Source organism: Pezoporus wallicus, unplaced genomic scaffold, assembly GCF_028554395.1.
Source record: "Pezoporus wallicus isolate ANWC-B61680 ecotype Strahan unplaced genomic scaffold, APGP_CSIRO_Pwel_v1 contig_5690, whole genome shotgun sequence".
NCBI classification, from domain to species: Eukaryota; Metazoa; Chordata; class Aves; order Psittaciformes; family Psittacidae; genus Pezoporus; species Pezoporus wallicus.
This window is the reverse complement of record NW_026642407.1, coordinates 80,267-224,445: the sequence shown is the minus strand read 5'-3', so window position 1 is coordinate 224,445 and position 144,179 is coordinate 80,267. Positions and strand designations below refer to the sequence as shown.

The following is a 144,179-nucleotide window of genomic DNA, read 5'->3' as shown; positions in this document are numbered from 1 at the left end:
ATATCACAGCTCCATACATGCAAGTGTATCACAGGTTTCCAGACAAGCATTTGATAGCATGAATGGCCCTTACAACATCTTACAGCAGTTCTCAAAAAAATTCTGCTTGGAACTAGCAACATTCAAAAGGCTTGAGATACATATAAAGGGCACTGATATAACAGATGGATATAAATCCTGTCCCTTTCAACAAAAAACATGAGCACTTCAAGGATGTCTGCTTCCTCTCCTTTTAACTTCTCCTTGGAGACAGGAACTTATGTATATTAAGTCTATACTACACTTTACGCTTCAGGTAAAATACTGTTAGCAGGATCTTCAGGGCATCAGAATAGCTACAATCAGTATCATAGATAATATGATGTGACTGAGAGAAAACAATGCACTTTCAGGTCTTTATTCAGTTCTAGTTCACTTAGGTGACTCCCCCCCCCCCCCATATACTCATATATTGTATAAATTATATTAATATTTTTCAACCATGCATGATGCTGATTAAGCATATTGTGGAATAAATCATGGCAAAAGATGGGGAGATTATAACAGCATAATGACAAGAGAACAGTGAAATCAATTATACCTGCAGATAATGAACAAAACAAAGAGCAGTTTTCATCTTGGTTTCTGTTTTGGCAGGGTTGTTTTTTGTTTTTTTTTTTTAAGGTAGGCATCAGTGTTTTCAGCATGTATTCTACCTTCAGTTTCCTTTTTCCCTCCAATTTTGCCCAGCAACAATGCTTGTCAAGCAACGCTTTTGGTCAGCAGACACCAGTATCTACATTTCTCAGTGCAGAATTCAGGCATACAAGATTTCTTAGCAGGTACCGACAGGCTGCCTGTATACCAAGTATTTAATTTCAACTTTTCTATCTGCTGTCTACAAAATTATACATGATGAGATTTTTAAAGACACTGATTATTATTGTCCAGTCTCAACTTCCATCATACCCAGGACAGCCTCCCTGATGTCTTTAATAGGAACAGAATCTGGCCAACAGAGCACTTTTTAAAATCCTCTCCTCAGTGACAGGAGGGAAGCACAAGCCACCATAATCACATTAAGAAATATCAGAAACATATAAGCAGTCTGTTTAGCAGATCTTTTCAAGATTAATACCCCCACCTGGCCAAAATGATAGACAGACAGACCTCTGACCCCATGTGGAGATGATAACAGGCATGCGGGCTGCATTTCTAAATGAATCCTTATGCACTCTCCACAAAGACTGCGTAAGGCAAGGCAGAGAACAAAAAAATGGTGCCAGATATGCAGTTTGTTCCATATTCTCAAAGGAATATATTCTCTTTTGTTTAAAACAGTCAAGTCTTCTTTACCCTCTCATTACTTGCTCTAAGATCATGAAGAAAACAGGACACGATCATTCAACTTCCAGATGAACTCATATTATAACCATTTAGGTTTATGACAGGAAGACAAATATTCCTGTTAATGCTTGTTTTTTTTTTTGTTTTTTTTTCTGGCAAAGAGCAGGATTCACAAAAACTGGATACCATCCTCCAAACTGCACATTATAAATGCAAGGCTTCCTAAGTGGCAATAATGTACAACAGAGCACGGGAGTCACTGGTGTAAGCTGCTGCTGCTACAAAACTGGTTGGAAAATGTTTAATTCCCCTCTGGCAGCATACGTGCATGCTGTGAGCTGAACAACCAAGCTTTGATCAGGAATTCTGTCTACAGGAAAGGCACATACCACACAAAAGAATAAATAAACCCCCAATTTTCTGTCAAAAAAAATACTCAGGAAACTTTCTCTCAACCTTTGCACAGTGGTTGAGATTCATTTGCGTAAACATAGGTGTCCAGCGGCATTCCAGCAGCCTCAGGGCAAGTGAAAATGTCTCCATGAGGCTGACAAATGAGAAAGGACCTCATGCCCTTCTGTGCAAATGCAGGCCCAAGTGAGTTGCCCTAGGGTATCTTCTACAGCACAATGGCGCTTTACACTTGGGCAACTGAATCCCACCCCCAGTGTAGGCCTCACCAATATCACAGTCTGCACATTCAGATCTGCTTCAATAAACTCAATTTTTTTGTTGTTGTTTGGTTGATTTTTGGTTTGTTCTGTTTTTTTTCTTATGAAAACAACCTGAAAGCAAGAGAGAAAAAAGCATTAGAGAGGCATGGAGAGACCAAAAAATTATACAAAGAGGAAAGGGGAAAATAAATAGGAAGAACATGGACTGAAGAGTAGAGTCCTGAGATATTCAGTCCAGACAGGTAGTATTTCCTGCCCCAGGATCCCTGCAAGGCTCTCTTTTCACAGAATCGTCAGGGTTGCCAAGGACCTTTGGAAATCATCTAGTTCAACTCTCCCTGTCAAGGCAGGGCCACCTAGAACAGGTTGCACAAGAAGGCATCCTGGTGGGTTTTTGATGTCTCCAGAGAGGAAGACTCCACAACCTCCCTGGGCAGCCTGTTCCTGTGCTCTGCCACCCTCAATGTAAAGAAGTTCTTCATGTTGAGGTGAAACTTCTTGTGGTTTAGTTTATGGCCATTGCTCCTTGTCCTGCTGCTGGGCACCACCAAAGAGAGCCTGGCAACATCCTCCTGCCACCTGCCTTTGAGATACTTAGATGCATTAATGAGATCCCCTCAGTTTGTTCTTCTCTAGACCTGTTTACAGGCCCAGCTCCCGTAATCTCCCCTCATAAGAAAGATGCTCCAAAGCCCTGATCATCCCTGTGGCCTGCCACAGGAACTTTTCCAGTACTTTTTTGTCTGTCTGGTACTGAGGAGCCCAGAACTGGACAAAGTACTCCAGATGTCTACACCAGGGTCAAGTGAAGGGGGAGGACTGCCTCCCTCAACTACTGCCACACTCCTCCTGATGCACTGCGGTATACTTGGCCTCCTGGACGCAAGGGCACACTGCTGGCTCGAAGTCAGTTCACCATCTACTGGTACTCCCAGGTCCTTCTTGGCTGAATTGCTCTCTAGTACGTCAGCCTCAACCTGCACTGGTACTTGCAGTTCTTTCTCCTGCAGTGCCATTCATATTTGCATTTACTTTCTATCGCACCCTGCAGAATGGAACAGCATCTGAGTGCTGCACAGTGGTAACAGGTGGCGATAATCCTACAGATTTCATTGAAGATATTATGGGAAATGAAGTTTTTACTGCCTGGCCCATGCTACTAATGTAAGAATTTGAGCAAGAGTACAGGGGACAGCTGGGCGGAGAGCATCTGCTTCTGATTAGAAGAGAGAAATATTGTACACTTTGCTTGAAGGGCCCAGGACAGAAATGACCCTATGTCAATGCTGGCATCCCCCTCTGAATTTAATGTTACTGACTCTGTAACCACCTAATTCCACCTGATGTATTTAGGGACAGCTGACAGCTGAAAAGTTCTGCTCTCCAAACATTTTGCACTCAGTAATGCTCAGCCATTTTGGAGGCACTGTGCTCTTCTTCACTTGAAAAAAAGAAGTGACCCTTGTGAATGTAAATAATTTATTTCTTTGCTCCTCTGAGCATAGAGAACTAATGCCTTGAGGATATAAAAAACTTATTTCAGGATAAGTATTTTCTGAGTTACTTCAGAGTGATTTTCTAAGAGATCACCACAGTGATAGTCAAGATAAATCAACTTATAAACTATATTGTACAAATGTCCTCAGTTTAACTGCCAGTTTCATCAGAACAAACAGGTATTACAGACATATATGCCGTAAGTTCCCCAAAGCATTAAATTTTCAGCAAGGGCAGAATACTAGGAGTCTCCATTCACCCTTTCTGTCCATGTACACTGTGCATCATGACTAGATACTGGGTGCAGTGCAAAGCTGTAAGAATCAGTCCACCCATTACCAGACTGGGCAGCCTCTTCAGGCTGCCTGCCACAGCCACTTTGCACTGGAGGCTCTGCTAAGCTAGACAGAAACATAGACAGAGCCATACATAGACAGAGCCATAAATACAAAAGTAAAGTGCACCTAAAAACCTCCCAGTGTAAGCCACGGATTTTATACTCATTTTGCAGTGGTATAAAGTGGTTACATTCTGCAAGCAATGAATGAGTCCTTCACTGCTGCATACACACATAAACAACAAGGCCTATCTTACAGTCAATGTAATCTCATTCTATTTCTATGAATGGACAATGTTTTGTCCCTCCTTTAAGGAAATCACAAATGAATTTACACTGCAGAATGGACTGCCAAGCAAATACCCAAACCCACAATGCACTGAGGAACCTTCGAACCTGGAAACCATATAGCTAAAATTGAACAGCTCTTTCCAAATCAAGATGACCTAAAAAGTGGGTTTGTTAACTCAGACCAACAACAAAGCTTTGATGCTTCCATGACAGTGTACCTACATGGTATTGAGTTGCACCTTATGGCCTCACCAACTCAGATCTAACTTAGAGGTCTTTGCACTGCTTTCCAGTTATTCTAATTATTATTATCCTTTTCAGTTGTCCTAATTATGAGCACAGGCTTATGAAGAAATCTAAGCAGCAAAAGTATAAGGTTGAATGTCATGAAACACCAGGCTCAGTAGGTATGCATTCTGCTTAGTTGAAGAAAAAGATGATAAATTCATAGCATGCTCATTTGTAGTAGTGTTAACAAACACAAAATGAATTTGTGCATGTTAATACAACTGCAACAAGCATCAGAATTCCTGCATGCAACCTCTACAGCCCATTCAGGAGTAAAAAATTAAAAATAGCAAATAAAATGGGATTTCATTCAACACATATCACCAGATCCACATATGTAAGAAATTTGATCACAAAGGTTAAAAAACAAGCAAACAAGTAAACCACCCACAATTATTTGCAACTGTCATTAATGCTATACCTCCTCAAGTCTGAACCTGTTTTAAGAGACTGAAGTTCAGACTGTTGAAATACAATATATTCATGTATGATGCTACAGCCAGAAAAAGAGACATTACCAGCTCGATGTCCTTGTCTCAAATGCCTTTCATCCAGAGCTTTGATGTGGATACAGAATACATGCTGCTCAATTTCATGTTAGTGTTTCAGCTTACTTTGCTCCTTGCTTTACATACAACATATGTTCAGTTATTAGAGCCTTTCTGTATATTACATCACTTTTACAAGTGACCTCACGAACTTGCACCACTCATTCAAAAGGATTAGCGACATTTGCTCAACATTTCTTTGAACTTATTTCTATGAAAGTGTGGGCTGTTGAGTAGAAGTTCATTCTCCTGCAAAAATAATAGAAAATAGGCTTTGGTATTTGTTAAAAACGTGTACCAGCAGGAAAACTCTTGTTAAAACAGGGTATTACTTTTGATAATGCACAGAACTTCGATCAAACATTTATACTGTGCTGAAATACATTCACCCCTATTGTTTTATGCAGTTCCAGTGGCTAAACTGCTTCAGCTTCAATTACTGCAGCCTGGCTTTGACAGATGACAGAATAGAGTAGTCACAGTAAATTATTTAGAGTTATAGATTAGAGCTGTTTTCAAAGTACTCACACTGAACTTGAGGCTATAAGGCATGCAGCAGTTTACAGCTCTCAAACAACCCTTTACACTGAATTTTTTAAAATTTGTTTAAAAAAATAAATTTAAAAGATGCTTTTAGTAATTTATAGAAAATCCACCTTTAAATATCAGGATAAACAAGCCATGCAGCCATTTTTCTTTTTTGATTTCTAACGTGTTACTCCCCAGCATGACAAACATCATGAGGTATGTTTTCTTGTTCAGGTTTGTAAATGGAGAACATTTCTAGACAGAAAGTAGGACCAGATCATTCTTGAGGTACCTTCCAACCTCATATTCTATGAGTCTATGATTATTATAAGGAAGAGGGAACCATAACTCCAGAGAGAAATCAGAAAGGAAGCAACAAGAACAGGAAAGTTCATTTCCACATGTATGTTAGAAAGGTAAAAAAGCCCCAAACAAACACAAAACAAAATCAACACCCAGAAAACTACATTCACAAAGCACACACTATGCTTTCTACGGTTGTTCTTCACATCCAGCTCTCGCCTCTCCCTTCTTCAACTGCAGGGAAGACCACTTTTCTTACTATGCATGTACAACTCTTATCACAACTGTCAAGGACCTCCAGACTTTACTGAAATAAATAATGGACAAATAAGACAATGGAAAACACAGTTTAATCTCAACAAATCTCTGAATAGGTAGGACATTTTCCCTGAAACAATCAGCTCTTTAAAGAAGCATGCATCTTCCACCAATTTACTGTATTTTTATAAAATTCGTTTGTATATACATGGGGGTGTTAGGTGTTAAAATTAACTGTCATCTCAGTTCAGGAATTTGACACAAAACAATATAATACACTGTTATCATATAAATCTAACCTGGCTTGGAGGCTGGCCAGTGCTGCACCATTTGAAATACAGTTTGCATATTGTCACGTATTTTAAATACAGTGGTAATAATATATAAGAGCAGAATTTTTTCACATGGGGAAAATAAAATAAAAATAATTATTAAAACAGACAAGTTTTAAGTTAACCAAAGAATAACCCCCCAGGCAATCATAAATTATGTGGTGTCCTCACTCGACTGAAAAAACACTGCTGCATCTGTGGCTTGGGGGGCAGGGACAAGAGAAATGGGAGAGCTGTGTTGATCAAATAAACAAACTTCATGCATACTTAACATTACATAACAACAAATGAGCACATAATATAGGCTGAGAACACTAGCCCCACATGTATAACAATTATATCCATTGTCAGGTTCTTTCCTTCAACTACCCTGAGATCCTGCTGGCAGAAAACACCCAATGCCAAGCAATGTCTGAGAAGACGGAGATCCTCTGCAACTCTCACTTGTCCACTGAAGGCTGACCAAACTAAAGAACATCCCTGCTGAAGCTGATACTCACCAGATGGCTATTAATTTTAATGATAACAAACGTAACTATAATGAATTACCTTTAAATTTGTACTGAACTGAACAAAATTGTAAGTTTATAACTCCATGTTGTAAACACGTGTGCCAGCACAGCACCCTCCTATCCTCTCCTGCTAATAAAAGACAAAATTCACAATGTGGCTATCCATTAATAATTCACATGTGAGCCAGTATCAGTCTGATGGTCAATGCTGAGCAATCTTTTTTTGGTCAGCAATGTCTGTGTCCCTTCAGCTGTGTCACAGAAACAGATCTTCAGCTAATGAAAAGTCAACAAAAGTCTCTTGAACTCTGTGCATGACTTAGTTTACACACCATTCATAGCAAGAGCTGACAGGTCCATTTTGCAGTTCAGTTTTCTGTTTTTTCAGTCTTTAAAATAATTTTTTACCCTTTTTTGCCTGGATGCAATTTCCTTCAAAAACTTTGTAACAAGATAAACTGCTACAGACTGTAACTCATTCTAAAGAAATCTCTCATCTTGAAAATTGAAAAATATCAGGGGAGGACTTTTAAAGCTGGTAACAAATGTTTCAGAATTGAACATCAAAACTTCGGTGCAGATCACTGTTTACACACTTGATCCTCATGACAATTTAACACTTGAAAATGGCAGATCTTACAAGAAACAGTTGAAGACTTTTTTCATTGATGGTCTTCTCAAATCTTACTGAGTTTTGCAACCTAGCCATTCTACAGTGAGATATAGCTGAAGAATACTATTTGAGGGCAATAAGTTTGTCTTGAATGTACTGGCATTGAAACACACTGAACTATATAGCTAGATTAAAAAAATATCAAGCAAGTTCTGCAAGTTACTGGGTTTCCCTGAGTTTACTGGAGCATGAGTTTGCCTATCACAACATGTGACTCACTGCTTTTATCTTTTAAGAGACTAACTGGTAATCAAATTTCAATGTTACGTGCTCAACTGCATAACGAAGGTGAATTTTCGATCACCTACAAATCCCAACTGCAGAGCAACTGGACACTTCTCCAACAGGAAACAGAAACAGTGCCACATGACTTATCTGAAATTCAATGCTATTTGCATTTCAAACAGATTAACACTCTGAAAAATGAGACCACAAATATCAGTATTGGACAGATGAGAAGGAATATATTCAGCCTCACAGATACTCCTTCAGAGGATAAACTACTCAAAAAGCTATTCACTGTAGACTTTTCATTCAGATCCAGCTAAAATGTAAACAACACTTGAAAATTTTGTTTGTTTTTCCACTTCCTGTATTATGCAATGTACTCAAGTTATCTAAGACTGTTTTTTCAGCTGGATGACAACATGGCAGCATTTGCAGATCAGTGCTGATGTTTCATTAATGATCTCCATAACAAGAAGATCATTGTTTTCTTTTTTGTAAATGCTGGCAAAGTTACAATTGCATGAAAATTTACTACATTTTTTTTGGTGGCCCAGCATCAGAGAGGTCATGCTTCCTACCAGTAAGCATACTCTAACAATGTGTAGGCTATTTTGGGTGAGTGCCCAGTGATGAGAAAACACCACATAGTTAATGAAGTCTGCCAGCACAAGAGGAAATCTTGGTTGTTCATGTCAAAACAAGGGAATCTGGTTTGTAGGTGACATTCAAACTGCTCTATATGGGAAAAAAAAAAAAAAAAAAAAGGTTTTGTACAGCTGAAACTCTTTATTAGTCAAGGAGTCTAATCTAATAGCTGACTCAGAATACAGTTTAAAATTCTAGGTTTGCCACAGACTTCAGAGCATGGTCAGGCGAATTCATCATTTCACTCCTCATTTATCAACCACATACTAGAAACAGTATTTATCTTCCTTTTTCTTAACTACTGATCTAAACCATAAGCTCACAAGACAGAAATAACTACCTAGGTAGCTGCAAAACTGTACAAACCAAAATAGCATCTCAGGCTGTAAATGAGAACAAGCAGAAGACCACAGGGCACACATCAAATAAAACTGTAATTCTTAGAGGAACCTTTTCGATCGAGAGTGAGGTTTCAGTTCACGAATCACCCTGCAAAATCCTTTTCCCAAATCAAAATCTTTTAGCATAGTAATGAACTATTACTAATATCATATTAATGGAAAAAAATCACACTCTATGCAGTCACATTTAGTTTCAGGTACAAATGGGCAGGAAAATGCTGACCGCTTGTGTAACACCCAAACACTATTCCAAGCAGAAAACAAAGTTTTCAGAACAAATATCCTTTTTAGTACAAACTTTACTGAACAGAAAACATACACAGAAGTCCACCCAGTGCCCTTCTCACACGCAGACTCTGACTGACACTTAGAAAAGCAGCATTTATGGAAACTGGAGATGCTTTTAGGAAAAACCATCTGAATGAATAAAGTATCTGCAAAAATCAAATAAAATCTTTACATTAAAAAAAATAAAAACCAACTAAAAATAAACTACACCATTACTAACAAATGCTTTCCATAAATATGCCATATTTAATTTTGTAATTGCCTTTGCTATCTTCCTGAGGCAAGAAGTCACAATTAAGAAAATGCTGCCACTAGCTGCAGCTGATGCAGGGACTGCCACACCATGGGCTCCTTGTCATGTAAGGTAGGCAGCACAGAAGTACTCCCAGAGGGACACGACATCTCATCATTCCACAAAACACCTCCTCCTCTCACAAATACTTGTAGGTCTTATTTGGCTGCTTCTTTTAACACTTAGAATCAGAATAGTTAGGGTTGGAAAGGACCTTAAGATCATCTAGTTGCAACCCCCTGCCATGGGCAGGGACACCTTACGCTAAATCGTATCACCCAAGGCCTCGTCCAACCTGGTCTTGAACACTGCCAGGGATGGAGCATTCACAACCTCCCTGGGCAACCTATTCCAGTGCCTCACCACCCTAACAGGAAAGAATTTCCTCCTTATATCCAATCCAAACTTCCCCTGTTTAAGTTTTAACCTATTACCTCTTGTCCTGTCACTACAGTCTCTAATGAAGAGTCCCTCTCCAGGATCCCTATAGGCCCCCTTCAGATACTGGAAGGCTGCTATGAGGTCTCCACACAGCCTTCTCTTCTCCAGGCTGAACAGCCCCAACTTCCTCAGCCTGTCTTCATACGGGAGGTGCTCCAGTCCCCTGATCATCCTCGTGGCCCTTCTCTGGACTTCTTCCAACAGTTCCATGTCCTTTTTATGTTGAGGACACCATAACTGCGCACAATACACCAGGTGAGGTCTCACAAGAGCAGAGTAGAGGGGCAGGATCACCTCCTTCGACCTGCTGGTCACACTCCTTTTGATGCAGCCCAGGATATGGTTGGCTTTCTGGGCTGTACGTGTTAGGTAACTACAAATATAGTAAGGAACAAAGTATCTCAGTATCTGTATTCCCAGTGACTGCTTGGACACACAAGTCAGAAAAACACTTTTGAGACTAGCTGCCTGTAATTAACCATGCTGACTGCCTCTATTCATGCAGCTCTGAAAATGCTAGAAAAATAAAGAACAGTACTTTAGCAGTTCAGTAAAATAGCTATAGCATACAGGAAACAATGACAGCTTCATTGGATCAGAGTTAAAAATACATCATAAGGTGTGCCCAACATATCAGAACATAATTTTCTAGGGACCTTGAACTCTGTATAATTACTGATGTTATAACAAACTCAGATGCAAAGGAAGCATTAACTTTTCTCCACAAAAAAAAAAACACTCCTGCTTTTATCACTTGCAGTTACATTTTCCTAGGTCACATCTTATCCTAGTAATCCACAGCAGTGCATAGCCACAGCAATGAGAGTCTGAGCAGGGTTCAGGATCTGGCAAGGGCCTCTGAAGGAAGGATGCAAAAACACTGTGAAAAGTATTGGTTCAACTTGTGAAATCAGCAGGGACTACACTACTCATTTTGCACTTTTGTTCTTCTGCATCTTTCCAGATTTCTTGAAGAAAGAACTAAACACAGAGAAATAGCAAGGAAAGGAAGGGTTGAGAAGTTGACATGTGTAACAGCAACAATAACCTAAAGAGAAAATGCAATGAGGGAAAAAAAACTTGGAGGGAAACAGATTTTGTATCATACCTAACCTAAGCTAAGAATTGTACTAAAATAAGACAAAAAGTTCAGTGGAATTGAGAACACAACCATAAAATAAATCTTTCAGTGAAACACTCCTGGCAATTGCGAGGATTTCTGCAACATCTAGAATTCCAGTTCCCTCTATTTCACAGGCAAAACCACCTCAACTTAGATGAAATCATGAGTTCCTTCTGCATTTCATTTACCCTATTCCTAGTCTCCATTATATTCTCTCACAAATTTACATACAAAGCTATGGAAATCTACCTAGGGTTCCAAAAATGTCTTTTGTGCAGTCTTTCTGCTTGTAGCCTACACTTACCTCGGTGTCCTTCACCATGTACACACAAGAATGTAGTTTTACTAAGAGTAAGCACATCAAATCCAAAACATCCCATAGAATTGGGAATTCCTGCTGTTCTCCCTCGAGCACAACCACATAAACACTTGAGGTCTCTCTGGTACCAGAGAGAAAAAAGCTATTTCAATAAAATCAGAAACTTTCAGCAGATAGTGCAGTAACAATAGTAGATGCAAATAACTTGAGCTCTAAGAAGAAAAGCCATTCTGTTATAGTGCACCTTCTACTAACTCTGATATAAAATGCGAGGTCAAAAGGATCTTGTCATTAGATGGCAGACTGGATTAAACTTCGTCAAGAGGGGCTGGAATAACACTGGCCTTCTACTACCAAGAAATTCTCAGAATTGCACTCAAACTTCTTAACCTTTTTTTAATTTTTTATTTTTTCTGTGTTCAGAAAAAGTTTTATTCCTTCGATGTAAGCAAGTATGATTTCACTGAATATTTTCTTTACATTGCCATCAGTTTCCTCTTTTACTTGCAATTTCCTTTAAAGTCCCACCTTTTTACTATTTCTGCTAGAGAACCTAGCTCACTAGTTATTCTAGCAAGAGCACCACAATATCAGAGCAACAAGAATGATGTGAGGAAAAAAATCGGGCCCTAAAGAGGTAAATTTGTGTTCAAAAAGCAAACATGGCCAAATGGAAGTACAAAAAAAATCTGCTGCTTAGTCACCAATGCCCACAGCACTTCGAAACTCAGGAGAGAAGCTTAAAAAGAAGCGGAAAAAAGCTCACAAGCTGGAAGAAAAAAAGCCCCCCCCCAGCAGGAGTTGGACATCTCACATAAGGAAGTAAACCATCATTTAGTGTTTTCAGAAGAAAAGGGTGGACCATGAGCTGCATGGAAAAATAATGCATGGTTCATTCACTTTAGTGCTTAGAGGATATGATGCATACTAAAAGACTTGAAGGCTTTACAATGCTCTCTGCCAATCTAAAGATAAATCCAGAAGTTTGCAGTGTGTCCAAAAGTGATGATCCACCTTTCATACACCATCAGCACGACGAGAATTACTACTGCCCAACCCTCACAACACTGCATTGAACACCACATCTCCGTAGGCACTACCAGACGTGCAATTCTATACATCACTGCTTTAACTACAGGTTTATTTGAGGGCATGGCAATACTATAAGCCCACTATTCAGCAGAATGAGTTAAGATTTTCAAGACTGAAAAAGGCCCCTGTAACTGCACCTTTCTTGGCATACCCATGCTTCGAAACCCTTCAGACTAGACACAGATGATAGTGCTTATGTATTGAGGGTGGTGTCAGCACAAAATCATGAAATATTTTAAGTAATGAAATATTTTAAGAACTATTTTAAATAATTTAAGTAGTTACGGTAGTCCTTGTTCCACAAAAGGAGACTGTACATCACCTGGAAAGAACTTGCATGAGGGGTTGTCTCTACACAATATTTTCACTGATGTTGATAACTTGTCAAGTGTCCAGAAATATGCTGTGCTGTGATTTCAGTAGTTCTGAGACCACAAACCTGGTGACACAAACAGTCAGGTTGGTAAAGGCAACCTTCCAGTGCAAACTCATTTATACCTGTGTGAAATACGCATTATCCTCTGCAGTGTTGCAGGGCTCTGTATAATTAGATTGGAGGTAAGTGCAGTCCCAGAAAACATGGGAGCTACCTTTCTTCTCAGGTCACTTCACATGCAGGGGACTACATCTGTATTTCTCAGCTCATTGAAACATTTCCAGTTCTCTGGCTCTTCCCATTAGTCATTTGGGCACAGAGAAACTGCAGCGCTTAAATAGGAAGGTCTAAATTGCAAGTGATTTTAGTGTAAGGAAACACATGATGCATTAGCAGCTTGCCTCTTTTCTTTCTTTACCTAGGCCTCCATTCTGTTCTACTGCTCAGTCATTGCAGAGGTTGGGCAAATCAGATGTAACCAACTTGGTTCACAGAGGTCATAACTTTCTGCAGCTCTCGTTCCAGTCAATGGAAGATGCAAGTATGTGGATTATCAGCTCTGTTATTATTATAACTCTGCTTCAGTCACCACATCCATAAAATGGGAGCGATTATTCCTTCTTTCTAAAGTGCCAGCAGAATCTTACATGAGAACTGCTGAAAACTTCCTCTCTCCTACAGACAATAGTGGACTGTCATCATGCCAGTTCCTTTATCCAGTGTTACCACCTGACTAGCTGCCCTTCTGTTTAATGAAACAACCAGAGCAATGAGCTGGAAGTCCTCAACTCTTTCTTCCTACTCACCCACCCTCCTACAGTGCTATTTATGCCACCCCATCTGACTACCTCCTCCTTTTCTCAGAGCTGGGGAAACCTGTTCTGCTCCTGCAGAAAATTGTTAAGAAAGCAGAAAATGAAACCATCAGAAAGCATATTCAAGAGTAACAGGGATTTGAATACTATCATACCTGGCCTGATAATTACAAGGAAATGGCAGCAGATCTAAATCATAATTGGGTAGGAGGTGGCTCTGCCAGCAAATATGATAGTCCTAGCAGGCTCCATTCGGCAGCTCTTTTGCTGTACAAATATTATTGCACTGAAGTGAAATATTTTGGCCTCACTCCAGTAATAACCAAGGCAGGCCATTGTTGCTCCGGAAGTAAATTTTGCTCCATGTGATGGAAGCAGTCACTACCCTAGAGAGAAAATTTAGCAGAAATATCTTTGTTCTAGTACCTGGGCTAAGCCTTGATTTCTCTTCCTGCTGTCAAAAAAAGGAATACTTTGCAAGCAGGACTTTAGCAGCCAGCAGTGGTTTGAACATATGTTGCCTTGGTCTGGCATACTGCCTATTAAAACAGTTCGACATTTTCCTACAGCCATAAGACCTTCTGGGTTTACTCTCAGTCAGACAAGTTCACCTAAAACAAAAGATGGAGTGCAAGTCAGACCTAGTCAGAACGCACATATTTTATTGCTGAGATCTACTGGGCATCTTAGAAAGCCTGACACTACGGCTTAAGAGTATAAGATGAAAATAAATAATCAAAACATTTTCATAATTAGACTGTCAAGTAGAAAACCTAAGAGAGCATATTTAGATATTCAAATGCACTTTAGATTCATGTGCATCAGCCCTTTCATGGCCAATGTACTGAAAACATCAATAGTTTTCAGGAACAGAAGGCAAGACTTGGCCAGACAGTGCTCTAATTGCTTCCAGGCTTGTCACTGACACTGCTACCTCATAAGGCAACACTGGGCAGCAATAAAGTAGGGCTTGTTATTCATCACTAACTTAGGGAAGGAAAAGAACTGAATGAGCTTTCCCAGGTTGCAGGAGTTCCAGACTGTCTCTCAAAGAGCTGCATCAATTACTGTCACTTGTTTGTCAACAGTAGGCCATGATTAGTAGGCAAGATGTGCATTTTTGCGCACCTTACATCATACATGGCTCTGCTCCCCCATCTGTTTTTATTGGTGTTACAGACCAAAACATTCCACACCGTGTACCTTCTCAATGCTATATTAATGTCTCACAGCAGACACAAGCTAAAACAACTTAAAACCCTACAGATTACCTAAATGTGCTGAAAATAAGGATGTAAACAGAACTGACTGAAATATTTAGTAGATTTGAAAGTTGAGATGCAAAAAAGAGCTACAGACTTCAGCTTTCTTCAGCAAAATGAGAATGTTATGTTGGCAGAATAAGGGAATTTGTTGTCAGAACTAAAATATGTGGAAAAGTTTTTATCACTAATTCAGAATAAGCAGCATTTTACAAAACAATCCCAAGACATTTACAAAGTAAACTGTCACTTAGCAAAAACTAGTGTGTCAAAAACAGTCTTAAGTTTCAGTTCCTCACATACTTACTTTCCTATCTAGGATAGTGTTTCAATGCCTCTTCCTTATTTTCTAAAAACACCTGCATTCTATGTGCTTTAACAGAAGTTCAGCATGTATTTTAATGTTTCCTTGGAGTCTTCGTGAACACATACACACATGTATGTGCCAAATAGTGAGTAAAAAACCCCAGCACAGCAGGACAAAATATGATAACATAAACTTATGCTTCGAACTACAATAAGGGTTTAATCATCAAATCCATTCAACATTTATGTGGTCATTTTAATGTGTATAGATCAATACGCTTTAAAGGAGCACTAATCAAATGAAAGTTATTTGTGTTCTAACATCAGCAGCCATCAGGACTTTTTTATACATCTTGTGATGCCTGCCATCTTTCTGAGAGCTTCTACTCAATATTGTGCATTTTGAGATTCCAAATTTTGTTCTTTTAAAATATACTTCTCCTCCATTAGCTGGAAAAAAAGTAAAGTATCAGAAATCTTTATGTTCAGCCTCCAATATCCATCTGTTTATAGACTCCATCTCCTTAGAGAAACATGACTGATTTCAGAAGATGCTGTGAGGGATATTATTGCACTTACATGAGAATTATGCTTGCCCTTCCACACTTCCTGCCTCTCTGATGAACTGAAGTACTCAGCAAACATTCATACTAAGATCACCTTCTGGCTTTTTGGTTGTGTTGGCTTCCAAGTTCAGAAATATGAAAACAGTACAGTGGGTAATTAGAAGTCTCAGTTATTGGACCATCCATCAGTAATTCTGCAAGGATGGCACTCACAAGAGGAAAAAACAGCTGGTAAGTGCCGCTACAATTGCACATTTTTACTCTTAATACATACAGCCTCAGTTTAAAAGCATATAGGAATTAGAGATGTGTGAATGTCTATGGGGATATGATATAATTGGTATCACAGAAACATGGTGGGATGGCTCCTATGACCGGAGTGTTGGAATGGAAGGTTACAGGCTCTTTAGAAAGGGCAGGCCCATCAGACAGGGAAGGGGTGTTGCTATTTCTGTCAGTGATAGGCTGGACAGTATGGAACTCTGTCTGGGAACAGGTGACCAGTTAACAGAGAGTTTGTGGGTCAGGGTCAAAGGGAGAACAGCTATGGAGGAAATTACTGTGGGGAACTGTTACAGACTGCCTGATGAAGAAGACTCTGTGGATGAAGCACTCTATAGACAAATAGGAACAGCCTCACGCTCACAAGCCCTTGTCCTTGTAGGGGACTTCAACCACCCTGATATCTTTTGGAGTACAGCCCAGCACAAGCAATCCAGGAGGTTCCTCGATTGTGTGGAAGACAACTTCCTCCTGCACGTAACAAAGGAGCCGACAAGGAGAGGTGCCATGCTTGACCTCGTGCTCACCAACAGGGAAGGGCTCATTGGAAATGTGATGCTCCAGGGCAGCCTTAGTTGCCACCCAAGTCTTGGAAGGCAGACACAGGGACTGTGAGAATGAAGACCATAGGCCACTGTAGAAGAGGATATGGTTCAAGAGCATCTTAAGAACCTGAATAGGCACAAGTCCATGGGACCTGATGAAATCCATCTACACGTCCTGAAGGAGCTGGCAGATGAAGCTGCTAAACCACTGTCCATCATATTTGAAAAATCATGGCAGTCAGGTGAAGTTCCCGACAACTTGAAAAAGGGAAATATAACCCCATTTTCAAGAAGGGGAAAATGGGTGACTCAGGGAACTACAGACCAGTCTCACTGCTGTGCCTGGCAAAATCTTGGAGCAAATTCTCCTGGAAAGCATGTTAAGGCACACAAAAAACAAGGAGGTGGCTGGTGACAGCCAGCATGGCTTCACTAAGGGCAAATCCTGCCTGACCAATTTGGTGGCCTTCTATGATGGGGCTACAGAGCTAAGGAACAGGAGTAGAGCAGTTGACGTCATCTACCTGGACTTGTGCAAAGCGTTCGACACTGTCCCACATTGTTGCAGAATGACCCTAAGAGCAGAACCATAGAGTTCTGGAGGACTGTGCAAGCAAGGCAGGGGCTGGCCCCCACAGGTGGCCGGAGACCGGACCTGGGAGGAGAATGTGGAGGAAGCTGTGGGGGCTAACCAATACTGTTATACCAAGAAGGAGTGGCTGAATACCACTCCTATATATGTGTGAACTGCGTCACAAATAGAGTAGAAGTTGCTTCTCACCCATATTGGGTTGGCCTGTGTGCTTCTCCTCGCCGCTTACAAATGGCGCCCGAACAGGGACGCGGACTACAGGGCCCTGGTCGCTGGGGACCCGGATTACAGGGCCCCGGTCGACGGGGACCCGGATTACGGGGCCCCGACTAGCGGGGACCCGGGATACAGGTCCCCGACTAGCGGGGACCTGGATACAGGGACCCGGCCGGCGGGGACCCGGGATACAGGGCCCCGGTTTAACGGGGACCCGGAATACAGGGCCCCGACTAGCGGGGACCCGGTCGACGGGGACCTGGAACGGCGAGTGAGCGGTGCCGGCGGCAGCGGCCGGGAAGCGCGGGCAATGCTGCTGCGGTGGCGTGACGGACCCGGGTGCTTGGACTAACCGAAGGAATCCGCCGCTGGGGTGAACCAGACACTGCTGCGTCGGGAGGCCGATCCAGAGACCGAGGTTACAGGACGACCCAGAAGAAGACGATCCGGAAAAGGCTGGCCATGAAAATGGACCGAGAGGTAGCCCTGGACTTATTACAGTGCTTCTTATAAAAGCGGGGAACTGAGCCCTGAACTTTTTACAGTGCTTTTTATAAAAGCGGGGAATTGAGCCTGAGACTCTAAAGCAGCTAGCAGATCTAGTGGCTAGGGAAGGCTAAGAGATTTTTTTTGCAGATCCTAATACAATATTTGAGGAGAGTGAATGGCGAAAGTTTGGTGATGAACTATTTGACTCAGTGCGTAATGATTATAAAAAGGCAAACTCGGTAAACCACGGAGGGAAGTAATGAACTGTATAAAAAGATACAAGGCAGAAAAGAAAACTGCCGCGGTAGCAACGGAGAAACTATGAACAGACGTCCCCGGTCGGTTGAAACCGGGGGAAGATTACAACTCGTCCCCCCCCCCAACTCGCGGGAGCACAGGGTTTCCACCCCCCCCCCCGCACCCCCCCCCCCCCCCTTCCTTTTCTCCCCCTCCATCAGAAGGTGCCGCGGAGGAGGTGTAACCCCCTGCTCCCCCACCACCCCAGTTCCGAAAGTAGGGACTTTGAAAAGGACAGAGAAAGTATATTAGAAGGTATACGCATGATAAATGTCGAGGAATCCGAAAGAAAGAGGGCGGTGCCTCGGCGCCGGATCGATTGCGGCGCCACTGTGAAGCACGCAGTAGAAAATAGGGATCATGCGCTAGCGGGAGATTTAAAGGAACCGCGAGCCTCTCCAACCCACTACGCCCTAGAGTGAAAAAATTTTTAACTCAGTCACGGAAGAGCCAGGTCTGCAGATGGCCACATACCGAACGAGATACATCTGATAAGAAAGACACAGCTGCAAGCAACGGAGACCCCGAGTTCGGCGCAGGATCAGCCCCCGAATCCCCTGAATCCGAGCCAGATTTATATCCTCTGCTTCCAGACCCTGACTCTTTGTCTCCCGGGTCGGTCTGCTCAGACTTACTGGCCCTGGAGACGCTCAGTTGTAACAATGGGTAACCAAATATGTGATCATTACTGGGGAATTTTCTGCAATGGGCATCTTTGCATATCCTGTGTTTACTACACAGCAGGGGGCTAAAGAGTGGGAAGCTCTTGATCTCAAAATAGTTAAGGAGGCCTGACAAACAGTGACCACCTATGCGTTAAAATCCTCTTATACTCAAGCTGTATATGTTATGATTTTTTCTTGCAATTGACAGGGGGAGCCCATACAGTTTCTCTGTGATACTCATGTACTAGAAGTTGGTAAATATAAGTATGTCCAGGTTTCTATCAACCCTTGGAGACCTCTGTAGATACTGCTGGCCACTTCTTCCAGCACAGGCTGGCCACCTGTGTCGGAATGAGTGTGCATTTTGGTCAGTATAAAAGCCCAAGCCTCATACGATGTGGGGGAGGCAGAGCCTCTGCGGGGACGCCCGCTAAGGTTGAGCCTGCCACCTCGCACTGCAATGATGCTTCTCGGAGCTGGTTTGCTGTTAGTCTCCACAGGGTCCTTGTGCCACGTTCTGTACGTAGAACTGTAGTGGGAGTAATGATGGCTTTTGCAGGGACTAAAAAAAAAAAAAAAAAAAAAAAAAAAAAAAAAGAGGGGGAGAGAGAGAGAGTAATGATGCTGCACTTAACCTGTCTAACCTGTCTACTTCTCAAGAACTGAAGAACTGATAACCTGGGGGAGGGGGTATATTTGTGTCCTCCTGCCTACAGGTCCATGGTGACTGCCTGCAAAGTTTGTCAAGCCTTGCCATGAGCTGGACAGACGAATGGATAAACCTGATGCCTCAGCTACAGGAGCTGACCGTGATTACCCCAAGCAGAATGAGATGGAGGAAGAGAAAGAACAAATAACTGCAAAACATCACTTGGGGGCAACTGAAAAGTAACATCCTGAATATGTGTGCTTGTAAAATAGCTATTATTAGAGGTTGTGATTTTGTGTATAAAACCACCTGTATTTACTAGCTAGTTGCTAATAAGAAACTGCACCTTGTATTGTATAGATTTGTCACTTGTAAAAGAGATGTTAGAGTATGGAAATTTGCAGTAGCTGCTAGAAAATGCTAAGGCAAAAGCTAGAAAAATTTTAATACAATGGTAGTGTTATAAAGCAGGTGATGGAACAAATTAAGAGGGGGGGGAGAATTCCACTGGTAAGAAATTTCTTTGGCTAGTCCTTCACTGCCATCAGCATCTTCAACATGCTGCTGCACCCTGTAATAGTTACTCTGCTAATGTAAATGTGTGTGTGCCTTGCTGTAGTAGCGACTTGTTACTGGATAAAACAAAAGGGGGAGATGTGGAGACAGTGTTCTCACAGGAGAATGCATAATTGGTACATAAACTTTGAATAGTCCTGAAAGATACAGCAAGGCCATGGGAGGCCCGAAGAAGCTTAAGCAAGCAAGATAAGAGGCTGGAATTCACCAAGTTAATGAGAACTGTGGACTGTTGGCAAGCTTTCAAGGTTGAGTTCTCACACCTGTGTTTAACCAATTATATGTTAGTCACTAAGGGTCTTCAAAACATGTATCCAATCATAATATGCCAAATCACTGTAAGTGCTTCAGCTTGGCTCAACTAAGCAGACTGGGTTGCTGAGTTGCTAAGCAGACAATTCTACATCGAAGGCAATTCCTGATTTGTTTTAATGTTGACTCTGTAAGACATGCAACACTGCAGAACCTTTTGTTGTTGGAACAGGGACATGGATGTGAAGAGTTTGATGGAATGTGTTGTATGAGTCTCTCTGATTATGCTAATTCGATGCACGCACAGCTGAGAACCCTGGCTCAGCTTACCCAGCAATAGTAAATGAGCAATATCCTAAGAATAACTAGATGGTTGTCTTCACGGGGCATTACAGGTTGAGTCAAACACTGTTGTTTGAAGTATTGCACTTATGTATCATTGTTAGGTTAATCATCGTAGCTATTAGACTTGTTTATAGTTGTGTGATAAAACAGGTGAACAGAATAACCCATAATGCCTTGCTTGCACAAAGAAAAAGGGGGGAATTGTTGCAGAATGACTCTAAGAGCAGAACCATAGAGTTCTGGAGGACTGTGCAAGCAAGGCAGGGGGTGGCCCCCACAGGTGGCCGGAGACCGGAGGGCTGATGCCAACCTCATGAAGTTTAACCATGCCAAGTGTAAGGTCCTGCACCTGGGTCGGGACAATAACAGGCAAAGCTACAGGTTGGGCAGAGAAGAGATTCACAGCAGCCCTGCAGAGAAGGACTTGGGGGTGTTAGTCGATGAGAAACTGAATGTGAGCCGGCAGTGTGCACTCACAGCCCAGAAAGCCAACCGTATCCCGGGCTGCATCAAAAGGAGCATGACCAGCAGGTCGAAGGAGGTGATCCTGCCCCTCTACTCTGCTCTTGTGAGACCTCACTTGGAGTATTCTGTGCAGTTCCGGTGTCCTCAACATAAAAAGGACATGGAACTGTTGGAACAAGTCCAGAGAAGGGCCACGAGGATGATCAGGGGACTGGAGCACCTCCCGTATGAAGATAGGCTGATAAAATTGGGGCTGTTCAGCCTGGAGAAGAGAATTTGTGTGGAGAATTCATAGCAACCTTCCAGTATCTGAAGGGGGCCTATAAGGATCCTGGGGAGGGACTCTTCATTAGGGACTGTAGTGATAGGACAAGGGGTAACAAGTTAAAACTTAAACAGAGGAATTTTAGATTGGATATAAGGAAGGGTGAGGGTGTTGAGGCACTGGAATGGGTTGCCCAAGGAAGTTGTGAATGCTCCATCCCTGGCAGTTTTCAAGGCCAGGTTGGACAGAGCCTTGGGTGACATGGTTTAGAGGGAGGTGTCCCTGCCCACGGCAGAGGGGGTGGAACTTGATGATCTTAAGATCCTTTCCAACCCTAACTATTTTCTAATTCTATGATTCTATTTCAAAGGATGTACATTTTAATACACTTTTGTTGCTTACCTTTTAGTTAGCAGAAGTGATTGACAGTCCAGGCCAGACATTAAAACACCTGCATATCCTCCTTCAGTTTCCCCACAACTCTGCAACAATCTATCTGAGTTTGAATTAGAATGCTTTTGAGTGAGCTAGATGATCTTTTACTCTTCTGAAAAGTCTTATTTTCTGTCCCTTTGTCAAAGAAATAATGCAGGTAAGAAGAAAGTTACCTTTTAGGAAACTGAGTATTTCACATCACATGTTCCCCTAGAAACACTGCCAGATATTAAAGTTTCCCACTGGAATAGCAACTGCTCCATAATTAGCTGGGATACATAAGTTCCTCCCAATAAATGGTCCCAGAAGGCAGGTCCCCACTTCTGTGGTGCAGAAGTTGTCTATGTCTATCAGGTGCTATCAGCACCTCGGACAGTGCGAGCCTGGGCAGAGCCAGTGGCACATCCAGCTACCCACACACAAAATCCAAACTCAACAGCTTCTGTGAACACCCACGCACAGCCCAGGATGGCTTAAGGACATCTCTACTATGGCTTTTTGCCCAAATTTTCATGGCTTGTACCAGAGATACGCTGGATTTCTCCAGCAGGCCAGTTTGTGTGCATCCAGAAAAGAACAGGATTCCAACAAAACAGCACACCTGATGCAAGCTCTTGCAGAGAGAGTATTCCAACACCACTGCCTGCTGTACTCACTGAGCTGTTGACAGCAGCAGCGTCAGAAAACTGAAGAGATAAAAAGGAGTATTAGACCGGGCTTTTTTCTGTACCTCCATTTTGTTACAAAGCCTGTCAAACTGCTCCTCTGAAATGCTCAGTGGTGCAGTATCTTCTTCTAGGAAGCAGCAACCTATTTTAAATTTCTATTCCAGAACTCACTTTTCACACTTATTATTTAATTCCCAACTTTGACCCCAAGCTACCTATTTCTCCTTTCTTGTCCTTTGACTGTTACATTTTACAAGATATAAGCCAAGAACCTATTTAAATTATTTTGTGTCAACCACTATATTGCCACAACTATCCTGTTTGAAAACTCATTTTACATTAGCTGTGTTTTTCTGTTCCCAGCTGCACACTATGAACATAATGCACATCTTTCTCTTAGTTCTGTAGCAAAATTCAAAACTGCATTGGCATAAAAACCAGAAACACAGTGAAAGTGACAGATTATTTGAATGACTCCAAAAAACATGGAACATATAAACAATGTTTTGAATATCTGGGACTAGATTTCCATTTTTATATATTGTTTATTATATTGTACCTTGCAGGCTTATATACACTAATCCTCCTGGATTTATTCAGCAGAGAGAGTGATCCCTGGCCTCCATCTTTGAAGCAATTTACTACTTCTGCACACACAGCAATATTTTAGATAGAAATTACAAGTAGTACTGGCAAAGCTATGCTGCAGAAGGCTCTGATCTGTTCACCTTCTGACCTTAGAAAAAGTTCTCAAATCTTTGAATAAATTGGTGGTATTTCATATGCCTTGTCATTATCTTTCAATTCATGGCTCCTGAAAAGAGTCAAAATTGAACAGCAATTGTGTGACAGTAGGGGAATGAGAAATGAGAACAACATGTAAAAAATCTGGCAGCTATGCCTGTGACAAATATGGTTTAAAAACAGAACAAAAGAACTGAAGGGCCATAAAATCTTTACATTATAAAAAAGCCATTAAACCTGTATATCATTCAGAGTAGGTTTTCCAACTGACTTAGAAAGGCTAATTTCTAACCAACAGGCAGCCATTTGCCATCTCTCCAGTGATTAGCTGAGTGATGTTTAGTTTTGTGGTGGTACAGAAAGCCAGCTTTCTGAATACTGATTTTTAGAACCAGGAAAACAAAAACAAAGTCCAAGCCATTGTTTCATAGCTTTCTCCACTCTGATCCTCATTTGAATTCTGAGGCCACATTCAAACCTTACTTATCTTATACAATTGCTAAGCTGATGAATAGTATCAAAGCAAGGAAATCACTGCTTCTAGCCATCCTTGCTGTGCTGTAAAGGAGTAGGCAGAAGAATTTAGAGAAGCTTTGGTTTGCAGGTCAATACAGCTGACCTCATTCATAGCTCTAACAGAGAGCTTGCTGATTTTATGGCCTAAGCCTAGCCCTGTCATCCTACACAAACGATCTGAGGAGACAGTTTAGAAAGGGATAACCACCTGACTTGACAACTACCCTCAAGACAGAAGAAACTTTCCATTGCATGCATCTGAGAAATAACCTTAGGCCAGGTCACTAAAAACAGCTCCCGGATTTTCTCCCAGACACAGAGTGAGCTTAGAAAACAGGAGTATAGGAAGAGATTTAACAGAAGACTTTCTTATGTGACTCAAGGCTGCTCACATCACAAGAAAGGGTTTGAAAGCTCAGGCCTTAGAACTCCTTACCCAGCATAACTGAGTAATTCAACAGCCTTTTTCTTTCTGTAAAAGCAAAACAGTAGAAAAAGTCCTCTGCACAAGCTGTCAGTGTCATCTGACAAGATTTAATTATCAACTGAACTCTGCTTAAAACCAGAAGGAAAAGCAGTAAGTGGCCCTGGTTAGAAACAGCAAGCTCCAATAAACACAAAAACCATGCATCTTGTCTTTTTGTAAAGATTGGTGTAGTTTTAATGTAGTTTTAATTCATCCCCTCTTGCATTTTCTAGATTGCATTTGATTAAACAGATACTTTCAATCTTAGTTTCATTATTCGAAGATTTTAATAATTTAGTTCTAAGTGACAGAGATAAAGGAAGAAAACAAAGCTTAAGAGAGATCTGTAATCACGTTTTCTTCCATGGCCAAAGGGCTTTTACTATATCATCTCAGCAGATTCAATCCCCAGCCTATCTACTATGAGACTAAATAAATTGCATAGAGATGTACAAGAAAATGTAGAGACAAATCCTTCTGAGCTTTACCACAGTATAAATGAACTATGTTAAAAAAGTCAGCACATATCAGACAAATGGACTTCCATGTTTTCAAACACTTAGAAAAAAGATGACATTTTGTGAAACAGCTTTGATGTGTCTTCACTTGCAAAGCAGATTTATGATCTAATTTGAATTTGGCAGATAAAATTTGTTAGAGAATATTTTAAAGTCTGAGGCATGGCTCAAAAAATGACCACAGTATTAGTACCAAAGAGTTAACCTAGATAATGCTGCAGTGAAGGTCTCTAATCCAGCAGCAACATTACCTGTTGCAGTACTTCCTCCCAGTTTTGTCTGAACAGCTGTTAAACTGGAAATGAACTTGTGGATTTAACGGCTTACAGTCTTTTCCTTGTAAACGGTTGTACTGGGTTCAGCAGTAGCAGTCATTTTTCTCCTTCTTAGTGGCTGCTGCACTGCTGTGGTTTTGACTTTCAGCCTGGGAACAGTGCTGGTAACATCAATGTTTTTAGTTACTGCTCAGTAATGTTTACTCTAACCAAGGACTTTCTGAGTCTCATGCCCTGCCAGGGAGGAGGGGAAGCCAGGAGGAAGCAGAGACAGGACACCTGACCCAAACTAGCCAAAAGGCTATTCCATACCACGGCACGTCATGCCCAGTATATAAACTGGGGACAGTTACTCAGAAGGGTTAGATCACTGCCAAGGTCAGGTTGGGTATCTGTCAGCGGGTGGTGAGCGGTTGTATTCTCTTCCCTTGTTATTTTGCTTATCATTATTATTATTGGTGGTAGCAGTAGTGGTTTGTGTTATACCTTAGTTACTGGACTGTTCTTATCTCAACGCGTGGGAGTTACATTCTTTCGATTCTCCTCCCCAGCCCTGCAGGAACAGGGGGTGGAAGTGGGGGGAGTGAGTTAACGGCTGCATGGCACTGAATTACTGGTTGGTCTTAAACCACGACAAAGGTTAAAAAAAAATAATCAAAAAACCAAACCCACAAACCCATAGCAACTTCTACTTATGGTTCCATTTTGAGGAATGCTCTTCTCAAATGAAAACAGAAATGAAAACAACCTCTCCTCAATTACTGTTCAGCAAACACCATGTTGCTTTGCCATACAACAAATGGAAGGAGAAAACTGTGAACCACTTACTCATAGTTTACTACTTGCTAGATCTACCTGATGCTAGCTGCTGTATAAACATGCTGAGAGACGCATTCATTACTTCAGGGATTTTATAGTCAAAGGGCAAGAACAAATGATCAATGATAGTTCAAGTACATTAACTGTATTGTTCAAAAGCTGAAATAACCATAGCTAAACATGTATTTGCTTGTGATGCATATGTCTCATGGGAAATTCATCTTACACAGAACTGACATCATGCATTAATAAAAGGTTATAGTTTTGTCTGATTGCTGGGGTTTTTTTTGTGTTTTTTTTTTTAACAAAAGAAATATCAAATTAAAACTGAGACATACATGCGTACATTTCTACCAATTGATAGAAATTAGTTTAGTTCCTCCATTCTACTTTCTCAGTTTTTCTGAGGTCATCAGGCCCAGGACACACTCAGTGATGGAGATCCAAGAATATCTTCTTGCCTACCTCAGCTGGAGTCCACAGAAACAAATGGGCCATCAAGTCTCTCTTCCACTCGTGACATGGGTGAGGGTTTCTCCCAGGTTTCTTTCGGCACTGGAGGGTGATGACAGTTTATATATCATTCACAGCCTCTGATTGCACTCCTGTTGCAACATGAGAGGTACCTGAGGTTAGCAAAGTCAAGGAGGCATGCTACTTGAACATAACAAATAGGGCTCGGTGAAAGTAACACAGCAGACCAGTAAACGTTTGCAAACACCAAATTTTCGTATACTGTCTGCCCTCGTTCACAGGGTGTTACCTATTCAGCATCAGGTTACAAGAGAATGGAAGAAAAAACAGACTAAAAAAACAGATAAATACTATTAAATAAAAACAAAACTGGCAGTCACAGGTTGAACTGCTCAACAAAACATTCCCCAGGTCAAGGAAACTGTTTATCAGTGACAACTTTGCAGCCATTACTGCACATCCTAAATTACTCCATCTTCTTGATGTGCCACAATATGTACAAGACACAAAACTAAGCTGTCAGAATTCAAACATGTCCAAGATTACAGCTTTACAGTATCACAGTATGCTAGAGATTGGAAGGGACCTCGAAAGATCATCTAGTCCAATCCCCCTGCTGGAGCAGGAACACCTAGATAATGTTATACAGGAATGTGTCCAGGCGGGTTTTGAATGTCTCCAGGGAAGGAGACTCCACAACCTCCCTGGGCAGCCTGTTCCAGTGTTCTGTCACCCTCACTGAGAAGAAGTTTCTTCTCAAGTTTAAGTGGAACCTCTTGTGTTCCAGTTTGTACCCATTACCCCTTGTCCTATCATTGTTTGCCACTGAGTAGAGCCTGGCTCCGTCCTCGTGACACTCCCCCTTTATATATTTATAGACACTTATAAGGTCCCCCCTCAGTCTCCTCTTCTCCAAACTATAGAGACCCAGCTCCCTCAGTCTTTCCTCATAAGGGAGATGCTCCACTCCCTTAATCATCTTCGTTGCCCTGCGCTGGACTCTCTCCAGCAGCTCCCTGTCCTTCTTGAACTGAGGGGCCCAGAACTGGACACAGTATTCCAGATGCGGTCTCACCAGGGCAGAGTAGAGGGGAAGGAGGACCTCTCTCGACCTACTAACCACCCCCTTCTAATACACCCCAGGATGCCATTGGCCTTCTTAGCCACAAGGGCACAGTGTTGGCTCATGGTCATCCTGTCGTCCACTAGGACCCCCAGGTCCCTCTCCCCTACACTGCTCTCTAACAGGTCGTTCCCCAACCTATACTGGAACCTGGGGTTGTTCCTGCCCAGATGCAGGACTCTACACTTTCCCTTGTTATATTTCATCAAGTTACTCCCTGCCCAACTCTCCAGCCTGTCCAGGTCTCGCTGGATGGCAGCACAGCCTTCTGGCGTGTCAGCCACTCCTCCCAGCTTAGTGCCATCAGCAAACTTGCTGATAGTACACTCAATTCCCTCATCTAAATCGTTGATGAATATATTAAATAATACTGGTCCCAGTACTGACCCTTGAGGCACTCCACTAATTACAGGCCTCCAACTAGACTCAGCCCCATAGACTACAACTCTCTGGCTTCTCTCCTTCAGCCAGTTCGCAGTCCACCTCACTACCTGATCATCCAGTCCACACTTCCTCAATTTAGCCGTGAGGATGCTGTGGGAGACTGTGTCAAATGCTTTGCTGAAGTCAAGGTAGACCACATCCACCGCTCTGCCATCATCCATCCACCGTGTTATTTCCTCATAAAAGGCTAAGAGATTGGTCAAACATGATTTCCCCCTGGTGAAGCCATGTTGACTGCCCCTCATAACCCTCTTATCCTTGATATGCCTTAAGATGGTACCAAGGATAAGGTGTTCCATCACTTTCCCAGGGATGGAGGTGAGGCTGATCGGTCTATAGTTAGCCGGGTCCTCCTTCTTGCCCTTTTTGAAGACTGGAGTGACATTTGCTTTCCTCCAGTCCTCAGGCACCTCTCCCGTTTCCCAAGACTTGGTAAAGATGATGGAGAGTGGTCTAGCAATGACTTCCGCCAGTTCCCTCAGCACCCGCGGGTGCATCCCATCTGGACCCATGGATTTATGGATGTCCAGATTGCTCAACTGGTCTCTAACCCATTCCTCATCGACTAAGGCAAACCGCTCTGTTGACCTGAATTCATCTAAGGTCTCAGGGGTACAGGGCTCTTCAGGACTGCCTGCAGCAGAGTAGACAGAGACAAAGAAGGCATTCAGTAACTCTGCCATCTCTGTATCTTCTGTCACCAGGGCACCCATCCCGTTCATCAGTGGGCCTACATTGCCTCTGGTGTTAGTTTTGTCTGCCATGTATTTGAAAAAACTCTTTTTGCTGTCCTTGACCCTTCTCACCAGGTTTAATTCTAAGGATGCCTTAGTCCTCCTAGCTGCCTTCCTACATCCTCTAGCAGCAGCCTTACATTCCTCCCAAGTGGCCAGCCCCTCCTTCCATGACCTGTAAACTCTCCTCTTCCACTTGAGCATACCCAGCAATTCCCTATTTAGCCACACAGGTCTCTTGGCCCTCTTCCTTGACTTCCTACGTGTCGGGATGCTCCGATCTTGAGCACGGAAAAAGCAATCCTTGAATGTCAACCAACTATCTTGGGCCCCTTTACCTTCAAGCAGCCTTGCCCATGGGATTTCCCCTAGCAATTGCTTGAAAAGGCCAAAGTTTGCCCTGCTAAAGTCCAGGGTTGCAATTCTACTTGCTATTCTACTAGTCCTACCACACAAGATCCTGAATTCCACCATCTCGTGGTCGCTGCAACCAAGGCAGCCCTCAACCCTTACTGCTTCAACCAGATTCTCCTTGTTAGTGAGGATGAGATCCAGCAGCGCTCCTCTCCTGGTCGGCTCATCCACCATTTGCAGGAGGAAGTTATCCATACACTGGAGGAACCTCCTGGACTGCGGCTGGGTTGCCGAGTGGTCCTTCCGGCAAACATCAGGGAAGTTAAAATCCCCCACGACGACCACAGCCTGTGACTGTGAGGCCGCTCTCAGCTGCCTGTAGAAGGCCTCGTAAACTTCCTCACCCTGATCTGGTGGTCTGTAACAGACACCCACAACAGTATCCCCCCTGCCAGCCTGCCCCTTAATTCTCACCCACAGACTCTCAACTCGCTCGTCATCTGTCCCTGGACAGAACTCGGTGCATTGTAGTTCCTCCCACATATAAAGAGCAACCCCACCACCCTTCCTGGCTGGCCTGTCTTTCCTGAAGAGGACATAGCCCTCCATGACTATATTCCAGTCATGTGAGCTGTCCCACCACGTCTCTGTAATTGCCACCAGATCATAGTCTCCTGACTTAACACAGGTTTCCAACTCCTCCTGCTTATTTCCCATGCTGCGCGCATTGGTGTACAGACATTTCAGGGAGCGAGCTGAGCACACCGATTTCACCCTAGGATTATAGGAGGCCTCCCAGTCTTCATTAATTCTGGAGCGCTGCTCTACTGGGGCAAGCCCAGCAACGACCCCATCCCCCTTCGAATCTAGTTTAAAGCTCTCCAAATGAGCCCTGCTAATTCATACCCCAGCATCCTTTTGCCTCTGGGAAGTGCTGGAAGTGCTATCACATTCTGAGCTAATACTAGCCTAAAAAACCAAATGGGCAGATTTCAAATCTCAGTGTGAAGGGAATCGCTATAGTTGTGCACAACATGTATGTAAGTGAACTTAAAACATTTTATTATTACCTGATCATAAACTGACAACAGCACACTGAGCTCCTCCACCTCCAGAAGTGATGCTTTAGAGTTACTATTATGCTATGTCTTTTAAACTGAAAAATTAAAATAAACCATAATCAGAGGTCTTTGAGGAATAATGGTATTGGTACATATAAATACAAATGCAAAGAATGAAATGTTGCCATTCAAAGCACAAATCAAAAGCATAATTAATATCATAAATTGACTCAGAATATACAAATTGCTCTCACTAAACTATGTCTGTACATTCAAATATAACAATATAAAATGCCCAGCACCATGTTAACTTACACTATTTCCTCCTTTGTCTGGTTTCTAATTAAGACTTGCTGGTGGAAACGAAAAAATGCATCAAATCCGTCACAATCATATAGACAAAACAGAACTATAGCAAGTGCAAAGGATATTTATCATATTAATGATATGTATCAGCTTTTGTCCAAATATCTGATCAGAATAGAAAGCAAAAGGACCTAGCAAGACTGCTGTTGTTCTTAACATCAGAGATGGAGCTCTCTCCAAGAGGGGCCAACTGCCCTGGAAAAATAAGAGAACAAATTGAATGTTATGAACTGCAGAAAATCCTACAATGTAGAAGGGGCAAAAAATAACCACAGCCTTCTAAAATTGTAGTGATTGCATGTTATTTCAGGATTATCTCTAGCTCTTCATGTTATTCTGCATGGCACAATTTACCATGTAAAAGTCAGTATTTTCATTAATGATCAATTTTGTTCATTTGCCATGGTAGACAGTAAAGCAAAACAGAACACACACACACTAAAATAGTAACCATTACCTTTAAACCAATGGGTTTCAAATTCTCATTGCTCAAAATCACGTGAAGGGAATGCTCTCTGTCTTTTCCAAATGTTATACCAACTGGGAGACTGTCAATGGTAATTCCCACTTAAAGGAGAAAGTTTGTTGGTGTTTTTTTATTGTTTTTGTGTTTGTTGTTGGTTTTTTTGTTCATTTTTGTTTAAAAAAAACCACAAACAAAAAAAACTATAACCAAATGGAAATATATTGCATTACATATAAAATCAATTATACAGTTCAGCAACATGAATTCATGTGAATCTAAATCATATTAACTCCGACTGCAATTAAGTTCAAGCACCTTATGCAAAGAACTAGGCATTTCTTGACGTGGAAACACCTGTAGCTGCTGAGCCAGATGCTGGACCTGTAGAAGTTCAGGCAGTTCTGCAGCCACTTTAACCCAAACGGAAAGTTCCTGGAGGACACAGTCAAAGAGTCATCACCCGCAGCTGGCCTTCAACCTCCTGCACCTACGTCCTGTGTTTCCCATGAGAAGGTGTTTCACTCGCATGTTGATCCTGTCTATTCCTTGTTCTATTGAAGCCATTATCAAGATCAATACTTCAGTTAGTTAACTACTGTTATTGATTACACACAGCATGATTAATCTTAATAGGTATACTGTAATTTATCAAGTAAAAAAAAAAAGTACATTCTCCTCTTCATGTACTCACTTCAATAACTAGCTATTTTTCTCAAAGACAGTTATTAATCCTAAACATATAACACATTTTTGCAGCAAAGGTTTCTAAACCCTATGTAGAATAGGTGTTCAATTACCCCCACCCCTCCCTCTCCCCTCAAGGATTTTCTTCTTAACAGCATCATCTCTCAAAATGCTCAGAAAAAAATCATTTTTTTGTTTGCAGGTTTGTTGTTTTTTTTTTCTGTGCCTTAGCTCGCACTGCCCAAATGAAAGAATGAAAAATATAAAGAAATATAAAGGAAGAATAACATAAAAAAATGTGATCTCAGTTTTTCTAACACCAAACTCTTGGCTTTTATTGATGTCAAAACGGCAGACAAACAAACAAACAAAAAATCACCTTTGCAATGCCGTCCCACCCCATACATGTAAAAAAAAGTTGCTGAACTATTTCTCCTTTCAGATAATTAAGAATACTACAACTAAAACACATGCATTGGTATGGATTGATTTTGCTGCCTGAATACTTAAATTATATTAATTTAATTTTTATAACAACTGTAGCAATAATTTAAAGTTCTCCAGACTTAGAAATACACTAGTCTGACAAACTGTAACAAAAGCTCTCCTAATAAGGAGAGGAAGTATTCTTTACTCATCTTTATAATGCCTATTTCTACTATATTTGCACACATATAATATGTTTTATTTATATGAACAAATGATTTGTATGGAACTGGCAAAGACTCCAAGTTTTACATACCTCTCAGGAAACAAAAAGGGCATGAACACAACTTAGTATGCTTTTACACATAGCTGGTGGTCACAAAGAAGTGAAATACTCATAGTTACACTTCTCCTTCAAAATCTGCAGGAATCCTAAATAATTTAGAAAAGTACATGCATTTCAACATGAAAACTGAATGCAGTAAAATATTCAAGTGTTACAGGATAATTATAAATCATGAAACATCAACCAAGCAGTTTCCCTTCAAAACTAATACTGCAAATAACTACTGAAATTATAGGAAGATAAGTTTTATATTTAATTAAAATTAACAAGAGCATAAATGTTATTATATAACACCATAGCAGCTACAACATAATACAAAATTACATAAAACAGGTAGTGATAAACTTTACTGTCACACGCCAGTGTAACAACTAAGGCACTTCTTTCATGCTGAACCAATACATTTCAGAAAAAATTATATGAAGTTGGGTTCTCCATATACAGGTCTTCTCCAGGATCCTCATATGGATTTACACACCTGTTAACTGCTGTGGCATACTAAAGTACAATTACATTATTGTCCACACCTTATATCTGTTGCTTTACTACACTTTATTTGTTTTTCCAACTCAGATCAACTTAGGAGACACTGGATTCCAATTTCAAATCTGCAGATACAGCTGAAGCTTACTCTTTTCCCTGCAGAAACCTTGCAAGTGGCTCATTCAAGCTTAACTAGTCCTATTTAAATTGAATCAAGGACCTTTGAAATAAACAGGAAGATATCACTTCGAAGTTTTCTGTAGCTGAAAGCAGTGATAGTTCCTGTTTGTCCCTGATCAACTCTGTTATAATTGCTAGCAGGAAGTCACATGGCTTTATTAAGAAAGGGAACCTGGAAAGCTGAGTGTACAACTTCTTTGTAAACGGGAAGGAACCTATAAACTTGTTAGTTTGTTGTCATGGAACATTACAGGCTCACAAAAGAAAAGAGGTTGAAAACAAAAAGTCTCATAACAAAACACAGCAAAAACTAAGACCTTCTGATATAGACCCTATAAATATAATTACCTCTATTAAGTGGCATGTCTTCTTCAGCTTGTAAGAAAAACAAAAAGCCTCTTCTGCTTATTTCTGGAGAAAAGGAATGACTTTGGCAAAGATTACTATTGGGATCCAGTGCTGGGTCTCGAAATTGAACATGTAGAGATTTCTATGCAGAAGAATGGAATCCAAACTATCAGTAGAGAAGGAAGGAATTGGTAATCACTAAATATACTAACATCTTCTATTGCTAGTGATTTCCACTGCTAGCAATACTGCTACTGCTATTTCTTTTTTTGCTCGAGTAGAAAAACAACCATGTGATAAACAGATTTGAGTAGTCTACCATGAGAAAAAAGATAAAGAATTATGGTGTTCACTTCAGCATAATTCTGCCTATTGCAGTTGATAAGGAAGCTGAATTCTTTTCTCATGAAAACTTGAAGTAAGATGTCCCAATTCAAGTTCATTTTACAAAACCTTGACAGATCCAGAATGCATATGAACAGTTTACTTATGACAGAACCTTAATATTAACTACTGGTAACTCAGGAATTTCACATGCAATCACACTCAGAAGTTTTACTTCCTTGTAGATAAAAATTTCTTGGTAATCTAGTTGTAGTACAAGAGGGCCTGTGGGAACTCTTCAAGAGTTTTACTGCAGCAAACAGCTCAATCTGATAACATGAAGAATTTGATTGTTACTTTGTTGTAAAGCAGTATTTTTCCCAGTGTTCACTAACAGAATTAAGAGAAGAAAAGTAGTTAAATGGGATGTAGAAATCCGGGGCATCTGATTCAGCAGGAAGGAACAATGGGAACCAGCTGTTCACCAAGAAACCAAATACACGTTAACTAGGTTACTGTAGCTGCTCAAGCCACTCCATTCAGATGTCTTTCCAGTTCCCTTGCCAGTCACAATGATGAGTATGAATACAGTATTTAAAATAAATTGCTCCAAGTTTTCACTTCAATCTTGTCTCATGTAACCAGAATAAATCCTTCTTAATGCTCATACAAAAATACTTATTGGGACAGATTTCCATTGTTTCTGTACCTGTACATTTGGCATCTCAAGAACCAACTCAAGTTAACAAGCTTCATGTATTAACGAGAAAGCTGGAAATAAAGGAAGACACAATCATGTTACAATAAAGTGAAGAAGTAATATCTGGATAAAATATGTCTGCATGGAATCAGCTGTCAATCAGAATGACAAATTCTGCATGGTTTCAAATTGAAGAATTTTAATGGACTCTTGAAACTTAGATACAGAAATACAGTTGCAGACAGGGTTTAGTTCCAAATGTCCCCTATTTCCAGGTACTAATATCTAGGTTTGTAAGGCTGTAATTGAGAAAGTGAAGTTTGCTTACAGCTTTTTTTTTAGTTTCATTTTTATGAGGATAAAATTTTCCTAAAGTTCTTTAATCTTCATCTTTTTATTTTCAAGCTATATTTTACTTTAGGTAAATGTCTTTCTTTTGTTTTTTCCTAGTAGTATATTAAAAAAAAAAAGTAGGAAAAATAATTTGTGAACACATAACCATTGTTTCTCTTGACTATGCTTACAAATCAGGTGATAAGTCTGGAGTTTGTACACACGCAAATGGAGAACTTCAGAGCATGAGATCCTTTCCTCTCACATATGCCACAATTAGCTGTCGGTTTCACCATGGACATTTTCCATGTGCACTTTGAGGTAGTCATTTCTAGTAAATTTCTTGTGGCAAAGCTGGCATTCTGCCATCGGTCGATTGGGGTTGTGAGTCAGCTTGTGTCGGATCAGCATCTTCTTCAGGCTGAAGGACAAATCACAAACCTAAGGCAGTGAAGACAAGACAAAGAAAAAAGAAGCCTTAAAATTTCAAGCATGTATAGAACCCTTTATGTGCTATCACTGAGGCCACAGCCAGATGTAACTGCAATACTTAATAAATGAGCTGGTCTTTGGAAGAATAACTGCTTCAGAAAGCACCTTACTCTGTCTGGTATATTTCAATGTCATACAGTAACCGTGGTACCACAGGCATGGGGGCTGGTAAAGGAAAAAGATCTAGTCTTCAAAATATCAACACACTGGGGTGTCCCAGTTATATTTTATTGTGTGTGGGTTTGGTTCACGGTTGTGGGTTTTTTTAAATATTATTATATCTGGGATGCAGTAATTCAACCTCATATGAAGTATTTCCTTCCTGACTTCCAGAATGACATCTGTGTGTTCCTAAAAAATCAGTTCAACTTGCTCAGCTACAAGGAGGGAGGAGTGAGAAAAAAAGAAGCTCTGAAGACTTCAAGAAAGATTAATAATTATTATAGAGGACACTGCCATACTAAAAACATCACTTTAAAAAAAATTCTTGTGCTGAAGTCAAAATGAAAGGTTAAGAACAAGTCCAGCCACGAGAAGTTAGAATGAACAGTTAAGGATCTGTAGGGAAGACACTAAATCAACTGAAAGCATGCAGTTACATTGTCACATTCACCTTCCATCCAGGTACATACAGTATGCATGTATTTTCTAGGGGATGGGGAGGAGAAAGGAAGCATGCTCGCAATTCCTGATTTGGCAAATGAAATAGGAAAGAATCACATAATTAAATAAGAATGAACACCCATTGGCCTGCAATCCTCAAATTCCAGGTGCATTCCAGGCAAAATGTCTTCCACAGAGAAGAAACCCAGCACAATCTCTCCTTATGAAAATAAAGTTTTAAATTCATATTGGTACCAACCTAGTAATGAAAATGCTGAATTATTACTGATTCCTTTTGAAATAGTGCTGACTAACCAAGTAGATAATGTTGGCCTACAGTATATGTATTTTATGCCAATTAAGGCAAAAGAAACCAATAACCATAAAAAAGAGGCAAATTTTGTATCCAAAATAATTTTTCCCCAAACAAGAACACTGCATGTCCGGTTGCAATCAAATAGTTTTGGATTTATCACACAATCAAGTACTTTTATATAGCAAATGTAACTCTCCAACCTCTTTCAGACCCAAGCAACAGTCACCCTTTTGTTATGTGACAAGGAATACCACCTACAGCATCCACTGGTGAGGTCTTAGTACTGCTTTTGCCAAATATCATTTTCTGTTCCTCTTCCACACAGCATAAAAAGTGAACTCATAATGTTTATCTAATTGTAACAACATGCTTGCTCACAAGACTCAACGTGTTAGAAGTATCATATACTTGTAAACACCAACATGTTTCTTGGAAGCCAGGAAGCCAATCAAGGATATACACGCATACAAGGTACATACGTGATCTCTGTATCTTACATGCCTCTCTTAATTTTTAAAGTAAACAGCTTCTAACAGAGTCCTAAACTACGTTTTTTTCATTTATAATGCTCATATAACTAGTATAATGTGTCCTGATGTTCCTTCAGGGCTCCAGCATGTTCTACTACCTAACTTCTTCAAAAAGAACACGGAAAGCACAGGATCATATGATATAATACACCCTGTGCTGTGCTTATGCACAAAAGTTTTGGTTTGTGGTTTTTTTTTAAGAGTCTGCTTCAGATTTCAAGTTTATAAGTAAGACTGACATTTTAGAGATTTACAACCATACCTGCTAATGTGCACCTGAAATCTAATCAATCTCTTCAAAATGATCAAAGTTTTGATCAAGTAGGGAGGATCGAAGAGACTGACATTTGAAAGTAAGTGTAGGGCCAACTAAAGGCAGAGTGGAGGGAAACACTGTACCGGAAAGAAACCAGGACAGGCAGTACCCTGACCTTTCTGCCCTCAAAGAATAATCTGTGGTCTCTGAGGCAACTGAAGTTCAGTTGGCCTTCCAGTAAAAAACAGGCTGGTCTTCAGAGGACAGAAATCTAATTTATTAGGGGAAAAAAAAATATTTCTATTTCCATACTTCAGTTATTTTCACTTTGTGATAAATATTAGAGTTTTCACCTTAAAATAGGAATATTCAATTTGTACTAAAGGATTTTTAGTAGGTCTGGGCATTGTCTTACAGACTTGCCAATTACCTTAATGAGTAAGGCTATGCCAGTAATATTGCTACTCCCTTAAAACATCCAATGGGAACAGGGAAAAAAAAAAAAACACAGCCTGTTTTTCACCTTTAAAGGATTTTTAGTAGGTCTGGGCATTGTCTTACAGACTTGCCAATTACCTTAATGAGAAAACAGGGAAAAAAAAAAATCCAGAAAATAGTAACAAAAATTATTATGAACATGGGAAAACGTCATGGAAAGCGCTGGAAAGAGAAAAAACTTCACAGGAGTTGACTAAGAAGGTACATGGCACATGTACAGAGAACAATGAATGGAATAGCTATTAACCGCTTCTGTTAAGGAAAGAACTAAAAGGTACTGAAATTCCATTATAGTAACCCGACATACACTCTCCTCCCCAAAATCCACAGTTAAGAATTTGCGGAAGTTGTGCGATAAATTACCACTCAAGTCATAACAAAAATAATGAGCACACCTACAGCTATCTGTAGCAGGACAAAAAAATTGTAGGTGAGAATATCTGAGTGTAAAAAGTATTGGAAAGCTAAATGTCCCCCATAGGTACATTTTTCTGTAACTGCCCACTACTGGTTTTCCTGTAACTTCTGCTGAAACATCTGGTAACATGCAATGTGAGAGCTCTGGAGGAATGGTCTGTTCTGCGTAACATTTTCTATGACCCCAGAACCTGTGTAACTGGAGTACACATGAAATAAGGGCTAACTATTGAAAACAAAACTTTCAACACTCTCCAAGTGTGTATTAAGCAGCACACCATGATAGTCACCTGGACAACTGAAAAGCACCAGTTCTATATCCTAACCTGATACCCTCCAAATCCTTGAGCAACAACTTACCTTCTGGCTTTTGCTAATTCTCAACATTTTTTTCCAAAAGTCTCTGCACACTCAGCCTCCCCACCTACCTTCCAAAAAGTTGTGAGATATGTTGTATACACAATGGGATATGCTGAACGAAAGGGACTTGACAGTGATCTATGAACTGTAATATAATATGCTGCATTTCAGTAAACATATACAACATCCATGCTTTCTTCAATGCACAATTAAGAAAAAAAAAGAACACATGTTGAAAATATCAGACCAGATTCCAGTAAATAGAAACTGGAAATTCTGAATTCATATTTGTGTCATCCAACATCAGAAGCATTCAGATTACATGTAATGAATTAAGTACCTTTTCCTGTAAAAGCTAATCCCCAAATATTAATCTGTCATAAAACATGTACGGGAACCTAACCTGCATGAATTTGTAACTTGCAACATCCAAATTGCATTAATGGTGAAAATAACTCTTAAGGGATCCAAAACCATAAAATAACAGGGTGTACAAAGCTTCTGGCAAGTGGGGAAGGTACATAAAATTTCCTGAATGGTCTTTTCATTAGTTAGACAATCAAAGACTCTACGAAGTGTAACGTTATACCACAGCCAATAGCTGCAAGGCTATAATCTCACTGTAAGTAAGTCCTGGTGCTGTGTTGAAGTCAAGAAGACAAAGGGTCAGACTCACATCACACTGAAATGGCTTCTCTCCGGTGTGGGTTCTCATGTGCTCATCTAGGCCACGCTTCTGACTGAAAGCCTTATTACACTCTGAACACTGGTACGGCTTTTCCTGTATGAAATGACAACAGTGAGTGAAAATGAGTGAAAGTGAGTAAACGCAGAGCCCAAGTCATTAAAGGAGTGAAATTCCATCCTAGATGGTGCAAGTTTTATGTTCTCTCTAAGGGATTACAGTCAGTGAAAACAACAGAAAAACTACTTTCAAATGATGAAGGTAAAGCTGGGAAAGCCGTGGCCTGACAGTTTCCACTTTAACACCCACTTAAGAATTAATTATCTGTTCTAGTCTTTCAAAACCAGCCATTTTGGGAATCTGTTTTTTGTAATGTGAAAGGTACAGACACATGAAATTCCGAGGTACTTTCCTTTCTCTTCCACAAAAGCTTAAAGCATAAAGACAAGTAAGATAACTATAAAAACCTCAGGTTTGTCAGTGTGTTTCCAAACAGGGGAAGAGGTGAGGAGAGGAAGAAGGGATACAAGGAAACCATGTGGTAGAGAAAAAAATTTATTTGAAAAGTGGTGACAGAAGGTTGATCACATATTCATTGGAGGTTCTCAAAAGAAGAGCAGATGGCAACCAAGCCATCTGTATTTTTATTAGAACTATTGGTTAGCAGCTACTGTAATACATGATGTTATAAAAGTTGCAAGCTTAGTAGCCTCAAATAGATGTATGTACGGAAAACCATTTCTATAAAGCTTTTCTTCTGTAAAGTTCTTCCTTAATATAGAAAATTACATAAGGTATAATGCCTCATTTATTCCACTAAAGTGATAAAAGAACTGTATGGAAAACAGTATTTAAATGAATCAGTTAAATGTAAAAGTTATTATTATGGCACTGCACATTGCCTCATTAAAATGTTGATGCTCTAGAGGCACCTTTATTTTTGAATCAATCACACTTCTTTCATTCTTTTTTTTTTACTGTGGCCTCTAATTCTGTATTGCTTAAGTTCTAAAGATGGGTATTTTAGGCAATGATGTAATTCTTCAGTAAAATTTTGAATTTTACTAAATTCAGTTGAAACCAAGACTGAAAATCAATAAGCAACAAAAATGCCAAGTCTATGAATTAACAAGTAATAGGCAGCAATCTTAATGGTCCTTTGGGAGATAACGCGGAATCCAAGGATAAGTGAGAAAGAACAACTCAGCTTAGGTGTTGAAGCTACAAAGTGAAAAAATTCTCTGGTTATTAATTACTGTTCTCAGCTTGTAGGGGAAAATCAGGTCTCCATATCTTGCCGAATCCTGCCAGGTACTCTATAGCATAAACTGTACACATAATACAATGGACTACAAACCACTGTTGTTCTGGGTAAGTCCCAGGCTCTCTCTTTAGTAGGGTAGGTTTTTGCAGATCTAGAGATCGCGGTGCAGGTGAACACTGGGTTTTTCATTACGGAGTACCCTCCCATTAGGTTTCCTAGAAAAGGCAGCGTCACAGACATAAACTTCTCATCTTCTAGTAGCAGGAGTCCTCGAGCTCACTGAAACCACGTCCTAAGTAGCGTACACAGGAAAAAGCATTTCTCCAGCAGTTTCAATTTCAGACATGAGTAAATCATGAGACAAATTAAGTACATTTCAGCATGATGCAAGACGAATTTTTATACTGACAGAGGCTGAGTATACGGTGCCCAGCTGCATATAATCAAACTGGCCTAAAGGGAAGCCGCTAATGAGCTTTTCTGTGCAAGATTCTCCCTACACATCCTTATCATCTTTGCGGTTTTTTCATCATTATCTTTTTGTAATTTCCATGATTCTTCAGTATGGAGTAAAACATAACAAATTACCTAAAGGATATCTGAGCTGATCTTAAAAAATCATCACCTAGACCAAAAAATTCATCTCAGGGAATTCTGCTAGACTGACTAAAGACATCATGGAGCAGGCTTGTAATTTTTAAGGAAATGTATGAATATGCAATAATGATAGGTAAATATGTACAGCGGGTTTCTGCAACACCCCCCTTAATTGATTTTGCATTGTGGTTAACATAAACTGCATTTTCTGTGAGTTCTTTGAAAACAGCCTTTCTCTGTGTACGTTGCTCCACAGAAAGCTCAAAGTACATGATGTGTGCATCTTCAACACCTATGAAAACGTTCATTATTGCAAACTGTACCAGGTGTACTTGCTCCTTTTTATCATCTTGTTCTTCAGGTATTATTATGATTGATTATGATTACGTTACTGATTTCAGAGTGAAATGGACTTCAGGATTCCACTTTGGAGGAACAGCCATTCTAAACTCTCTAAAGCTGAAATCACAAACCTGGGCTGTAATATCTTCCCCACAGTTATGTTTGCCTGTTTTTATTATTCCCTATGGCCAAAAAGGGTGTATTTAACCATCTCCTTGGCATTTGTATTCAAATTCACATATGTTGTGCCGGAAACACATCTAAACCTGTCTTTGATCTAATTTTATATTCCTTACATCTGTATATTCCAGTGACTTCAGCAGACACAATTCTGATTCACATTAGCTGCCTCTCCCCTAAGCTAAGCTACCCTTCATCTGTGTCCATTTCAGTAAAATCAGTAGTGTTGTCCAGAGCAAAACCTGGCCTTACCTCTCTCTCCAGAGAAAGACTTATTTGCCAGTTTTGAAGAAGACATCATTCTCAGAGACTAATTTCTTCGAAACAAAATATTCTGTGTTTTTCCTTTCCCCTCTCTCGCTTCTTCCCCTCATAACAAATTTCCATTGCACAATACTTGGAGAAGGCAACATTTGTAAATGGGAAAGATGATGTTGGCTTGGCATAAGCATCACTGCTCTAAATGCGAACAGAAAATAAACCCCAAATAGATAAAACCCACAGCAGTAAGTCTGACAGAAAGTTAATGCCACCACAGAAGGACAACAGGGACCAGTGATAAGGTTAGAAGAAAGCTGGACAAATTTAAAAAATCTAGCAAAGGGAAAAACCTGCTAAGTGTCAACAATTAGGTCACTGGGAAAACCATTTAAGTTTGACCTCAAAGGAGTTAGCAACTGCTAGTACTATAAATCTACCTTCTGTTCAAAAAGCATCTGCAAGGCCACGACTATGGTGGCAGCAAAGCCAAAGGATGACATGTTTTCTTTTATTGATGACATAAATGAGGAAGGGAGCAGAAAGAGTGAGGAAGGCAGGATGTAGCTGATACTGCAGTGATTTAATATTACATTTTAAAGTATATCAGATATAAATAACAAATATGTAGATCAGGATTTTTAACATTCCTGCTTCTTAAAAAAAAAGCCAAGGAGAACCCAAATGGGACTTAGTATTCTGCAAGGTGCTTTGCCATAAGGTTGGTACACTAACTTAGAAGCTCCCATCTCCGACGATTTTCACTTCACTGGGTTAAAACTGAGAGAAATTCAACATTTTAACAAATATGACAAATAAAACAGCGTCTGGAATACACGGCGTCTGCAATACATCTGTTTGTGGATAGCTGAATCATAAATGACTACCTTGAATTCTATGCATATTGTGCTTTGCATTAGGAAGACATCAGAACACAACATATTCTCAAGGCCATTTGACAGCACCTTTAACAAATTGATAGAACGCGTACAGAGTATCCTGCAATCACAGCAGATGGAAATACTTAAATCCAGAATATCTGAACTGCTAACTGTTGCTGTAGTTGACGATATCTCACTTAAGAAAATATAAACGCATTATGTATATTAGCTTAGCACTACTGCATGTGTTTTTTTCTGCATACCTGGTAAAATTGATTACACAGGTAAAACATGAATTACTTTGGTAGGAGTATCTCCAAATAACCTTTTAATTCTGAATTTAGAACTATTACGTAAGCTGAACAGCAAGAGCAAGAAAAACATTAGCTACTACTATAATCAAATAAATCACTGCTCAAGATTCAAATAAATGCGAGTTAATAACAGTTGTAGTAACCCTTTCCAAGGTGGCAGGAGCAAATTAAAACTGGGCTGAAGCTACACTCAAGAGAACTTATTCTTTACTATTTTTTCTTTAGATTAATTATTGATTTCCTACAGTGATTGCAGACTTAAACTACTCAGAAAGTCAATTTCTTGACTGCACAAATGTTAATCAATAAACCTTTTTAACACTTGGGCACTTGGGTTTTAACTGACATACAAAGTACAGTTAAAATCACACAGCTGTGATTGAAACTCTCTTAAGATCATTTTTTTTATCCTACTGAATTCAGCAGATTTAATTCTGATATACTTGAGAATTTCACATATTGCACATTTGTACTTTTAGATCATGTTCATACATCTAAGCACACATCTAATTAGAACTGCTAGCATCTTGGGGTAAGACATACTGATCATGTTACGTTTCACATGACCATCAACTTGCTGTATCTGCATTTTCTATATGCTGAAAACAGAACATTAAAAGAAGTTCAGAAAAACATGGAAAAGTACATTGAATCATATATTAGTTGTAAACATATACACTTGTGATAGAAGTGTGAAAATTGCCAGGCATGAGGTGATGACACAGGAGAGAAAAGATAAATAAATTTATTTTTTTTTTTTTTTCCTCTGGAGACATACATTGATCTGTTTAACAAGACAAATCTGGAGACAAACATGATACATTTGGGGAAAAAAAATAAAATAGTAAGGCCCAGTACATACATGAAGATACCTGGTAAAACCTGAATAAGCCTGAAAAGGTCTCAACCTAAACTCCTTGGAAAACAGTAGGTATGGAACTTTTCTTGGGTGAGATTTATTCTCACAACAGGAAACACAGAGCTCAAGAAAAATACCAGCCTGTATTTTTGATAGCAAAATATTTTAAAATACATAGCTCATCCTTTAGCTTAATTTTCTTTCTTCTTGTTTTTAATTTCTTTCATTATTCTAAAACAAAGAGCTTTTCTTTGCTCCCAAAGAGAAAGCCTTACAATGCCTCGTACATGAGATGCAGGTACAATAACATCTGTTTTCAAACCTTACGTGGGCAATTTGAAAATATCTGTATTACTCTTAACGAGTATCATCACATGTATTTGCATTATCGCTTGAACACAGGGTAAGAACAAAAATCCTTTTGAAAAAAATCTGCAAGAATGGAAAAATGTGGCCCAGAATGAACAAACATGACAAGCCAGACAACATTAAAATACACTAGTCAGGCTTGCTGCTACCAAGAGCTAACTGCTCCAATAGAGCCCTGGAAATCATATAGCTTTGCCAGCTGAAAACGCAGAAAAGACAGTGGTGCTCCCCACTTACAGTCCAGGATGACAGTGACAAATACACACTTCAGGAAGTGTTATCTAAAGGGCACCTTAGGCACTGAGGCAATGATGCCGAGTTTACATGTATTTTATATAAACCCTTTGCTTTGTGTGTTTTAAACCTTTTCCTAGTATCAGTAAAGGTTTGTTTCAATTATTACTAATTATTAATGCTGATGTGCCCCTCAAACCACACTCAGGAGCTCTCTAGCCAGTTGCACATGACAGGGATCATCCTCTCCCAAAACTCCGCCTGAATGTGAACTGAAAGAAGGTTCAAGGCTCCAACAGCCTGAAAAGCATGACCTCAGGAGCCTGTAAAAGAGTCCACTCAAAGCAGCCTAAAACAGGGCTCATGATGCACAGCCATATGCAACCTGCAATCTAACTTGTAGTCACTCGCTAACAGCAAAGTTCTACCAAAAGTTAAACAAACAGTGACAAATGAGTAACAGAAGTCCTACAGAATAGGACGAATCTTTCTGCTTGGTCTAGAAACCCCCCACAGCCAGCACCAGAAAATGCTGAGGGCCAGACCAAGTGAGCAATTCTTTACAAGAAAACCTGTTAGATAGCAGCTGTGGTAAAACCTCCGAGCCTCAGCAAATTCCAGCATTAACGCACATGTTTCTTCTACATGTAAGGAGAGTGATCGGTAGTATCACTATCAATGAAGTGGTGACATGCAATATATCACTCAATTCTTTTAAAAAGACCAACTTTCACCTTAATTGAAGGGCTGGGAATTAAGGTATAATGCAGTAAGAAAGACAGTAAAGCGCCTACTGAAACAAGGGTGGCTTATGTAGCTGATGCTTACATTTAGAATCACAGAATCACAGAATAGTTAGGGTTGGAAAGGACCTGAAGATCATTGAGTTCCAACCCCCTGCCTGGGAAGGGACACCTCACACTAAAACATGTCACTCAAGGCTCTGTCCAACCTGGCCTTGAACACCGCCAGAGATGGAATATTAACAACTCCCCTGGGCAACCCATTCCAGTGCCTCAACACCCTAACAGTAAAGAATTTCTTCCTTATATCCAATCTAAACTTCCCCTGGTTAAGTTTTAACCTGCTACCCCTTGTCCCACCATGTTTCTGTGATGCCTATTATATCATACCCCCGTAGATGTGCACACATCTCTAATTCCTCTTCTTTGTTCCCCATGCTCCAGGTGTTTGTATAGAGGCATCTGAGCCAAGCTCCAAATGAAGTTGGCTCATTGGCTGGAGCGGCTGGAGTATCTCTACATTGCTCTGAGCATTTATTATAGGTGCTGGCAACTGTCTGGGTGTGTTCAGGTGAAATGATACCCCCCTCCCCCAACACATCTAATTTAAAGCTACCTTGACCAGTCTGGCAAGCCTCCTACCAAAACTGCTCTTTCCCTTCTTTATCAGACCAGCTCCACCAGCCCCCAGTAGACCTGGCCTACTAAAGTGAGTCCCATGTTCAAGACACCCTAACCCCTGACTATGGCACCACCACTCTAACCATTTATTAACCTGGCCAATCCTCCTAGCCTTTTTAAGGTCCTCTCCTTTATCTTGGAGAATTGGCAAAAAGACTATCTGAGCTCCAGAGCCCCTATCCACCCCTCCCAGGACTCTGTAGTACTTCTTTATGTTCTATATATAGCACTAGCACCCACATGGATTACTAGAAGTGGGTAACAGTGGGACTTACTAGAGCAGGCAGCCTCTCTGCAACATCCCTGACCCATGCCCCTGGTAGGCAACACACCTCCCTTGAGACTGGGTCAGGCTGACAGATAGGTGCCTCTGTTCCTTTCAAAGTAGAGTCCCCTACTACTACGACCCGCCACTTTTTCCTGGCAGCACCAGTAGTGATCTCCTTTACCAGTGCATCAGCTGGTTGTTCATGGTGCAAGTGTGTTTCCTCATTAGACCCTGCAGGACAGCAAAGTGGTTCTGGGTGGGAACAACAGATTTAGGAGGAAGCCACTTGCTTTTAATTGTCCTCTTCCTCCTTTTTTTTGTTGTTTTTTTTTTTTTTGTTACTATTTTCCAGCTTCCTGGGTTTACAATCTCCTTCTTTCCTCCATTTCAGCCCTAAAAAAAGGACTAATCTGATTAATGTCAGGAAAAAACCATCAGTGATACTTTCTGCTAGGTCATCACCACTAGCAACACATACCCTGATGAGAAGGGAACCTAAGACACTTCAGATCACAGACGGTGCGAGTTAATGGAGTCCAGTTTCATATTTCAGTGTGAAAAATGGGCAAGAACTAACAAGATGCTTTCTTAGTAATTGGGAGGGGATTGGAAGTTACAGCAAGTGGCTCACCCACAGACAGAGGCCTACTTAAACTTGCATTAAAGACTTGCCTACTAAGACTTGCATTAAATTACTAAAATAATGTTGACACAGGAAGACAAAGGCTGATGAGAATTTACAACCCTACACAAATAGTAGGGACTTGAATCTTACAATGATTAAAACTCAATAAACAATCACTTTACAAGTACGTTTCCTCACTTTAGAAGTAAAAGCCTTTAAAAAAATATTTCCAATAACTAGAACAGGCACAGAAACATTCCTGCTGAAACAATTCAGACAGGATTTGGCAAATGTACATAAAAAGTCACTTTTATTAGAAATGACTGATGGTTTTGTTCAAAAAGTTCTCAATTCAGTTTTGGGAGCTTTGAAAAAATACTATCTGAAATTCTTGCAATAAAGCTTGTAATGAAAATAAAGCCACACATCTTAACTGAAATGCTGCCAGAAGAAAAAAAAAGGATTATTTGTTCAAAAGTTGTAGCATATGCAATTAGTTGGACCTTACAAAACCATTAACTTCCCATTTTCCACAGTAGTTCTACCTATTTGCTACCTACAGTCTTTAAAGATTGTTTCCCTGGAGTTTTTTAAACCACTGAAATAACTAATCTTCCTAAGATTTAGTGATGGAGGGTTTATTTAAATCAGCCATGATGAATATTCAACAGATGCTGATCTGCTCTTGGAAAAAGAACAAAAAAAACCACCCCAAAACATATTCAATCTATGAGTAAAAGGTGATCATCAGTCAACATTGCAAAAAAAAAAAAAAAAAAAAAAGGTGTTAAAATATAGCTGCAGTGGGATTAAAACCTTCTGTATTCTGTACACACACACAGATTCCACAGGCAAGGAAACCAGAGCACTGTCAAAGTTATCATCCTCAGAGAGATGCTTGGGAACTCACTCATGTCGCACCAATAGGGAAATATTGAAAAAAATTCAAAATTCAATCAACACCTCATCTTGTTTCATTACGCACTGTCATGTGCATAGAGGACTATATTTAGTACCCAATATTATTGGGGAGGGCCACAGCATAATATGATGTTTCTAGAACACATGACCTTTGTTATAACTTTCTGAAGCCCAAATATCTCCTGGGAAACAGAACAAGGGAAATTATGTCACAATCGTCAATACTGTTCTTGCATCTTTTTTCCAGTACTTTATTTTAATATTCTTCTGAGCTTAAAAAAAGAATAGAGGGTGCTGTTTAAAGTTCCAAATGAGTGCTTTCAAAAGGCTGTTTAACTCAGGATCTGGATATCGACAGTTTTCTTTTTGTACTGTCCCAGCAGCAAGCTGAAACACTGACTTCAAGACAAGAATCTCTACAGGAGACTGCCTAGTTTCCATACCTATTGTGACTTATAACTATTCCCATGAAATTCACAAATAAAACTCAGAATTAACTCAAGGTTGGCTGTCATGTTTTAAACCCATCTGGTATCTTAGCACCACGCAGCCGCTAGCTCATCCACCACTTCCCCCTTCCCCAGGCAGGATGGGGAGGAGAATCAAAAGAACTGTAAACCCCATGGGCTGAGATACTAACAGTCCAATAACTAAAGTATAATACAAAACTACTACTACTAATATTGATAATAATGACAAGGGAAATAACAAGGGAAGAAAACATAAAACCAGCTACTAGGAGAAAAATAAATTCTATCCCAGCCAAAATCAGGACACTAATTCTTGCATATACTGCATCAGGCCTTAGGTCCTTAGCTTCTAAGGCTATCTTTATACTGAAGTCATTTTTGTGACAGCAGACCACAGACTCATAGAATAGTTAGGGTTGGAAGAGACCTTAAGATCATCCAGTTCCAACCCTCTGCCATGGGCAGATCATGTCGCCCAAGGCTCTGTTCAGCCTGGCCTTGAACACTGACAGGGATGGAGCATTTACCACTTCCTTGTGCAATCTGTGTCAGTGCCTCAGCACCCTCACAGTAAAGAACTTCTTCCTTATACCTAACCTGAACTTCCCTTGTTTAAGTTTTAACCCGTTACCTCTTGTACTATCCCTACAATTTCTCTAATTTCTCTATGTTTAAAATATTATCTTGGCAACATACAATTTGAGCATTACAGCCAGAAGCGTTTCAACCACCAGAAATTGGGTTTTTAAACAAGCTATAAAAATTACATGTATCGTTTATACTTTCAAGCTAAAAATATGAAATATTCAAACCATGTGATGAAAAACCATTTGCAAATGCTTCTACTCTTTCTGTTTTCCATCACTGCCATGTATTTAACTGAAATAAACTGTAACTAAAGTACCATTATCGGAAGTAATGAAAACATCAATTTGTGTGACAACAACTCTGGGCACCTATCAATGATCATATTTCCAAATATTAACAGTTATATTGCAGTAACATACAATAATTTATCTACATATTTAAGCTCAAATTGTATGTTATTATGTCAGGCACTGAATAAAGCCTTAGGAAAGAGCTGAAGTTTACTGCTCTGTGAAGGTCAGAAGTATGCATGTACTTCCTCAAAGCTGATATGGCTTGTAAATTGATTCATCAAGAACTTCAATGAGTTTCTCATTTATGCACAGTTTTGTTATGCCGTTGTATTTCTTCTTAAGGAAAAAAAAAAATAAACACCAAACACATTTACTTTCATAGAAACAAATCAGTGCTCAGGTGACATTTTAATATTAGGTGGTTGGTATTTTTTACTCCTTACATTGTCACTATGGGTTTTGGCTTACCTTCTCTGTTTACTCCAGAGTGAGCTGACACCTGTGGCCACCAGGCTGTACTCAGTTTAGCAGCTGCCAGACCTTAATCAACTTTCTAAAACGATTTTTCCAGCAGCCCTCCGTGATCCACAGGGTCAGGTTTGGCATTTAATCCCACTGGTAAAATACATCTAGATTTAATCACTACAATGACATTTCCCTTGTTGAATGTCATATTATTACTTTTACGCTACTTCACAATTTGTCTGACTAAAAGACCAAACTCTTTTTCCAAAATATTTACATGAGAATAGCCCTTGAGGAAGAGTGCTGTGATGATGTTATTTCCACATTGCTAGGCTCAGCTGACACAAAAGTGCATACTTGGTTTACGTATCTTGTTAATTTTCTTTGAATAATTATTTTGCATGCAAGAATAAATTTAAAAATAAAATTTCTACGTAGGAAAAGGTAGGAAAAGGCATAGCCAACATCCTCACAGTGCGGAGATTTCACCTTTAGCTAGCACTTTTGTGTTCAAAGAAACTTCAAGGCAGGCAACCTTACAAAAGTATTACAGAACCTACCCACTCAGTAGCTGTTTCTCTACTGAAAGGGCTGGTTTTGTTTCCTGATCCTGTATGATAGCTTTGTAGATTTTTCTTTTTTTCTCAACATTCTTACTAAGTTAAAAATTATGCATAAGCAACACCAAACTCGCAAGAATGAATTCTGAATTTTTAATGTCTCGTAATGAAATCCTGCATGTCAACCACTACATTCCTGACAAGCATCAACCTACTACAAACATTAAATAAATCTTCATATTCCTGCCAAGCACACAACTGCTCTGGTAAATAATAGGATTTGTTGATTTTATTCCAACACTATGACAAATCAGAGAAAAAATAAACTCGCACCATTTCAGAGCAGGTCTTGTTTACTACTCCTCCCACTCAGAGCCTTGTAGAACACACACAGTAATGAAATTTCTTCTGGTGCAAAACCAGTAATACAGGACAGTAACAACAGAAAAGTACTTTATAGCACTTTTTAAAGTTATTTAAATAGCTGCAAAGAAGAAGAAACAACATATAATATAGGACTAGTCTGCTCACAATGAACCACCAGGAAGCAATGCACAAACTACTTCTAAGCTAAAGTTTGGGCTAAAACTTTATCTAACACCTCCAGTTAATACCCTCAAGTCCTATGCAGAATGGTAGAAAATTAAGCAAACAGTTTTGAGCGTATCTTCACTTATTTAGAAAACTATTCTGTGCACAGATTTGAATATGGAGACCAGTAAATTAACTATCATCCTTCCTGTTCCCTAACAGATAAACTTTCACTGTTTGGCCTCAAGACTGCCTTGACTCCTTTAAGCAGTAACAGCTCCCAAGGGATTACTAGTAAAAGCTACAGGTTTCTTTCAACTTTTTGTTTGTTTTCTTATGGTGGATGAGGAGACCAGAGGCACGTAGCATATGGAATGCTAGACCAGCTTAACTTCACCTGGACATCTCCCTTTACTAAGGGAATTCACATCTGGCTGATTGAAGACAGCTATCCATCTCTATGCTGGCTGAGTGGGGCCAAGATCTCACTTTTATCCTCTAGGAATATATATACATTACAATGCTTTTCCTTAAAACAGGGAACCTCTGTGCTGAGACTAAAGGTTCAAAAATAATCCTGGAGACATCTGCGATTTGCCTTTTATTTTGCCTTCAGTTAAATAAAATTTAAATACAGTAAATATGTAGCTTAGTATTTGCCATCCATTAGAAAAGTACAAGCTCTAAAAAGCTCACAGTGACTGGATTTTAAAGATATGGCAAGAATCAAAACACTGGATACTGAAGTTTCAAGAACTTTACAGAATTGTTTACTCAGTAAACAATCACAAACATTATATTAGATCTATAAAAAACACAGGTTGAAGGAAGAAGTTTGTACTGATATTATTCAACATGCAAGAAATCAAAGACAGAAAAAACAGAAGGTCAGTAAGGGAGTTGTAATTATAATTAAACAGTTAATTACTTAAATCTTTGCCTCTTATGATACACTTGTAAGTATAAAACATCTTGGTTGGTACAGCCCTATCTCTACAAAAAACAGAAATTATTTACTTTTAGCTACATGATTCACAGACAATCCTCAAGTAACCATAAAAACTAAGCTACACTTACCCTTGTGTGGGTGCGAATATGCATCTTCAATCCATCATTCTTGCTGAAAGCCTTGTCACAGTAAGGACACTGGTAAGGACGCTCACCTGAAAACAAGAAACACATCAGAGTCCATAAATATGGCCTCGGTTATTTGTCAAACTGAGGTACTTTTTTCTGGCCTTGTGTTCACACTCAGTTCAAACAAGAAAAGATCTAAGTGTAATGAAAATTACAATAAAGGTCCACCTGAGCAGGATACAGGGCTGGGTCAAAATATTCCTATTTGCTGCTTAATTTTTTTCTAGAATATATGGATACACACAGAGAGCCTTGGGTAAAAAGAAAAAAAGCAAAAACCAACAAAACCAACACCTACTGCCCTTGCTCAAATGACATTCTACAGTGATTTACACGTGGTCACTTTTATGTTCAGACATTAACTGCTCCCAAATATTTCTTCCGTTTCACATATGGTCATTATTAGAGTCCTCTGGGTGTCAGGATCCCAATGAAATAAAAAATCTACTATTTTTTAATGCTGTATCTGAACTGTGTTAGAACCTAGTTAATCAAAAGTCTCTGCAATTTTTGTATCACAATTTATGACTGAAATGGAAACATAACGTTCTTAGCATCTTCCTTGCAGCACCCTGTATCTTAAAGGTATTTTGTTTAATGCTTCCTTAAACTGGTGTCATTTAGCGTCAATTTTCCCAAACTCACATTAATGATATCTGCATACTGAGCTGTTCAGAATCAGAAAGTGAAAAGTTTCTAAACCAACTCCATAATTTGGAAGAAGTAATAAGGCTTTATCATTCCCTAAGGGCATTTTAATTTTCAACTCTCTAGGCAACATAGTGGAATCTGAGTCTATTGCCTCCTCTACCTGTACACAACACTTTAAAAGCAAATAATTAGGCTGTTTCTAGAACAAAACCACAGTTCAACAAACTAAGGACAAAATAACTATTTTTCTATTAATAAAATGGAATTTGTTATACACAATCATAATGTTGAAGGTGTAACAAACCTTTATTTTAAAATATGAGTTAAACAAAGCCTATTCCACTAAGTTAACGCACTGCTTTGCACTCACAAAACAAGCTTTGTATGTATAGAGAGATTAAACATAGTACAAATGGCATACAATTAAAAACACTCATACTCAATCCTGGATAATAGGTAAGTAAGAATAAATAACATTTTATAATTAATTCCCGCCCCCTCCCCCGCATATTTCACTGACATATCAAAGACCAGAGTGCAAGACAGTGGCAGTAACAGAAAAAAAGCATTTAAAGCTCCACAGTGCCTAATGACATCTTGACTTGAGGGAAGGAAGCCTCATCCCAACTCATCTTTTCTCCACATGAGGTATTCCTCTATGACTGTCCAGAAGGAAGCCCCATCCCAACTCATCTTTTCTCCACATGAGGTATTCCTCTATTACTGCCCAGAGGGAAGATACTGGATGTCTTATTTTTTCAGAACAAGAAGTCAAAGGATCACAAAAAGTATTTAATGGAAGACAGCTTACAGAAAGAGCTCTTCAGAGGGACTGACTCCAAATACAGTACAGTACTGATAGTCACTGTTGCACATAAAATCTCCAAATAGTCCCACGTTGTGTAGAGATTTGAGGGCAGCTGAGATTAAGCGTTTTAGTTAAATAATCATCTAAAGAAAAAAAACTCACCCTATTTAGTAGATAAACTATCTTTCTCTTTTGTGTCTTTTACTCCTGTTTAGACAGCTCAGTTAATGACAGTAGCAAGACACTGTGTAGAAAAGTACTTGCAAAATACAAATATTTTTCTCTCTTGTATTCTGCCATCTCTCAGAAAGCACAGTTGTATGAATTTGGCTTTTTTTTTTTTTTTGGAACACCAGCAACAATCACTGTGTTATAGCTGTGTTTTCACTAAGCAGTTTGAAATACGACACTCTCTCATGACCCTTGATGTCTTTAATCCATGCTTTCAAAATTCAAACACTCCAACAGTTGTCAGTACTCAAATATTTAACTAATTCAGCTGACATCTTTATGTTTTAGGGCTTTTGAATGCAGAAGCTAAAGCTTTCAGCAGTTTGTAAGCAGATGAGTGTTGACAGGTAGGAGTTGTGCCCCTCCTCCATCTCCCCCCAGTCCCCGAGTTTCCTTAAAGAGAAAAACTTTTGCTTTCAAATGATGGTGTATTTTGAGTTTGCCTGAAATGGATTAACTGCATCCTTCGGAACTTAGCCATGGAGACCATGGTATTGATGAGTATGGTCTTAAAAGCTTTTAGCAGATGCCAGTAGAGGGCAACAGTACGACTGTATATCAAAATGCCACACCTTAAAAAGTCTGGCTTCAAGCAGCTGTTATGTACTGTAAATTTTCAAGTCTTCACTGTTCCAAAATAACAAGTTTACTATGTAACACAGACTGAGACTCCCACTTGACATTGATGGCTGGTGACATCCTGTTTTTCTAACTTATAGAAACAATTTCTTATGCACTATTACATTAATAATTGCCAATAAAACAACTTAAGATATCATTTCCAGTGATTTTACTGTTGCTCTTTTTTATGTTATTTTGTTTCACCTAATCTTTGTAGCCTGTATGCCCAAAATACATGTAAGTGCCCTTGCGCTTGCATAAGCAACTGTTTCTCCTGTGCACATCTTTTAACTGTGTAACTTACCTTCTACCTCTAAAGATTATACAAAATTAACTGTGGGCTATTACAAAAAAATCTGTGCTTGCAATAGCTGACTTTCTAGAAAAAAAAAATCTCAGTCTCTCTGTAAGCAGTCCAAAGATGAGTTTGTGCCAGTGTGTAAGAAATATATGGATATTTATAATGGTTTTCAATAAAAAATAAGTTTTATTTAAAAATTATGAACAAGAGTCAAGATTCCTCTTCATTTTACATCACCCATGTAAAAGTATAACATGTAATTTTAACTAGTTGTTCTGAATCCCAGTGAAATTAAGGATAAATGAAAGCTAGCAGTAATTACTCTCCAAAAGTGGCCTCTGTTGCCTGAGAACTGAAAGATCTATCCTCAATCAATGCATCTTTTTCACTATTTACTGTATCAGGAACCTAGGCAATTAATTCAGATGTCTGAATTTATGGACAGCAGATTTTGGCAAGATTATCACAATCCTACTTATCAACTACTTTATCTCTGGGAAAAATTAACTTCTTGCTTCAGAACTAGACTAGGCAAACATTATTCATGCTACCGGTCAGTTGCTTGTAATAATGTTCCCAGGAACAGATTTGCCACTGAGACAACTGGGAAGCAGGTGTTCCGCAAGAGAAGTCTTAGACACTATCCCACTTTAAGTCATGTGAGACGAACAGGAGCAGTGGATCCTGTCTCTAATACTGCAAAATGCAAATGGCATAAGACGACAACAGAGAAAAAACAGATTTGAAATAACAAATGCTAAATATATTCTTCCCACAGAGCAAGATTTGCTTAAGTGCCCTGTTTCATATAGAACTATTGCAAGTGTCCACAAATGAGAAGGTTTTGTAATTCAACAAAGTTTAGAATTGTCACTAAGAAAACTTGGAAAGTGAGTGTGATGAGATAAAAGTTCCCGGGAAAGTGACATTATATATCAGTGTTTTCATGTTCATCTGCAATCAAGCAAAGGCCACCAAAACTCAATTATAAGCACTGGAATATTAAACTTCAGATCAACTCACAAACAGTAAATACTTGGAGATTTCCAGACGTAAAACTTCTCTGATCAGAAAAGGAATGGATCTGTTACTAGGAGAAGAAAGAAATGGCAAAGAGAAGCAAACAACATGGTGTTGCAGGTCATGTATCTCTATTTCTCTTGCCCTTACAAAAAGGAGTTATTAAGCATCACAATGAAAGAAAGCTATTTTCCCTATGACAAACAATCTTTTCTTGAATTTACTGCCAGAAGCACGCTTAGGAGATACAGTCTCAATATGGAATATCATCATAGTAAGAGGGGGTACGTCAGAGATGAAGTTGTTAATGTCGATTAACATTTATGCCATTTGCACTCTGCTTTTTATATAAACAGATATATTTTAAATATATATATCTATATAACATAAAGATCTTTACATTTGAAGACGATGAATCCTTATCAGGGGATAATAACTGAAGTAAATCAGTGCACCATTTTTTTTACTATGCCTTTTCATTTCAGTCAATAGTAGAGTAAGTTTTTGAAGGTATTATATTTCACAAAGTGAGGGTCATTGGTTGTTTTTTCCTAGATTTGATTTATATACAAAAATATGGAGAATGTGGGGGAAAAATCTTTTAACTTCTAAATACGCTACCAAGCCTTAATCCTAACATTCCACATTAGGAAAATATCTGGAAAAAGCCCTGGCCTTCTATGTTACTGTTTGCAACTCTGCCATTAAACCGCAACAGAGACTATGATCTGCACTTTTCACTAAAACATTGCATCAGGCTTTCTACTTTAGTACAGTATCAAAATCCAGTAGGCATATTAAATACATCTTAATTTGACACCTTGTCCAGTCAACATGTCCAGAAGTAATGTTGTGAATGCAACGATAACTAAGAACAACTGCTATAATTAAAATACCAGTACATTCAAGCAAGACAGACATAATAAATGCTATGTTCACCCTCAAGTTACAGCTGACTGTCATGTCCCTGATGATCAACAATGAACTACTCAACATATTAATGGTACTTACGTATAAATAACCCTAAATAAATAATCCTTGGATAAAGTGCAGTGGATTTAATATAATTCAAAGTCTAGACATTCTACTTCCAGATTTTCCTATGAACAAAAAAACCCAGCTTTTAACATAATAAAAATAAATTTTAACCCTAATACAAGGATTACGAAAAACAATTCCATGATTGAAAACCATATGGGATTTTGGTCTGAAAATATGTCATGACAGAACTGGTCTCTTTTTTTTCCTCAAGTGTGTAAATCTCTAGCTTGAGATCACAACACCTACTGGACCTTAATTTACCATAACAAGTTAAACACCAGATTCTTCCATCCCTGTTCAACTTAGAATGGACACTTCCCATAAGACATTCGCAATCAAAGGTGCTGTAAGGTAGCATTTACAGTGAGTTCACCACCCAGATTTCCAAACTCAGATACACCTGTGAGCAAAACAATGAAGAAACAAAACGAAATACACATTTCTTCATCAAAATTTCAGTGGCTATAGCCAGACACATAATAAAGACTGAGACACAGTAATTCAAATCAGCCATATGTGTTGCTGTTTTCACACTGTATTTTGCATTCCCTGGAGGCAGTTTAGCCACAAAAAAAGCTAATTACAAAATCAGGTGAAAACATGATATAAACCCCAGTGTTAGCAATTACTTTGAAACAGTGACTTCAAGTTAGATCTACCAAATAAGTAAGTTAGAGGTGGCAAATGTAATCCCATCAAATGAGATGAACGAAACATGCAACAAGAGAAACAGTCCTAATCTGAAGAGACTGCAATATAACTGTTGGAAGAGATCAGCAAACTGAAAAAAGCACAGAGATATCAACAGCAAGCTAAAGTACACATTTGATGAACAACCGTATTTGGTTTTGGCATCAGCCTCACAAGAACTCTTTCAAACCATATACAGACATTATTTCTATTTCATTCTGTTAAATCTGGGGTCATATTTACTTTTGCCATTCCCATGGGGCTTGCTTGTTCACTTGTGTACAATGTTATATGTATGTCAGCCATCATGTACAAATATCCTGGCTTTCTGTCTTCATTGGAACTAAACTGCTGTATTAAGGAATGAAGAGTTTGAATTATGCTGTGAAATTATCAAGGTGGAGGTGTTATATTTTTAATATGTCTATGCTTGGTGCATTGGGGTATTTAGCACTACTGGTCTAGGTCAACACTCACGAATATCAGAAAAAGACTTATGAGAGACTGCACTGAACATCAGATCATGTGCAGTGTATGCAGCTTAAAAGGAACGGTTTTCAAAAAAAACTGATGCAATGCGATCCCTCAGAATCTTTCACAGACCATTTACCACCTTCTAGAATTAGCCCCTTTTCACGTGTTGAATTACGTAGTACAAAAATTCGAAGATTATATTTTAAAAGAATAAACACATATATGAGAGCATTATTTAAAAATGTCAATTTTCAGGAAAAAAAAATATCCTTTTTAAAGACATAACTTCAGACTGGGGTAGGGTAGAGGGGAAAAAGAGACTCCAGCATCGACCAACTGTGGAAGAAAGACAACAGTTCACCAGGGAAGGAATTCAGAGGCAAGGGGGCCATCTGGATCACACATGCAACACTCCATACCAGATGATCAACACGGCAGCCCAGAATGTGAATTGCAAGAAGTTTTTTTTAGTCAGAGATAATCTGGAGTGATGACAGTATTCAACAGCAAGTAAGGATGGGCAAAAGGTTAACAGATATAACAAAATTATAATCTGTGACATATGCTTTAGAACACTATCTGTTCATATAGAGCACTTGACAGCTTTACACATTTATCCTCAGCTGCTGTTGCTCTGTATATGGTGTTTCCATCAAATTAAAGAGAAGTTTGTGTCCTTAACTTTACAGAATTCAGTTAAGGCACTATACACGCATGTCCACGCACAAAGATCCTAAGATGCACAGCACAGAATTCCTCCTATGTGAGAAGAACTTCATTAGGAATTAAAATTAAGTTAAATAGGAACTCTAGCAACCAAGTGATTCAAAACAACTTAAATTAGAAAATGCCAGAAAACCAATTACTGAATGAAAATTAAATATTCACACTTTAAGAAAATATTCAGTATATTTCACCACCTTGGTGGTACACAGCATGTCAAATGACCCTTGAAGAGACAAACACTTCTTCAAAATATTACATTTCCTCTTGTGTAGACCTGGCAGTTTTCTAGTTACCAACTAGCATTTTCAAAAGCATTTAATACCACTGGGCCCTTAAGCATTTTTATAATGCTGACCAGGGATTCTAGCAAGTGAAAATAATGGAAAAGCAACCAAGAAACTTGGCTAATTCCAGCAGCTAGCTGCTCGCTTTACAACACCTGGACTAGACAATAAAAATAGTAATCTGGCCTATACAAAATTCCGCTTGCCAGATTTTCAACAATTAAACACTCAAAATTTAGCACTGCAGAAGGTACAGAAGTACCCACACAGGAGTAGCTTTCTCATGCCAAGAACCAAACAACTTGGTAATTTGAAAGGTAAAATACTTGTGAATGCCAGCTGAGGCAAAACCCAGAAACACCATACATACATGTTTCTACATTGTAGAAAGGGATGTTTTTTTGACTGATCTTAGAATAGGCTTGCTGCCTGAGAAAAATGGAAATACAGTACACATGTATGGGTCAATTAGAAATTTCTTTCTTCACTTTAACAACCATTCAAACTTGGCAGGCTCTGAAGACAAGAAGTGAAATATTTCTGCTTTTTTTTTTTTCCCTTCACCAATGATTACAGTGTCAGTAAGCGTATAGATTCCTGAATGTATTCTAACAGAGCTCCAATACTTGTGTATTTTCCAGGCACAGGGAGAACCAGAATTGCTTTTATGTGAGTAAACCAAATGCATCTGCCATTCACTAAAAACAGTCATATATTTAATAACAAAAACCTCAAGTGCTATTTTTTTTCAAAGAGAAAACCAAACTGTTTTAACCATTTATTTTTTTTCTATTAATATGTCCTTATCAGTTCTTATCCATGCCTTACTCTTTGAGGAGCAGAAGTAGTATTTTGAGAGCTGAGAAGGTTTGTTTTCTGCTAATTTTGGGGTTTATTCAGAGAATTCATATTACCTAGTCAAGACCAATACTCGAAGTGTTTGTTCTATCTGGTCCAGAAAAATTATCATGATATAATTGAAGTTTTAGCTATCTGTAACTAAACAAACCATAAAGACTAGTAAAGGACCCTATGAAATAATTTGGCTGTCTGAATCTGTACAATAAAACATCAACTACCACTATTATTTAGCCTTTCATCAGTTCTACAGTGATGCTGAGATTTGAGTCGCAAGTAAAAACCCAACAGGCTTACTTTAAAGAATACAGCAGTTTCATTCTCTGCATCTATCAGTGGAAATAAACAATTTGTTTTCCCTATGAATGGCGCGTTAGTATCTATGACTTCAGTGAACTCAATGGTCAACCAAATCTTTTAAAGTAGATGCCTTAATCAATCACTAATTCATGTGACCTAAAGAAGTCACTAGCATTCAAATGATCCATCCCTTATAAGAACATTTCTTCATTCATGGAAGCAGAAAACAAGAGGCTGACAATTATATGAAACTTTACAGGTATTTTTAAAGATTTAACTGTTATCTGGAGATAAATAGAACAATGATGCATAAACTGAAAAGTTTAGAAATGCAGAATCCTTACCTTTGAGGTCTTCTGTAAGCTCCTTTTTAAATTCAGTAGACAAAAGAGAGATCATTTATAAGTTACTGAATAGAAACAATCTGTTTATCTGTAAGCACCTGCTAGCTGTTCACTGACTAGACACAGATACGTTTTTCCACATACTTCAATGTGTTATGAGAGGAAAGTCCTTTAAGCTTCTCTTTTCTCTTTTTCTTTTTTTTTTGTTTTTAATGTAACAAAACATTTATTACTTGTAAGGTAATTTGCCAGTAGATTTTCTAGAATAAGGATCCTGGTTGTACATTATTTCTTATGTACATGAATAAACAGTTGCTTCTTTAGCTATTACAACTTTGGGGGCATATTTTACACAGTACTAAACTAAAGTTAAATTGTTCTTCAACTTCTTCCTTCAATTACTTTGAAGTCTTTTGCTCGCAGATAATTCAACTACTGTTAATAAGCAAAGATCATTATTATAACTACATAACTAATATTTTATTGTTTACTCAGGAATTTTTACATAAAAGTGCAAAATTTAGGCCTAGATTTTTAAACAGTTGGACCATAAATATGATCTTAAACATGCTCAAATGACTAGTTAAACTGTAAAAATGTGACTACAATGGCAAAGTGAGGATCACAACATCACATCCTCAATGCAGAGGATGACAAACATCTCAAAAAGGCAACCAGCACCTAAAGTTACAGTGAGCAAGTAAGATGAAATGTTTTCATGAGCTTATAAAGGAGTCTTTAGTTATGAAAACGGAAATGGAAAAGGCAAGCTTAACTGTGTTGACACAAAGGCTATGGAAGTCTATGGTCCCAATGCTTTTCACTGTTCTAATGCAGTATCTTGGCATTATCTCTTACTCATGTATATATGGAAACAAATTAACAAAGAACCTTCTTAACTCACACTTACAAAATAAAGCAGCTTTTCCACATACCAGAGACTGTAACATGTAAGAATGCCACATTAAGTCATGCCTTTTAAATGACACAGAATATAAACATTCACCTTTTCAAAAAACATTTAGGACAAAATAAAGTAATCGTAATCTTAGTGACTTTTTAGCAATACTTTGACTAACTGTGGTGAAAAAAGCAAAAACAAAGTTTATGTCTTAACCTATATTTGCATATATAAGCATTTTCTGGAAGACGTGTATGGTCATTAGCTGTCCCTCCTCAGTCCCTATGTAATGTAGTAGAAAAAGATAGCATGCAAAGGATGGAATTACAGTTCAAACACTTCATTTTCTTAACACAGAAAAAAATTTACCTGCAAATATAAACTACCTCAACTACTACTAGTAGTTGTTCTACTAATAGAACAACTTCTATTGTAACAACTTGATGTGCTACATCACAATGATGAACGGGATTAGGACACAACTAATTAGGAAAGCAACAGTGTAAGTATCAGACAGATAAAACGCATGTGCACAAATACATTACATAGGCACACACAAATAGATGTACACACAAACACACAATACAGCAATTACTAGATCTAAATAGCTATGCATAAAGAAACTGAGAAGTTGCATAAGCCACAGCCAGTAACCGTTAACACTGAAGCTGCTTTACGGAAAACTTTAAGGAAACTTTAGGGAAGTAATTAACCTCCTGGCCCCTAGTTTTCAAGCCCAAGGAGCAGACCATAGAATTTCTTTTACAATTTATGAACAAGCCAAGGAATTTATATCACAGTCAGAGGATTCTTTTGCCAAATTAACCCCAGCTCCCTCTGATCCTAAGAAGTCATAAACCAACAAGATACAGCAGAGGGAGAATGTGCTATAGTGTTTCAGCTGACCTACAGAGCACTGTCTCTGTCATGCCAAGGCTGAAATGATGAATTACAGAGCAATATGCTAGGTTCAGATGCAAACATCAACCCCTTCCCTCTGTACATGCACATGCAGACATGTTCACTCACCCCAAACAAGCTCAGTTTCTGCAACAGGCCAAGTACTGTTAGGGCTCATTTACAGAGTCTTACTCTAAGATAAAAGAGGGAAGAAAACTGCTTATCAAGGAAACATGCATACATCTCTGAGTAACAATATTGAAGAACATCTGCTGTGTATTAAATATAAGCCAAAATTCCATTGAGCTTCTCTTTTTGTATATGGATTATTAAGCATATGACAATACAATTCCAAAGCAGACCCGACAACCTTGACTTTTTATCAAAAACAGCTTTATAAAAAAAAAAAGGATAAAAACTGATACACAACTCTCTTTAAAAAGAACTGCCGGCTTTATTTTTTAAATACAGAACCAAGTAGCTAATAAAACAAAGTCTAGCTGACCATATGCACAGCGGTGTAATACATATCTCTGCACCAAGACCTCAAACTAATCACTAAGACATGAAGGTCTTTGTAATATTTACACTTATAGTGTACTGCTTAGCTGCAACAAAGTTCATCCCCAGCTGAAGGCTTATTCACAAAGATGATCCATCTCTTGAAAGCAGACCATGGCTGCTGGTTGTTTCACTTCTAGGTCAGAATGAAAAGTCACAAGAAATGAAAAGAGAGCACAGTTTTTAACTGATCAATTCAAAACCACAGAATTTAATAGATATCAAGAGCATGAAGTATTCAATACGGCAATGTTTTGAAACCAAACATCCATCACTGAATAAAGTAAGTTTGCGGCTCCACTGTTTGATGAGCTGCAAATTTCTTGGCACTCAGAAAAATACCCAAAAAGTTGTCAAGGATTTTCACAATGCAGTGAACTTTATTGCTAAAAGCCATCAAATAAGTACTTCAAGTATTTTTGTACTGTTTGCAAATGACACAGATTCCCTTCATCAACTATCCCTGCTTTCTCAGAAATGATGCAAGCTATTCCTCAGAAAGCTATGCGTCCTCAGGCCCACTGAACATTGGACAACAAGTTCCTTTTGTGATTAGTCTGCATCTATTATGATCATGAACAACTTGGCTAAAGTCTTCAGGTACAGCACAAGTCAAAACAACCTCTATAAAAGTCTAACATGCATCTAACTACAGCATGTTCTCACTAAACCTCACGTAAGGCATTTTGCCGTGTAACTTACAGATTATTTTTTTAAACTATTTTCCTGAATTAGCAACCCTCTTCAAAATGAGTGCTTCTAGCTTTTTAGGTAACGAAACAGGCCTTGAACTCTCCCTCCTCCTGCAGTGGGTCATTTCCACACTGCATATCCCCTTAATTCCAACCTGTATCATATGCTGGCAAGACAGTTTGTCCCACCACACTTAATTTACAAATGAGTTGAAAATCTTCAGTGCCTTTCTACTTCAAGTAAATTCAAAATGTCATAGTTACCATTTCTTGTGTTATACTGGCTACAAATTTTGCTAGGCTCTATAGTCGAGGTTAGAGGTCTCTGGTGCATGGTTTCATGAACATCAGCTTAGCCTAACTTCTAAATTCAGGAAAGCCTGCTTGAGAGCTGAAACATTAAGTGTAACTGGTAGCAGCACATGTGTGAAAAGCATTTTCACCCAGACAGCTATAAAGCATTTTCCCCAAGAGCTATCTGCACTATCAACTTGAAAATCTAGGACCTTTGTACTCTGTGCAAACTGATGTATAACATTCATAGTACACAGAAAACATACCTGAAGTTTAAGGAAAGGGCCTGTGAAATAAGAAAACACAAGTGTCACACTAGCGAAGGCCATAAAGCAGACTTGCCTGCAAAAAAATGTTGAAATGTGAATCCAGAGATTTTAATGAAGAATTAGAATATTGTTTGATATGAATCTTCAGGAAGTCAAAAAAAAAATATGTGCAGGAAGGGCTTTGAAAGGAGTTGATAAGGTGCATAGAAGAAAGAATGTCAACAAACTGGAGCAACAGACAGATTTCGGGTCTTGCCAGCTTTGACCTTCTGGTTTTTGTATCAGTGATTATACAGTGTATGTAAACAACATGAGCAGAATGAATATACAGAGGCTTCTATGTATATTATTTTATATTGCTGCCAAGAAGGATAAATGTTCCAAAAATGGAATTTAGTAAATAATAACAGCTAAAGACAGAAGTCAATTTTAGCCTTCATCCTGCAGGAAGAGGATAAAAATTTGCTAGTGTCTATAGCAGCGAAATCCAAAAATCCCAATGTATCAAAAACGAGTAAACCTGTAAACTTAAGAGGTGGTCTTGACAGATTGAAGTGACTCAGACTTTTCCAGACACAGTAGAAAGCCAAATGACTAAAAGTACAAATTCTTGTCATCTCCCTGGAAACGAAATTTGCTTATGCCAAGTGAATGGAATGTCATAGGAAGGCTATTTGCTAACTGATGCTTTGACTGCCAAAGGCAAATCTATACCATTTTATACGGGAATCAAATTATCACAATGAAAACCCCTTTCAGATGCTGCCACTTACCTGAATGAAAGTATAAGATCACAAAATGAAACCTGACAACATGACTAATTTATTTTCAGTGTGTGCATAGATGCACATGTATAACACAACAGCATTACAGTAATGCAATCTGGGTGGCAATAAGCTGCATGTATCAGACCCAGGAACATTAGGAGACCTGCAGAATGAATAAGATGTTGCAAAAGAAAATAAATTTTGAGTTAAAGCATACACAAGGTAGAACATTCTAATTTGGGTAGCGTGCAAGTTGTGATAAGGTCAGAAATTACATTAATATGAAGTCAGAGTGTCAAAACACCTTTGCTACCAGAAAGATGAACTTACATTGTATATACATATAAACATTCATACACTTACATACACACTCTCGTACATAATCGTAGTTGAGAACAGAATATGGTTTTACACATTAAGCAGGTAAGATGTCTGAAAATGATGCTGTGTTAGGCCTACCTGTAAATTTGCATTTCTGTTTGTAGATAGACAAATCATGGACATACTTATAGACACCCTGCTACATACTGAGAAAGTCATCTCTGTTGATTATAATAAACAACACTGTACCTGTATGGCTTCGAATATGAACTCTCAGTGTTCCATTGCTTGCAAACTTCTGTCCGCAATATGGGCAAATCTTCTCTTTTTCTCCTGTGTGAGTCTACACGGGGTGGAGAAAGACAAGAATGAAAGCTTCAGCATAGCTTTCAAAGAAGTGGAATATAGAATATTTTAACTGTATTGACGTTGACCACTATTATCTCCATTATACATGTTATACCATCATACAAGGCAGAGATTCTTTCATTTTTTCTTCTAAAACTTTTAAATAACTCTCATTACTAATGGCAAAATAATCTGGCTTTTCAGTTCTTAAGTTTACTATTTCCTAAAAGTAGTTACTATCAAAAATGTCCTATCCAACTCTATTTGTTTTCATGATTGCAAGAATAAGACACCTATTTTTCAGTTTGGTATCTGTGATAGTGGTTTCCAATAAACGTTAATTTGGTTATCTAATACAACTAATCTTCATAAATGGGTCTATTTTTAACAGCTTATAATTTCACAGGATTTTATTACATTATGAACTGTTGTGAAAATAGTTTACCTAACCTATCATTACTCTTCCTGTTGCAGACTTGAACCAGAACTTTAAAATGTCTTTATGGAGATTTGCGCATATGGTTTCTGTCTCATACAAATGAAACACAGCCAACAGTTCATCTGAAGTATGACAGATAGCAATCCTTCAAAGTGTAAGTTCTCAACAATTCAGTCAACACAACTTGCATACTGGACATACTAGCTTAAGTTCTAGAATCAGACTGCATTTAGAGAATTATAACAAAAATAATATTGTAATTGTCACTAATAATGAATCATACACTGAGCTTGCCTTATGAAATCAAGTTCCTCAGGCTAAAGCACCTTGCTGCTAAGAAGAATTATTACAAAATAAAAACAAAAATTAAAAAAAAAATCTCAAAAATCTCAAAATCTCCCATCCAACCTGGGAGGTTGGCAGCAAGACCACCTTCAACTAAGTCACAAACACAGCTTCTCATCAGTTTTGACATTTTCTACGGCCTATTCTGAACTGAAGATATACCAGCCTATCAAATAATGTTTCCTTATAAATGAGATTGCTCCTTTAGTGAAGAATTTTGAATCCCTTCATTTCCAAGTGCTCATTCAAATAGGAAAGGAAAGATAACACATTAAATCATATGCACAGCTGACTATTTGGGTTTCAAGCTTTGCACATAACTCTCTTCAGATAGGGAAATTAATTCTTCTTATTATTAACGACACTGAAGTGACATAAAAGTCTTCATTACCTCACATCGTACGTTATTACACTGCAGCTGAAGGAATCATAGAATCATAGAATAGTTAGGGTTGGAAAGGACCTTAAGATCATCTAGTTCCAACCCCCTGCCATGGGCAGGAAAACCTTACCCTAAATCATATCACCCAAGGCCTCGTCCAACCTGGCCTTGAACACTGCCAGGGATGGAGCATTCACAACCTCCCTGGGCAACCTATTCCAGTGCCTCACCACCTTATCAGGTAAGAATTTCCTCCTTATATCCAATCTAAACTTCCCCTGTTTAAATTTTAACCCATTCCCCTTGTCCTATCACTACAGTCCCTAATGAAGAGTCCCTCCCCAGCATCCCTATACGCCCCCTTCAGATACTGGAAGGCTGCTATGAGGTCTCCACGCAGCTTTCTCTTCCCCAGGCTGAACAGCCCCAACTTTCTCAGTCTATCTTCATACAGGAGGTGCTCCAGTCCCCTGATCATCCTCGTGGCCCTTCTCTGGACTTCTTCCAACAGTTCCATGTCCTTTTTATGTTGAGGACACCGGAACTGCACAGAATACTCCAAGTGAGGTCTCACAAGAGCAGAGGAGAGGGGCAGGATCACCTCCTTCCACCTCCTGGTCACTCTCCTTTTGATGCAGCCGAGGATACAGTTGACTTTCTGGGCTGCAAGCGCACACTGCTGGCTCATGTTCATTTTCTCATCGACCAACACCCCCAAGTCCTTCTCCACAGGTCTGCTCTAAATCTCTTCTTTGCCCAACCTGTAGCTGTGCCTGGGATTGTCCCAACCCAGGTGTAGGACCTTGCACTTGGCATGGTTAAACTTCATGAGGTTGGCATCAGCCCACCTCACAAGCATGTTGAGGTCCCTCTGGATGGCATTCCTTCCCTCCAGCATATCAACCAAACCACACAGCTTGCTGTCACTGGAAAACTTGTTGAGGGCGCACTCAATCCCACTGTCCATGTCAGCGACGAAGATGTTAAACAAGACTAGTCCCAACACCAATCTCTGAGGGACGCCACTCGTTACTGGTCTCCAGCTGGACATTGAGCAACTGGCCACAGCTCTGTGTGCGGCCATCCAGCCAGTTCTTTATCCACCAAGTGGTCCATCCATCTAACTGATGTCTCTCCAATTTAGAGAGAAGGATGTCGTGTGGGACAGTGTTGAACGCTTTGCACAAGTCCAGGTAGATGACATCAACTGCTCTACCCCTGTCCGTCAGGTCTGTAGCCCCATCATAGAAGGCCACCAAATTGGTCAGGCAGGATTTCCCCTTAGTGAAGCCATGCTGGCTGTCACTAAGCACCTTGTTGATTTTCATGTGCCTTAGCATTCCTTTCAGGAGAATCTGCTCCAAGATTTTGCCAGGCACAGAGGTGAGACTGACTGGTCTGTAATCCCCCGGGTCATCCATTTTCCCCTTCTTGAAAATGGGGGTTATATTTCCTTTTTTCCAGTCGTGGGGATCTTCACCTGACTGCCATGATTTTTCAAGTATGATGGACAGTGGCTTCGCAACTTCATCCGCCAGCTCCTTCAGGAGCTGCAGATGGATTTTATCAAGTCCCATGGACTTGTGCACATTCAGATTTTTAAGATGGTCTCGAACCAGATCCTCTCCTACAGTGGGCACAAGGTCTTCATTCTCACAGTCCCTGTGTCTGCCTTCCAAGACTTGGGCGGTGTGGTCAGAGCCTTTGCCAGTAAAGACTGAGGCAAAGAAGTCATTCAGAACCTCAGCCTTCTCCAAATCCTGTGTAGCCAGTTCTGATAGCTTCCACAGGGGGCCTGCGTTGTCCCTAGTCTGTCTTTTATTTGCTACGTACCTGTAGAATCCCTTCCTCTTATCCTTAATATCCCTAGCCAAGTCTAATTCTAACTGGGCCTTAGCTTTCCTAACCTGGTCCCTAGCTTCCCGAGCAATATCCCTATATTCTTCCCAGGCCGCCTGTCCTTGCTTCCACTTACTATAAGCCTCTTTTTTCCTTTGAATTTTCCTCAGCAGCTCCTTACCCATCCAAGGAGGTCTCCTGGCCCTCCTGCTGCACTTCCTTCTAGTGGGGATGCAACACTCCTGAGCTTAGAGCAGGTGATCCTTGAATGTCAACCAAGAGTCTTGGGCCCCCCTGCCCTCTAGGGCTATATCCCATGGAACCTTACTAAGCAGGTTCCTGAAGAGGCCAAAGTCTGCTCTTTTGAAATCCAGGGCAGTGAGCTTCCCACATGCTCTTCTCACTGTCCTGAGGATCTCAAATTCGACCATCTCATGATTGCTGCACTCAAGGCTGCCCTGGAGCGTCACATTTCCAACCAGCCCTTCCCTGTTGGTGAGCACGAGGTCAGGCATGGCACCTCTCCTTGTCGGTTCCTCTATTACTTGCAGAAGGAAGTTGTATTCCACACAATCAAGGAACCTCCTGGATTGCTTGTGCCCGGCTGTACCGTCCTTCCAACAGATGTCAGGGTGGTTGAAGTCACCCATGAGAATAAGGGCCTGTGAGCGTGAGGCTGTTCCTATCTGTCTATAGAGTGCTTCATCCGCAGGTTCTTCTTGATTAGGCGGTCTGTAATAGATCCCCACAGTAATGTCTCCCATAGTCGTTTTCCCTTTAACCCTGACCCACAAACTCTCTGTTAACTGATCACCTGTCCCCAGACAGAGTTCCATACTCTCCAGCCTATCCCTAACATAAAGGGCAACCCCCCTTCCTGCCTGCCAGGCCTGTCTTTTCTAAAAAGCCTGTAACCTTCCATTCCAACACTCCAGTCATAGGAGCCATTCCACCATGTTTCTGCGATGCCTATTATATCATACCCCCGTAGACGTGCACACATCTCTAATTCCTCTTGTTTGCTCCCTGTCCTACGGGCATTTGTAAAGAGGCAAGGAAGAGTAAATGAGATGCATCCATTTCAACACTGGATGCACTTGCAGCATTTTTATTCCCCAACATTAGGGGTATCAATGTTAAATCCTTCTTGATTAGGATAGATTTCTTTAGAAATCACTTCTCTCTCTAACAGCAGTATTAGGGAATACCATATTCACTTAATACATTTCAAACTACCAGAAAGGATTTCTGGGAACAATACAGTACAACTAAAAGGCTCACAAACATATAGCTTGTCCTAGTCTGACAGCAGCATAGAGCAATAGCAATTACAATTAAGTAGGAATGCCAAAGAGAGAACGGGGATAAATAATAACCACCAGGTACTTTCCATTAAAATACAAGTACACACAGTCATTTTTAATGTGAAATAGTAAGTCATACTGAATTTTTTAGAAAGGACTTTAGGGAAATTTTTAAAAAATTATGCAGAGCACATCAATGATTCCAGGTAATACTTTGACTTTTGGATCTTACAATCCATCCTTCACAAAAAATTGATCTGAACTCAATGTATCAGTATTATAAGCTAGGTCTGTTAACTCAAGTGATTAGAACAAGTAGATAAGGATGAAAAGGATTGTGTGCTGTAAAGCAGTCTTGCTTCCCAAAGAAATCAATTTGCTTAATGAATGATACTATTCCCCCCTGAAGTCTTGCTCCCCAGGAACACAATTTTATTTTGCATACCATTTGTTTTTTAGTTCTTGGACCAATATATTCAGGCTTGAAAAACAAATGTGTTTTAATACTCTGAAAAAGAGTATTATAAAAGAGTATTATAGAGTATTATATATATAGTATTATATATAAATAGTATATATAAATATATAGTCTTATGTATAAATATATAGTATTATAAAGTTCTCTCTCTGTTACAGCAAAACTCAACTCATATAACAGGCTGAACAACTAATGATCCTGGTTATTTGAATCTAAATTCTCTTACAGTACATGTACTGCAGTCTATAAACAAGGCAACCCACGTCATTTAAGCTCTTCTGAAGAACAGGCAAAAATCTTCCACTAAGCATATCTGAGAGGAATGTATCTTGTTTACACAGTTAAGTCACTCAATCACAGGAAACTTTATTTTCCAGCAACTATAATTACTAAGTAACTTAATGCATATTAAATATGGAATAAGCAGCACTTAAAACAGACTGAAAGCAGACAGCAAATGCATTAACATACATTTAATGGAAGATCAAGATCTTTAAAAGACCACTCATTCACAGGTGGTTCCAATACTTTTTGCAAATACTTTTTACACATTAAGGAGACAGTGCCATCCACTACCTTACAGATTTCAATAGTCTACTATCTGCCAGTAACTTGGTTTAGGCTCTAAAGATGTGTACTAGTTCCCACAGCTGTAACATAGGGTTGGAGAGACATTGGAAGACTCCCTTATATTTTTTCCTCAATTTTGAACATATATTTGTGTTGTAATGCATAGGACTCACAACAATTATGTGCTGAAAATATTGTACTAAGCAATTCAGTTACACTCAGTTTCCTTACTAAAATTTTACATGCACATATGAAGGGCATACTACATGGCAAACAATGTATGCATCATGTTTTGCAATAAACTCTTGCAATCTGCATTTGGTGGCAATGCCTCAGCTGATTTGTTCTCAATTCAATTACTTTCTTCTCATTTCTTTGCTGTAACATAAACCTTACCTCACGCACAACTAGTGAGCAAGTTTTCTTCTAAAGTTTACCCCAATTCCACCACAGAGATCAGTGGGAAGGAATATGGCAAGAATAGTGCAGCAAGTCCAGCCACACACCAGATGCTGGAGTACCTACATTGAATTTATACATATGCACACACTACAGATTCTGCATGCCACCAAGAATCCCACTACTGCAATAAGCATTTTAGGATGTGAAGCACCATCATAGCTTTCTACTGAAAAGCCAGAAATGCAGAAGCATCTGGGGATTTTATGTTTATTACCATCTTAAGGACACAGAACAAATTAATATGACAGAACTTATTCTACTCACTTTTTTATGACTCTTTAGGACTGAGGGTGTCACAAAAGCTTTGTCACAGAGATCACACTTGTATTTCTTATGTCCATCGTGTACAACTTGAATATGAACATTTAATGTGTCCTTTCTTTTGAAAGTAGCATCACAGTGATCACACCTGAAAGTCCTCTCACCTTATAAAGAGAAAAACAGTGTTTAAAGGTATTATATTTTTGTGGAAATACACTAATACTTACTGTTTCAGAATAATGAATAAAAGCAGCAAAGACAAATGAAAAGCTGGGTTCTGAGAACAGAAAGAACATCAAATCAGGTCATTTAGAAATTAAGGAAGTAGTCCTGACAACAATGTAGCCAGAAATGTGAAATCAATCTCTATAGCCAAAGGTAAAATGGCATCCAGTGGAAATGGCTGACAGCAAGATGGAGCACAGGTTTTATCAGAACCTCTTTAACAGACTCTCTTTATGGTAACGAGCAAAAGATGCAATAGGCTTTATCTTTTGAAATTTAAATGGTAAGAGACATCTTCCTGAATTTATAATACTCTTCAACCATATATAGTTACTAAACCAAGTATGCGTTTCACCAACTTCTGGGTAAAAGTTTAGCAAAATTCTTCAACATGCAAAGCAACGGGAAGCCTAGAATTTGCTAATTTTTTAAGTGTTATTCTAGATGAAGGAAAATAATCAGTGTTTCTCCTCAGCTTCCTTATTTAGCAGAAACCCTATATCTCATTACAGAGGAGCCATTTGACATTGCATTATCTCCATGCAAAGCTAGCTCACTGAACAGTCTTTACACCTTACTGTTTTTGGGGTTTTTTTTAAGCCATAAAGATACATGAAAACTTAGTTTCAAAATACCACTGGTACACAACTACGTAAGGAGGTCTTGACGGTTTCTCAACAGCATAAAGCAATAATCAAAACTGCTTGCAAAAAGATGTACTAAAACTTCCTGAGCAGCTCTGGAAATCACAGAATCATAAAAACGTTAGGGTTGGAATGGACCTTAAAGGTCATGGAACCTGTTTCATAATACCTCATTGTGATAAAGAACAACCACGTTTCATATCATAAATGTAAAATCATATCTGACGCTTAAGAATGATCACTGCCAAAAACAAACTCTTTGGCAGATAAGAGTAATACTAAAGATTCCAAATATATTCCTAATATTAATGTATAAAAATAAAGAATTTCCATTTTGTATTGTCAGTCAACATGTTTGCACTGTGATAGATCTAGAGGTTTGTTACAAAATAAAATAGCAAAAGGTAGACATCGATTCTCTTCAGGCCTAGGCACCCCAGACAATGGAAGTAAACAAGAAAGTTTATCACTGACTCAGCTCTTGAAACCACTGAAGGCAGGAAACTTTTTCAGAGTACCTGACATGATACTGATAAATGTCTCCCAAGATGAAAACAGAGCACTAGCATATCCTACAGTGCTTTCCCCCAGGAATACACAACATAATGTATCTTTCCTGGGACTGACATTACCTATTCCACTGATGCAGTCTCTTCATGACAAAACAAGAAAATGAAAATCAGGACTACACATTCTTTATTTAAATGAGTGATCTTCAGTGCCCGCTTCTGCTGATCCCTGTAGCAATAGCTAATTAATATTTCTCCCCCTAACAAACATTCCGCATGCAGATTTTTACCCTGGAAAGCAAATACATAATGTGGATTATGTCCTCCTTGCAAATGCAATCATGTTCATGCATGTCTCCACAATCCTAAATAACTAAATCACCCAAGTAAAACTGTTCAGGACTACTCATTCTTGTTAGTCAAGTCTCTTATGGCCTCATGAGCTAGTATGAGCTATGAGGTACTATGCACTTATGTACCTTATCTCCTCCCTAAACACTATAGCTAAGAATAAAGGATTAGCCCCAACATTGACAGTGACATAATGAGAATACAGTTACTAAAAGTATTATCAGCAGCATGCCTAGGAGAAAGAATTTGCCTGACTCTCAGAAGATGGGTTACATTTCTACAGCTAGAGCCTGGGGAGGGAGGGTAGAAAGAAGAGTTTGGATTTTTATTATTATTGGTTAATTAGATATACTTGATGTTCAATTTGTAAAGTTTTATTCATGACACCTTTTCCAATTACAAGACAGGAACACCTGAAAAACTAGTTTACAAAATATGAATTTTTCCAGCCTATTTAGTTTGTAAAATAAAATTTAAGTTATTCTACATCATTCTCCAGAGGGCCTGCCTCTAAACCAACAAGGGGATACTGAATTTAAAAAAAAGATGTAGAACGACCTTCAATTTTCCCTTCAAGTTTCAAGCTTCACAAACAATTTTTTTCTTTCCTACAGCACACCACAGCAAAGCCAGATAAATATATCCGGAAGTTCTGGTTTGTTTCCCTCCTGTTTTTTATAGAGCAGGTATATTTCAGAGCTATGAAAGGGACTACCATCCAGCTGTAGAAGGACAATGCCAGTAATTCTGAGTTACTTCAAATATGAAAGGCTCATTATCATGTCATCACAACTTCTCAGTCTCACGAGTTAGGTCATGAGGAGAAGACTTCTACATTTCTTCTCTGGAACACAAGCTCTTTTCAGACAACAGCAGAGCCCCTTGTTTTAATCACAGCCTTGAACTAAAAGCTGTTTATTCTTCAGTTCATCCTAGTAATGACTTTCACCTTGCTACTGGTCTGTCAGCACTTCTTTTTTTGAACCCTACAGATGAAAGATGCAGTATGACTGTAAAAACTTTGATTATATTCTGCTGTATTAAGGCCTCCTTATTAAGCTGCCCAGTTGTTGAGCCTTTTTTTTCAAAAGTAAAAAAAAAGAAAGTTTTAAAAATCTTTCCTGTGATTAATAAAAATGCAAGTCTTTTCAGTTTAAGGCTTGGACTCATTTTGGAGGCAGTTTTACCTATACTGGTAAGGCAGAATTTACCTATTCAAACACCTACTCTGTACTTCAGCAGATATGTCTCCTTTTGCACTAAGGAAGACTGACAAGACAGTGTCTGTGCCAGTGCAGTTCACAGTCTGATATATTCTGTATTTGCTTAAATACTGGTGGTTCAGGAACAACTAAACCTGCCACAAATCACAACCCTAGCTCAAACCTCTTCAAAAATAGTCATATATGTTTTTAGAGAGATCTTTACCAAGGCAAACTATTCTGTGCACTGTGAATTTACTGCTTTTCGATGTTTTGCAAATGCTTCATTCATTAGAAAATACATTGCTAAACAGGTTTTTAAACACCCCACCCCCTGCAATCATTTTTAAACATTTAACACTAGAAAAAAACTTTTAAATTCAATGCTTTATGAAATCACAGAAGTTCTGAAAGATAATTATAAAAGAACAAATTAAACACACCAGTCTAACAATTCGTCTAATATAACCAGTATTTACAGGACTGACAAACAAAAGTTTTGTGGTGTTCTTAATTATACCAACATAAATATTCTCCAAATCAAAGTACTGCCTTCTAAGCTACAAGGATTTTAGACCATGACTATTTTCTAAACTTTAAATTGCTGATATTCACATTGTCGAATGGTAGCCTTGGGCTCTGTCAATATCAAAGACGGGGAAAATTCCACCAAAAATAAATCTTTATGCAGACAGTTAAAAAATAGTACAGAATGCCAAGAACAAGTTACTCATGAGGGAAAATGGCCACAGCATTTCTCTTGGCTGCAAGTTCTATGCCACAGGCAGGAAACATTAGCCTGATCTGGCACAGGACAGAGAATCTCAGTTTCAAGCTCTAAACAGGATTATCTACAAAAATTGAGTAAGCCACCAAGTTATCTCTGCCTCCATTTCTTCTTTCTTAAAATGGAGGTAACACTGTCATGCTTTATGCACAAATAAATCTGCCATCAGACTTCAAGTCATTGCTAGATTTTATACAGCATATTTGGATTTGCATTTAAGTGCATTTAAAGACAAGTTTTGAACTTGACTTTGAATCTTCTAACTTCCTGGGGCTAGAGTTGAATCTCAATACTAATTTAATATAGCAAATTGCATACTGGAGCAAGGCGCCATATGTCTGCTTTACTCAGTCAAATGTGAGAACTGAGGAACTTCTTTTCCCTCTCTTAGCACTTACTGTTATGGATTAACAGATGTCTTTGTAGAGAGAACGGGGTTCGGAACAAAGCTTTGCATTCCTCACACTGGAATGGTCTCTCTTCAGAATGAGTCTGCAGATGAAAGACAACATGTAAGAGGAAAGGCTCAAGGAAATCAATTAGCTCTCATTACAGTAATTATAGCTAATTCACTAGTCTGAATTCAGGAGGGAATATCACAACAATTTGAAACATCAGGGGATGAAGAATTAACAATCATTCTGCCATTACCAAGAATCCCAAAAATCAGCTATCAGCCACTGAATAAATATGCCTTTCCAGTCCTCAAGAACTGTTTTCTGAGGTATGTATTTAAACAGAAACAAAATATAGAATAACCAGGAAAAAAAAAACAAAACCAAAAGCTCAGTTGCACTGTGTCATCAGTACTCACACTGGCCTTAAGTACTTACTAATATGAATAAATGCTTGAAAGCCTATGAGGGGCAGCCTATAGGGATGCTGGGGAGGGGCTCTTCATTAGGAACTGCACTGGTAGGACAAGGGCTGGTGGGTTCAAACTGAAGCAGGGGGAGCTCAGGTTGGATCTAAGGAAGAAGTTCTTTACTGTGAGGGTGGTGAGGCACTGGAACAGGCTGCCCAAAGAAGTGGTGAATGCTCCATCCCTGGCAGTGTTCAAGGACAGGCTGGACAGAGCCTTGGGTGACATGGTTTAGTGTGGGGTGTCCCTGCCCATGGCAGGGGGGTTGGAACTCTATGATCTTAAGGTCCTTTCCAACCCTAACTATTCTATGATTCTAATTAAACGTACACAAAAACCTTTGTTAAGTCTGAGGGTAAATCTGATCTGATTATCTCAAGGCAGTATCTAAAATCTGGCCAAGAAAATTTCTCAAATAATGAACCTAGTCTTACATATCCTTGTGTCAGCTTCTTGTACTAAAAGACAAAAAAAAAAAAAAAAAAAAATAGGAGTATCAGTACTGAGGGTTATGTTTGTTGCAGAAGTTATCATAGGTGAGAAACAGCCTCAAAGTCATACATAAAATAAAAGGGCCTAAGCTTGGATGAATCTCTCAAACTGCAAAGTTGCTGAAGCAGATTTCTTTTCTGGAGCTTCTTAAACATCTAGCTTCATTTTGCTTCTGTAAATTTCAAAGCACTTTCCCTGTTTCCCAGTGTTATTAAGTGCTGTCCCACTGCAGATAGCAAATTAAACCATACAATTTATTATCTAGCCAATTTCCTACTATTTTTGCAAAGGAAATCAAGTTTAAACTTTGCATTAGATCACTTTGTATTAGATCTTAAGTAGAAGCTGCTGTGTCAAGAGGAAAAGGGACAGTGTTTTATAATATGCACAAAATTAGGTAAATAAGGGTACATATTAGTGTAGTACGTATTTAGATAATCTATTTCTGCTGTTCATAATACCATACAACATTTATAGCTATCCCTTAAACTATGGAGAAAAAGGGATTTGTGAGCAGTCAGTGTAATTATTTAGATGTAGACTGAGGACCTTGAACTTAGATTTATTTTAACACTAATGCCCTCCTACATACACAACAGTACGAAAACATTAGAGTACTTGCAATGGCATACAGAAGCTTTGGATTCAAAGTCATTCCCTGGATATCAGCCTATGTCACTTAAAGCAAAATGGCAACTGAAGCATCATCAAATGTGTGGAATGTATCACACATAAAATCTGCTGAATTATTCAGCCCAGATTCTACAGGTTTATATCAATTTGCATCAGATGACACCCTGCCTGGCAATCTCAGAAGTCAGGCCAAGGATTGACAGTACATGAAGAGACTGAACTACCTTCTCACCTCAACAGGTGGTTCCTCCAGAACAGGGTTGAGATATATTGATGAGACACTGTGGGGAAGCTCGCAGTGCTGCTGTCTGTGCTGTACCTGTTCTGTGGATAAATAGAAGGGTTCAGTCTCTAGGGCTGTCAATCTGGCACCTTTCACGAGCGCAAAATTCCTCTTGCTTATTCAAAAAATGTCCTGGTTTAGAACACTCACCACCCGAGTGATAGTTCTGAAGATTTGTACAGAATTCCTTATCATTTCCTTGACGGTTCTCCTAGTCTTCTGACCAAAATACAATATTCACCTGTACATCTTAACTTCACTACAAACACCTACGCAGGCATACCCTCATGCAAGGAAACAGAGATTATTTGCCTCTTCTGTGAGTGGTCCAAAACCAACCTAAGTCTATCACAAAAAAGCCAGGGAAGTCCTAATGAGGTGAGGTATCCCCACCAGACAACCATATTACCTGTAATACTGTCCCTTTTTGTCCTACTAACATGTCCCAGATCAGAGATGGCTTCCATTCAGTCAGAGCAGAAAACAGGTGTACAACCAAAGCAACTGAGGAGGGGCTCTTATGGAATATTTCATATCTGCCATTTCTAACAAAACATTTGTAGAAGTTTAAACCCAGCCCAATTATTCTCAATAGAGAAACTGAGGGAATATGGCTGTTCAAATTCATTATGCTCCCCAAGACCAAATAACCTTGGATTAACTATAAACCCTTTAAAATCCTATGTCTGCTGACCTATATCTGCTCACTGTTATATCCTCATATTTTATTCTCTGAACTCATCCTCTATACATAGCACAAAGGAGCAGATGGAAAAAAAACTTTTGCTTTCTCCTGTATTGAAGTAATCTGCATTATACGGCACAGAACATTGACTACTTTTATCTGTAGCATAATCCAGTACTACATTTGCCTCAATTTCAGATACTATTCTCTTCCCTTGTCACAAAAATGGAATCATATTCTTCATATGATCACATGGTCATACAGCCTGAGCTTTTTGAAAAGACATCTGAGCTAGTTCCACCTCACATAAGACTTCCCAGTGCTGACATCTCCAAGGAAGTGACAAAGCAAGTTCACACATGTACCCTACTGAGCAGTGTAGTACTTGTGTGCAGAATCAGCACATTAGAGAGGTACCACAGAAGACTTAAGAGAGTGGTAAGTAAGTTAGGGTTCCTATCATAACGCTCCACTGAACAGAGCAGATAATACTCTTCGCAATTCCACTGTCTACCTCCCAGTGAAATCCTGTGAAATGTGAGGAACTAATCTCCTTTTGATGAAATGACCCAACATTTATCCATATCTGAAAGATGTTTAAAAGCACGCTGTGGGAGTCATTTTTACTCTGATACTCCCAACATAAAATAATCCTATAAAGGAATCCCAGAAACAACAGCAACAACTTTCCACCTAAAAGACAAAACAAAAATTCAAAGGCACAAAATGAATATGCATCCTGTTTCTTATTATAAATAAAAATTATGTGGCTCTACTGTAAAACCTAAAACACTTTTTCAAGTGTGTTGCTATCAAACTTGAAAGAATGTTTTCTGTTGAATGTGGTTGATTTAAGTATTTTTAATCGCTATACCCATCATTCCTAATGCAGGATTCTAAGCTCCCTGCTACTAGCACAGTAGCTGCAACCTGTAACTCAAAAAAGCACTGTGAAATAATTCAGAGTACAACTTTTCTTCCTCCAAAAGAAAATGGAACCTAGGAAGACACCTTAACGGAATACACACCTAAAGAATCACTAAAATCCCAAGCTGAAGAAATACACAGTAGTATGATACATGGTAAAGTTTTAAATTTCCACTGTTACTGGATTGCTATTCCTATGAATAAGCAGAAGAACTATCATCCTCTTCCCCTAGCAGTAGTGCAGCCCTTCTAAAATTATGGCACTTAAAATTACTTTGGCATCCCAAACTACCACATCCTTGGCTTAAACCTTACAACTGGTTTTGTGCATCCATGCTCCCCTCCATTAACTACTACCTCTCTTTGATTACACTGTTTACTCAATGGAGAAAGGCATGTCTAAAAAAGCAAATCAAGACATCTATGTCAGTCTCCTGTCTCTCACACTCATCTCTTCGTTTAGCAAGGGAAATCAGAGATCTAAATATGGATGGGTCAATATTCACAGTTGTTTGGGTAAACTCTATGTAAACAGAGGAGTAAGTTCCTTTCATTATAAGGACAGGGTTGATTTACAGCCAGTACTATGTGCCAACATGTTCAGGAAGTATTCCAACATGCTTAAAGGAATTCTGTCAAAATTAGATTCTCACTAAATCTGTCTAAACTTTAATATTATTCCTATTAATTGGAGACTCTAATCCTTCCTTATGCTACTGGTGATGCTGCTTTAAACACAGAATTGGGTCACAGTGTTTACTCATTCACACTTAATCCTGAAGTCCTTTTTTTAGCCCAAACTCCCTACCAGTCATCAACTGCAAATTACCATAAGGAAACATGTAAGAAGTATTCATTTAAGATATAGATGGTATCTTTCCAGATAGTATTTTACACATTTTCCTTAAAATAGACCCAATTGGCAAGATTCTGCCCCATTTTCTTAATGAAGTCTAAAACATGAGATACAATCACAGCATAATATGGGGAGTCCTTCAGCAGGCTTCTACATGCTTTCTGTATTAGACAGTCATCACCACTTCATCCTGCAAGAGGCATTATTATTACTCTTACATGACTTATGGTTGAAAGTGCAAGAGATGGTGCAAAGATCCTGTGCCAAATTCACAGATGGCATAGAACATGAGCTGAACTGAGAAAGGCTTGTAAGTGTGGGTATATCAGGGGTGAGTTTTCTTCCTTTTTATACAGTCTCTTTATTTCTGAAACAGCAGTCATAGGTATAGCCTAGCCATTAAAAATCTAACCCCAGGTTAAAAATAATGACAAGCATTACAGAAATTAGGCCAAGCAGATTTGAGCTTAAATCAACAGAAATGGAGCATCCTTTCATGAGCCTATTTTTCAGGTAATGTTTCTTCTGATGTTGTTTTAATGTGTGAACACTACCAGTGCAAATACACTGTAGTTTAAAAGCATCTGCCTCAACAGGACTATACTTAGTTTTATTCAAATACGGTATTAAAAAAAATACAAAATTGAGGACAATTCAGTTACATTATAATTTGATAAAAAGTAGGGGGAAAAAAAGTCAAAATGAGGATTTATTTGATGCTTTTAACCAAGCAACTGTGATACTCTGCTTATTTCACTGGGTTGGTGGTGAGTTTTTTTCCTTATTAGAATTCATTCAGTATTTTGGGATTTTGGATATAACAAAAAAAAAAACCAACTAAAAAATACATTCTCCAATAAGTCAATCCCCTCTTTATAAGCATGCCAGAGCTTAATGATGAACCACTTAAAAGAAAAAAAATCTGCAAATCTGAGGCTGGCAGACCTGTAAACAACAACAGCAGAGTGCTTTACCTTCTTGTGATTCTTGTAAACATTTCTGTGGGCAAATCCCTTTCCACAAAGCTTGCATTTATAAGGTTTATCTTCACTGTGTATTATTTTGTGTGCAGTCACTTGATCAAGTCGTTTGAAGGACTTATTGCAAACCTCGCAGGTGTAGGGGCGTTTTTCTGCAGAAAATGAGTGGGGGACATTTAATCTCCTGCTTACACAGGGGGAGAAGATGAAAGGCAGAGACAGTCATCTCCTCTGAGAGATTTCTGCAATTAAGTCAACCCAATTAAGATTAAACCAATTAGAAAGACATCTAATGCCCTTTATGTTAGACAGTTAAGTCGCTTCACAAGAGATGAGCCATGGTGTATCTCAAGAAATTGGCACATTCTTTGCAATAATTATTGCTAAAACTAAATTCTGATTAATTAGCTTAAATCAAAAGAGAATGACTTCAAAGAGGAAAACTCTGTTTCCAGATTACAAATGTGAAAGAGGGCATGACAGTTTAAATGTTTTAAAACTTAATTAACAATATACATATTAGCTTCCAAACCCAAAAGTTCCTATGCAAAAAGACTTTACGCTTCAACTGGTGACTGCAACTTAGCTACATTAATGCTCATCCAAAAGTGTCAAAAGAAAGCTAGAAGCCTCTGAGATACAGATTATGAGAAATGAGCTTTTGGTGCAGACTGATATCAAGAAAATAGTTCAATTCCAAGCCTCTGCAGCTGTAAAAACCTGTGTATTTTAAATGCTAATGTATTTGACAGAAAAATGTTTGTGTTTCCATTGTGTTAGCTGATGTTTCTAATCACTAGAAATGCTAGACTGCAATGATCAGAAATACCGACCAATTTGTATCATACTGCCAAACCTATGGACAGGCCACTCCCCACTCACAGTCACCTGTTCCGAAAGATGACTGGCAAAATGAAACAGTTGTGTGTGGTCTGTGAAATGATGTGGAGTACAAGCCACCTTCCTTCAACTGGAACCTATGTGCATGAGTCCACTTATATGTATATGTATGAATGAATGTTTGTCTTTTTGTCACAGATCTCTGACTGACACCATACCCTAACTCACGTTCTCCTCAACACGAGATTTTACCCAATGGTTCTTCACCTCCTCTACAAATCAATAGTAATCTTTCGCCCCAATCCAGCTAACTGACATCATCTATCCAGCTAGCATGAAAAAATAGCTTGACAAAGCAGCAATAGCAAGAAGACTGTATTATTACACTTGGTTTTTGAAAGGCTTAGGAAGATAGCTTACATGGTTTCCTTGGAACCCGAGATTTTCTTGAGCAGCTCAGGGCAAAACAGAATTCACCAAGCCTTCCATCAGGTAATAATTCAGATAAAAGTCTAACTAATTCGGGTAAAATTCAATGTATGTTAAATACATATACATACACATATACATATGTTTCTGTTACCTTTGTACGTTACCTGAATGAGTTATCATATGGCGCTTTAGCTGGTTAGCTGAAATGAATTTCTTGTCACATTCCTGACACTCAAAGATCTCATGGACCTACAAAATAAGTGTTTAATGGTAATTAAACATGTGTCTCCAACAAGATCACACATCTTACATATACAGATATTCTCTAACAGACCATAACTATTTCTTAGCCAGCTGCTATACTCACACTTATAAATATTCTGTGATTTCCCCCTTGCTAGTCCCTTGGTAAACAATAGTATCTCTCAAAAAATAAAAATATTCACCATTACAAACAAAAAAATTATCACTAGAAGTACCTACAGAAACATGGGTCATGTAAATTTGCAGTATGAGATCCATGTAAAATACTACTATTATGAAAGTATGAAAAAAAACAAATGCAGAATACCTTTTCAGAATATTTCATTCTAGTCAATAAGACATAAGTAATATTTTTTACTTAGATGGTTGTCTGAAGTTTATATAATTGTGCTACCTATTAGAATCCCCCCAGACACAATTACTTGAAATAACTAGCAAGGTATTCTTAAACACAGTATTTAATACATCAGAACCCAGACTGTCTTTTAACACCATACAAATGTCTGATTTCAACTTACGAGCATGGTTTAACAGTCTCATTGAACACATCTGCATCAGAACAGAGACTTCCATGCTTGTGCATTCAAAAGCTACAGCTTTTTTTAGGTATATATTCTATTGCTGCTACTCTTTAATCAATTTTTCAGAAAAGAATCAGACTTGTGTGCACATGCATTAAATAGTTGTAGCTATTATATTCTATAGCTGGCACTCTTTAATCAGTTCTTTAGAAAAGTGCATCATTACATGGTAAAACAACAGTAATAAAATATAGCAAATATTTTAATTAATAATTATATTCAAATAGATTTTCAGTGTAAGAAAACTTGTCCAATAAGGTGATTTATGAGCATCCAGGCTGTAATACGACAGACAAGTGCTCATGCAATGATTTATTTGTGTAACAAAATTAGTCTCCTTAGCTGTAATAGCCATCAACATAAACCTTTGCTACATTGGAGTCAGAACATACTTACAATAGTTTCACAGGCACTTGAAGAGCTACACCTTCAGATAACTACTAGCTATACAAAACAGCAAGCATCTGAACAAAATTAACATATGCACAGATAAATACACTCCTTCACTTACAGGACTGATGATCTTAAAATTTTCATGAGGTCTACTGAAAAGCAAAAGGTGATTTCTGAAAGAGTTTTAGGGGACCAGCTGAGCTAAAGCTTTGAAGATGCAAGTAACCAATGATCAGCTTTTCCAGAAACTAATATGAATTTCAATTTACCGCTCCAAGAACTGGATGAGACTCTATATGCTGGAAGGCAGTGCTTTGAGAGAGCACGGATATGAGAATATTGCACCCAACTTAAATTATGAAGTATTACTGATGATTTTAAAGCAGTGCTCAAAATTTGGTTTCTTCTACCTTTCTATAGCTCTTACAGTAATAGTGAAAAATGAAAATTGCAGAGTAGAACTAAACACTGCCCAGTGTTAAACAAATGGGCAGAAAAACCCCAACAGAGAGACACTCAGAACTGGAAGACAAAAAAGGGTGAGAGGGAGGGCGGGAATCACAGATGATGTTTAAGAGTGACTCTCTTCATCATAATTTTACATTAAGTCCAGCTCTATAACAAAGAAAGTTAAGAAAGAGTCAAGGATTTTTCATGAGCAATAAAACGTTCTCAATCTCTGATCATTGTTCTAACAATGAGTAGAATCCCTCTTTATTCTGTCATTTTCTCTGCAGCAGACCATGCTACAGCATGCCTCTTACTGGAACCTTACAGATTCATGTAAGAAATCTGCTAAGAAATCCAGAAGGCCAACAGCACAAACTAGTCTTACCACTGAAGCACAATCCTGCATTTTATACAGGCATTCATATTATGACCTTCTTCAAAATCAAAAATGTTTTCCTGTCTTACACTCTAAGGTGTCCTTAGCCTTCTTCTCATAAAAGAATTCGCTACTTTACCATTCAAGACACCTGCCTACAACTACAGTCAGAAACTCACCTCACAGCTCTACAGCCAGAAAGAGACATAACCCCACACACACCCTATAAGTGCTGAAAGTGTAGCACTATCAGTTCTGACTGGGAAAAGAAATTACCAACTGAGAGTTGTTTGAATTTTTCTTCCCTTTGCACTTAATGAACATTACAGCATCAGTGGAGAGGCCTGGCAGCCTGTGCTATTCACATGTACATGCTCACTTTGAAGTTTAAGTTCCTGTGCGCAATTCAAATCCAAAACATGGCGGCTATATTCAAAGGTACAAAGGGAACCCTTTAGCAATAATCTGTATCAATGAAGACAACACTCTCCTCACTTGCTTATTCACTTTTATCATTGTTCAATGATGGAGTTCTGCATTTTACCTAAATTTCAGAGCTTAGTATCAAAATATAATTCAGATAGTATTGCATCTTCCCTGGCAGTAGAAATCAGAAACCTCCAGAAAGGAGATTTTACAACAAACTTTTTCACTCTATTACCCAGTCTTCTGTAAGCTCCTGTACAGCACTGCCTTAGTTGTGTTTGCTGAGGGTTGGTTGGTTGGTTTGTCTGTTTACACGACCATATCACTCAGCACAGACTACTATAAATACCAGATAGAAGGATTTTACTTTACAACTGGAGGGTAAGACAAAAGAGAATAGGTGGATGGACAAAATGGAAATCAAAAAGATACTGATCATCAAAAAAAGCAATGATCAGTGGATCGACATCCTAACTGTTCAAGTTCTGCAGGCATCACGCACCATAATTGTTGTTAAAGTTTTGTAGGCATCAAGCAGGAGGGTAGTATTATGGTAAGCAGTTTTGGAAATCAAATATAAAATTTGATGAGGCTGTTCTGGTTTTGGATTGTATTTGAATATAGATGAGGCTGTTCTGGTTTGGATTGTAATCAGTAAGATGAGAATTCAAAACAGTTTTTACACTCTGAATGAAGCTCCAATATACTCAATATTTAGAAAGGAGAAATCAAATGCACAAATGATGACCAACAGTTTACATATAGCACCACTACAGAAAAGATTAATGAATTCCAAAGTATGAATAATGAGACTGAGGCTACTGTCAGAAAGCACTGTCATTCTGTATTAATAAATATATTCTATGTGTTAATAAACTTAGTACAATCATTCTTCCATTCTTGCCACTACCAAAGGCTCAACTAAACACCAATGCTCTTCTTGTCTGGGCAGCTGATTTCAAGAAACACATAGGTGAAAAAAAGATAATCCACAGGAAGAAAAAGCTTACTGAAAGAAAAAGCAGTTTGGAAAAACAGATGCATCAAGAAAGACTGAGATAAGTGTGTTTGTACAGCTTAGAAATTGCAAATGGAGTTCAGAACAACTTTCCAATGTGCTGCTACAGAGAAGACTCTGGTGAATTTTTCTCAGCATTCTCTCAGGTAAGACAAAGAGCAATTAATTTGCAGTAAAGAAGATTTCAGTAAACACCAGAAAAAACAAACACTGGACTAATAAATATATTGCAAAAAAGTTGATGGCAATAAAGCCAAAAGAGAGAATACAAAGAGACATCTATGGGGGTGGTAGAATTTTCTTTAGTGGAACTTTTCAGGAGATGAGATAGCACATATCTGGAATGATTTAGGTATATAGTTACTTCCTTCTGTGAACCAGAGGGCTAGACAACCTCCAGAGATCTCTTCCAGCCCTGTACCACCTTGAATTTATTGAGGTTAAACAAAACAAACAAAAAAAGATCATGTTACCAAAAATTAGCATGGTACAAGCAACAGTCTAGAAAACAAGGTAAGACTAAATGACAGACAATGATGACAGCAGAGTTTAATTGTGCACGGCTGAGAAGGGGCTTATCTTTAGACATTTAAGGTGCAAGCAATCCGCGGGACATACATAGGTAAAAACGGGTTTAAATCAAAGATGACATGAAAGATAGAGATCTGAATAACCGTCTCTTCGGAAAGTAAACAGATTTCTTAATCTTCCCTATAGCCACACTCTTTACCTTCTTTCTCTGTCAGATTTCTCTCTCTGTTGCTTGAGCTTATTTTCTGTTCTCTCCTATACTTTACCTTTATATTCTCAACTTTTATTTCTTTACATTGACAGGAAATGGCTGAAAAAACAATCACTTTTCCTATCTGTTTCACCCATTATTTTCTTACTGGTTTGTTGGGATTTTTTGCCTGTCAAAATATTTATGGCAATATTTGTGATGGATCTAGCCCCAATACCTAGAAATGCAAAGTAAATCAAGCAAACAGAAGTCATAAGTCCTACATACCATCTCAATCACTATCTGATGTAGGTGTGTGAATCCAGAATATCTATTTACTGGATGTCATAAAAGAGGAGCCAATAAAGAAGAGGAAAAAAAGTTGTATGCATAAAATCTTCATGGTGATTCGTAAGCTGAGTAAGTGCTCACCTGAGCAACCATCAATGTTACTTGAAAAGTTTGTTAGTTTGTGTCAGAGAATCTGCACAGAAACAAACCAAACATTTTAGTAAAATGCACACCCTAACAATAGTATCCTTTATTTTCAGGACCAACATAAGGTGCACTGGATGTGTAAAAATTGCAATTACATGTGGCAAGGCATACCAAGATTTGGCCTGAGGAGTAATAAAATATAGCTCTGTTACACAAGAAATGCAGTTTTAGTAATATAAGCAAGAAGAAAGACAAACTAAAAAGGAGGGGGCCACCATTTCCTTTGCAACAACATATTTTAGTTCATATCATGTATATCCTCAATGGATTCAGGTTATAACAAGGGTGTTATTAAAGACTTACAGTTAATCTGATAAACAGTACAATGTATCATTTTGTAAAAACAATCTCCTGGGTTTTAGTCATTTATCAAATTAATCTTGCAGGGACTTCCTTTGGGTACAATGGATTCAGAATCTCATAGTCATAGTCCATCTGTATTTATCTGCAACAGATGCTTTTCAAACTGTTAACCCCTCCTGTTCTGGTTATAAAAACTTAGGGGTATAAACAAGAAGACAGTAACAATTTGGTTTTGAGGAGAAAAAAAATTTACTACTGCATAACTAAATTACAAGTAACCCTTTTAATGGTATGTTACAAAGTAATATGAAAGATTGACTGTATTTTGTACAAAACCTTAAGGCTCATGAACTTATTTTATGGTCTGTATGAATCCTGTATATAACATACTTCTACATTTAGCTTAGTATCTTAAGAATGCTTAAGAACAGCAGGCAACTTTGACTTAACGATGGAATGCATAAATGACCCAAGCACAAACATCTTTGGTTTTGGTAAAAGATGCATTAAAACGTTAGGAAGATTTTGGTTTAACTGATTGTGATTACAAAAATAAATACCTGCAATAAAATACATTTGTTCTGTAACCATGAAAGAGATTATGCGAAGGTCTGCATTACAGCAGCTTTCAAGTGACCTAAGCACCACAGTCTCACATCTTAGTGAAGTTAAAGCCTGCTGTGAGTTAGCCTTCATCTTACTGACCTTTCGATGCTCTTGGAGATTTGCTGCTGAGGAACATTTCTTATTGCACACTGAACACATCAGCTTCTTCCTAGAATTTCCTGAAACAGAAATAAACTACCACCAACATCTAAAAAAGGAAGTGCTAAGAACGAACCTGAATATTTCTACTGAGTCTGTGAGTTTTCACAGCTCATCTGACTGACATAAGATTTTTATGTTTGTATCTCATCTTCAAAGTGTTTCAAATCAGGAGTTCTCTGTGGGTGTTCAACAAACCAGTTAATGATGGAATGTAAACCAAGAAAACTAGAACAATAAAGAAAAACACCCTTCAAATACATGTTATCACACATCACCAATCCAATACGAAGAGCATAATTCACAACTAAGATCAACTCACTTTACAACTGAACAGTTGATTTCTTCCAGAAGTCAATTCAGGAGTTAGTGCAGCAGTGACAAAAAAAGTTCCCAAACTGAAGTCAAAACCACCATTTCTTATTTTATTCAAAAAGCATTAAGCATTCTACTATATAAAATAATATACCTTTAATAGACTTTAACTGAACAAGACAAGAAAATTGTATCATGAATTGAAACCTCTAAAACCTCATCTAAAATGTAAATTACAAAACAAGCTACAGGTCAGCTACTGCATGTATTTTCCTTCCCTTTTCACAGCTGTTTCAAAAGGTGACAGAGCATTTAATGGGGCTTATCTATTACTTACACTTTGAAATTCATTTTAGTAACCTCAAAGCTGTTTTATTACAAGACAAAGCCACCACAAACCTAATTCTTTGTTTAGAATTACATGCCCATGCAAGATATTTCCTAACTTATATAAACGAAGGTAAAAAGAATGGACATAGAATGGAAGAGGAGTCAAGCACAAAGTATGGATCAGAAACTAATTCATTAGATGACTTCCAGCTCAATTTCCAAGACTCTCAGTATCCTACATCTTTCCTCCTCCTGCTGTCCTAAGAAGTCCTATTATGCTGTTTCTTCTTACTACAACCAATTGGTTCAATACTTAAATTTGTAGTATAAAAAATCCCAACTTAATCTCAACATATGCTTTTGCTGTTCTAAAACTTATGACAAGTATTTACATATACTGATATACCCATAGATAAAGGAATACACTTCAACTTACAAGAAATTTATAAGACCTTTTCAGAGGAGAGGAAGGTGATAATATCTGTTCATAGCTTTGTCTAACAGGCAACACGCATAACAATCCTTTCTACTTTCCCTTGACTCCTGGTGACACACGGCAAGAAGGGGTTCTGTAAGAGTCCCTCAACAGCACTAGGTTATTTTACTTCCTGCACTGACACCAGATGTGATTTTTATGACTCCCCAGTGGTAAAATAAAAGCTCTGCTCATTGTGCAGGCAGAGCAAAAACATCCTTCAGGCATCTGCTCTCAGTCATGTCTGAAGTGATCATTCAAAAGAATTGTAGAATTTCTATACAACCACATAACTGGCCAAAGCTAAGCCTAAATATAATAATGCTCATGGATTAAAAAATACCTTACTGATACTGAAAAAAAGCGGATAACCTTTTGTAAGGAAGGTAATGGAATAGGTTTTTTACACTGGAAGTTTGGCAGAAAAGACGTTTTCAAGTAATGAAAATCTTACAAAGCATCTCAGTGCTGTCATCATCAACTAAAGACTGTTTTCTTTGCACTCTGGTAATTTGCTATCCCCACAGATACTGATCTTCCATTGATATTCAGAGGGGACATACAGAGAAAGCAGAATGCCAGAACTGAGATCTGCACTGTGGACCTGAGAGCAGTATTTTGCTCTTTTGCTCTTTCATGGAAACAGAGTGAAGTTTGATTGAAAAGTATTGATTCATAGTGGACAGATACAAAAATGCTAGGGCCTAAAGGGACTATTGGATTGCCTGGTCTGGCTTCCTGCACAACAGAGGCTACAGAATTTTATGCCATACCCACATCAAGCCTAATCATTTGTGAAGCATGACTTCCAGAAAGGCATCCCATTGTGTCCCAAAAATACCAAAAGATCAAGAACTCACCACTTCCTGTAGTAGCTTGTGCCAGTGGCTGATTTTCCTCACTACTATCTATTATTTGCCTTGTTTAAACTTCCCCAGATTTCTATTACATTTTCTGCAGTAGATTAATGATTCATCTGGTACAGAGTAATTTCTCCCTGGGGGAGGAACTCTTGCAATTAGTTACTTTTCAATTTTCTTTTTGAAACAAATGAATCCATTAAAAAAGAAACCAAAGACAATGTTTACTCTGATTTGAAAATTTTAGGCTAGTTACATGTTAAGAGAGTTTCTTCCAAAGAAATGTTAAATGTCTTACCACTGTGAACGTTTTCTTTATGTTTTTTCAGAGCATCCTTACTCTTGAACCTCTTTCCACAGCTATCTGCCTTGCATATGAACCTGGCATCCCCTCTGCATGCCTCCTTGTGCTGTTCGTAACTATATGGGATAACCAGTAAAAAAAAAACCGAAACAAAACAAAACAAAAAAGCAACACATCAAGCAGCATCTACAAAAAACAGACACACAGCAAGTACTCTGAGCTTAACGCATGCTGCACTGCAGAGTTATGAGGCCACCTCATGCATTACTTACAGCAAATAGAAAGGAAAGCATTTGACTTCTTTCACTGTTAGGATTCACAGAAACTAACAAGCTTGAAAGCTAACATGCAAAGGGAGGCCAGTAATGATATGACAGCAGTCCAGTAACTCAGACACAAAACCTCGATTCTGAGCTGAAGGAAATATTGCAAACAGAGCACTGAAAACTTCTTGAAGTGTCTCCTGGGCTGATACTCTCTGTGCACTGAAGTACACTAAGGAAAAATAAAAACAACAAAGTAAGGGGAACATTCTACAACTTACACAGGCTTGCAGTAGGTAAAAAAAAATACGGCTCTACAAGCACTCAAGTAGGTGAACCATCTCTTTCATATGTGAAGTCTCCTGGAACTTAGTGGGACTAATCAAATACATAAACAGCAAGAGTCAGGATCATACTGCTGTATCCTCATGCAGATCATTCTTACTTCACATGTTGTAAATATTTACTTAACTAGCTATACAGCACAAATCCAACTTCCACTATAGATGAGAAGGAACAAGTCTAAGTTCAAGAGAAACTGTTTAACTGCCTCCATCAAATACTTCTTTGCTACACAATTTTTTTTATTTCCATGAAAGAACACAGAGCTCAAGTAGAGCTGCCAGTTCTGGGAATGTTTACATTATTCAGATGTAAGGAAGACCAATATATTACAAGAGCAGCCTTAAGTACATTCTATGCAATATAAGTCTGGTTGTTTCAATGCAAGATAAATTAAATGTACTATCCATAATCACTTAAGCATTTAAGGTACTATCTGTAATTAAATGTATAAGTAATAGATCTATTTAAATGCAAGCAGAAAAATATATATACAAAAGACAAACAGTTATGGTTTTGTACAAAAGTGTAACTGTAACATATGTTAGTGACAAAATTGCATATTTACACTATCAAGGACAGTAAAGATGTGCTTTTAAATCTCACGTCTTTCATGTTTCAAATTTTTTTCAATCACCCAAATAATTAAGCAAATATGAAGCACTGTTTTCCCCTTTTTTTTTGTGCTTCTAGATCACCATCTACTTTCTTTTAAATTGTTTCTTAGTTCTGTAATGACATCCACAGCTTAAAAATTACATCTCCTAAACTACTAACTAGTGATTAAGCCAAGAGAAATAAATGACAATGAAACTGATTTAAGTAATCCCTGAAAAAAAACCACTCCTGATTTTACTTACTGTCTTTGTAAAGCTTGTTTCACAGGGAATTTCTTTCCACAGTTTCGGCACTTAAATTCCTTTTCCTCACTGGGTTTTTGGTGCAAAGTCTGAAGATGTTCAGCTAGAATCTCCTGGCTAGCAAAACTGGATTCACAGTTTGGGCATGCATGCTCTTCTTTACAGGTGAGGGGATCTGCATGATTGGAAGCAAAACCAGTAAAGGAATAGTTTTCAAGGACTATTTGGTTACATTATATGCAAAATGGAATCACAAAATTCACAAAAGATATTTGTCTCTGAATAGATCATAGCCTATCTTGAGTGGATTACCACCAACATAATTGCAAATGGACGCAAAGTATTAAGTTGGGTGTGATTTAGGCTGCTAGACTAAATTACTCACCCAGATTGTTTCTACTTTGGTAAAGATGCCGAGAACTCACCAGACAGCTCACCTTTTCTTAGACATTTTACCTTAGGACTGGCTGAAGAGTTTTATGAGAAGTTTTATTGCTCTCCCATCTAATAAAAGGGACACTACCCCTCTTAGAGCAAAAGCTTAACTTCCATAAACTTACACGTCAGGTGAAATGAATTCTGTCTTTAGTTCCAAAATTAATGTTAGCTTCTCATGAAATCTAGGCTCACTCACTCACTAATTCACAGGACTGGCTGCTTCCTATTAGGCAACGAAAAGAACCTCAATTCAAATCAAAATCATAGAATCACAGAATCATAGAATAGTTAGGGTTGGAAAGGACCCTAAGATCATCAAGTTCCAAGCCCCCTGCCATAGGCAGGGACACCTCACACTAAACCACATCACCCAAGGCCTCGTCCAACCTGGTCTTGAACACTGCCAGGGATGGAGCATTCACAACCTCCCTGGGCAACCTATTCCAGTGCCTCACCACCCTAACAGGAAAGAATTTCCTCCTTATATCCAATCTAAACTTCCCCTGTTTAAATTTTAACCATTACCCCATGTCCTATCACTACAGTCCCTAATGAAGAGTCCCTCCCCAGCATCCCTATACGCCCCCTTCAGATACTGGAAGGCTGCTATGAGGTCTCCATGCAGCCTTCTCCTCTCCAGGCTGAACAGCCCCAACTTTCTAAGTCTATCTTCATACAGGAGGTGCTCCAGTTCCCTGATCATCCTCGTGGTCTGGACTTGTTCCAACAGTTTCATGTCCTTTCTATGTTGAGGACACCAGAACTGCACACAATACTCCAGGTGAGGTCTCACAAGAGCAGAGTAGAGGGGACAAGAGCAGAGTAAAGGGGAAAATAGACAGATAAAAGTCATACAAGAGCTCAGATTAAACCTGGCAAGCCTTCCAGTTCCCCAATCCTATGCAATTAGCATTCTCTTTCTTCTTTTAAGCTCCCAAGTTACCCTTTTCTAAAATATTGCTCACTTGCAACTTTTTCACCAGCTGGTTGCACTTCTTTGTTGTTGCCACTGCCTTCATCTTCCTGGGTAACAGTTACTTCTTCTTCCTCCTCCTCCTCTTCTTCCATGTCACTGTCCAAGTATCCAATCAGAAGTTCTGTGTCTGTTTCAATATCTTCCACAGCCAGATAGAAAATATTTTCCCCTTCCTGTGGCAAATAGTAAGTAGAAGCAATAAATAATTACGTCAGAAAAAGTAAATTCTAGAGACAAGTATGGGACCCTGAACTAATATTAGCCTTCAACTATGGAAGGGATGGCTCAATTCCTCAGGGAACACAACGCTAGAACTGCCTTTCTAGGACTTCTTTCCCAGGGTGGCTGCATGGTTAAGCATCCTTGTATTCTGGAAATATCCCCCTGCCTCACCTGTGAGGCTTTTCTAATAGGTACCATAGCTTACACCAAGGTGAAGGTGGTATTAAAGTCCTCCTCTCCTAACACACTCTGCCTGACAAGAACTTTGAAGTTTGAAACATTTGAGTATTAGAAAAATAACCCAATTTAAATAACCAATACAGCTTTAGCTCCATTTGCTGCTGGCTGCATAAATTATATTTCAGTAGCATGTTCACATACTTTTGTTTACTTTGTCTCTCTTTCCTTTAAGATTCCCAGCCTTTTTCATGAAGAGGTTTCCATCCCTGGTCAATTATCTTCACTATCAAGTTAGCAGGAACATCTGTAAAATGCACTTTAAACCACTAGATCAAAACCCTCTGCTGGTTTAAATCAGTGTAGATTCAGAGATCCACAGAAGGCCAAAGATCCAGCCCAGATTCTGTACAAGAGGACAAGCTATGTACTGATAAGCTCCAAAACCTTCACCCCAATGAATAAACAAGCTTCCAAATAGATACATAAGCTAATAACTTTGGTCTTTGACTATTTAAAGTTACCAAGGTTGGCAGAGGGGCTGAGTGAGGAACATGAGAGGGGCTTCTACAACAAAACTGTCTCCCTCCTAAACTGCTGCTTTTTTTCCTTCCCATATGCGAACCAAATCCTCTAGAATCTACCCAAAGTACCAAGGGAGACTCGTTTTCATGCAATTAAGGTTTCAAAGTTCTACCATAAATCGTAGTGTTTCTCTGATTAGCATCCAGAAAAGTTATCTGACACTTCTTTACATTATATCTAGCCATATATTTTGCAACAAGCTTCCTAGCACAAGGACACGATAATGATTTTTAATTTTTGCAATACTCTAAGATTAGTTTAAATTGTTAACAGGGATGTAGTATTTCTCAAGCTTTAGAAGGTTTGTTGTATACTACACAAGATATTGTCACACAAGAGTGAAACCTATTTAATTCAACAGACTTGATACAGCTGCTGCTTTGAAGGACTCACCACTCCTCTGTCCTTATCTCAACAGCAGCTTTTGAAAAAAAAACAAATTATGCATATTTTTTTCAAGATATATTCTTCAGTCCACATATCTACTGGCATGCCACCCTAACTTCTGCATACACCCAAGAGTTGCTGGTTTTCATATGCCTCTGTCAAGTTGCACAGCCCCCTTATTTTGCTACAGTCTAAACTCAAACCATGTAGTGAAACTCTTGACACGAGGAAAAATAAAAGGTCTTTCTACACTCGGTCTCCACTTAGACAGGATAAAACTGCTGGGGTAAACCTCCAGTACATCACTGTTTAGGACAACCTTATGCTAAAAGCAAGGCAACCTTATAAATGGAAGCATGCACCTATTAATGGCTTGCCAAAGGGAGGAAATAAATAAATAAATAGAAGAAAAAGCCACATATCCCAGGCAAAAATTAAACCCCAAACTTACACCTTTCAATTAAGTCATCCTACACCACACAGTAAATCTAGAAAAACAGCAACCAGAATTATTCAGATTAACCTTGACCAAGTGTAAGAACCCCAACAACCAAGCTGTTATCAATACTGTTACATCCTCACCATCTCTGCGCTTGAGTTATGTGCATCCAGGGCTTACTTTATAGCTCATGCCTAAGAACAGACTGGTTCTTTCCCATTTGCATACTTTTGGTTAGTAAAGAGAGTAATAGTAAAGAGAGTAATGGAAGAAGGACCAGGGACTCTCAATGCTTGAGTGCTCTTGGTTGCATTCACATTGAAAAGAAACTAGCTCTGGTGCCAGGCCACACTAAAACACAGCTCAAACTCATTTCTCCTCCAAGGCTAATTTGTCTGGGTGTTCCAGACAAACAAATGCTAGTAGTCAGGTATTCAGAGCACTAATTAATCCAGATACACTCACACTGTAGTAGCTCCCCAAGGCAGCATTTTCAGTGAAATCAATGGAGTATCTCCAGAAACCACAAACGAATTTAAGTCTCTCTCCACCCACCAGCAGCTCCTGAATGAAGCACATTTACCTACATGCATGCAGAGACACTGAATGTAGCAAGAAATCTTTTAAATAACTCTAATAATCCTCCCATTTCTAAGAACTCAACTGCAGTTGTTCCCCCTGTCTACCTACTTAGGCCATGCTGGTTGTTTCACTAGTTGTTTTGCTATCTGCAGCAAGCCACAATGAGAGAAAACTCCAAGTGCTGGTCATGATGGCATCACAACCTCCCTTCATGCTTTTCTTGGTTTATTGTTCCACTTTGATTCTCTCACCCTCTGCCTTAACAGTCATCTTCTAAGCTCTGAGCCACACTGACCTGCCCAGCAAATGGTTTTCTTGTTCCAACAGCTCTGCTAGCCCATTTTTGCTCCACTACGGGTATATCTCACTCAGGTTCTTGGCTTTTCCATAGTTTCACACCTTCACATGTGCTTTGTAAGAGGGAATACTTAAAGGGAACATGGTCCAGTGTCCTGAGTTCAGCAGTAGCAGTCATTTTTCTCCTTTGTAGCTGGTGCAGTGCTGTGTTTTGACTTTCAGCCTGATGTTTTTGGTTTGGCCAAGGACTTTGTGAGCCTCATGCTCTGCCAGGGAGGAGGGGAAGCCAGGAGGAAGCAGAGACAGGACACCTGATCCAAACTGACCAAAGAGGTATTCCATACCACAACATGTCATGCCCAGGATGTAACTGGGAGTTACCCAGAAGGGCTGGGACTGCGCGGTTGGACGAGGTATCGGTCAGTACTTGGTCAGGCTGGGAAGGAGAGTTATCGGTCGGCTGGTGGTGAGATGTTGTATTCTCCTCCCTTGTTATTTCCTTTATCATTATTATTATTGGTGGTAGCAGTAGTGATTTGTGTTATACCTTAGTTACTAAACTGTTCTTATCTCAACCTGTGGGAGTTGCATTCTTTTGATTCTCCTCCCCATTCCTCTGGGAGTGGGAAAGGGGAGAGCCTGGGGGGGGGGGGGGGGGGGCCTCGGTTGCTTCCAGCCCAGCACCACTCACTGGGAGTCAGTGAACAAGCTGTCTGGCTAGAATTTAAACCAAAACAGCCAGGAACCATTCACAACCTTTCACACTTCCATCCAAAAGTGTAAGACATATGTCATCACTCCTGAAAGCTGAAAACACAGGAAAAGGAGGAAGCAGACAGTCTTTTGTTACTTTAGAAAGAGTAGGGCTTGCCCATCCTCCAGAGCTTGACCAGCTTGCTCCAACCCAGCCTTCCTAATCCTTACCAAGTTTCCCCTGATCTTTGCCTGCAGCTCCAGGGTGTCAGGCTGCCCAGAGTAAAACCAACCTCAGCAATGTCTGTGAGGGCAGAAACCTCAATCCAGGAAATATGTAGCTACTGTTAGAGTGATTGGAAATGTTCTCAGAGCAGACCAAGAAGATCCTTGGAGTATTTGGAAACTGGAAAGAAAACTAGTGGGAAAGATAATTAGTTGGCATCAGCATTAGTGGGTATAAACAAAAAAAATCATTATTTTCCCTTCATGTTTTTGTTAGTTCATACAAAGTCTTCTAGAAATTCGCAAAGGGCCAGCTCTGAAGCACACAACCAGCATGAAGTTCTTAAGCATTCATCGAACAGACTTAGGACAAGCAAGAGAAGCCCCTGTTCTACCACAGTGCTTTATTTTCACATTTTATAGGCTATCATATCATTACTCTCAGTCAAATATTCTCAAGGAAACAATTTCTAACTTGTGAGATTCCCTGATAAAGATTCATTTTAAAGAGTAAACAGCAGAACTGAGACAGAAAATTCAAACACTTGTTTAAAAATTTAGGCAACATCACAACAGTCTTCATGAAACACATATGTCTGGAGAAAAATTGCATTTCACAAAGGTAATTGTAATGTGCTAGTTAAGACACAAAGCCTCCACCCATCTCTAACTATTCTATTTTCTCCTCTTAGTAGATTAGCCCTTTTTATAAATATGCAGACATATTTTACTTGATTCAGTTAGTTTAAGATTAGGAATTTTTACGTTTGCTACAAACTATTTTTCACAGCCACGTTAAAATGAGTAATGCTAATGAAACTAGAACAACTTTATTGATGTAATTCATAACTTCTTGCTCTTTGTAAAATATAATTTTATCATCTTGGTGGCAAGCAGGCAACTCTCAATTCAAATTAAAAGGTATCGCTAGTGGAAACATTCCACCAATGTTTTTACCCACTTCTTTTTTTTTTCATAAAACAAAGTGCTGTTGCACCAAGAGGCCTTAAATCTGCTTATCATTAATGGAAAAGATTGTGGAATTAAAATAATGAAGCATTTGTGGGTTAGGTTTGGATTTTTTTTTTCTCCTAAAGGAGTAAGCTTTGGGATTTGCATTACCATTTACTGAATGAGATCAAACCCTGCAAAGAAATACACCCATACACAGCTTTTTTCAACACAAGTAGTACCTATTCTTGTTATATGCAATTAAATACTTACAAGTACATACATATCTCTACAGCTTCAAGGTCAGTCGCATGGAATACACAAGTTATTTTGGCAGCTGATTACTGACAATACTAAAAAACACCCTATGAGATAAATTTTTTGTTTGTTCTCCTAAGTTTTCCTTCCCCATCCTTTTCACAATTTTGTACATGCTGATTGTGTTTATTCTATTTTTCTCTGTAATTTTTCTAAATATTTTTCTGTGGAAGCTTTCACAGGACTAACATTCTTGCCACTCTTTTTCCTTTTTCAATTATCCTTTAACTCCAGTATGATCCTTTTAAAAGGCATGCAAAATGCACTAAGCACACTCTAAGCAAGGTACAATGTTACGTGATACAGTACAACAGTCTCTTTTCATTTCTTTATTTAAATAATTGTTTTCATTACCAAAAAAAAAACACTGGTTTGCACTGGATATTCCATTATGGCTTCTATTGAGAAACTCAGGTCATTTTACTGACTGCTTTATTTAAAATATAATAATGAACATTAGTTGTTCACACTGTTTAAAAATTTAGGCAACATCTTGTGAACCTTACTTTGCATTTGCTAACATTGACTGTACTTGCTATCACACTGCCTGTGTGCTGATGCCATACTAACCCCTGGGATTTCTCATGTCTGAGGGCCTCTCATTATCTGGTACTATAACAAATCTTTTGATAGATCATGGTATACCTGAGTGACCAAAATGAAGGAAAACATACAGAAATAACTGCATAAGCAGCGGTCGTACTGCAGTTATTAACCACTGATTTGTCACAGACATCAGGAAAAGCACAATAAAGCAGTCAGTCATTGCTGACAAGTTTTTGCTGAATGAATGACGAACACTTTTTCTTATCTGTTACTCAAAATTCAACTGTAGCCTAGATGTTAAGACCTAAAGAGGTCTGACCCAAAGTCAACCTAGAGTACAGGCTCAGAGAAAAAGCGGATGACAAAGCTGTTCAACAGCGACCTAAAATAGGAACAGCAACAAGGTCCAAGAAAACAGTGTAGGCAGCAAAACTGTGGTCATACTCAGCCATCAATCTGTGATGGAATGTCACAGACTGACATTCAGTAATACTAGAGCTTTGGAAAGTAGGAGGCACAAATCAAGCAATGGTTGGCAGATAAGCACATAGGTTTTCCAATGCAGTACACTGCTAACAGTAGCATTCAACTGTGATAACGGAAGAAAAGCCAGGCAGAAGAGGCATAGTAGGAAATACAACAGTGGAATGGAAATCACAGGAAAGCTCACAGCTGGAACAGGAACAGAAGCTGATACTAGGTCTGCAGGGTAATTGGCAGCACCCACCTCACTGGGCAGTGCTTGCTTAAGATCCAAATAAGCAAACCAGTCCCTCTGGTGAGCAGCAGGTTTAAGCAGTTGGACAGGTCATCAACACAGAAACTGAAATTCCAAGTCCCGCTGAGTACAAATAGAGAGGAAGGGGCAGGGCAAAGAACAGCAATAATGCAACTTTTACAGAACTACATGCTAGGGCTTCACTAGCGCTTTTTCCAAGGACCCCTTTGGTGCTTTATTCTATCAATCTTATTTATGGCATTATATTCAAGCATAAGAGCTCACTTCTGAAAAGAAAGGTAGGAAAAGGAAAGCAGTTTGCTACTTTTCTTAAATCTTGCGATTTTACTGCAGGAGATAAAGACCAAAGAGGAGATCAAATTAGTAAATCAATTCCACAAAGCAAATAGTAGGAATTCACCACACATACCTGGATGGCTGCCAGGTTCTTCTGCTCCTGTGATGGAGCCTCATGGACAAACCGCAGCCAATTAGAATGGCGTGGATTGCTTGCATCCAGGATATAAAGGACTTCACCTTTACTCCCACGAACCTGAAACATAAAAACAAACAAAATTAAAATCAAGCAAAATTTAAATTGTTTAACCAAACACACACAAACATCCAATGCTTGTGTTCAGTAAGTGAATCTTGCATTCACAGCTGTGGTGCACAGTCAAGTTCTCCTCTAAGCATATTCCTTCACCTCAGAATCAGGGGGATGACTCAAATCTGGCAACTCATGTCAGCTTCCTTTGTTGAGCTCCACTCTCTTTTATCCAGCCATTCTTTTAGTGAACAAGTATTATAACTGACTTCTGGGTCTCCCTAATCTGACTGTATGGTCACTGGTGCTCATGTTCTTTCCTCTCTCCTCCAACTCCTCTTTTTCTCTATGATCTTGCCAGAAACAAATACAACTGGAGAGGTCCTTTCCATTCCATCCCTATGATCACTTTTCCAGTTCTCCTTTCCGAGTTCTACTCCTTCATGTGTTCTGATGCCAGCATTTTAATCTTACAGTCTACCAAATTATTCTTATACTTTCCTGTCTTTTATCAGTCTGTCTTCACTTCCTCCAAATTATAGTTTTAAGTTCTCCTGTCTCCAGTTCCTCACAACTTAGTATTATTGTCCTACTTTCCTTCTCCCACACACTGTCCAAGAGTGGACCATTTTCTTCTGTAACTTATACATGTCCTGTAACTCACTCCTCACCACACTTTGCAGTGTTTCTCTTTTGCGGAAACTACAGACAAGGCCATCAGTAACTTCCTTTTGGACAAAAGAGATAGGACATTCTCTAACCCTGCATTGTTCCAACTGCCATTTTAGTTCCAATATCAAGGAGTTAAGGCTTTTTTTTATGAGCTTCAGTATTCCTGCAATCACCCACATCTATTCAATAATATTTCTTCACCCTTCACTTTTTTCATACTTGATATTCTTCTAGACTCACTTGTCCTTTGCTCATTACATTCTAACAGATCCTGTTAATCCTCTGCAGCAATTCCTAAATCCATCTATTTCTGTCTACGTTCATATTTCTAGAAGCATCTCAACTTAACTGACACTCATTGCAGAGTATGTCCATATATGAATTCAACTTCTCCACTATCTTCGTTGCTTCCCTCTTCTGTAATCTTACCAGTTACTCAGCAAACTCCCAACATGAATTATCAGTTCTGTTTCCATTCCAATCCCACTACTCCATCACTGAGTTCTCTTTTTGCTTCTTTATCACCAAATATAACTTCTCTTCTTCAAATTCCAAATCCAGCAGCTATGCTTTCATTACTGTTAATTCTTACTGCCACCCACCCAAACCTAAATATCCCAGAAACCTGTAAAACTGAAAGTTTACTACTGAAAATCATAGTCCTCATTTCCCTTTCAAGTGTTACATGGGTTTGGGTTTCTTGCTTTTGGTTGGTTGTTTTGGGTTTGGGTTGAGCTTTTTTCCCTTTATCAAGGACAAAATACATCTTCCCTTGGATGGAGAACAATCTTCAGATCAAGGACCAATATAACCACATTTATTCATCCCACAGACCCCGTTTTACAGTTCACTTGAACATCTTTTATATATGCCTTTCTAAAAGAAATTTAAATATGTAGCAGTGAATAGCAAGCAGCCTTAACTATGCCTGGCTGAAATTCTACCAGAACAGATTATTTCAGTAAATAAATTAGTATACTATGTAAGTAAAGGGACGTAAATTACATAGTAGAGGGAACAAACATGTTCAGCTTTTGTCCACAAAGCAAAGAAGCCACTTTTTAAAAAAAAAGAATTGTGCACACAATTTTGGCCATCATTATAGAGCCCCAGAATTTCTATGGCAAAATTCCACTTACACTGAAAAAAAAATACAGTAATAGAAACTTAGTATTTACCAAGTCATTCTTCCTCCTCAAAACAAACGGACATACTGCTGGAAAAAATACAGCTGCCACTGCCACATAAAAAATGGCTTATTTTCTTTTAAATAATAGATCAGTTGAATCTCCAGTGATGCAGAAGATAAAAAGCCACGCAAAAAGGTCATACAGCCACACCATTATTCCATGTTATTTACTTATATAATGAACATATTTTCTTTTTCATCTGTCAACAAGAAGTATCCAGAGCAGGTATTCCCTAAGAGCTAGGGACTGCAGCTATGTAAGATCAAAATGAGATTGTCTTCATGGTTTTGTATTTAAAGTGCTCACATTCTTGCTGTATTTGTTTCTAATAGATGCAATATCGTATTTCTTCAGTACAAGTGCTTAAATTACCTAAGCATTTAAAATATCAGAAATAAAAAACTGTATGCCACTATAATAATAGCTGGTGACAGCATGTTGTTCTCAGATTAAGCAAAAAAAAAAAAATACCGTAATTCTGCAAACTACATTAAAATAAAAGTCTTTAAAATTTATTACTGTTCTTCTAAAGGAAAACACCACATGTTCAGGACACACCATGGAAAAAGTGCCAACATTTCTAACTTGGAAAGTTGTTTCACACAGATTAACCACAGTGAAAAGTGTCAAACCTACATATTTACATGCACCTGGAAACAGTATTATCTAACACTAACCACTAACACACTAACACCCTCACTGGTTTTTCCCAGACAGGGTGTGTAGCCTCCATCCTCGAAGATGTGGATACTCACAAGCTGTTCCGGGCAGCTGGCTCTAGGCAGCCCCGCTTGAGCAGGGGCATTGGACCAGTGACCTCCAGAGGTCCCTTCTAACCTCAGCCATTCTGCCATTCTGTGACTGTCAACTTGGGAAATAACACCTGCTCAATATTGGAACCATTGTTTTCATTAAGAACATGGGCAGAATGAGTGCAATCAAATCATAAAAGCAAGCTCTAAATTTACACAAAAAATACATGCTAACAGTGTATGCACCTCCTGGAAAGCCACCTACAAGGCAGAAATGCTGCACTAATTATACTGTAACAATCACCCAGTTCCAAATAGGTAATCCACAGAGCAGAACCTCACTTTGAGCATTATGAAAATGGTTAACAGATTAGTATATTGGGTAAATAAAGTCAAGCTAATGGCTTTGCAATTCAGCTACCAAAGTATGGGTTTTAGAAGCCCACCAGGTAGGTCCTGTGAAGTTTTCCATCAGATCTTGACCTGAATTGGAAAGACAAGCAATCAAAATCCTACTACAAAACCATATGCTACACTACCTACCTTTTCATCCATTCTCTTTATTTGGTTGATTCTTAAATTCTACAAGAAAAACTTATATTCACTTCAGTGATACATGATCATCTCAGTTGTGCGTTCTAAGTCTGTGCCAATCCATAAAGAGATATAAAACACAAAGCAAAGACTTAACACATAAGGAAACTATTGCTAAAAGAATACATTAAATCCCTTAAAGTCATCCCGTATTTTCTATTGCTTTTTTCATTTCATAAAGAAATGATGCTGCATACACGTGAGAAAGAGAAGTTAAGAACAGTCAAAACACTCAACATAGACTAGACTGGTGATATTCACCAGTCCTTTCCTGATTGCATGGATAGGCGACTTTCTTATAAGAGCAAGGTATCTTTGTGCACATACAGAACTAGAACTCGGCATGTACATTTCTGGAGCACAACAAAACAACTCCCCATATTGGGTAAGGATTCTGGGCTTTCTTTATCTCTGAGAACCCTCTTTTATAAATATTCCAACAAACCCTTACCAGTTACTCCATACAAGACCTGGAGAACTGAACAGGATTTATTCTGCAACAAAGCTTCCAGTCTGCTCCCAGAGGATTCTTTTCCAATCACCCAGCCTCTCCAGGAATCTTCGGGACAACCTACCTACCACAACTACTGCTACCTGGAAAGCTGCTGGAAAACTGAGCATGTATTTCAAGGAGAGGAAAAGAAAAATGCTTTTGCATATGACAAACTAAAGTAGAAAATTCTTTAAGGAAATGTTTCTTAATGTTCCTGCAAGCAAATTACTGCATTTACTACACACACCTGAACTAAGTCACATCTTTTATGGTTGTCAGTAGAGGCAAAAGATTTTTACAGCACTAAGGTTCCCTGGTAATTTTATGAAGGAGTATGAATTTCAAATGCTAGTGAACATATTTAAAAATTGTGACATTTGAACCTGTCACCTAATTTAACCTGACACCTACATGAATAATTCCATGTTTGAATGTTACTTTCCCCAGTTTCTATACAGTCAGTATTACCTGAACTAAACAAAATCTTTCAGTTTGCTTGAGGTGTGGTTCTTAAGATCCTCAAGCTACAGTGGCTAACCCAGAAAGGAATTTTAAAATTGTTTTAACAGGACCTGAATACAAGTACAAAAGTATTCCTGATTGATGTTCTACAGCCAACAAACTAAAAATGCTCTAAGTCATGAGAGCACTGCTGAATAATAAAGGATTCGGTCACCTTCATAAGTCAACAGAGACCTAGAAAGATTGTATGATATGCCTATGGTCAAAATGGAGAATCAGTGAAAGAGCTAGAAATAGACTTCAAAAGCCTAGCTACTAGCAGGTGATGTCATTCTGTAATGTTTCATTTAAAAACAACAAGACCTTATCCCGATTTCCTCTGAATAAGGGGGTAAAACCAAAAAGTTGAGGCTGCCTGCTGTAGTTCAGTCGATTATCTTGGCCTAGAACCCATTTATTGCTGAGACCCTTTGATCACTGAGACCAAGATATTTCTGTAGTTTCTGTAAGTGATGGAGGTAACTTGGTGTTTCTACTACTAATGACTGATGTGACCAGACATGCAGCCATCTTTGATTTCCCAGGCTAAGTAATTAGTAGCAATTAGTTCTATGCTTAAGTATAAGGAGACTTTGGCGTGAGCCTAGAACACAATGATTCAAACTCACCCCTGGCAAGACATCTTTCAATTTTTCTACAATGCCCTCAATATTTGGTCATTCACGACAATCAAATGCCTAAAATGCATGCACATATCCAAAGCACACACCAGTCATGAGAGCACCTCGACTGAAGTGCCTAAGAATTATCTTCTGCAGAATCAGCACAAAAGTTGGCATTTAACTAATTTAGTCAAATGTCTTCAGAGTAAGATGAAATACCTGATACTCACTGTTATCACACAGGGGGTTTTACTTCTAAGATCAGTCAGGACACCACTGAATTATGTCACATTAACAAGTACAACATGACTATAAAAATATTCAGAAAAAAAGACGTGTCCTTAGTCATTGCATAAGCTACCATATGAAACCCTAGAAAGGCCTAAATAATGTCTAAGCTGCTTGTAATGTCCACCAACAATATGCACTACTCCATCTGCTAGCCTTTTATATTCCAATGAAATTCTCTCCAGATTTTCAAAATACATCCAGAGTTGTCATGTATGCTATTTCAAAATGCTCACGAGTGCAATTGCAAATGCTCTACAACAGACACCCGACAAAAGAAGAGAAAAAACTTCACAGAAAACAAGCAGATGGTTATCTTTGCTGAAAGCAATAAACAGACTGCCTGCTTTCTGGAAACCATTTTCTAAATATTTACAAATCTAAAAATCTATGTTCATTTAAACAATCACATAAAGAAAAGTACTGTTTATTGCTTTTTTCTTTTTATTAGCTGAAAATGTGATTTTTATTGTTAATGGCACAAAACAGCTAGCTGCAATGCTTCTGCATCCTCTGTCTCAGACTTCCATTACAGAGCTCACTGCAGAGCAGAAACTCAGATTTTAGCACTCCTGTAGAAAGTATTAAACACTTGCAAAGGAAACCTGAAGGCAGCTACTGTTGCTTTGCTTACTCCTTAAGAAGTGTTGAGAAAAAGAAGTGCGAGATGCTTTTCTTCAGACAAAACACAGCAACAGCTTCTTATCATAGAATCATAGAATAGTTAGGGTTGGAAAGGACCCTAAGATCATCAAGTTCCAAGCCCCCTGCCATACGCAGGGACACCTCCCACTGAACAATATCACCCAAAGCCTCGTCCAACCTGGTCTTGAACACTGCCAGGGATGGAGCATTCACAACCTCCCTGGGCAACCTATTCAAATGCCTCACCACCCTAACAGGAAAGAATTTCCTCCTTATAACCAACCTAAACTTCCCCTGTTTAAGTTTTTACCTGTTACCCCTTGTCCTATCACTACAGTCCCTAATGAAGAGTCCCTCCCCAGCATCCCTATATGCCCCCTTCAGATACTGGAAGGCTGGTATAAGGTCTCCATGCAGCCTTCTCTTCTCCAGGCTGAACAGCTCCAACTTTCTCAGCCTGTCTTCATATGGTAGGTGCTCTGGTCCCCTGACAATCCTCGTGGCCCGCCTCCGGACTTGTTCCAACAGTTTCATGTCCTTTTTATGTTGAGGACACCAGAAATGCACAAAATTTCTGGGGTAGGATCACCTCCTTCGACCTGCTGGTCAGTCTCCTTTTGATGCAGCCCAGGATACAGCTGGCTTTCTGGGCTGCAAGTGCACACTGCTGGCCCACATTCATTTTCCCATCAACCAACACCCCCAAGTCCTTCTCCACAGGACTGCTCTGAATCTCTTCTTTGCCCAGCCTGTAGCTGTGCCAGCTCATGTTAAGTTTCTCATCGACCAACACCCTCTAGTCCTTTTCCGCAGGGCTGCTTTGAATTTTTTCTCCACCCAGCCAGTAGCTGTGCCTGGGATTGCTCTGACACAGGTGCAGGACCTTGCACTTGGCATGGTTAAACTTCATAAAGTTGGCATCAGTCCACCTAACAAGTGTGTCGAGGTCCCTCTGGATGGCATTCCTTCCCTCCAACATATCAACCAAACCACACAGCTTGGATTCATCAGCACACTTGCTGAGGGCGCACTCAATCCCACTGTCCATGTCAGCGACGAAGATGTTAAACAAGACTAGTCCCAACACCAATCTCTGAGGGACACCACTCGTTACTGGTCTCCAGCTGGACATTGAGCAACTGGCCACAACTCTTTGTGTGTGGCCATCCAGCCAGTTCTTTATCCACCAAGAGGTCCATCCATCTAACTGATGTCTCTCCAATTTAGAGAGAAGGATATCGTGTGGGACAGTGTCAGAACGCATTGCACAAGTCCAGGTAGATGACATCAACTGCTCTACCCCTGTCCGTCAGTTCTGTAGCCCCATCACAGAAGGCCACCAAATTGGTCAGGCAGGATTTCCCCTTAGTGAAGCCATGCTGGCTGTCACTAAGCACCTTGTTGATTTTCATGTGCCTTAGCATGCCTTCCAGGAGAATCTGCTCCAAGGCACAGAGGTGAGACTGACTGGTCTGTAATCCCCCGGGTCATCCATTTTCCCCTTCTTGAAAATGGGGGTTATATTTCCTTTTTTCCAGTCGTCGGAAACTTCACCTGACTGCCACGATTTCTCAACTATGATGGCCAGTGGCTTCGCAACTTCATTTGTCAGCTCCTTCACGACCCGCGGATGGATTTCATCAGGACCCATGGACTTGTGCACATTCAGATTTTTAAGATGGTCTCAAACCAGATCCTCTCCTACAGTGGACACAAGGTCTTCATTCTCACAGTCCCTGTGTCTGCCTTCCAAGGCTTGGGCGGTGTGGTCAGAGCCTTTGCCAGTAAAGACTGAGGCAAAGAAGTCATTCAGAACCTCAGCCTTCTCCAAATCCTATGTAGCCAGTTCTCCCAAGAGCTTCCTGAGGGGGCCTACGTTCTCCCTACTCTGTCTTTTATTTGCTATGTACCTGTAGAATCCCTTCCTCTTATCCTTAATATCCCTAGCCAAGTTTAATTCTAACTGGGCCTTAGCTTTCCTAACCTGGTCCCTAGCTTCCCGAGCAATATCCCTATATTCTTCCCAGGCCGCCTGTCCTTGCTTCCACTTACTATAAGCCTCTTTTTTCCTTTGAATTTTCCTCAGCAGCTCCTTATCCATCCAAGGAAGTCTCCTGGCCCTCCTGCTGCACTTCCTTCTAGTGGGGATGCAACACTCCCGAGCTTAGAGCAGGTGATCCTTGAATGTCAACCAAGAGTCTTGGGCCCCCCTGCCCTCTAGGGCTATATCCCATGGAACCTTACTAAGCAGGTTCCTGAAGAGGCCAAAGTCTGCTCTTTTGAAGTCCAGGGCAGTGAGCTTCCCACATGCTCTTCTCACTGTCCTGAGGATCTCAAATTCGACCATCTCATGATTGCTGCACCCAAGGCTGCCCTGGAGCGTCACATTTCCAACCAGCCCTTCCCTGTTGGTGAGCACGAGGTCAAGCATGGCACCTCTCCTTGTCGGCTCCTCTATTACTTGCAGAAAGAAGGTGTCTTCCACACAATCAAGGAACATCTTGGATTGCTTGTGCCCGGCTGTACCGTCCTTCCAACAGATGTCAGGTGGTTTGAAGTCACCCATAAGAACAAGGGCCTGTGAGCAAGAGGGTTTTCCTATCTGTCTATAGAGTGCTTCATCTGCAGGTTCTCCTTGATCAGGCGGTCTATAACAGATCCCCACAGTAATGTCTCCCATAGCTGTTTTCCCTTTAACCCTGACCCACAAACTCTCTGTTAACTGATCACCTGTCCCCAGACAGAGTTCCATACTCTCCAGCCTATCCCTAACATAAAAGGCAACTCCCCCTTCCCGCCTGCCAGGCCTGTCGTTTCTAAAGAGCCTGTAACCTTCCATTCCAACACTCTAGTCATAGGAGCCATCCCACCATGTTTCTGTTATATCTATTATATCCTATCCCTGTAGATGTGCACACATCTCTTAATTCCTCTTGTTTGCTCCCCATGCTACAGTCATTTGTATAGAGGCATCTGAGCCGAGCCCCAAATGAAGCCGGCTCATTGGCTGGAGCAGCTGGAATATATCTACATTGCTCGGAACATTTATTATAGGTGCTGGCAACTGACTGGGTGTGTTGGGATGGAATGATGCCCCCCTCCCCCAACACATCTAGTTTAAAGCCTCCTTGACCAGTCTGGCAAGCCTCCTACCAAAACTGCTCTTTCCCTTCTTTATCAGATCAGCTCCACCAGCCACCACTAGACCTGGCCTATATACTTGGGTCTTGTGTTCAAGACACCCAAACTCAACACTATGACACCACCCTTTTAACCATTTATTAACCTGGCTAATCCTCCTAGCTTTTTTTAGGTCCTCCCCTGTATCCTGAAGAATTGATGAAAAGACTATCTGAGCTCCGGAGCCCCTAACCACCTCTCCCAGGGCTCTGTAGTCCTTCATTATGTTCCCCAGGCTACTACTATCTATATCCCTAGCACCCACATGTATCACCAGAAGTGGGTAACAGTCCGTGGGACTTACTAGAGCAGGCAGCCTCTCTGTCACATCCCTGATCTGTGCCCCTGGTAGGCAACACACCTCCCTCGAGACGGGGCCGGGCCAACAGACGAGTGCTTCTGTCCCTTTCAATGTAGAGTCCCCTACTACTACGACCCACTGGTTTTTCCTGGCAGCACCAGTAGAGATCTTCTTTACCAGTGCATCAGCTGGCTGTTTCTGGCTCGAGTGCGTTTCCTCATTAGCTCCCTGCAGGACAGCAAAGCGCTTCTGCTTGGGGACAACAGATTTAGGAAGAAGCCCCTTGCTTTTGGTTGTCCTTTTCCTCCTTTTTTTGTTGTTTTTTTTTGTCACTAATTCCAAGCTTCCTGGGTTAACGGCCTCCTTCTTTCCTTCATGAGCTGGAGGGGAAGCTTGAGGCCCCTGCACAGTTTGGGCCGGGAGCAAGCATTCCTGCTTACTCTCAGCTTCTCTGACATCTTGCCGTCTGTTAATAGCATCCCTCAGCTCAGCCACCTGCTGGAGGAGGACCTCCACCAGGGAGCATCGAGTGCAGCCCTGCCCATTGTGCACCATTCCCTCACCAGACCAGTGCAGGCACTCACTACACTCTGAACTCTACACTGCAGCCTCCCCTCTCATCGGCTCTGTCTGGGTGCCTACACTGTCCACCGCCAGGGCAGCCAGAGCAGAGCTCCCGGACCGGGCCCTGGTCATACAGCGTGTGCTCACAATCCCGCTCGCCTGCCCGCGCAAACTGCCGCGCAAACTGCCTCGACCCGCTGTGTTTGCCCGCTCTGTTCGCCGCGCTCCCTGGGGCAGGTTTTTACCCAGTCAGGGTTGGTGCTGCTGCTCCTGGCTCCGCCCCCTGTGAGTCAACCGCTCGCGTCAGCTGAGCTGCCGGCTCCTGGGCAGGTCCTGTCGAGGACTTGAGGCTCCCTCAGTGGCTCTTGTCGCTCTGAGTTGAGGCTCCCGGTCGCTGATCTCCCCCTCAGCTCCGGTGTTGAAGGCGTCCTCTCTCAAGCTACTCATCTCAGCAATTCTTATGCTAATGAAACTCCTTCTGGTGCATGAGGTTATCTGACCTTGTCTGAGACAGAACTACACAGAAGGTTCATTCCTAGACTTCTGCGAACATTACGCAAAGCTTTCATAAGAAGGGTTGAACTTCATGTTCACTGGAAGGATACACAACTCTGCTTAAGCAAAGTCGTGTGATCTTCTATAACTAATTCAGATTAGAGTACTAGCACCTCAACCTATCAACACGTGCTTTCTAACTCCTTAAGTAAATCACATACTAACACCTTAAATAAATCACATAATTGAAGATGTAAGGCTAACAATCTCAAGTCACTTTCAGAAGTAGATTGATTTCATCACCAAAACCAGAAGATCATTAAGGTGCTTGTTCCAAAAGTCACTGAAATTAATACAAAGTCATACACTTAACATTAACAAAAATTACTAAATCAAACTTTGAAGGAATTCATTAATGAAACTTAACTAAATAAACAAACTGGTAGGAATATTAATAACTACTTTTGACACCTATCTATCCATTAATTTAACAAAAATGGAAAACTAGGATGCAAACTTGCAAATGAGACAGGGCACCAATGTCTGACTTATGTGTGGCAAGTTATTTTAAATGCAACTTGCATAAAAATGCATCTAGATGCATTTGTCTAAGAAATGAGAAAAAAAAAATACTGAAAAGAAAGATTCCCACCAAAAACATTACAAGCAACAATTGCAAATGTGAATATTATGTGAGGATTAGTAACTGGGAAGGTTGTCTTCATATAGAAAAGGTAAGACATTACATTGCTAAGAACTAGATTTCTAGTATTACATTCATCTTGAAAGCAAACACAGAATTATTCAGATTAACATTTATTTTGTCACGAAACTTAGGACACAATTTGACTTAACGCATCATATGGCAATGCCTTCCTATGCAAGGACCACATTTTACAGGCAAGATATCAAAAAAAAAAAAAAGACAACACAACCAATAAAAAAACCCACACCACCATTAGCTTACAGCATTTGACTTCTCATACCTCAGTCTTAAACATTAAAGGTCTGATCTAAAGTGAACTGTAGCCAACAGCAGATTTCATTTTGCCTTCATTAGTTTTCAGGCAGGCTGATTTAACTGAAAACAACTGAACAACTGTCACTGCCAAAGCAACGACAGTTAAGTAGTAGGAACATAAGCACATTTATTTTCTGATATAAATAAACATGAATGTTACTTTCCATTGAAAGACTTATTTAAAATCAAAGAACCACAGAATAGTTAGGGTTGGAAAGGACCTTAAGATCATCTAGTTCCAACCCCCCTGCCACGGGCAGGGACACCTCCCACTAAACATGCCACCCAAGGCTCTGTCCAACCTGGTCTTGAACACTGCCAGAGGCAGAGCTTTCACAAATTCCCTGGGCAACCCATTCCAGTGTCTCACCATCCTTACAGTAAAGAATGTCTTCCTTATATCCAATCTAACCTTCCCCTGTTTAAGTTTGTCATGGTTTAAACCCTAGCCAGACAGCTTGTTCACTCACTCCCAGTGAGTGGTGCCAGGCTGGAAGCAATCAAGGCACCCCCACCAAGGGCTCTCCCCTTCCCTGCTCCCGGACAGATGGGGAGGAGAATCAAAAGAGTGCAAATCCCACAGGTTGAGACAAGAACAGTCCAGCAAACAATGTACAACACAAATCACCACCGCTACCACCAATGACAACAATACTAAGAGAAAATAACAAGGAGAAGAGAATACGATACCACCCACCGAAAAACGAGTCCGACCCAGAAGACCCCGCGTCCTTCCAGGTAACTCCCAGTTACCCCCCACCCCGGGCATGACGTGCTGTGGTATGGAATACCCCTTTGCCTAGCTTGGGGCACGTGTCCTGTCTCTGCTTCCTCCTGGCTTCCCCTCCTCCCTGGCAGAGCATGAGCCTCACAAAGTCCTTGGTCAGGGTAAACATCACTTAGCAACAACTGAAAACATCGGAATTAGCAGCACTGTTCCTAGGCTGAAAGTCAAAACACAGCACTGCACCAGCAACCAAGGAGAAACATGACTGCTACTGCTAAACCAAGAACAGCATCCACCCCTTATTCCATACCATTCACATCATGCTCAGATCACACATTTTCAATATACCATCGCTCTCCCACATATATACATCCATATACACACACAGACTGAGAGAAAAAGATCATTTTCTTAGTGCATGGACCAATCCCTTTAATGCTGCCGAGTCCATTCGGTCCATAATGTCAGGTTCCATCCCCTGTAACAATCTTTCAGGGCAGGAAAGGCTGTGTGCAGTGTTGGATTGTTGCCTGCTGATGCTAGTCGTTCCTTTACTGTGGAACTCATCCGGTTCTATCAAAGTTCATTCTCTGTTGGGATGATGGTTGGAGGGAAGTCAGGGCTAGTTGCTGGTGACCTGAAAATATCTAGTTGACGGGCTATAAAAGTATTACACAGCAGGCAACAGCATACAATTAAGTTCATTGGCTTTTTTCCCCTAAAATCAAATCCCCTTGAGGTATACATCGGACTTCCCCATCTTCCCGCATTACCCACCAAGTATATCCAGGTCCCTGAGCAAAAGCAATCCCACCAGTGGGTATGCCTTTACCTGAAGGAGGAATAACCCAGACGGTCTTCCCCAGCAAATTCTTCATATGCACCACAGGAACTCTGTCCCCCTCTACAATATGTAAAAGTTCTGACTGGGCTGGGCCAGCCCTGTTGGCAGATCCTCTGGTGTTGACCAACCAGGTGGCCTTTGGTGGTGTGTATCCCAATGCTTGAAAGTTCCCCCACCCATTGCTCCCAGTGTAGTTTTTAACAGCCCATTGTACCATTCGATTTTCCCAGAGGCTGGTGTATGGTAGGGGATGTGATATACCCACTCAATGCCATGCTCTTTGGCCCAAGTGTCTATAAGGTTATTCCGGAAATGAGTCCCATTGTCTGACTCAATTCTCTCTGGGGTGCTGTGTCACCACAAAATCTGTTTCTCAAGGCCCAGGATAGTGTTCCGGGCAGTGGCTTGGGACACAGCGTATGTTTCCAGCCATCTGGTGGTTGCTTCCACCATGGCAAGCACATGGCGCTTGCCTTGGCGGGTTGGTGGGAATGTGATATAGTCAATCTGCCAGGCCTCCCCATATTTATACTTCAACCACTGACCTCCATACCAAAGAGGCTTTAACCGTTTGGCTTCTTTAATTGCAGCACATGTTTCACACTCATGAATAACCTGGACAATAGTGTCCATTGTTAAGTCCACCCCTCGATCACGGGCCCATCTGTATGTTGCATCTCTGCCCTGATGGCCTGAAGTGTCATGGGCCCACCGGGCCAAAAATAATTCACCCTTATATTGCCAATCTAAGTCCATCTAAGCCACTTCAATCTTAACCGCTTTATCCACTTGTTGGTTGTTCTGGTGTTCCTCAGTGGCCTGACTCTTGGGTACATGGGCATCTACATGACGTGCCTTCACCACCAGGTTCTGCACCCGGGCAGCAATCTTTCCACAGTGCAGCAGCCCAGATGGGTTTACCTCTGCGTTGCCAATTGCTCTGCTTCCATTGCTTCAACCACCCCCACAGGGCATTTGCCACCATCCATGAGTCAGTATAGAGATAAAGTACTGGCCACTTTTCTCGTTCAGCAATGTCCAGGGCCAGCTGGATGGCTTTCACCTCAGCAAACTGACTTGATTCACCCTCTCCTTCAGCAGTTTCTGCAGCTTGTTGTCCAGGACTCCATACAGCTGCCTTCCATCTCCGATGGTTTCCCACAACAGGGCAGGACCCATCAGTAAACAAGGCATACTGCTTTTCACTTTCTGACAGTTTATTATATGGTGGGGCCTCTTCAGCACGCATCACCTCCTCCTCTGGTGACATTCCGAAATCTTTGCCCTCTGGCCAGTCCATGATGACTTCTAGAATGCCTGGACGACTGGGATTTCCTGTTCGAGTTCGTTGTGTAATTAGTGCAGCCCATTTACTCCATGTAGCATCAGTTGCATGATGTGTAGAGGAGACCCTGCTTTTGAACATCCAGCCCAGCACGGGCAGCCGGGGTGCCAGGAGGAGCTGTGCTTCAGTGCCAATCACTTCCGAAGCAGCTCGAACCCCTTCATAGGCTGCCAGTATCTCTTTCTCAGTTGGGGTATAGCTGGCCTCAGATCCTTTGTATCCCCGACTCCAAAAGCCGAGGGGTCGACCTCGAGTCTCCCCTGGAGCTTTCTGCCAGAGGCTCCAGGTAGGACCGTTCTCCCCAGCTGCAGTGTACAGCACATTTTTTACATCTGGCCCGGTCCGGACTGGTCCAAGGGCTACTGCATGAACTATCTCACGTTTAATTTGCTCAAAGGTTTGTTGCTGCTCAGGGCCCCATTTAAAATCATTCTTCTTCCGGGTCACATGATAGAGAGGGCTTACAATCGAACTGTAATTTGGGATGTGCATTCTCCAGAACCCCACTGCACCCAAGAAAGCTTGCGTTTCTTTCTTATTAGTTGGTGGAGACATTGCTGTTATCTTGTTGATCACATCTGTGGGGATCTGTCTACGTCCATCTTGCCATTTTATTCCCCAAAATTGAATCTCCTGTGCAGGTCCCTTGACCTTACTCTGTTTTATGGCAAAACCGGCTTTCAGCAGGATTTGGATTATTTTCCTCCCTTTCTCAAAGACTTCTTCCGCTGTATCGCCCCACACAATAATGTCATCAGTGTATTGCAGGTGTTCTGGAGCTTGCCCCTGTTCCAGTGAAGTCTGGATCAGTCCATGGCAAATGGTAGGGCTGTGTTTCCTCCCCTGGGGCAGTCGGTTCCAAGTGAACTGGGCACCCCTCAAAGTAAAAGCAAACTGTGGCCTGCACTCTGCTGCCAAAGGAATTGAGAAAAATGCATTAGCAATACCAATCGTGTCATATCACTTGGCTGCCTTTGACTCTAATTCATACTGAAGTTCCAGCCTGTCCGGTACAGCAGCACTCAATGGTGGTGTGACTTCATTCAGGCCACGAGAGTCTACTGTTAGTCTCCACTCTCCATTAGACTTTCGCACTGGCCATATGGGGCTATTAAAGGAAGAGTGAGTCCTGCTGATCACTCCCTGACTCTCCAGTCTACGGATCAGCTGATGGATGGGAATCAGGGAGTCTCGGTGGTGCGATATTGCCGCCGGTGCATTGTTGTGGTCGCAACTGGCACTTGTTGTTCTTCGACTTTCAACAAACCCAAAACAGAAGGATTCTCTGAGAGACCAGGCAAGGTGGACAGCTGCTCAATTTCCTCAGTCTCCAAAGCAGCAATACCTAAAACCCATCGGTATCCTTTTGAGTCTTTGAAGTACCCTCTCTTGAGGTAGTCTATGCCGAGGATGCATGGAGCCTCTGGACCAGTCACAATAGGGTGCTTTTGCCACTCCCTCCCAGTCAGGCTGATTTCAGCCTCCAGCACAGTCAACTCTTGGGATCCTCCTGTCACTCCAGAAATATAGATGGGTTCCACCCCTTGACAGCATGATGGCATCAGAGTACACTGTGCACCAGTATCTACTAGAGCCTTATACTTCTGTGGGACTGATGTGCCAGGCCATCTGATCCACACAGTCCAGTAAATCCGATTGTCCCCTACCTCCACCTGGCTGGAGGCAGGGCCCCTCTAATGGTCATCACAGCTTTGGACACTTAAGTCGTGTTGAAAGAATTATTCTTTGTTATCACAGGAGCTGGAGTAATATCAGCTCTTCCACTCCATCTGGGAAACTGCTCACCAGAGACTGAAGCCGTAGCTCTCATGGGACGATCAGTCTTAGCCCTTGCTCCCCTCTTCAATTCACTCACCCGTTCCTCCAAAGCTGAAGTAGGTTTTCCATCCCACTTTGTCATGTCTTCTCCGTGATCCCGCAGGTAAAACCATAGGGTAGCCCGTGGCATATACCTCCTGTATCTCCTCTCTCGAACAACAGGATGCCTTTTGTTAATAGCTGAGACGTGTGTTGGTACACGTGAGGAGCTGGATAAATCAGATAGATCGTCCCTCAATTGTTTGAGATCCTGGGACAGTTTTTCCACAGCTGAGATGATGAAAGGGGTGAGATTGTCTTCGAACTCTCGGAGTTTATGAACCATTTCATCCACTGTTAGTGGTACTATGTCATTCCAGGTTACTGTTGCCAATGAATGGGCATATGATGACGGTGCATTCCGTTTAAGTTTTCACCACATGGGTTGTGTACATTCAACTTCATCTGGATCCATGGGTATATCCCCGTTATTCAGCTTGATGTGATAGATCATCTCTACGATGGCTGATTCCCTCAGAGACTGGATGCCTTTGTCTATAGTAGTCCACTAGGCCAAACGACTCATAACATTGTCCTTGTATGGAAACCTTTCTTTCACAGCTGCCAAGACCCGCCTCCAGTCCAGAGGGACTTTTTCTCTCTTGCAATTGCTTTGTCAATTCCCCCTTCTCTAGCAAGTGATCCCAGCTGCTTGGCTTCTGTACCTTCTAGCTCGTGACCATTGGCCCCACTGTCCCACCATCAGAGTAACCAGGTGATGATGTGCTCCCCTGGTTGACGGGTAAAATCTTTTCGCATATTCCGTAGCTCGGTTGAGGTCCGAGGTCGAGAAGTCACCTCTTCTTCTTCGTCATGTGATGATGACTCCTGATCAGATGATAGACCGGGTGGTGAATACATTGTTTCTTCATCTTGCTTCACCCTTCTTGCCTCTTTTTTGCTTTTTCTCTTGGGTACAGGGGCAACTGATATTGGTACGAATTGGTCCTCTGGTTTGGCTGCGGTGATTATCACTGTGGTTTGAGTAGCGACTGTACTTGTTGCTGGGGGTGGTGTAGCTGCTGTGTTTGGAGCTGGGGTAACCGTGCTGTCTGTTGCAATCGAAGTTTGAGCAGCTGCTGTACTTGCCACTTGGGTGGCTGTGCTGTTCATTGCAGCCAAAGTTTGCGTAGCGACTCTACTTGTCACTGAGGTGGTGAAGCTGCTGTGCTTGGAGATGGAGTAGCTGCACTGACTGTTGCTTTGCCCTCAGATCCGCTCACATTCTTTTCCTTTTGAAGGTGCTGGATAGTGTTGAACAAGGCTCTGTGAGCATAGGCCAAGCCCCAGCACGTTGCCATGATTTGTCCGTCTCTGGTATGACCAGAATGACCACACACCTCATTTAAGTGTTTTACTAATTCTTCTGGATTTTGCAGTTGTTCAGTGGTGAAATTCCAAAGTACTGGAGGGGCCCGCTGACGTAGATACTTGCCCACACTATCCCACACACCCTGCCACTCATGACTGTCCAGCCTCGGGAAAATCTCTTGGTCCTCCTACATCGTCGTTTGACCCCAGACAAGACCCAAACCTGACTCTGCTTAACTCTTGAAATCAGTTCTGGGCAAAATACACTCTGTATGCGTGCCAACATAGTGATCCCCATCACGATCAGCAAACAAGTCTCAACAGCATTAAAAGGCCATTCAAAAACTTCAAAACTCTCAAATGATGCTGTAAATGGTCTGGGGAGAGGACTGGGAGGGTAAAAGAAGGTCTCCTTCACAGGTTGACCACCCGAGAAGGGGAAAAAAAGATGTGTAATTGTTAAGCACTTCTATTATATACCTCCCAAATCATAAAGGTGGTGACCACACTGGGAACATAAGCCAGATCAGTTTCATGATCAATGATTCTATTGTATTACAAGTCATTACCATAAAGTACAATGAGACAAAAACCTTAGCCCAGGCCCCACACTTGAAAAACACTAATACAGCAAATATCAGCTCAAAGTAAGGTACGGTATACTGAAACTGTGAGACCAAGAGGAACAACCTTGAGAGCCAATAAATCAGCATTGTGATGAGTGACTATTAATCCGGACAGATCTGTCATTATCTCAACCCTTTGGGCCCCACGTTGGGCGCCAAAAAAGGAACTGTCGTGGTTTAAACCCTAGCCAGACAGCTTGTTCACTCACTCCCAGTGAGTGGTGCCAGGCTGGAAGCAATCGAGGCACCCCCACCAAGGGCTCTCCCCTTCCCTGCTCCCGGACAGATGGGGAGGAGAATCAAAAGAGTGCAAATCCCACAGGTTGAGACAAGAACAGTCCAGCAAACAATGTGCAACACAAATCACCACCGCTACCACCAACGACAACAATACTAAGAGAAAATAACAAGGGAAGAGAATACGATACCACCCACCGAAAAACGAGTCCGACCCAGAAGACCCCGCATCCTTCCAGGTAACTCCCAGTTACCCCCCCAGGCATGACATGCTGTGGTAGGGAATACCTCTTTGCCTAGCTTGGGTCAAGCGTCCTGTCTCTGCTTCCTCCTGGCTTCCCCTCCTCCCTGGCAGACCATGAGCCTCACAAAGTCCTTGGTCAGGGTAAACATTACTTAGCAACAACTAAAAACAGTGTTATCAGCGTTGTTTCCAGGCTGAAAGTCAAAATACACAGCGCTGCACCAGCTACCAAGAAGGTGAAAAAATCACTGCTACTGCTAAACCCAGGACAGAGTTTTAACCTATTACCCCTTGTCTTATCGCTACAGTCCCTAATGAAGAGTCCCTCCTCAGCACCCCTTTAGGCCCCCTTCAGATACTGGAAGGCTGCTATGAGGTCTCCATGCAGCCTTATCTTCCCCAGGCTGAACAGCCTCAACTTTCTCAGACTATCTTCATACGGGAGGTGCTGCAGTCCCCTGATCATCCTCGTGGCCTGCCTCTGGAATAGTTCCAACAGTTCCATGTCCTTTTTATGTTGAGAACACCAGAACTGTACACAGTACTCCAAGTGAGGTGTTGCGAGAGCAGAGTAGAGGGGCAGGATCACCTCCTTCAACCTGATGGTCATGCTCCTTTTGATGCAGCCCAGGATACGGTTGGCTTTCTGGGCTGCAAGCACACACACTGGAGCCAGCTCATGTGAAGTTTCTCATCGACCAACACCTCCAAGTCCTTTTCCGCAGGGTTGCTCTGAATTTTTTCTCTGCCCAACCTGTAGCTCTGCCTGGTATTGCTCCAACCCAGGTGCAGGACCTTGCACTTGGCATGGTTAAACTTTATGAGGTTGGCATCAACCCACCTCACAAGCATGTCAAGGTCAGTCTGTATGGCATTTCTTCCCTCCAATGTACCAACCGAACCACACAGCTCGGTGTCACCAGTAAACTTGCTGAGGAAGTACTCAATCTCATTGTCCATGTCACTGACAAAGTTGCTGAACAAGACTGTTCCCAACACCAATCCCTGACGGACACCACTCATTACTAGTTTCAGTAACACATGCATTTGCAGCATCTTCTTCTTGGTTTTAACGTAACAATGAAGAAAACATAATCTTGGCAGATAGATAGAAACCAAACCTGAAACATGTAACATTCAGCATTACACAGCATATTATATGCCATCCAATCCTGACCAACATTTCTTCATGGTATATAATAGTATTTGAAGAAGGACTAAGTCTTTCCAGCCCTCCCTGTTTTAACAGTTGTCAAAGTCATCACCAAAAGTATATGCTTGCCACAATACAATGAATGCCACTTTCTTGGTGAGCAACAATAAAGAAAATAAACTGAACATCTGAGCCTTCAGAGGCAAAAACTTCTGTGAACTTCAACACCTAAAGATTATTTTGGTTTTGCCTTCAAGCACTTGCTCTCCCAGCAAAGACATTAATTTAAAGTTTCTATGCCAAGTATACTAATACAGACCAACAAAGCAGTATTTAATCAAGGTGCTAGTGGGATACTAACAATAAGAATAAAACTCATCACTAGCAACTAGCTGCCTGCTTAAGTAGTGTTAACATGCAATTCAGGCTGGGGGATAATGAGAAGGTGGGGGAAGGGGGGAAAGGAGGGAAGGAAGAAAGGAAGGAGGGAGGGAGGGCGGGAGGGAGGGAGCGAGCCAGCTATTTGGACATTTTCTTGGCTTTTTATTACTACTCCTAACTTTATGTTTACCACAGGTTTGTGGGTTTTTTCCCCTTTTACATCACTTGTAAGTAAAACATTTCAGCATATAGCTCTTTACAAAGATAACAGCAAGATCAAAGACACTTCCCCCCACCACCATCGGTCCTCTGGCATCTGTTAAACGAGCAAGTGTAAGCCTTTGATTTCTTCAACACTCTGCAAGTTACAGCCAGGCCAATGGCATTCTGCTAGGTTTAATTCAAACAGAATCTCTAATATCCTCAGAACTTTATTTAACAAAATCACTGGACGCAATAAATTTGCTGGGTTCCATGTTTTCCTGAAGACCAAAAGAAAACATAATGTGTACAATTTTGTCTCAACATGACATCTTAAAGATGCCAACACAAAATGCTGGTCTTAGAGAAAAAGGAACAGCTTGATCAAAAGAGACCACATCACAGACCATTACTCTACACAACTAGAAATGCATGTGGTAAACTTCCTCAGAGAAAACTGTTCCACAAAATTGAAGCTCAGATCCCAGGCATCACATGCCAAGAAATGAAATGTTCCACCAATGTTCACTTTTACTTCACTTAGAAAAACCCTCTACCACTTAGCTTTCTTCCTAAAGGTGTCCTCTCTGAAAATGCATTGTTTTGACTGCCATCAGACTGCGAGGCCAAGCTTTAGCATGCCTTCACCCAACAGTGTTCAAATTAATTATTTTTCATATCTTCAGTACAGCTGACTACCCAAAAACTTGGCTAGTTGCTGTGTCTGCCTCCCACAGTCTCTGCAATAACCTTCTACTCGCAGTGTTCAGCTTTCTACCTTCTGCATTCCTGGTCTTGATTTTCAATTTAAGACTACTTTCAGCATGATTTACATTGTACTATAAAGCTCACGCTCAGATCAACCTCAGTAAACATGAACAACTTGGGTTCAAACATTCAGGAAGTCATAAAATTTGGTATGCAGGAATCTTTTCAAGGCTCTCAAAACTACGTTACAGTAAGATATTATGAAATCTTTTCAAACAGCTCATAAAAAAACTCGTTTTCTGGTTTGCTGTTGATGGGGTCATATTAGTGTCATCAGTAAATCCATGTATTTGGTTTTTATTTTCTGTCTTACATGAACAGGTAAATCTCATTTAATCATCAGCAATGAGGAATCTGGAAAATCATACGGCTTTCCAACAAACTTAAAGACCTTGTTGTTTCTATAATCCACCCACCATCCCTTCTGAAAACCTTGTTCTAGCTCAAGTATTTTATTGGTTTCAAATAACCTGCAGAAACCATGAAAAGGCAAGTGAGCCAGGGCACATTAACATGTACAGCAAATATATCTAATAAAACCACACTACATTGTTTTAGTTTCAACTGAGAACAAAGGAGATGAAGCCAGCTGCTCTAAGTACATAACCAGAGAGGGGAACAAATTGTCCACACCTCCTCTCTGGGAAATGATATTTTGGACACACTGTAAGATTTTTTTTTTTTTTTTTTTAAAGAAAAAGAAAAGAAAAAAGGGAAAGGGGGAAAACAAAAGCACAGGGATTCAAAGACCTAACATTCATCTAGGAATATTTTGCCACTCATTATATTTCTATTGATTCTGGGTTTAATGTGACAGGCTTTTAGCATTCTCTCACTCATAAGAGCATAGAATCTATTTACAGCTCTACTAAGATTGTATCAATACTATGCTCTTTATAAGCTGCTCAGCGATGTTAATGCTAGAAGGGATTTTTTTTCCAAATACACATTTATTGTGTAATAAATGCATAAACAGTGCTTCAAGCCACATGTCAAACATAAGCATTTTTTGTACAGTGCCACACAACAGAAAAATAAGTCATCCTTACACCTCTAACTATAGAAATGTTCAAAAACAGGAAGGGAGTCCCCTTCTTGGTGTAGACCAGGACTAAATATCATTCAATAGAAACTGCTGGGGGATGAGTAGAAGAAAAGGAATTCTGCTCAAAGAACTACAGCATAAAAGAAAGATAATAAAGACAGAAGCACTGAAGACCAGGTGCTTCTAACAAGTTGGAAATGTTGCTATTACAAGTATTTTTCAGTTAGTGTAATTTCTTCAATTGCTCAACCGATAGATTTTTACTACAGGCAAACACAACTATGATAGGAAATAGGCTGGGTTAGGGACCTAATTACAAAATCTAGTCTATAAACTACTGTTGCTGCCTAACATGTATAAAATACTTTCAATGAGTCCCAAAACTCACTATGCCTTCCTCTGCCCACACCACCAGATTTTTTGTTTTGCTCAAGATCTCACAACTACACACTGCATTACAAAGTTGCTAACATTTGAAAACTTCCCTTACACAATTGCCAAACCCTAGAAGAAGTGTCACAGCAGGAGATGTTTTATATTACACTTGGAGTAAGCCATTAATTGACACCTATTAATCAGCATATATCAGTATTTCAGTAACTTACAATCATTTTCCCATATTTAAACTTTTTTAACATTTTTCAGTAATTTCCACAATGTTGTTATATTTTTCTGGTTTGCCTGACTTGGTATTTTTCACACTTCATTGATAGGCTTTGAGCAACCTGGTCTAGTGGAAGGTGTCCCTGTCCACGGCAGGAAGCTGGAACAAGATAATCTTTAAGGTCCCTTGAAATCCAAATAATTCTATGTTTCTGTGATTAGAAACTATCATTTGTTGTTTCTTTATAGTTTTAAATAAGTCAATCCCCCTCCACCCACAAAGCGTATTTTAAAAGCATCAGTGAGTACAAAATCTCATTACAGTATCTTTAAGCTGGAGAAAAAAAAAAAGAAAAAGGACTTGTTATGGTAAATCTTAATTCTGAAAACACTTTTGGCTAGGTGTGCTAATGTCATTTTAGACTACTCACTTCCCACATGAGCCTGCAGTCTGTGCTCTCATCCAGCTCCTCAGGCATTCGCTTCTCCCCTGCAAAGGGGCCAAATTTTTCACCCTAAAGGCAAAATTATAAAAGAAAAGAATTAGTGGAAAAAATAATCGAATAAAGGCAAGTAAATTACCAAACTCCAGCAGAGGATCACTTTCAGCTTCAAATGGCAAAGGACAGTTCTCCTTTGTCATCCAACTACATGCCACAAGGGTGTGCACCCTTCAGGATTCAACTTCAAGCTCATTCCCACTCTTCTCATAGCTTGGAGAATCTGTTAAAACCATACCTTTCCTGTACATGCTTATTTCCCCTTTGGGAAACAGCATTTTCTTAATTTTAAACAAGGCTGAAATTCACGCGTGAAATTTCTGACATTTCTCACAAAATTTTCAAGTACCTTGCAATAGACAGCCAACTAAGGCATGAAGTATTTGGCAAGCACAAAGTTTACATTAGATTTATTTGCAAGATTATTTGCAATACTACTTTTTCAAGTGCCACATATCAAAACACTGAATAACTGAGAGTTTGATCATACAGAGAGATTCATTTAAAAACAAAAGGAGTATGCACATGTCTATGAATTAATTCAAGCTTTCATAAATAAAATTAAAATGTTATACCACCTGCTACTCATAACACATGCTGTGGAAGCATCCATTGATATGTTCTTCCATCACAGATGTCACACTACCAGAAGGGTAAATTATTTAAATAGGACTTTCTTCTAATACAGGCCTAGCTCCTCCCCATTCCCCCAACCTTGTCCTTATTTACAGTGACAACCCCTACAAACTGGAATGCACAATGTTCCTTTAAGCAGTACTCAAGTCTAAAAGCTCTATATACTTCTAAGCATTACAGATTATAAATATATAATGAAAATCAACTTTGGTGTTTCTTTAAAAATAATGCTATTATGGCCAATAAAAGTATTGATCTTCTCCACTCATCCCTTCCCCCAGGCACGTTCCATGATCCCAGTAACAGCCTGCTACATGTTTTGTATCTTGCTTAGTTTTTACAGATTGCGTACAGGTAGAACGGAGAGAAAGAACAATGCATCATTCCTCTGAGAAACCAACCAACCAAAAAAACCTAAAAAAAAAACACCAAAAAAAAAAACTGTATTTAAAATTGAACCTGAAAGTCAATAAACAAAGGAAAAGCAAATTGGCATTGCAGGACAAGGTAACAGAGTTGAGGGCCAATATTTACAAATGCGCAAAAAGAAGATTTCATTAGAAAGAACAACAAAGCAGAAAGTAAAAAGACAACAACTGGAGCCCTTCTGGAGACACAGAAAGGGGCAGTGACATCAAAAACTGGCACTATGGGTCTTCACCTCTCACTTATCTCCATATCACCTTTCATTGTTTTGCTAAACAAATGAGGTCAGAGTTCCCCCCCTGCCAGTCATTTCCCAGTTCCATTTCTGCCTGCCTGGGATTTAATACTCAAACTGAAATTTTCTTCTTAATCATAGAATGGTTTGGGTTGGAAATGACCTTAAGATCACCTAGTACCAACCCCTCTGCCATAGGCAGGGATGCCTCACACTCCATCATGTTGCCCAAAGCTCTGTCCAACCTGGCCTTGAACACTGCCAAGGATGGAGCATTTACCACTTATTTGGGCACTCTGTTCCAGTGCCTCACCACCCTTACAGTAAAGAACGTCCTCCTTGTATAACCTGAACTTCCCCTGTTTACATTTACACCCATTACCCCTTGACCTATCACTACAGTCCCTGATGAAGAGTCCCTCAATCTTATCAGTAATGAAGGTGAAAACAGGTCAATACACTTGCATGTGTACAGCCATAAACATTCTCAGCTGAAGCCGAGTGACACCCCAGTAAACATACTAATATGTGCCAGGCAAGTGTCACATGAAAGGCAATTTGCTTAAATTGCATTGTTTTCTCAGATTAAGAAGGAGGAAGAGCCAAGGTGATATCAGAGGAAAACTTCTCTGGAAACAGTAAGGTCCTGTCTAGCTCAGTAAAGATAAGGTAGGCCCTTTCTGGAGCAGAAGCCTCCTGCCAAGCTGAGCTGGCTTCCCCCATTCACTCAGAAAGTAACAGGCTTGGTGCAACAGGGAAAGCAGCTCACGACAACTGCTGAGGTCTAAAAGGGCATAATTTTATCTGCAGAATCTTTCATTACTCATAGCAATTATCAAGATGGAAAGAACCCTATTGGACTATAATCTATAGTCCAATCTATAATCTAGATTAGTTCTATAGAAAGAAAAAAAAAGAAAAACAGTAACATAAGTTTACTCTGGAAATTATTTAAAGACATAATAAATAAGAAACCTAAAAAAAACTAGTCTCCCACATTCACTTCAGCAGCAGAATAACACTTTTTAAGACAACCTGAAAAGATTAATTACTTCTTTAAGAATTTTGGACGTTTCCACAACCCTCACCTCAGAAATACCTTCATACTTACAATCCAAAAGATCCCTAGGTACCTTGTAAAGCATTTGCAGTGTTAATTTTACCCATCACCAAAGCATGCATCACCTCTGGGATGAAGCACAGCAATAGCTTAATACTGCATACTGACTCAAAACAAGGAACACCATACAGCATTCCTATCTCAGCTACTCCAGACACATAAACCTCTACTGTAGTATGTTTAAGACCTTCTAGAAGCTTAAAACAATAGGAAAAGCAAAAGGCAAGATGTCCAGCTCTAAATGTAAAATATATGTAACATAAACAATAGCTGATTCGGAAGCTTTCTAGCTTCTCAAAATTGGAAAGAATTTAGAGACAGCAAAACTTCATGTCTTGGATCATGAAGGTCCATGGAGATAAGTGTAATTATTCATGTACCCTTTCAGAGCATTTTCTTCATATATATATGTATTAGTCCTAGTTAATAAACATGCAGTCATATGTCATATATTAATCAAAACCATACTAAGACTTCAAATTCCTCCCTGATGAATAAAAGTGAGACATATAATAGAGTCTAAACTCAACCACATTAATTATTCAAGACATGAAGGCACATCATTCAAACGTTAAAAAAGCTATTTTCAACAGTTGCTTTCAAGAAAGGAGCAGTGATAAATCTTCTTCCGGTCTTAGCAATGAGAAATGTAGTGGTTCTCTGATGATTATACCAAGGTCCTTATAATACTGATGCTGTAACCAAAGGAGAGCTACTGAAGAAAAAAAGTTACAAGAGAATCACAGCTTGGGTAAAAGTAACGAAACAAAAAGTTTCCACATTTTATGATTACAGATGAAAACTTCAAAGCACAGCGTAATACCTAAAGGCACAAAAGCAGGCAGCAGACAACAGCCATTCAAAATGTATTATCACCAAAATTTTGCTAATAGGAGAATTTTCAGAGGCCTAATTCATGATTATTTAGCACTTGGAGAGTTGGCACTGCAATTTCTGATTATAAAATAATTTGAAATGTGTTTTACTTTCAGTCTTCATATTCAACACCTCCTCCCAATCCCAAAGCTTCAAAGAACTGATTTACCTGCTATTAGCTACTTCATCACAGCCATGAAGTCTAGTACTGCTGCCTCATTACCAGAGAAGAAAATATGTTGAGAGCACTTCAGATGTGATTTTTCTTTTTGTGGAAAAGAGTAACAGGCTGGCTATATCCAACATGTCATCCATGTCACTTACACATCCACCCTTTCCTGAACAGCTGTGGCAACACACAGTGCTTCAGTCTCCAATCATTTTAGGAATACCTGTTCCAACCACTGCCCACACAGCAACTCAAGAGCTGGTTCCTCAGGCTATCAAAGACTAATGTCCGCCTGTCAGACACAGACTTCTGATCAGGGATTTTCATACCACAATCCTGGGTGCTACCAGCAGGGGATTAATTGTCAAATAAAGGACAAGCCTGTAACAGACACTCCCAATACAAACAGATCTCTTACTACAACTGCCTCTGCCTTTACTTTCTGCATTCCACATGCTATACGTGTCACACAGCACCATTTCATGTTTCCAGGATGTCCTGTATGATGTGCTCACACTGGCAGAGCTCTGATAGCATATACTTTGCCAGTGTAACAGTTCAAAAGCAAGGTGGAGTAATTCAGGTAGGAAATGGTCCAACTGTCAACAGTGTAAAGGAAGGGGGCTCAGGCCCTGAACCGAAATTCAGAACCATATGTAGATAATCATTTCCTTGAGCTTCAGTCTACAGCTCACTCTATTTCAGAGTTCAAGGATTAAGAAGTGCTAGTAGCATAGAGACTTCCCTGCTGTGTGAAGTCCCAGTTTTCAAAGGAAAGATCAGAACCTCTGGGGGAAAAAAAAATAAATAAATTATGCCCACCGATATAAAATTTTTCACTTCCACCCCCTGTTAATACTGAGGGGCACCTTAAAAATGAGAGACCCTCTACCGATGGTGTCTAAGCTTTGTTGATGAAATCAGTGGAAAATTAGGCAGCCCTCCCACCCCACTCAGAGCCAAAACCAGGACTAAGATGAAAAGCAAAACACAGAAAATACATATAAGTGTATACTAATAAGGGTTCATAACTTTTATGCCTTTATCTGTGCTAACAAGCCACCTGGGCAGTTATAATTGGGATTTCAGGTCATCAAGAGATTTTCTATTCGATTATGCCAAGGGACAATACCTGGTTAGGGTATGAGAGTAGTGCACCACAACTGGACGGTATTTTTCACAGGCCCGTCTTTATTATCTCGAAACGACGGACTCAAAACACTGCTCCCGCCGAGCCCTCAGGTGAGAAATGCGGCGGGAGCCTGCGGCCGAAGGGGGCCGCAGAGGGGCGCCGCGGCCTGAAGGCGATCGGTGATTGGGGAGCCAGCCCTACCCTCACCCCAGCGCCAGAAACACCAACGGAGTTTAAACAAAATGGGTGGCACAGACACCCACAGAGAAAACCTTCCGCCGACTGCACAGGGTAGGACCCCGCCGCCCTTCCCCCCCCCGGGCGGCAGCTCCCCAGGACGAACCCTTTGGGGGGAATAGGGAGATCAGGCACTGCCTCCCCCCGAGGGGAGAGCGCCCACAAAGTGGCTCTGAGGTAACGTTAGATCGCGGCAGCCCGGCCGGCGGCGGCAAGGAGGGGAGGAGTCGCCCCACTCTCCTGTGATACGTGGCATCCGCTCCCCGCCTGCTCGGGCCGGCCCAGGCCGCTACCCCGGTTGCCCGACCATCACCCACCTTCTTAACTCTGCGGGCCGCGTAGAGCCCCATCCCGTCCTGCACTTTTGATGATTTCAGGGCAAACCTATCCGGCACGTACATGCCCAGCATTTTGCGCCGAACAGAGCCGCCGCCTGCTACCGGGAAGAAGGATCACCGGGGACTTCCATCCCACCGGGAGAGCGAGCGCAACCGCCGGGCCAGGGGAGGGCGTAGGAAGAGGGGCTGGCTGCGGGGCTTCCCTGGCTCTTCAGGCCGAGGGGAGGAGCAAAGCCGCCCGCGAGGGGGAACAGGGCGGGGCATCAGCAGGGGGCGCGCGCGCACGGCGGGGCAGAGATCGCGCGCGGGCCGGTTAGGTAGAGGTGCGTCAGTGTCGGGACTAAAAATACGAGGCCCTCGGGCTTCCAACGCTCCCACGGCTGAGGCCTGGCCTCAGCATGGGTCACGGCACCCGCGGCCTCCTCATGTGTGCTCAGGCATAAGCAGTGTGCTCTGCAGAGGCATGAAAGCCTGCTTCTCACCTGCAGGCTGGTTTGTCCAGAGCAAATGGCTGTTCATCATACAGTCGTGGCCTTATGGTCCAGCACCGGCAAGCTCATCCATCAGGTTGCTGCAGTCGTGTAACCCAGACGCAGCTGGGAGTGCAGAAAGGTGGGCAGGCATCATGGAGTCTCGGGTCCAAAAGGTGGAGCTAATTGTGAAGGCCAGCAGAGGCAGACAATCTGTGCCCTGTCACAAAAACCCAGAGGTTTTTGTGTGTTTAAGAACTGGGACCTCTCACATACATGCTTAAATAGTCGCTGCTGGCACGCACAGATATGAGTGCTAGAGAGAAACAATACCCACACTTCAATCCGCAGTTACGTAGTCACACTTTCCACAAACACAGTATTGTCTCAAAACAGCACCCATTTATCCTCATTATTTTTGTATTGCAGGAATGGGCAAATCCAGATTTAGATTCACTTTTGAAAACACATAATCCTTCACTTTTGGAGACTTTTTGGTGGAAAAAAGAGGGAATGATGGAAATCTAGCACTTCTAAAGGAACCCCAAACATTCGGTCTAATTGTGTTTGTCTGAAGATTAACGTATGTTTTCACTGTATACCTAGCAGGGGCATTGTATTCCAACTAATACTGCACACAATCTAGTTTGAACAGGGAGAAAGAAGTTACATTTTAGCAGGTTGATGACAGCACACCACTACTCTTTTTCATAAAACTGCAATATCCAACATTGAACTTTTTCTAGAAGACTGAGAAAGCTGGAGTTGTTCAGCCTAGATAGGAAGAGGCTCCAGAAGACCTTAGAGCAGCTTCCAGTGCCTAAAAGGGTCCTACAAGAAATATGGAGAGGTGCTTTTGACAAGAGCACGTAGTGATAGGACAAGGCTTTAAGCTGAGAGAGAGGAGATTTAGATCAGTCTCCTTTTGTAGCATAATAGGTGTTATGACATTAAACATATTTACAACTGTCTGGCCACTTGTACCAGCGTTTTTTTTTTATTTAAATTAATCAGCCATCGACCATAACACCTTATAAATGGGTTTCATATGCTGTTGGTGTCAGCATTTGTCCTTTCTGGTTTATACAAAGGTCAGTGGGGGGAATAAAGTCAGCCTTGTTGAGCTGAGAACTGCTACTTGGGTAGATATGTATGTTAACAGTTCTGTTGTGTTTTGTCCTAGCTGCAGTGGCAAGGAGGGTGAGGTCCAAATGAAGCAAATCAGACAGAACAGAGATGAAAGATGACACAGGATGCTGAATGTACACTGATTATTAGACAGTGGTAAGACCGGAGCCTGGTAAGTTTCAACATAACTATTTTGTGTTTGGTACATACACAGCTTAGGTGCGTATAGCCTCCCTTAGTTCTCTGTCATGAACAGAACTGATTGCAGACCATACCTATGCCAGCACTGCCTTCAGCTGAAGACACAGCATACACAAGTGAAAAGTATGTTCTTGCTGGCATAGCTCTAAAGTGTCCAATTGAACTACTGCATACAAACTTCTGTTGCAATTGCTGCAGATACACTGGGGTTTGCTGGCATAGCAGCTGAAAAATCTCTCCCCTCCTCAAAGAGCAAACATTGAGCTGTAACTCATTTGCAGTCTAGCACAGGGAAACTGAATGTGCTCAGCACTGTTTCTGTTTTGCTCCATAGTTGCTTGTTTAGAACTACATGGAACCATAAGGAGAAATACAAGGGCATCCAGCAGCCTTCAGGTTTGAAGCCTAATGGTGTCTAACTATTTACATAACTTCCTTGGAGAGAGGAAGAGGTATTTTCAGAACAAAGCTCTTACGTAGTTATGGAAGCTGCTGTGCCCAAATAAAATTCATGGCAGGAATCCACGTGTGGTGACAAACAAAATAATTACAAGAGTTACTTGTCTGAAGTTACAATACTAGTTGCAACACTACACCAGAAGCAGGGTATGATATTCCCTCCACCAGAGAACCAGTTAACTGAGGGTTGTACTTGAGTTACATGTCACATTCTAAGGGAAGAAAGATTTAACACAAAAATGGTCTTGAAGATGCTGAAAGTAATCATGCCAGCCACTGAAGTATCCAGCAGCTTAGAAGGAAAATATGTTCTCCAGAAGAAAGGATGCCCTTTCATAGCTAACCTCTTGTTTAAGATGGTGTAATATCATCCTTAAAAGTTTTCAGGGACTTAACATTTCTTTCCTCACTCCTCCTGCCCCTCAGGCAGCTGGACTGAAATCAGAGAGGCAAATGGTTTTTTTATCTGAGAATTCCTTGCATCCCTAAGTATTAGAATATTAGCTTTTGCAGTATCCATATTAATATCAGAATTTGATTCTGGCACCCGACAGATCTCAGAAAGGGTGTTCACAGTAATGGCTCTCCCAGTTTGTACATTCACTGGTCCACGGAACATTTCTGCAATGCAAATTAATAAGGTTTGCTGCTACTGTTTCGAGAACTTCCCTCCTGGATCTATGTATCTCATTCAGAACCGTATCTACTTCCTCTTAACCTGGTAAGATCAGGAGCAGTACCTGAAAAACAATCTTTGGTTTATCTGGATTGTACCCCATTTGCAGGACATATCCGGACCTGGTATCTGGACCAGGATGGAAAAGGGCTCTGCACTTTCATTTTGCACTGAAGTTTTCAGGAAGCAAAGGCTTCAGCTTGACTAATGATAGAATCCAATGAGAAGATGGGAAGAGGAATACCATGCAGATCTCTCAGGGTTTTTTGATCTTTTGCTATACAGAATTCAGCCTAAAGTTATCTTTCTTTTTCTACTCCATTCCCCAAAGAAACCAACTGATAGATATGGGGAAAAAAAAAATCTTTCCTTCTTTAAAGCAGCTATGGTATACAATGCTGACAAGCTGAATACAAAACCATATTGCTTTAGTCCCCACAACATGCCAGTGCATACAGACAGGAGTCTTTCATTGTTTCTGAAGATAAATCCAAGTGCAATACTCTTAAATTAAATATTTAGAAACAAGCAGCAAATGAAGTAACATAGCTAGTAACAGCTGTGTATGCCTTTAGAATCTACCCTGCTTTGTGACCAATTCTACTCTTGCTACTAGTAATTACCAGCACAGTGACTCTAAGTACCCGGAACAAATTGTGTTGACATGGAGCCAACTTAAACCATGTGTTATACTACTAACTAAAAACTCTATCTCTTATATGTAAGACAATCTACTTTACAAACCAAATAAGTCTAGCTTTTGTAAATACAACAATAAGCCCCATCTACTCTATGTCTTAGGGCTAAGGTGTTTGTTTTTTTTTTTATTTCCACTTCTAACCATGTTTGTTTTGTCTGTATTTTCTGGTCATCTGAAAAACTTATGTTATTCTATCCCTAACACGCTTTGATTTTCTGAGGAAAATTCTTTTCAGAGTTATTTTTTAAGGACTGCTTTCTTGTTTTGTGGCTGCTTGTTTTTTCTACACTGATTCTTTCAGATCATTTTGAATTCAGTAAACACTTGAACCTAAAGAATTATTTCCTCACCAAATCCCTCTTCTAATCAATGCACAGTTGGCCTTTTGGTTTTCTCTGTAAACCAATACAGACGTCTTGTGTTGTGATTCTCAAGGTCACACAAAGCAGTGAACGGTAAGATTAGTTTTTAACTTGTCTCTTTCCTTGCTTACATGTACAGAGTTGTTACTGTCAAAGTTTCTTTCTCAAATATTTGAAGTCCTGGAAGTTAGCTGCCAGATTTCAGAATTAAGATTTTTCTCCTTCCCCTTTGAAAATATAAAAAATACATACACGTGTTTGCATTTCCATTCCCAAGCTGACTGCATATGAAGTGTTTACTCTTGAGTTTTTTAAACTGGAGTTTATAAATAAAAATCTTAAGACAAAATGTTAAGTGAATAGCAGATTAAGCTAGTAATGCAGGTTTCACAGTAATGTATTAAGGAACAACCACTTAATCCACATCATGCTATATGGACCTAAAAGAAGCCCAATACAACTTGACTGTAGTAGATTTTTGCTGCTGTCTCACACGACAACTACACATAAGCAATATACGTCTAAAGAGCTAGCAGAAAATGGTTAAACATACTTAGTACCAGTAACTTGCTGGTAGAGTTGTAGGCTCTACCCAGAGCCCCTGTAGTGTTTACATTTTTATCTTGACAAATTCAAGGTGTGATCTGATAAACCAGGTTGCTGTTCAGTAGTGGAAATATCTCATAGCTACAAAACATAAGCAAAAGGCATAGAGCATACAATTGCTCAGGTAGCACCTCTTTAGAAAAATAGCAGCAACTCTAGCAACAGTGGGTCTTGAGCTGAATTTGAGCCAAAGTTGTTATGCTGGTGTGAAAAATAGATATATATTTTATATATTTTTTATATATTATGTATAAAATATATGCAATCATTTTATGCATTTATATATATTATATATATATTATATATATACATTTACTCGTACACCCCAGCGTGAAAGACTGCAAGATAAAAACAACTTTCAGTATTGGTTCAGCCTTAGCACACAAATATATTTGCTTGTTTTAAAACATCTAGTGTAAGCCATCTCCATTTTCTTCAGTTACAGAACTGACAGAATAACTTTGTGCAGTGGCAAATGAACTCCCAGGCCACATCCTTACACATTGTAAAAGTGTCTTCCTTAGCTCAGTGATAAATCTCAGCTCAGGAGTGCCTTTCTCAACTAATCTCGCCTTGCTTTTCCTATTAGTCCTTTCACGATCAGGTCGTGTCCCCCCCCGCCTCCCTCCCCTTTGTTAATGGAAAGGGACTTTCCAGATCAGCTTCTCCCTGGTGAGCTGGTTCTTTCAATCCTAACCATTCAAACACATGCCCCACTGCATAAAGGTCATACCTTCTCAGGCCCCATTTCCCATTAGGCCTTGCATTGAGTTGATCCTTCTGGGATCAGTAAGTCTTAAATTTACCTACTTCCTCTTCTACTTGCAACCTAATCTTGAGGGGGATATTCACATAACATGAGCTTTGTCACGAAGTTGATTACTACTCTCTGCAACTATTTTTATTTGTTGAAAAAACATAGAAATTAGGCTCCCTTTCAATACCTGCTCTTTGCCTATCATTTAACTCACTGTATTTGTCAGTCTAAACACACGATAAATTCTCACAAAACTGTGAAAGAGCTTTAATGCTGTGTTTTCCCACCATTCCTGAACAGAACATAGAACCTGACACACCATGTTGAGTTTTCTTGTGGCAGGAAGACAGCTGACTATTGTACTATGAGCTTACAGTGGTTTGTTAATATTATTATAGCAGACAGAGGACAACTGTAAGTACATTTTCAAAATCTGTCCTATCCTTTGCTCAGAGACTTGTTTCAGGTCCTCTTTCACAATTCATTATACTTTTTGGCCTCACTGTCTTCTTCCCATTCTCAGAAAAACAGCATTTGAGTTACCCTCTTTTCAACTTCATGAATGTCCACTACTCTTCACCTTTCGGTATCCAGTTTAGCTGTGTCTGAACCACCAGTGGAGGGTTTAAACTCCCTGATTATCCACAGTACATACTCGTCAGTTTCTTCCTGAACTGTGAGCTATAGCGATTCAATTCTGCTGGTCACAGAAGAGAACAGTTTGCTCTAAGGCCTAAAGGAAATGGGAACACGTATACACCTACATTGTGGTGTATGGGGAGCTAAGCCTTATTCCCAGGTCCCTTAAAAGGCAATACTTCCATAGCTTTAATCATCGTGTACCAGATCCCATGACAATTATTACCTTCTTGCATTGCAGCCTGCATACCTACTACTTTCCCTTCTGACCCCTTGCCATCCTCTTTACTCATGTGTCTTGATTCCTGCTTCAAGGACAGGAATCATGTCTTGATTCCTGTTTCATTCTAGTAGTCCTTTCTGCTGGGAAAAGGCCCTCAACTTTTAGCCACCAAATACTTCCCTTTGTTTCAAGGACCAGCACATGCCTCCAGTATTTACAGACACTGATTTTTATTTTTTTTTCCTGTTTTATGAAGTGTTGAATTTACATTTATCAATGGTATTTGACCTAAGATATTAGACAAAAAACAAGGTAGCCATACCATTAGGGATGGAGGCAGTAGATGTGAAATGCAGGGAGAATTCTCATTGACTTCAGGAGTCAAGTATGTGGGAATATTATTGAAATCAGCATACCACGTAGATTGAGGTGTCTGATAAGAGGCAACATGACATTCAGCCCCATAAATAGTTTCTTTTGGGGTTTGAGTCAATTTTGAGCACAGTACAACATTAAAAGGGGGATTGAGTCCTGAGACTACTTCTGTGAAAAGGAATTGATTAGTATTGAGCTCTGCTTTGATTCTAAGCTGAAACACCTTGGAATACTGTTCCTTAAATTATCCTGTAATTTTTATTTTAAATTATGTTAGATTTCTGGCACTTGTGTACCATCTATAAATTACAAGGTTATAATATTTGGGAAAGTTGCATTAATATGGCAAAGAATCTGTCTTCTAGTCAGTTTTAAGAACACGGATTTTTTCTTGACAAACAGAAACTGGGGGGTTCTTTGAAATTCAGATATAAAAAATATTGTTCTAAACCATTTTAGCACTATTATGTGAACTCTTCAAAGAACATTTCCTTAGAACACACACCAAAATGAGAGCTACTAACTTAAGAGTGGGCAAGAACTATCCTAAACACACCTTAGTGCTTTCCTTGGTTTTCAGTCTTCTACCTGCCTGACCTCCACTAAAGTCACTTTCTCAGTTAACGACATATTCCATGAGGAAATACTTTCTTCTCATTGCTTTAACAAATTCCTCTGGAAAAATGGGAAATTTTTACTGCTTTTACATAGGCCTAGATTTACAGAGACTTGGAATTCTTTTGTGGATCTTTGCTTCACTCCATCTAAATCATGTTGTATTCTGAAAGAGAAGCCAGAAGGCAGTTCTGGATTTAAAAATTTAAAACAAATCTGAGAGTTCCCAACCTACAGGCCTCGACAGACCTGTCTCCACCAGCACTCATGGTCATAAGCTGCTTCATATAGCTTTAAGGTCCTGCATCATCAGGGGTACCGTATGCATCTATGTTTACAATAAACTGAGCCTAAGAAAAAACATTGGTTAGGAATTAGGTTTTCATTAAACCATGCAGGATTAATATTTGAAAACAGCTTTTCTTTTCTATCGAATGCTTCTATTTAAAAACTCTAATCCTCATTATGTTCCATCTGACACCACAGGTACTGAGCAACTCTGTCCCATACATTCAGAATTCAAAGACAAATCAGCTGGAAATGTAGGATCAGAGACAAAGAGAGCTGCAAGCTATCTGTTGGTATGTGCTGTATATACTTGCAGGGTTTGTTTTGTTCCTCAAGAAACATATCCAGCCCTATAGGCTACAATTTTGTGGAATGCCAAATAAAAGAGGAGAGTCATCTTAAATATTGAGATTGTGGATTGGAGATATTTTAAAAACAAATTCTGAACTGATTTCAATAACAATTGTTCCAATTTATGACCACCCACTGAATAGCATCAATTTCTGTAAAATTTTGTCCTCTTAAAGCCTCTGTTAATCTTTGTAAGTAATACTTATTTTTAGCATGTGGCTATCTAAAATTCTGCTATCCATCATACAGATAGAAATGTTTTTGATGCCACAATGGGCAAAATTATGGCTACTGAATTTCATGGTGCACTATTTCTTGTTAAAATTATTCAACTGAGGTGCCATAAGGTAGATACAAGACTGTGAAATGCACTGTTTTGGAAATTGTGTGCTAGGCTGTAGACACTGCTGATGCTACTCACCTACCCCCTGGATACAGTCGCAATAAGAAAACTACAAACATAGTATTTCTGTTATTAGAAAGATTACACAGGATAGTCTTTCACAGTACTTCGTAGAATGGTGTAGTTAACTGTAGAAGTCTTCTTTCCTGGTCTGTATTATGCAAAATACCAGACTAGGCTCTAAAACAATATAGGAAGAATCAATCATCAAGTATACAACTAGGGCTCAAATGATTTCCAAATATTGATGCCAAGGTGTATAAGGATCAGCTGTAAAATGACTTGTGTACATTAGACAAATGAGCAAACAATAAAAGAAAAATAAGAAAATCAATAGCTGTTTCAAAGATGATGTTGTGTTACTACAGGTATTTTGCACAGCTTGACATCACTTGATGAAGTCACTTAGTTTTGAAAGCACCAGAAGGACTGAAAACAAGATTTTTGTTTTCCTTTTTATTCCCTTCATTATTTTTGTTTTCAAAATTGAGACAGAAATGAGAAACACATTCTTCCTTACAAGCTGTGGTAGAATGATTCAAACAAGTTCACTCTTTCAGACAAAGCCTTCTATTTAAACTTTAGTGGTTTTGTTAGCCTCACAAAGCAGATGTCTGGAGACACTGGGGGAAATAACTAACTGGAGGAAATTAGAACTCGTATGGCATTCTCCCAGGAGCTACTTCACTGTTCACCAAAAGCAGAAGCTGATAAAAAAAGCTTCATACAAGCCTGTTGCATCTACACTTTGGGGGAAAAGTTTATTTTGAGAACAGATTAAAGTCAGCAAGAAGTTTTGTAACTACCTGAATTTAGTAGAGAAGAACTGATGGAAAAAAAATGTGTATACATGTACAGAATAATCTAATACTTAGTAAAAGGACAAAAGTACTGTGAAAAGCATGCTTTTCAGAGAAAAATAACAGCTGTAGAAAAATATTTTAAAGATGTCTGCCACAGTGTTGCTTCCTTCCTGAAGTATTCATCCTTGGTTAACAAGACCAACAAACCCTACCACTCAGCCTAAAGCTGTAGCTGGTCCATTTTACCGTGTGCAAAGTCTGCCTACATAAATACTTTTTCTTTGCTCTAATGCATCTTCCTCTCTGACATTCAGAGAAAACAATGGCACCCCTCTGGGGCAGGCTGTGGAGAGTTTGAATTTGATATTGTCTATGGGATACTGTTCTATTTATCACACAATAGGGTTTCCGTTTCTCCATCGGTTCCATTGTGTAAATGCCACTACTTTTCTTAAAGTTACATTTTAAGATATAGCCTCTCAGGCTCCCTAAGGCATCTAGACCCTGGTTGCCCCATAAATTTAAAGTTATTACTGCTCAGTATTGTTGTAAATGAGTTTGTCATCTTTTTTCAAGCAGCAAATGAATGGAATATACATTGAAAATACAATGCAGCTGCAGCTTCTTTAATAGTGTGTCTTTCAAGAGGTACAAGGCATTAACATACCCTTTCTGAAACTATATGAAAGTCTGCCCAAGCTATAATAATTCATCACAGAAAGGCTGAATAAAGCCCTGTCTGCTCTCAAGAAGCAGCCATAGATAGCTCTGGTCATACAACATGGCTGTGGCCAACCTGCATGCTGAACACACCTCATAGTTGTGTTAATGTGGGTGAAAGCCATTAACGTGTGCAAAGTCACAGGATGCCACACAACTAACATGTTTTTGCCTGATCTCTGCCCAAGCAAGGTTATTCTTACAGCAACAAGTGAGCCTAAGAGAGATGTGAGAGAGAAGGAAACACAGTGGATGCAGAGCACTCAATATGCAGCTGCTGCTACAGTCCTGCCTGTATGACCAGTGGATTTTTGAACCCACCCTACCTGTTCCTGACACAGGCACACAGCTGTGCACACAAAGCCCCCCAACAAAGAACAACAGAAGCAGTCTCCATTTCCCTTCTCAAGCTTTCTGAGAAAGAAAACATGTATTTGGAGTTGATGAATTTTATCATTTCTGCAATAGTGCTTGAAACTGCATTACTTCCATTTAGTTCACAAATTGCATTAAGTTACTGGGTTATAGACCATACATTTTAATACTGATACAACACCATCAAGCAAGAACAACAGTAGCTTATTTTCATCTCATGTGTTTTGCATCTTTACAGAATGCATGCAGTAGGCATAAGCATTATTTCCAATGAAGCTTTGAAGACTGGAAAATGTTTATAATTACGTACATTGAACTCTGATAAAAGACATGGAAAAAAAAACTAGAACAATCCAAAAGGCTGGGAGTAAAACATTACATAGGGATAGGTGAAGCATTTTGTCCATTGCAGCAATCTAAGGGGAAATCCTACCTGACCCATTTGGCAGCCTTCTATGATGGAGCTATGGAACTGATGGACAGGGGCAGAGCAGCTGACGTCATCTACCTGGACTTGACGCTTGTGAAAAGCATTCGACACTGTCCCGCCCAACTTCCTTGTCTAAATTGAAGAGACGTCAATTTGATAGATGGACCACTTGATGGATAAAGAACTGGCTGGATGGCCACACACAAAGATTTAGGGTGAATGGCTCTATGTCCAGTTGGAGATCAGTAACGAGTGGTGTCCCTCAGAGATCAGTGTTGGGACTAGTCTTGTTCAACATCTTTGTCAGTGACATGGGCAGTGGGATTGAGTGTGCCCTCAGCAAGTTTGCTGATGACACCAAGCTGTGTGGTTCAGTTGATATGCTGGAGGGAAGGAATGCCATCCAGAGGGACCTCGACACGCTTGTGAGGTGGGCTGATGCCAGCCTTATGAAGTTTAACCATGCCAAGTGCAAGGTTCTGCACCTGGGTTGAAGCAATCCCAGGCATAGCTACAGGCTGGGCAGAGAAGAAATTCACAGTAGCCCTGCAGAAAAGGACTAGAGGCTGTTGGCTGATGGGAAACTTAACATGAGCTGGCTCCAGTGTGTGCTTGCAGCCCAGAAAGCCAACCGTATCCTGGGCTGCATCAAAAGGAGCGTGATCAGCAGGTCGAAGGAGGTGATCCTGCCCCTCTACTCTGCTCTCATGACACCTCACTTGCAGAGTTGTGTGGGAGTGTCGTGGTTTAAACCCAGTCAGGTAACTTGTTCACTCACTCCCAGTGAGTGGTGCCGAGCTGACAACAATCAAGGTCTGCATTACTTGAGCAGACAAAGACTTTTTACACCTCTCAGGAACTCCTCCTCAGATAGCTACCCATCAGATATTTCTTCTCCATCTGATCTAGTCACCTACACAGAGCAGACCTGCGCTTACATTCACACTAAAGGTCTACTACAACAGTACCAGAACTGAGCAAAGTTATTCATCCCATGGAGAAAATACAACAAATCCTGAACCTCCGCTCTTCATTGAGGACACACCAGCTGAACTAAGAGAAATAAACAGCCTAGAGAACATGAAAAGGAAAAAAAAAAAAAAAAGACAGAAAGACTATTAAGGACTCAAAAGCACAAATTCCAGCTGAGGTACAAGGCAGTCAGAGATCTCCCAGTTCACCAGATAATTGTACATTTTCTCCATTATATGAGAACTCAAAAAAAATGGTTTTGTATTTTGAGATGGAGAAGAATATTAGAAAAATCATACAAAGCAGCACACAAACAACTTTGAAAAGATAGCCAGAAAACATGAACAGCCAAGTTAACAATAGCTAAATATTCACACTGTACATTTCACATTTATCACAACATACTCTTTCCAGAAAAATATCTCTGTTAGGGGTTGTGTTATCAATATTGTAGCCAATTTTGGTTTAAAGTATAAATTTTATTAAGCTGAGTAAGCGATAGCAGATAAAACAGCGCTGGGTGCCCTGGGGAGTCCTCTGCTCCGCCCAAGACGCGCACATGCGGTCCCTGGGAGGTGGTCCTTTATCTTCTCCGGTTCAAGGCCCCAGCCAATCCTGTTGCCCCTCCTCACTCGGATGTTGACATGGCTCTTCCCCATTGGTTCCCTTTGTTGTAGGGGTCTCATTACCGAGAAATTTCGGGAAGTTTCGAGAAGCCTTCACTGCCAGCCTCCTCACCGTCGCAGCCCCCTCCCCTCAAGCGTTGCAACAAGACACCACTTCGAGCCACCCAGCCCCCTTTTCTCTCTCACAATCCTGTGCAACAATACAACTGACCTCCCCCCCATTACTTACAGAGTACAACAATTACAGAGTCAAAAGGAGTATTGTTTCACATAAGGACAGCCACAGAGAGCCTCCCTCCCCCCAAACTTCTTGATGAACAAACCCCACACATTACAATTCTCCCCTTTTTCTTTTCATCATTTTTGTTCATCAAATCGTTGTAACACATCTTGGCTTAACAGCAATGAATTTTCTTGTTCTACAGGTTCATATTTCGTTCCTATCAGCATTAGGTGAGCTGCTTCGAGTCTACCTCGTGCAATTTCTAATATTTTATTAAAAATACATGGTCAAAATGTTAATCCCAATGTAACTGATATCAGGGGACCTGCTATTGTTGACAGTAAGGTTGTAAGCCAGGAGGATTGACTAAACCAAGATTCATACCAGCTGCGTTGTGCCTCTCGTTCTTTTTGTCTTTTTTCCAATCCTTCTCGTAATTTGGTCATAGTATCCCATACCACCCCTGTGTGATCTGCGTATACACAGCACTCTTCCTTAAGTACTGCACATACCCCTCCTTGTTGCAAATACATTAAATCTAGTCCTCTTCAGTTTTGTAAGACCACTTCTGACAGCGATCTAATGGATTTTTCTAAGGCCGTTATTGATTGTTCAATTCTTACCAGGTCTTCGTCTACTGCTATCCTCAGTGCTTTAAATTCTTGGCTTTGTTGTATCAATGGGGTTACTCCTGTGCCTACTCCCACGCCCCCCAAGATCATTAAGGTGGCTATTGTTAATGCTGTGAATGGCTTTCGTTTAGGCAGGTGGTGTCCCTGAGTAATGTATGCATCGTAAATAAAGTTCTCAGGGTGATAAAAATTTTAGGGACTATTGTTACTTGAATACAAAAGTCTGAGGATTCATTAAAATGTTTTAATGGCAAGGTGTAACTCCTATAGTGGAGCAAACCCACTTGGTGTTATCAGATGGTACTAACCATTTTGCAGGTTTCTCGGGTCTTTTTGACCCTATTTTATCAGTATTGGCACATAACCTCTTTTTGTGTTCTGGAATTCTTCCTATACACAGGCCTTTTCCCGTCACTTGGGTTAAGGTGATTCCTGGTTTTTCTGTGTCCCACATACACTGTGCCGGATTAGTACCATTTAGGGGTTTAGGTTTATTAGTTACTCCAACAGCTTCATAAAAGGGTGGTTTCACCCCATAACACAACCAACAGTGTTCCGTAAGATTTGGATTGGTTTTGTTCAACACCAAGTAACTAGCATGCATTAACTTCCAAAGGGGATTAATTGCAGGGGTTTCATTAGGGGTTGGGTTATTCCCAAGGGTTTCATCAGGAGTTTGGGTGATTCAAGTAATCTTCATTTCAGGAGTTATTGTTATATTGTCTATTTTAGGAATTCTTGTTGTACTGTCCATTGTTCCTTCAGCCAAATCATCAGTTAATATCTGGTTAGGGCCTACCAGCAGTGGATCATTTGGGACCACTTCCTTTTTTATGAGAATTAAACCGCCCTTACCTGTCCCTGGTTCCGTATACCTCACTCCCCACACTCTTCCAATTATCCATCCTACGTCTTCAGGGCTGGTGACATTTAAGAAGAGGTATTTGCAGTTTCCACATCCTCCCCACCCTTGTGGTGGTCTGCACCCATATGGACCCCACTGAACCTTTAAGTACCTGTCTATACCACTACCGGGTATCCAACCTATGCCAAGGGGCTATAGTCTCACAACCCCAATAACTGCAGTAATATTGATTAGGGTAGTTACAATATCCCTTTCCAGGATTCGAACTAGGGCACATATAGAATCCCAGGTATTCCCAGCATCAGGGTCTTGGGACAAGCTGACATAGGGTAGCATTAAAGCTTGGTTCTCCCGGTGTTATTTGGGTTGCGATAACCTGTTGGTCCTCAAATCAGAGTAGGGTCCACTTAAACGGTTGGTGGGGTTGGTAGTTCATTCCCTTAGCCCATGTTTGTGGTATACATATTATAAATAGAATAAGCAGTATGTCTAGGATGTGCCAAAAAGGGTGGAATCTTTTCCATTTTTTTTGTTGTTAATAGTTTTGGATCAATTATACCAATATTATCCCTCCAATTAGAACCTTGGATATACTTTTTATAAGGGACTTTCAAGTCCCTTTGGGCATTGAGGCGGTTCTTCCAGTACTCCCGTATAGCTCTAATGACAAGAGTCAGTTCTCCACAGTATTTTACCTCTCTACCTCGCTCGTCGACTCGGTTGCTTCGAGCCACGAGGGATAACATCTTCTCGGTAGCAGGGGTAGTCTTCAGGAGAGGGAGTGCTATTTCGGGTGTTTGCCTCCATTTATACAGTTCCCTTACCTGGTTCCTTTTAGAGTAATATTTTGATATATTCAATTTATATATATAACAATATATTCGATTACCGCCGTTCTTGGCAGTCTTACAGACAACCGATTTCACACCAATCTCAAAATGTTATTATTGTTATTACATATTCCAGTCCCCTTTATGTCCATTTAAACCTTCTTGAGGGTGACTTTCAGATCTCCAGGTGGGCTCACAACTTCCCAAGACTGGTCCGAGTCTCTGATAGGTCCTTTTACATGGCTCGCATGAGTCCAACCCTTCTCTGCCATCCGGATGGCGGTTTCTGTGGTGAGTAAAACAAGATAGGGTCCTTCCCAACGAGGGATTAGTGGGGATTCCTTCCAAGTTTTAATTAGTACCTTATCTCCTGGTTTTATAGAATGAATGTGCATATTTAACGGAGGTCGTTGAGATATCATACCTCGTTTACGTAACTCCTCTCTTCGCCTGGTTAGATGAATTAGGTATGGTCTCAACATTATGTCTTCAATTATTGGATGTTCAACTGGCATTTCCATATTATAAGGCATACCATATAACATTTCAAAGGGAGAAACTCCCAAATCGGACCTGGGTTGTGTTCTGATGTTTAACAAAGCTAGTGGTAGACATTTAGCCCAGGAGAGTTTTGTTTCTATCATGATTTTAGTTAATTGTTTCTTGATTTCTCCATTCATTCTTTCCACCCGTCCTGAGCTTTGGGGATGCCAAGGGGTGTAATACTCCCATTTTACGCCCAGTTGATTTATTGTTTCCCTAATTACCTTTGAAGTAAAATGTGGGCCTTTGTCTGAGTCTATGGCTTCAACAATTCCATATCTTGGAATTATAAGTTCTAAAAGAATTTTTACCACAGTTTGTGTCGTTGCCTGGGAAGTGGGAAATGCCTCTACAAAATGGGTTAGATGATCTACCATCACTAAGAGGTATTTGTAGTTACCACTCTTAGGCATTTCAATAAAATCAATCTGCATTCGTGAAAAGGGTCTTACAGCTAATTCACGACCTCCTGAAATTGTTTTTCGTTGATGTTGTTTGTTTACCCTTTGACAAGTTAAACAGGATCTTACTATTTCCTTTGCTATATCATATACTCCTATACACATATACTGCAGGGCAAATTGGTCAACAAGGGCTTGGGTTCCCCAATGTGTTTTTCATGTATTCTCACCATAATTTGGCGAGCTAAAGTCTTTGGGACAACTTCTCTCCCATCCTCTAATTTCCATTTTCCTTGTTGTTCTTCTAGACCCATTTTAGTCAATTTTTCTTTTTCTACTTGAGTAAATTTATGTGCATCGTTTATTTTTTCAGACTCCATAGAGGAGTTTGGCATTATTTTTACAACCCCCAGAGCTGCCCGTTTTGCCTCCATGTCTGCTAAATTGTTTCCTCTTATCTCAAAGGTTGTTCCTTTTTGGTGTCCCTTTATATGGACTACCGCAATGCTTTCAGGTTCTCTCAGGGCCTGGAGGATTTGAATTATTAGCTCTTCATGAATTAAGCCTTTTCCTTGAGAATTTATCAATCCTCTTTCCTCCCAAATTTTTCCAAAAGTATGTACTACACCATATGCATATCTAGAGTCTGTATATATCGTGCCCCGTCTATTCTTCAATAGTTTTAAGGCCTGTAATACTGCATATAGCTCACATGCCTGCGCAGACCAACTGGGGTTCAGGGGTCCTGATTGCACAACACTAAAGTTTTTCCCATCTATAATGGCATATCCTGACTTCCTTTTCCCTTCTATCACTCTTGAAGAACCATCTACAAAGAATTTTTCACCTCCTATTAATTCTTCTTCCTCCAAATCTGGGCGTATTTTTACTTGTTCCTCTATATTACGTATACAGTCATGTGATAATTCTTGAGCCG

General features: G+C 39.9%; 1 protein-coding gene across 5 annotated transcripts; it reads right to left on the bottom strand.

Moving 5' to 3' along the window:
- Positions 1 to 34,793: 34,793 nt before the first annotated feature.
- PRDM5 (PR/SET domain 5) lies at positions 34,794 to 127,813 on the bottom strand. 5 transcript variants are annotated; one of them, XM_057429905.1, is made up of 16 exons: positions 127,549 to 127,813; positions 122,332 to 122,415; positions 99,102 to 99,224; positions 92,521 to 92,704; positions 91,118 to 91,292; positions 90,055 to 90,147; positions 89,647 to 89,768; positions 87,309 to 87,388; positions 81,738 to 81,822; positions 80,296 to 80,453; positions 74,982 to 75,075; positions 70,869 to 71,029; positions 64,687 to 64,780; positions 51,324 to 51,409; positions 38,795 to 38,899; positions 34,794 to 35,087 (listed from the first exon to the last, which is right to left on the bottom strand). In XM_057429905.1, the coding sequence occupies exons 1-16, from the start codon at positions 127,639 to 127,641 to the stop codon at positions 34,923 to 34,925; spliced, it is 1,902 nt and encodes a 633-aa protein (XP_057285888.1). In that variant the 5' UTR covers positions 127,642 to 127,813; the 3' UTR covers positions 34,794 to 34,922. The 5 variants fall into 5 exon arrangements, 3 of the variants coding, with proteins under 3 accessions (XP_057285888.1, XP_057285889.1, XP_057285890.1); XM_057429906.1 differs by lacking the exon at positions 80,296 to 80,453 and adding an exon at positions 76,803 to 76,894; XR_008975000.1 differs by lacking the exon at positions 34,794 to 35,087 and adding an exon at positions 61,663 to 61,726 and having other exon boundaries at positions 38,861 to 38,899.
- Between the last annotated feature and the right edge of the window lie 16,366 nt (positions 127,814 to 144,179).

Coding starts and splice junctions, on each gene's coding strand:
- PRDM5 (XM_057429905.1), bottom strand. CDS start 127,641: ATGCTGGGCATGTACGTGCCGGATAGGTTTGCCCTGAAATCATCAAAA. Junction 90,148..91,117: donor AAACAAGCTTTACAAAGACA/GTAAGTAAAATC, acceptor ATTTTTCCTTAG/TGTACTTCAGTGCACAGAGA. Junction 71,030..74,981: donor ACATCTGTTAATCCATAACA/GTAAGTGCTAAG, acceptor TCTCTTTATAAG/GTGAGAGGACTTTCAGGTGT.